We start from the raw sequence: 144179 nt of genomic DNA on the forward strand, positions 1-144179 counted from the left end.
AATCTCGTCTAGTATTAGTTCAATAACTAAGATCGTGTTAAATTTAAATACTTAATTCATTAGTTTAATTCGGTCTTTTTGTATTCGATGCGAAATAGCAACAGGGAATTTCACTCACACGACACTTAAAATCTGTACAGAAATACGGAAACACTATTAGACGATCGAGAGCCAATATATTTGCTCCAATTTTTCATTAAACTTTAGATTGACCAAGTGCAGCTCACATTTTTCGTGCCTCTTTCTGAGACTGTACATTAATTTATTATATACAGACGGAAAAGACAGAGTACCTAAAGTGTACCTACCCCAATTAAATAAACAACATAGCTACCGACATAAAAATAATACTTTTCAGGGTTCCGTACCCAAAGAGTAAAATTTCCGTACCCAAAGGGTTAAAATGGGAGCCCCTGTAATAAACGAAACTTGGTTGACTACGGAACCATAAATGGAACCCTAACCTGAGTGAGCGAGTGAGGCCCTCTCACTCACTGAACGAAGCACAGAAGCGATTCAAACAGAAATAAAAAGGAATATTTAAAAATAAAACTTTTCTTAATTTTCACTTTTCCTGAGCGTGTAGTTCGAAAACAGATGAGAATTTGGAAAAACTGTATAAGATCTAATTTATAGAGAATTTAATAAGCTCTAATGTCGTCATAGAATATTTTTTGCTACAACGCATGGTTTTTTAGTTATTGGCGAAAAACCAAAATTGAGACCTTTGTAACCCTCCCCTCCCTCCGGCTCACCTCCTAGACGTCAGGACTTTTAGTATGTTTTGTCCTTTGTAAAGTTCCTGCAGAAATTGCTTAGGTTCCCGCTCACGTATTCTACAACCACTTTGTTGACTGAGCTACTAGATTTTTCCATGTTTTAGTGGTTAAACCGTAAGCCCGCAACAAAAAGAAGCATAATCGACTTATCTTCCCCGTACCAGTATTGGTGCATTGTGTATACTAAAGCCGAGGTAAGCCGGATATTTCGGACAGCTCACTTTAATAACCGCTGTCCATTTTTTATTGTTGCGTGAAAAATTTACGACTCTAATGCTCACAGATTTGTGCTGAATCCGCTTAAGCGTTGCGCGAAAACGCTAAAAATAGACCATTCTAGAATATTATCATAATACTTTATGAAGTTACTAGCTGGTGCCCGCGACTTCGTCCGCGTCAGCATAGTAGATCACGTCCCAAGCACCCCCCCCCCAAGATACGACCGGTGCCGAAGCTCGCTGCATATAAATCAAACGACACTCGAAATCTGTATAGATACTCGTAATAACAAAGATGGATAGTTTTCTCCTTTTTGTTTTTGTGGTTCCTTAAACAAAGGGTAAAAACGGACCCTATTTAAGCAAACGTCAAACGCAAACGTCAATAAACTTTCATGTTTCTAACTCAAGAAATGACGGACTTTCATTCAAACTTTCAACTCTTCACCCCCTTGGGGGTAGAATTTCTAAAAACGCTTAAATACCTATCCATTCATTTTTAATCAGCAGTCCAAAAATAAACTTTCATGTTTCTAACTTAAGAAATGACGGACTTTCATTTAAATTTTCAACCCCTATTTCACCCCCTTGGGGGTAGAATTTTCAGAAACGCTTAAACACGTATCCAATCATTTTTAATCAGTAACCCAAACATAAAATTTCATGTTTCTAAATCAAAAATCCGGTCGATCTCTCAATGATAGAATTTTATACAATGTGTTAAAATATTAACTTAGTTCAATGCACGGTTATGGCAATAAATGCAAAATTCGTTAAAATTAGATGCATTTTGTGATTTTTTTCTATCGAGAAAATTTTAAGATATCATGTTTTTGCTCAGATCGGATTCTCGGAAATATAATGTAGTATCTAATTTTAGAAAACGAAACAATTCGGGGCTTATTTTCAAGTATAAAAATGAACTATAAAATCGACACTTTAGGCTTAGTCAATGAAGAAAATACTTAAATCGGTTAAGTTTTGGAAAAGGAATCAGCGGATAACAAATCGAAGATTTTCTGTTCTTTTATTAGCACTTTTGTCGTGTTGTCTCTATCGCGCTCTGCGGTGGGAGACTTGAGATTGGTGAGACAGCAATACATTTTCAAATACCTATTTTCAATTTCTCTCGCCCCTGGTGTATCCTCTTAAGTCTTCGCTGTTTGTCCGTCGTCCATCCGTATGTCACCAGGCTGGATCTCGAGAATCACAATAGCTAGATAGTTGCAATTTTCCCCAATTATTTATTTCTGTTTTCGTTATAAAAGCTAATAGTCCATTTATAAATAGGGGGCCTCATACAACAAACACGATTTTTTCCCCTTTTTTGCTCTATATCCATAATGGTAACAGGGAGGTTTTTGAAAATTTCAGAAAATACTCAACTGTATTTTAACTTTAATAATTAGTAATAAAAATTTAATAAAAATATTATTTAAGGGGGGCTCCCATACAAATTTACGGTACGGAACCCTATGTACGCCAGTCCGACTCGCACTTGGCCGGTTTCATTATTTTTCCTTTCATTGTGAATAAAGACCTATCCGAGTACCAAATTTCAAGGTTCTAAGTCTACTAGAAGTACCTTAGAATTTTGATGATCTGTCAGTCAATGAGTGACAAAATGTAGTAACTTTGACCATCCATAACTATTAAACTGTTTATCGAAATTTCATGCAATTTGGAGGTTAAGCTAGTTTTAGTACTTGCAACTAGAGACCGAAATCCTAAATTCCTAGCTTTGTTAATATCGAAGATAAAGGGGGTGTGAAAGAGCCGCGAACTGCTTCGAGAAAAGTATGGTACGGCCGTGCCTTTGCTAAAAAGCTTGGCTGGGGCACTGCCGTGCCCCCAGACTTCGGATGTGCTCACGGAAAATATTTATCAAAAAATATCAAATTTTGTCAGTCACAAAGCAGGGACACGGAAAATTGTTGCCGAATAAAAAACTGCAACTTTGTGCTCTTAGTTCCTTGAAATGTTTTGAAAAGAATTGAATCGCAACTAGGTATAATATTAAATTAAAAATTATTAAAAAATAATAAATTTCGATGGTTAATAAATATCCAAAATCTTAATAGTGTTTGTGATATTTATTACGTACTTACTTCGAAACAGACTTCTGTGACCACTGAAAAATCACCAAAATGAAATGAAAAGAGATGTTTGAAAATTCAGTGGAAACGAAAATCGGCAAAGCTTGACTTCAACCTACTTCTTGTAGGAGAAAATATTAGAGGCAATTTAGGGAATAACTACTTAATATATTTTATTAATTATTATTGACCGACTTCCAAAAAGGAGGAGGGAATACGTTCGGCTGTATGTATCTTTTTTTCTGATTTATATTGTATAGTGCTGTACTATATAGAATTTCATCCATGTAACACTTAAATAAATGAAACTATGTTTGTTGGACAAACATAAAAAATAAGTAAGTACATGAATCTACGTCATAAAGCACCTAATCTTTTGACCTGATGGCTGATTCCCGTACTTATTACATACAAAGTTAGCAAGTGATCTAGCGGCATCGTTCCGCTAGATGACCACGCCATAAACTGGAACTTTTCGAATCGCAGCAATCAAAAGTGCTGTAAAAAGTTGCCGCGCACCAAATCTTAGTTGGGGCCATAGAAAAGCACTTGTTGTTACGAACTACACCCTGTAAGCTATCTAACTTTGCTTTTAGCTTCGCGAGCCGAACACACTTCAGCCCACACGTTTTCGCTTATAAAATCAATGCAGACTTAACAAGTTCGCTAGTTAATGGGTCGGAAGTTCGCGTGCTACCGACTTAGCTCGATATTATGCCTTCTCATATAAGAAATATTCAGTGACTTTAAACAAAATTCTTTGTTGGAGAAAATAGTTTCGAGCGTGTTTCGCTCGAGCTGTTCTATTATGCTAAGTTTGTGTTAGCAGATTGTTAGGTGTTTTAAGTTTAAATACTTTGACGCTTCAATCGAGATAATGAAGAAAATACTTTGTATCCAACATGCAGTGTTTAGCATAGAAACGATAGTCAAAGTTACGATCTATACATTTTGACATTATACTATGCGTCGAGTTTATAGGAGGACTGGCTACCAAAATCTACTTACTTAAAGGATCGGTGACTAATTGATTTTAATTAACAAGACCGACACCCCCATTTTTCCCGCTGACTTATTTCGCGGCTTTTTAATGTGACCACTTCGAAGTAGGAGGTTCATTCAGAAAGTTTGAAATCGAATTAAATTCGCCCCTTTAACTAAACTCAATTTTCTTTCACGACTTCATTAAGCGCAGCCATTCCGGTGAGCCTCAGTAATGACCTCAAACGGCGTTAAATCAAGATCCTCGAGGAAGATAAAAGTAACTGAAATTTAATACTTTTATCAAATATCGGTCTTTTGTCTCTAATCTCCTTTTAACATAAAGGAATCGAATCTACAAATGCCGGCGTCTCCGCGGCCCGCTCGGGGGAAAATCAAACGTCTCCGGAAAATAATTAACGACACACAAATTGAGATGTAGGCTTTTCGCTTTCGAAACTCATTCGTTTGTTTTACTGCGACCTGTACTTAGCATACATTAAAATTTTAATGGAAGTCGCCAGTTACTAGTACAACATTTACATTACACATTAGCTTTCATCTATCCGGAAATGAATATAATGCGATATAATATTATGCGTTTCTCGCATATCTTTAAAGTTTATAACTTACGTAAAGTGTCATAGACATTAATATTTTTAGATCGGTTCCATACAACTAAAAATGAAGAAATAATGATCTTTTCCGTTCCTAACAACGTTCTACGACGATGCTACGAACCTACCGAGCGTGCTACGAGTGTTCACAGTTTTCCTTTATCATTGCTCGTCAATCTCATCGACATCGAATCTTAGATTCGTTTTCCAAATATTATACGAGATAGTTGGAAAAGTAGCGTATGTATTCCGTACCCAAAGGGTAAAAACGGGACCCTATTACTAAGACTTCGTTGTGCGTCCGTCCGTCCGTCTGTCTGTCTGTGTGTCTCCAGGCTGTAACTCAAGAACCACTATAGCTAGACTTATTAAATTTTCACTGATTGTGTATATATGTTGCCGCTATAACAACAAATAGGTACTAAAAATAAAATAAAGTTACTATTTAAGGGCATACAAAAACGTGATTTTTGGCCTTTATAGCTCGTAAGCAATAATGATAACATTTAGGCACTTAAAATTTTCATAAAATCCTTAATTATATTTGAACTTTAATAATAATTAATAAGAACTTTAAAATTAAGTAAATATTTAAATATTTACTTTTTAAATATTTACTTAATTTTTTTGTCTACTTTCACTCTATACCGGTACGGAACCCTTCGGGCGCGAGTCCGACTCGCACTTGGGTGATTATTTATATTTATTAAAATTATCAGTGAAATAAAACAAGCTGTCCCTATATAGCAGGACGGGCTCTCCGGGCCGGAATCATACGGCGCCTAGCAACTTTTTAACCGGCAAATACATAGAAAAGTTTCATCCTCCGATTACAAATAATACTTTCTTCATGAAAACGTTTTGATTGCGTATTGTGGGGCCGCGTTACTTCATTATACTCAATTCGTAGCCGCGGAGCCTTCAATTTGAGAATCATCTTAAAAGGCCTGTTGAATAATTCAAATCTTGAATTTTTGACGAGAATCTACATTCACCGTGTCTGAAAGAGAATTTATGGAAATACGTCTCACTCAATAACTCTAATGGCTTCTAAATTTCAATATTTTCTTGGCGTGTTTCAAAGGCGATCAGGTTGTGGGTTTTGTTGTGACGACGAGGTTGCTATTGTAATTACGAAGTTTGTTTCAATATTTGTTACTTAACAATAAGCTTTACAATTCAACAGATAGCAGCTTCTTGTAATACAAGTTGATATATTTTTGTGCTAGACTTACAAAGTTTACTTACGACTTGTAACTAACTTGAAACCGGCGTGAAACAGCGCTTGCGCTGTGTTTCGCCGAGTGAGTGAGCTTACCGGAGGCCAGATCCCCTACCCTATTCCCTTCCCTACCCGCCCCTATTTCCTTCCCTTCCCATCCCTACCCTCCCCTATTACCCTATTCCCTCTTAAAATGCCGGCAACGCATCTGCAGCTCCTCTGATGCTGCGAGTATCCATGGGTGACGGAAGTTGCTTTCCATCAGGTGACCCGTTTGCTCGTTTGCCCCTTATTACATTAAAAAAGGACTTGGTGAACACTTTCTGATGATAAAAGTGTAGTTTCTTTTAAGTACCCACAGCATATTGTATTAAATTGTGCTCAAAACCTAAGTGAAAATACCTTCTTATGTTACTTTACAAACTTTTAATGTTGCATCCTAAGCTAGAATTATGATATATAGCCACGAGCGATTTAAATTTAGATAAGTTGAAAGTATTTTATCTGCCCGGGAGTGGAGTTTAAAGAGTACTTAAACTAAAGTTAGGGGGTGCAGGTGTACATTATGACGTTAAATTTATACACTCATAAACAAGTTTTTGATACGACGAGATTGAAACGGCCCTGCTGTGAAACTGTTAAAACTATATTTTTATGCATTTTGTGGCATAAAGTGTTCCAATTTTAAAACTGGGGTGACGGCTCGTTTTGAAATTGTTTTTACACATACATCAAAGTTATAGTTTAAAAATAAATGGGTCATTCTGACATAAATATTGCTACATACACTGTAACGGAGATCACGGAAGAAAAACGTGTGCTTTCTTCTGTACTTACTTACAATAATTGTTACAGTGCTAGTTGTTACATAAAAAACTTACTCTCGAGCGTAATTTTCACTCGAATAGTTTCATTTTGACTATGATGAAGTGCAAACAAGCTGGATATTTTTGTTACAAAATAAAAAACAATATGTAAGACCGAATTCAACAAAAGCGTGTATCGATGAAAACAAACAATACGGGCCGAAGTAACGGACACCTCACGTAGTACAATATGAAAATGTATGCATGAATTCCATTTAAAACGGACACTCCACAAATATATTTATGAATTCACGTATTAATACACCGCCATAATGCATGTGCTTAACTTCACTATATTCGGTTATAACCACCACGATATCGCTGACACAGATTTAACGCAAACAGTTTCATTTAAGTTTTAATTGATGTAAGTATGAAAGAACTTAATAACTTAAATATAATAGTTAGACATTTACATAAATAAGTACTACGTACTTAGGTACTCAGTCATTTACTTGTCCAGTGTGACGAAAGTTACATGGTATATTAGGTATAATACAAACAGATAGACAGAGATGGACAGAATTACTTACATTATCACACTCCGTTTTTAGCTAGCCTGGGATGATCTCATTCTTAAGGCCTTTCCACACGACGTATTTTTTGCGCACTGACGACGCGCGCTTCTGATGCGCTCGTCTTCTGCGCGTTTTCATCGCGTTTTGGCAGATATAAAGTTAAGAGCCCATATGACCCTAACTTGACTACATACATTAACCTAGATCTCAAAATCTGTAAGGTCTAGAAAACTGATTATTTGACACAAGTAACTTCAGTTCATAAAGATTTAATATCTAAAAAGGTATTGATAAAACCTAAATTTGCTCAAAACACTTTTTTCATAATCATTATAGTTCGTCTATTATTCAAGTAAAACTAACTCGGCGATGATTCCGCGCCGTCCTTTTTCACCTGGTATATGAAAGACGGGCGTGAGTCTGAAGAGAGAAGGACGATGATGGATTTTTAGAGTCAGGTGAGCTCTTAAGAGCTGGTACACATTGGGTGGTTTGAAGCGCGCGCTTCAAAACGCCCAATATGTACCGGGCCTAAACGTGTCGGCTTCCCTACGTTTGCTGAGCGTTTAACTTCCGTTTGTATCCATACGAACAAGCGTAAAAAACGTCGTGTGGAAGGGCCCTTAGGCAGCTTAGGCTTAGGTACTAAGTATATAAAAAAACTTTGATTTCGTGCACAAATTCTTTCTAATAATAAAATTGTAACTTCCAATATTGAATATAAACATCGCAACAAAGAAATTTAATAACCAAAAAAGGGCAAAAGACAAAAATGTTTGCAAAATAACGTTAACATAAATTACGAAACAATGCAAGTTCAAAGCGGCCCATATGTCGCCTGCCCCGTAAACAATGTTCCTTTGTAAAACTCGCGGCATTATGCCACCGACTCCTATTCCTTTGTCACAACTATACGGATAAATGTCATACGCAGCCCTGCCCCTGGCCCTATTCCTACCCTATTCACACAATTAATTAGATTGTATTCATGCTAGTTTTATATGACTTATGATTTTGGATCGGACGTGATGCGCACTTTAGCGTAGCGATACGAAATCGAAATTGTGCCGTTTCGTCCCACTTTTCACGCGGCCCTAACTGAAGACAATTTTCATACTAGACTACGTAATAGGCATTTGAGCCCGTTTAGTTTAGGTTATTAGTTAGCATGATACCGTACCCTAAACGCTCGTTCAGACGTGCGCGTTTGTTGTGCGCGACGTGTTTTCCCAAAAGCTAGAGCATTTTGAGCTTTTACGTTAAAATTATTACATACTTAAAGTTTATTTTATAAATTTCCACAAACACCGCGTACGCGTGGACAAAGCGCACGTCTGAACACGCCCTAATTGTCATAAGACCGCAGTCCGCAATTGTATGTATAGGCACAGATTTAATAAATAGTTAAGTACTACGTAAGTATAGGGCCAATACCATATCGTTAGCAGTCATCCTACTTTTAACACCCTAGAAATCCAATAATAGGATTTTCTGTAATATGAACTCTTGTGGTACCAATAATAAATTTTGGATGATTAACCTTGTATTGAGATAAGCCGCTTATCCTCCCAACTAACATCCAAGGAAATCTCGCAACAACGGAAATCGGCAACGCTCGCCCGAGCGCTCCTCACAACATAACCGAGCCAAACGGTAAATTCCACGTACAAATATTTGCCTACCGAGTACATTCATAATGAGAAGTCAGCAACCGGAGGCGTTAAGCCGAATGTAAAGGTCTCCCCAGGAAGAGGAATGTCAAATATTATTGTATCCACTTGACAATTAAATCTACCAATTCCGAGAACATGCGATTCAGTTCCAAGAGAAATGTTCATAGATCAATTTTGGATCTAAATCCTGACAACAAAACTCCGAGTACTAAACTGAATAGATGCAGTGAGTAACTTAAAATTGATGTGAAAAACGTTTTCAATGAAATAAAACAGGAAACTCCCTCTCCAAGAATTTTTAATTGAATCTAAACAGTCAATAACTGCGTTAGTATGTCAATAATTGCTATAATTACATTTCGCTGTGGGTTCCTACATACGTAAAATGTTCTGACTCGAACAAAGGATACAAAATATTTAAATTTTGATCAATTTTGGTGGTACAATTAAATTGTCAAATCGCCGAACCGATTTCGATTAAGCGGATGCTTTGGATCCTAAAAAAGGACACAGAAAAGTTTTTATGATGGAAAAGTTTATGGTTTCTACGTGTGTATACACATTTCAGGCGCGGTCCCAGCCTGAAATTTTGGAGGGGTCACTATACTAAAAATTTATTGGCAAAAATTTCCTTTTATTATTTGGCAAGATTTTGAGATTTTTCAATTTGACCTTCGATTTTGGGGGGGCTCATGTCCCCTATAACCTTCGACCGCGCCTGACACATTTCCATTTTCTGCACGAAAAAAGTTGCAGACAATATCTAGAGTATTCTATATTTAAAATGCGATATCTACTTACTAGTTACTACATTTTTATAATATTTCATAAACAGTGTTCTTAATAAAAAATATTTACACCTCCATGGCGTAATATTTTCAGCATAGAGGATTAATAGGTGCGCCTCGATGCGTCCACAAAGGCCTGCAGCCTTTTTATACAGCTTTCATACCGCACGCCATTGTACTGTGATTTCAACCGCATTGTGTTAAATAATAAAAAAATCTTCCCTGGAACTTTAAATGGAAGAATGAGTATGGTGGACGGCGCATGCATAATTTACAAACGCGGGCTGTTAGACTACCTATTACTTAGTATAATCAAAGAGCTTGGATCGTCGCATTTGATCGTGTTTTAATTTGAACTTCATTACGAATATGATATCTTTTATGAAGTTGTTAACGTTGATTTATATTGAAGTAGATGCATGCAGTTTTGTTTAAAAGTGTAACTTAAAACCTATTTTCAAATGTTCCATTTTCAACTTCGGAAGCTACGAATAATAAAAACTATTCGAAAGTCATAATAAAGTCATATTAAGTCTTTAAGAACAGCATTCGATAGGAAAGAGAACTAATGCGGTTTTCACACAATTTCACACTTAAGCGATTTGTCTCGTTCACTGAAAGACTGAAACAAGCAATTACATAGGACTCGTACAAACGAGCAATTTTAAGAGACTGGAAAATATACCTCAAGTCAGCAGACAGAATTTGTCTCGCCATAACAAAGCATTAAAGGAGCTCGGGAGGTTTAGAAAACAAAGGACTTAGCCCCAGGAGGAACAACAAAGTGTTTGTAGATTTTGTTCCCGCTGTGGACGTTTCGGTGTAGACTCTGGTAAACAGGCATTTGTGAATTTGGAATAGTGCATTGTGGACGAAAGCAGCTTCTTTTGTGTCCGGTTTTTAAAGTGTTTTATCTTTTCAATGGCAAATGATTAGTTAACTTTTTAAGCTTGAAACGCTAGTGTAAAGATGTAGCACTTGTCAAAAGATCTCCTGAGAAACTAAACATTAGGTTTCTACTTTGTACCTAAGAAGGTAATCTAAGAGATCGCAACAGGACTGATTCGCAAGACAGTATGCCCACAGAATAAGTCTCCTTCAAAACATTAACGAAAGTCAAAATATAAAACACTAGATGACGCGGACGGACGCCCGCAACTCCGTTGCGCCAAAATTTGTTTATCACGTGGGAAACGTACATTTTTCCGGGATAAAAAGTCACCTATGTCCTTTGGACTCAAAGTATCTCCATATCAAATTTCAGCAAAATCGGTTCAGCGGTTTTAACAGACAGACACACAGACTGCAGACGGACAGACAGACAGACACACTTTCGCATTTATAATATTACTTAGTATGGATAGTATGGAAGTATCTAAATATGGAAGTAAGTATGAATAATATTAAAGCGAATTCCTAGGCCAAAGAATAATTAAGAAATAGACCACGCAATCTACCTCTATATTATAGGTAACTTTTACGTATAACGACGACGACGCTCACCTATAAACTATCTCTGGGCCTTAGCATAGAAATAGTTGGTGAGCTTCGGAACGCATATGCTGATACAATCTTTAATCATCGCACCTTTTACGGGCCACCTACATACATAATGTCAAGTGCGCTTTGTGAGCTGAAATGAGACCGGAGATAAGGATCTCGTCAGGGCCGTAACTACCGCCGAATCTGTCGCATTAATTTTACAGAGAACCCAGGCCACGGGGGCCCCAAAAGTCCGTAAGTAAAAATTACTTAAAAAGTTTCAAACATCACAAATCACAAACGTAAAATCAGTTTCTTTGTTTCACACGTAAAGCGTGCTTTCAAAAGTTGGCAAAGCTTTATACATTGTTTTTTCTTTTGCGAGAAACTATTCCAAGTAAATCCAAACAAATTGTTATATTAGAGGCCCCACCGAGGCACGCTACGCTTCTGGATCTGGGAGTCGTCTCGGGGATCTATTGCACTTTTAATTATGTGAGTTACGAGCCCGACCCTCGCGTTTAAGCGTTTTCTACATTTCGAACATTGTTCCACACACTTACACTTGTGCCCTGTTACGATATGAATAGGTGTGCAATTTGTAAAGTTCAACGCGGTTTTGTGTTGCGACTTATTTTCTGAGTGAAACAGAATGAGAAAAATAATTTCAGTAAGTATATAAAAAAATACATTTTTATTTGTTTTATAGTCCAATTTATTTACATAACTACCTACATTATGCCTTACAATTTCGATTCTTACCTATTTCCCAAAGCTCATCCATACTTCCATACAAATATTATAAATTCGAAAGTGTGTCTGTTTGTCTTTCGGTCTGTCTGTCTGTTAAACCTCTTCACGCCCAAACCGCTGAACCGATTTTTCTAAAATTTGGCATGGAGATACTTTGAGTCCCGGGAAAGGACATAGGATAGTTTTTATCCCGGAAAAATGTACGATTACCGCGCGATAGACGAATTTTGACGCAACATTTACAAGTTGCGGGCGTCATCGAGTAACCAAATATACTATTTTTTTTTATGAAATAAGAGGGCAAACGAGCAAACGGGTCACCGGATGGAAAGCAACTTCCGTCGCCCATGGACACTCGCAGCATCAGAAGAGCTGCAGGTGCGTTGCCGGCCTTGTAAGAGGGAATAGGGTAATAGGGGAGGGTAAGGAAGGGATTAGGGTAGGGGATTGGACCTCCGGTAAACTCACTCACTCGGCGAAACACAGCGCAAGCGCTGTTTGACGCCGGTTTTCTGTGAGAACGTGGTATTTATCCGGTCGAGCCGGCCCATTCGTGCCTCATGCAAGCATAGCTCTCCCACGTACAAATTATAATTTATACGTGGGAGATTTGTAATTTAAATATTAACCACGTTTTATCGTATGGATTTTAAGGTCAACTACCTACAAATTGCGTATATTTCTAATTTAGTCCCAACTTTAACACTAGTTGTTAAAAATTAAACGGCAAGTTAAACACGCTTTGATGTGGGCAGCGGGCGACCCGCGGGACGCGACAGGCGACAACTCATTACACCCAAACCCGGTGTCAACCATAGACTTAATATATACTGTCGTAAGGTTTATGGTGTCAACACTGACCCTAAGGGCCCTTCCACACGCCGTTTTTTGTTTTTATCGATACAAACGCCAGTTCAACGCTCAGCAAACGCAAGGAAGCTGACACGTTTTAAACTTTTTATCTGCCAAAACGCTATGAAAACGCGCAGTAGACGAGCGGATGAGAAACGCGCGTCGTCTGCGCAAAAAAAAATGCGTCGTCGTGAATGCGCGTCGTGTGAAAAGGCCGCATTATTTCATACTGGCGCAGTGTAAACGCAACGTAGCTAAATTCTGAATATAGAAACGACCATTATGACCACTCCCTAAGGTAAATAATTGGATGTGGCCTTGGTTGTAAGTACTTATTATTATTACGGTACTATACTATGTGTTTTTGTCGCAATATTTTAAAGCACTTGACGTCACAGTGCCAAAAAACAAAAAAAACACATGAAAAGGATTTTCTTATAAGTATGAGAAAAACGTGGTTTTTGCATAAAGTTTATTATACCTACACCTAGCCTAGGTAGGTATATAAAGGGTTTTCGTATTGAAGTCCACTTTCAATATTTAGTTTAAGTATTTGGTTTTATTATTTGTTGTTATAGCGGTAAAAGAAATATTTCACCGCCATAACATCAAAATATATTATTGATTATCGAGTCTTGACTCTTGAGATACCTACATAATTATATCGTCGTGATGACGGATGGACGGATGGACAGACAGTATAGTCATCGCCAATAGTTTCCCGTTCCCCGTTTTTACTCTTTGAGGACATAAGTAATTTACTGTCAAGCTTTACTAAAGTTGTAATAAACCGATATGTCGCTCAACAATATTGTTTCTTACCTCAGCCCCAAAAATCTATTTTTCATTTTGTATAAAGACAAAAGGTTTCCCATGATAATAAAGGGGGAAAAATTAATACCCCGCTATTGAGACTTCGCTGTGTAGGACACACGTATCCGGTATCGTCTATCTGTAAGTAGCTGTCACTACTCTTTATCTCATAAACAATGATAGAGCGGAATCGAACTTTCTTACTAAGGGTAAATTTATATTAGCGCAGAGTCGAAGCGCATCGAAGCTAATTATTAAAACTGAACATAACAAATTCAACCTTAACTCCAAAGCGTTAACGCACATATCACTTACGCACGCACACAAGCGAAGCGCTTGGATGCGCGAGAATGCGCGCGCATCAAAAAGCGGTGGTCAAGCGAATTCGCGAAAGTGCGATCCGCGCCGCGGATGCATGCGCCTTTTTAAATTCTCAGAAGTAATATGTGCGTTAACGCTTTGGAGTTGAGGTTGAATTTGTTATGTTCAGCATTAATAATTCGCTTCGATGCGCTTCGACTCTGCGCTAGTATAAATTTACCCTAAACGCTACTTCTAGCTTCTCGGACAAGCCATAAATTGGCAGGCCTTTCTTCCTTCATTAACATAACACAAATATTATAATTTACTTAAATTTGCCAATAAAACCACAATGTGTTGTATAATATATTTATTGTAAAGAAACGACTAAAGTACAGATAGTAATAAGTCGCTCAGGCGCTTAACAAACTTTCATACGATCCTTTCTTGAGTCCCTTTCACGCTCTTCTTCAACACCTGAGCCGAAAATACGTGTTCGAAATATCAACAAGAAACTGTGCATATCATACAAGCAGTGTTACAAGCGTTAGGTGAACGACGTGAAGTTGGTACACTTGTCGCGATAACCTGGCCGAAGTTAGCTGCGGTACGTATTTAAAAAAATGTCAATGTCAAAAATGGACTGATCCATGTATCAAGAGGTTATCTTTTTCACATAGAGCTTTAATCTAGGTAAATTAAATAGGTGGCTAACTTCAGGCCGCTGCGACATAAGTACGTATAAACGTCGTCGGTACACAATATGTCCTACATTAACACAGAGAAGATACAAGGTTTGGTGTTGATCCTTACATGTTGCCGTGACGGCGGTAACTACGAAACTAAACTATACAAGAGGGAGTCGCCAACTAAACCGCTACAAATTTAGCTCACTACGTAGATTTGTTTACTAATTACATGTATAATCTAGTAATATCTAATCATAATATCGTCAAAACATATAAGCCAATGGCGAAGCGAACGGTTAGGGTAAATTCACAGCTCGACGTATGTTACTGACTAGCTAGGATGCGAACCCGTCAGTTGTGTACTTGTGTACTCTCGATCAACAATTATTATAGATTCTTTTTACAACAGTCAGATGCTCAAACTACTGAACGCGTCAGGTTTTCTTCGGAAAACCTGTCAGTAGCCCATCCGACGACCGTAATCGCGACCCGGGGCGATCGAAATCGATATTTACAACACATCAATAGGCAAACGAGACAACAACGAGAATTATATCGATACTACGGCTACGTAATAAATAAATAATTTATCTAAATAAAATTACTAATTAATAAAGAGAAGATATTAAATACTGAGAGTAATTAAATTCTGAAGTGGATTTCGTTAGCTACTTTTCGATTTAGAATTAGCGTGGTCTACGTTAATGTAATTAAATAGATGTTAATATTCGAAGGTCGTTTATAAGACGCAGAACTCGTCCAAGAGGTTCTTCAGCTCCTTGGTGTGAGCGGCCTTCGAGCCGGTGGCGGGGGAGGCCGCGGTCGCGCGCCCGTTGTAGCTGAAAACGACACATACATAAGTGAAGAACATGTAACTTGTACTTACAATGAAAGTGACGCGTAAAGTAAAAGCAGAGTAAAAAGAACTGAAGAGTAGGCCGATTCCGAAGAGATCTCGAAATTTATACGTTTGACATACTAGTATGTCATATCGGCCGACGCGCGCCATACCATACAAACTACCTATTTTTAACAAACATATCGATAGTACAAAATTTGCAATATTTGTTTTCTATTTTGTAACTTTGTAGCTAGTATTGTCTTCTTGCAAGTACCTAATTGTTATTTTTGTTTTGTTTATATCAAAGACTCTGCTACGTTATTTACAGAGCATAACTTCTTTGCTATGTCACGTTTATTTGGCGGGAAGCCAAAGCCTACAATAACATTATGCCAAATTATATGAAACTATGAGGACATAATATTATATTTTAAAACGGCTACTATACGAAACATGTAAAAATATTGCAACCACGACACGTCAAAAGAAGTTTAGTTTTATTTTATATTGATTCAAAAAGAGGGGAAGAAAGATTTTAAAAATTCAATCTAATGACAACGATGTGACTGACAAGACAATGATAATCCAACCATAATATTATTGCAATGTATAATACACATAACAGAACAGACTGAAGTAATAGTTTGTGTACCAAGTATTACCAGTGACCATATTCAATAATAAATTAAAGTTAATAATTAAAAGTTAATAAAAACAATTACATATTTAGCTCTTAAATAGTGCAAAATACTAGCGAACAAACAGACAGAAGCGGACATAAAATTAATGTGCTTTTTAAAAAATGTGCTGTGAGCATTAGGGAACCGGCGACTTAGGGATATAAAAATAATAAAATATTTAAATAACATAGCCATTGAATTGCCTTTACCAACACCAAATATTAAAGATAAACGAAATAAACTTGAAATATTAACCCTCTAGAGATAACAAAATGTAATATATATACATAGATATTGTATTAGAAACTGAAGCTATTTTCGCGCATTCTCACCTAATAGTGCGCGGCGTTTCTGTCTGTTTGTCGGCACTGTCAGTTTGTGCGGCGTTGGAGCTGCCGAATAGCTGACTAAACCAACCCCCCTTTTCGGACTTAGGCCTGCAACCAATGGCCGATGTTATGTTATATGTATGTGGAACGTTAGTCACGAAGGAAGGGATAACATACATATGAAAATTTTGAAAGAGTGACTGTACCGATTTGGCTAGTTTTAGCCTTCAAGTTATTAGTTTACGAAAGTTTGAACAGTAAAAAAATATTGCAGGGATAATATTACCACCTCATTACCACTATTATTTTATATCCTAAGATCCGACCGTAAAATCCTGCATGAATTGTTTTTTTCGATCAAATATATTTTAAAATAATCTTTAGAACGTATAGAATGGATTAATGTTGGGTTGCCTTGTTAAAAGTAGCCGCAAGTACTTCTAATTGAGTAAAATGAAAGCCCGTAATCAATGAGTTTCTAAAATACTAGAGTAGCAATGTCTTACAAAATATTCTCAGAAATGCGTAACCACTTTTTTGTTCAAAAGACAATGTCAAGTCATATATTCGTTATGTCATTATGTATGTGAGATATGCCTGCAGGCATCTTCGAAGTGGCTACGCGTTGCTACCGTAAACTTCCAATCTAGTTACGTTAGTAACATAGAATATCATTGCCCGTAATACAAACTTGCGTGTATTCAATGGAAAAATAAGAACCAAGAAGGAATGACATTGAGGAATGACAGGACACTACGCATAAAAATAAAAACGCCTGTTAAATAAAAATTGCAATCTTGCGGGTTCTCGACGTCCTCAAATTCTCCCAGGCATAGTAATTGTAGGCCTGAACATTTGTCTTAAACAAAAGTGATGGCAACCCCAGTTTGCGGCTATCGTGCAACTGGCAACCATGGATATTCATGCACAAAATGCATAAAACTATAATTTTGCATCAAAATTATTTAAAAAATCGATGCTTCAATTTTGATGATGAACTATGTCTGTTTACGGGCTGGCAACCCTAGGTTGCGGCCGACTTAGAGCTGGCAACCATTTATACCTTATTTTGTCTCGTCATTTTCTTTCAAATGATGTAAAATTTACTGAAAAAAATATTCAGACAAATTACGCATTTATCTCATGAACATTAAACTTAATTAGAGGTACTTGCGGCTACTTTTGGCAAGGCAACCCAACATAAATCCATTCTATACGTTCTAAAGATTATCTTAAAATAAATTTGATCGAAAAAAACGATTCCTGCAGGATTTTACGGTCGGATCCAATACTATTAGGTGTGATAGAACATGACTGCATGGAAACAGATTGTTGAAGATAAAATATAAAACTGGAGTTATGCTGAATAATAATCGTGTAGCAAGATAAATGAGCCTAATAGATCATGCCTAAAGCGTGGATTTTGTCATTCTTCTTGTCAGTCACTAGTAAAATATTACACTGTAATGTTTCAATGTATTGACACTGTAATTGGGAATAGATTCCGTCGTAAGCGTTACATACGGTTCTATAATATTATTTGTAGGTCGTATGTTACTAAATCATTTTTTTAGATTAATAAAGGTTGGGAGCCTCATTACAGTTTAGTTTACTTCATTTCGTGATTTTAGAATTTAGGGTATATATTATAGTCACGTCGATAAGTTCACGCATCGGATTTAATATAGGCTGGAATGCCCGTTAAACTGGCATACCACAAACCTCCAGTGTGAAATCCTCTAACACTTAGTAGTAGTATTATCAGAGAAGTTGATTCCTAGGCGGATGAAGGGCCTAAATAATTTGGTCGCGTAACGTTAAACCCATCCGACCGATCACAGCTAACATTGATTTGACATAAGTCGACCAAATAACGTAGGTCCGTCATCTGCCTAGGAATCAACTTCTCTGTTAGTATATTCAGGTAGTACTCACCAGATGGCCTTCTGTCCCTGCAGCAGGGTGCGGAATCGCGGCTCGACGTAGCTCCAGGCGCCCATGTTCTTGTGCTCCTCCTGCGACCACACGAGCTGCGCGTTCGGGTACTTGGCGATCTCCGCCTTCAGTAGATCGTACGGGAACGGCGACATCTGCTCCACTCTGGAACCGGCATTATATAAATTAGGTAAGTTCCATTATAATACAAATAATAAACATGTTGTTACAATAGATTATCTGACTTACATCTAATGTATTTCAGAGAATCTATGATGATGATGGTACAGTAGTTTATCTTCGATATAATCTCTATCCTACCACTTTCTTGCTGCTTTCGGCGTAAAGTAAAAGGAAAGAGTTAGCACTAAGGATGCAAAAATTTGACACGCTTTGCTTCTTTAAAATTTTCCTAACTCGTCGTGGAGAAAAAAAAAATTACTTATTTAAAGTAGTACGAAAGTAATGAATCCATTTAAATGTGCTTTAGGCTTTATAGCGCTATGCCAACGTAAGTGTCAGTTGAAACATTTTAGGAATGACACGTTTATGATATCTCTTTCGCACTCTCTCACCTGACAATAGCGATGTCCTTCTCTAGCCCACGTTCGCGGCGCTCCTTGAGCAGGTCGTAGTACACGCGGCCGGAGCAGAACGCCAACTTGCGGACGTTCTGAGCGTTCTGAGCCGCGGGTCCGTTGTCGGGAATCACTCTAAGGAATAAATGACATAATATTTCAGTATGGTAAAAACCAACAGAATAATTAAAAGAAGAACATTGTAACAGTGCGTGAATATGTGCTAACGACTTTGTTGGTTACTTACGCGTACATTGTAAACCTTAATAGTTTTATTAACTAACAAATGTGTTTTTCTTTACACTTTTTGTTTCCTTTCATAACATTATAGATCTACAGATTCTGTATACAAATACAGAATCTGTAAAGCATCAAAATAATGCATAAAAATCGATAATTATAGCCAATCACAAGGTTTAAGGGCACACATAACTGCGAATTCGCATCGCATCGCAAATATCTACGACTAAACTCATATTAAAATTGAGATTACGATGCGATACGATGCGAATTCGCAGTTATGTATGGGAACTCTAAATTCTCACCTCTTGAAAGTAGTGCCTTCACACATCTCGTCAAACGTGGACTTGCACTCGGGGTGGCGCAGCAACGACTTGGGCGTCATGAGGATGAGCGGCTTGCGGAACGGCAGCGCGATCTGACGCCGCAGGATGTGGAACAGGGACGCGGGAGTCGAGCAGTTCGCCACTATCCAGTTGCAGTCGTGGAGCTGACGAACTGGAAAACCAATGAGTTTCTAAAATACTAGAGTAGCAATGTCTTACAAAAGATTCTCAGAAATGCGTAACCACTTTTTTGTTCAAAAGACAATGTCAAGTCATATATTCGTTATGTCATTATGTATGTGAGATATGCCTGCAGGCATCTTCGAAGTGGCAACGCGTTGCTACCGTAAACTTCCAATCTAGTTACGTTAGTAACATAGAATATCATTGTGGAAAACGATATTTTCTTTTTGAATAGCACGTCTGAGTTATAATTTTTATTGGAAGTTTACTTTCGTAGCAATTTTATACTGCGTCCATAGACTTATTTCACATTTTATGTAGCCTATTCAAATATTACGTAACGCATTTTTGCGTCGAATAGGAAAGAATTGTTTGATAAAGTTACGGTTTTGTAGAGCATCATCAGCCTTTTCAACGTGTGCACATGCACATAGAATAGAATATACTTTATTGCGTTCAACATATTATTGTACAGACATCATTGAAAAGTACATTCAGCAAAGATACATGAACACGAAGGCGGCTTTATTGCTATTGAACACATACTTGAATGCTTCTATATATTTGCCTAACCCATGCGTTAGGCATAGAACATGTTAGAGACCAATAAATATGACAGAGAAACATAATATCAGTTAAGATAACATACCTTCATAGTCGGGGCTCTCAGGGGGCATGTAGTCGGGATCGTCAGAGCTCATCTGCAGGAATCGCTCCAGGCGAGCAGACGAGTGTTCAGGTCCCTAAAATTATAGTAAAGTAAAACACCCAATCATTATTAGCTACAGAATGTCCTTGTATTATCAATCATAGTTGTAATGATATGATAGCATAAATCTTTTTAAGGTTAAAGATTTTTAAACCATATATTATTTTATAATGAAAACTTTTTTTATCAACAATATTGTTTAAAGTCATGTTATTTATAGAACACGCATATCAAAGCGCACGGAGTGCGCGGCCAAGTTCCAGCAGGCCGCGCGCATGCCGTGCACTATTTACACGAACTGTTTCGACGCACTTTTGACCCCCCTGTAGCTCAGTGCCTACTGCGAGTGCAAAGATAAAATTATACCTACGTAATTATGTGCTAGTACTTAAGCAGTATACAAATTTAATAGATATAGCTTCGGTAGATCCTGAAATATCTCCCTATGAAAATAGCTAATTTTGGCACTCACTCACTGACCGGTAATCAAAACCTCTAGGGCATGTTATGAAATTTGGCACACAGGTCGTATGTTATGTGTAGATTATCAAAAAAATTGAGAAATCAGTCAAGCGTGAGTCGGTTCATCTACGAACTTTAGATACCACTTCAAATTTTCCTAACGTGATGAAATTTGACACTCAGGTCGTGTGTTGTATGTTGTATTCATCATAGCTGGGCACCGTTAATCAAATAGTTAACTTCGTTCATCGTTAATCCGTTAAAAAAAATGTTAGCTTCGTTAAATGTTATAGCGTTACATTTCTGACGAATTAACGCAAGTTAACGTTAATCGTTAATCCGTTAATATGTAATATGGCCTTGTGGTAACTTATATCATTGCGTTAGTGTACGTACAAAACCTGTTGGTTTAAGGTTTTGGAAGTTAAAATGTTAGGGACAAAACATATACTTCTATAATTATTGTATTCTACCTAACTAAATTATACTGCATTCTTCTTTATCAACATGCAAATGATATGCAACAATAAACAAATCACTCTCTATAAGCACCGGCGCTGAGTAATGAAATGATATAACGAAACAAATCTCTTCTCACTCGCATGCGCCTGAAAATGTATCTAGAATTGTTTTTGTTTCACTCGCTGCTTGCAGCGGCGCCGCGCTGCTCGCCCGCCCGACACTTGTCGTTTCATACTTACTGTCTGAACCTGTTTTCGCGCCGCGTCGCGGTGCCGTGCGGTAAATAGTAGGCATTGGATTAACGATTAACGGACTTCTGCATATTAACGGAAGTCAACGAGTCCGTTAATATTTTTAAAAGTTAACTTAAAAGTTAATCCGTTAATCAAAATGTTAACTTCGTTAATTAACGATTAACGGATTAACGAGTTCATGCCCAGCTATGGTATTAATGTAGATTGTAGATTAATAAAAAAATTAAGAAGAAATCGGTCAAGCGCGAGTCGGCTCCTCTACGAACTATAGGTAAAAATTCTTATACGCCAGTGATTTCGACTGCTTGGGAATTGATATATAATACTTCTAAATTTGAACTTGGCAGGTTTTCGTGCTATACGTAACTCTTGATTAATTCATAATTGTATAATTAGAAATAATAATGTAATTAAATTAACCTGCCACGTTCAAATTAGAAGTATTATGGATCAGGCTGTTGATGAAAATGATAACGATCGATGAAGTGCATCTAAACTTGGCATTTAATTGGATTTCAACTCTTTTTTTAGACCAAAAATTTGCCGGTTTGAACTTGGCCACATTTTAACAGGTATGTTTTTAGTGGGATATCTTATAACAGTATTTTCAAGTAAAAATATATCAAATCAAATGTCTTTATTGCCAGAATGTTGTACATATACATGTTTTATATAATAACTACTCATAGTTCTAACATTCTGCCATAACAATATAAGATGCCAATAATAGGATGTTTGCCAAAGATGGGTTTAATTTGCCTTACTTAACACTACTTCAACTAAAACATACTATTAACTGGTACTCACCATACCCTCCATACCGTGCGGCTGGAGGAGCACGATGCCGGACTGGCGCACCCACTTGGCCTGCCCGCTCGATATGAACTGGTCGATGATGCACTGCGCCACGTTGTTGAAGTCACCGAACTGCGCCTCCCAGAGCACCAGCGCGTTGGGGTTGGTGACCGAGTAACCGACCTCGAAGCCGAGCACACCTGGAAATAAATACGTGTGGCACTCGGGGACTGCCGCGGTATGGCTATTGCATAGCATTTTTTAGCAACTTATGCAATTAACGCATACGTCTAGTCGCAAGCACTCAAACACCGTGCCGAAGTCTAGTTTTATTTGTTGTTAGGTTTATTTTCGTTACGGAATTTCTTAATTCGGTCGCCGCGCTAAAATGCTGTACAATAGCTTAATTCCATTTTATGTAGGACTTGAAAGTTTACATTTTACGCTAAGAGGCCTGCAAATTAGCAACAGTGCCGACCAGCGGGGCTAAAATGGTCACATTTAGCAATACCTCTCAATTCAGCAAATGAATTGTCAAAACTGTCAAACTGACAAATGTCAAATCAGTACAAAAATACAGAAATGAATTGCAAGCAGAGTTGCATTTTGCGATTTTAGAAAAATGAATCATATTATGATTCATATCATGATTCTTCAAAGCGACCATTTTAGCCCCGCTGTTTACTATTTACGGACTCTAAAGTATCTACTCGATCTAAATCACTTCAGCGTATTGTGACGCTCTCGTAAAGAGTAAACGGACAGACTAACAGATACACTTTCGACAGCAACATGGATAAGCGTGAGCGTGGTGTAACTATTTTATTAATATGTAAAATAAAATATAAAGGTCAATATTATAATTAATTTTCGCATCTCATAAAATATTCTACTCCAGTGTTTGAAGCTTACCATATTCAGACAGTGAGCTGTTGCAGACGGTGTAGGGCGCTTGGTCGGGGTAGAGGTGGGCCAGCGGGCAGTATGTCGCCTTGTCCACCTTCTGGTGATGTAGCACGTGATGTCTGGAATACGATGTGAGACACTGTATTTGGCAGTATTTTTTTTTCAGTTTTGACAGTGAAATCAGATACAAAAATTGTATGGGATTTGACATAAGCCATCACTCAAGCCCCCCTCAAAATGCTATTTTGAGCATTTTGATCATTTTTAACGCTAAGCGAAACGCGGAGGCCGTGTCATTTGCGTTATGTCAATTCCAATGCATTTTAGATGGTTACTTTGCTGTCGAAAATATTCAATGCCCAATCCCCTACCCTAATCCATCCCCTACCCTCCCCTATTCCCTTCCCTTCCCTACCCTCCCCTATTAGCCTGTTCCCTCTTAAAAGGCCGGCAACGCACCTGCAGCTCTTCTGATGCTGCGAGTGTCCATGGGCGACGGAAGTTGCTTTCCATCAGGTGACCCGTTTGCTCGTTTATTTCATTAAAAAAATGCAATTTGAAAAACCCTCAATAATTTTTTTATGTATTGTCGCTATTAACTTTATGATGAGCGACAGAGACAAAGAAACCATCTGACTCCTATCAGTACTATCGAGGAAATTGATTCCTAGACAGACCAACGTCATTTGGACTGAATATGTCAATTTATCTCTGTCGGCTGGGTTTGACGTAAACGACCACATTACCTAGGAATCAACTTCTCTAGACAGTGTGATATAGTAATTCGAGAACAAAGCCATAATATATACAAACCTGTGCGAGAATGTGCCTCTCTCCACGTCTTCGCCGGACAGTCGCACGTGGATGCCCTCCTTCAGCAGGGAGCCGAAAGCCATGGCCTCAGCCAGGGCCCAGTCCACGGTCCTGTTCTCTACCATCTCCATACGGGACTTGAGAATACGCAGCAGACCCTTGTGGATCTCGAATTCAGCGGCGTTGGGCGGCGGGGATGAGAAACGCTTGCCGATGTGCACAAGTGTCTCTTCTACGACTCCGGTCGGGGCCATCTGAGTAAAAAGTTGGGTTAATTAAATGTGGAGTTAGTTAGAGAGAGACAAGACATTATTTAAAATATTGTGTTATAAACTAACTAACTAACATTTTTAGTACTCGACAGCTAATAGGTTGTATTATACTAAATTATATTTATGGTTTCTTCTCAACAAGAAAAGCTTTCATTGTATTAGTAAAAGTTGTGAAAAAGATTATCCCGCGTTTTTTTATGGCAAAAAATATCCTACGTCTTTCAAATTTGGAGTTTTGGAGGCCATTCCATGCAAACAAACAAACTTTTGCGTTTCATTCAGTGACAATTAAACATAACTAAGTCACTGAAGCCGAAAAAAGACTATTATTATTATTTATCCAACAAATCAAATTTATATAGCCAACATCAGCTCACCACATCTGCTTATAATCCGTGGATTGATCGCAGATAATACTCGGAAGAAAAAAATATATTTATAAGTTCATTTCACTCTCTAAAATCCCCTAAATTACCTTGAGCGGGTCCTTGCCCTCGAAGAAGCCTGACCAGGGCGAGTCGAGCCAGTCCTTGTACTTGATGTGTGTCTCCTGCTTGGCCTGGCTGTACGCCTCCTCGCAGATCTTCTCGTATTTGTCCTTCACGTCTTTAACCTCTTCCGCAGTAACTACGCCTTCAGCGATCAGCTGGTCGGCGTACTTCTCCAATACTGAAATCGTAGGAATAATAGTTTACTGTCATAAAATGTTACTTATATAAGATATTTAACTGGGTTTAGAGCGAAACGTTTTGATTAATGAAGTAAATTTAATGTCATTTTCACATAATAAATAAATTATATATAGGGCTGTATTATATTACTTGTCTCATTGTATTAATTCTTATAAGCGTGTCCGCGCGTTTATTTCTGAATAATGTATTTATTTTATTCTCATAACGCACGGCAGAAGTTACTTCAAAATTAATGTAGTTTCCAATTTCCATCCAGTCAGTTTTGTAGCAAACTACATTCTCTCTTCTTCTCTCAACTAATATGAATGTCATAGGTGTGACATTAATTTATGAGAATACCATTTTGTAGTTTACTATAAAAAAAGTTAGCTAATATCATAACAATCGTTATATTTTTGATTTAGGAATAGTCTTTGATTTTTCTTTGTTAATTTTTTTGAGTCGCATAAAAAGTATATACCTGGCTTGGTCTTGCGGATCTTCTGGTACATGAGGGGCTGCGTGAACATAGGCTCGTCGACCTCGTTATGTCCGTTGCGGCGATAGCTGACGATATCAATGACGACGTCCTTGTGGAACGTCGCGCGCCATTCGGCCGCCACGTTGCACACGTGCATAACCGCCTCGGGGTTGTCGCTATTCACGTGGAAGATGGGTGCGTTCACGACGCGGGCCACGTCTGAAAGATGAAATTAATGAGAATTTTCGATATATCATTTGCCGGCAGTGGGACGGTAGGGTCTTTCGTATAAAATGTCGTGTCAGACATACATATTATTACAGCTAAATCGTGACATGTGGAAGCTATTTTGACGACCTCTGTGGCTCAATTGGTTGAGTGTGTGACAGCTCAAGCCGGGGGTCGCGGGTTCGAATCCTGCCGACGGAACAAAAAGTTTTCAATGTTCCCAGGTCTGGATGTGTATTAAATATGTGTATGATATAATAAAAATCTTAAATATATGTATAGTATAAAAGTATTAAATATATTTCCGTTGTCTGGTACCTGTAACACAAGTCCTTCAGTTTCTTAGCACGGGGCCAGACTGACGTGGTGTGAAGCGTCCATAGATATTATTATTTCGTGATATGTGACAGCTGTTTGACACAATAGACCCTACGGCTACATAGCGCCATTTGTCCCTCATTAGGAAAGCCGCTTAACCCTTTAGCCGCCAAGGTCGGAATAATCCGACAAATATTTTCGTGCCCATTTCGCCAAGGTCGGATATTTACGACTAGTACCACTACTCGGTTAATCTACCTTTTTTTATAGATAGTACTGTATTATATTAAAATAATGTTTATACTTAGTAAATAGTTAACGAAGTAATCATTTACAATTGATTACACTTTAGTTTCTTAAATAAAAGACCTAAAAATAATGTCTTAAGATAAATATATTACCGAAAATATTCTTAGAAAAGTGTATTGATGTCCAACGCCCGAGTCGGAAAAATCCGACAGTAGGGACGGGACATAAGCAATGATTTACTGATACAAAAATCCACATACATTAAAACATTTCTGTTTTTATTAACTAATTTATTATAAAACAAATAAAGCAATGGTTACTGAACAAATAAACGTGTTTGTTTTACTTAATTTATAATAAAAGAGCTTTTGCCCGCGGCTTCGCTCGCGTTAAGAAGTATTATTATTTACAAACTTTTATCTCCTATTTGAACCCCTTGGGGTTGGAATTTATCAAAATCCTTTCTTAGCGGATGCCTACGTCATAACATCAACCTGCATACCAAATTTCAGCCCGATCCGTCCAGTGTTTTGGGCTGTGCGTTGATAGATCACTATTTCAATCAGTCAGTCACCTTTGAGTTTTATATATATAATAAATATAGTATAAAAATTTCAGTGATTGAATTGACGATTCCCATCCCTAGCCTACATGTTTAGAAACGAATGTTGTCAACACACCCTGCGCCACAGTCGGAAAAAGACGACCGCTTCTGACGTCATAAGCGAGTGCCGCCTTCTAGAATTTTCCATTAGTGTTGTGCTTATGATGATGCTATCGATAAATGTGATTGTAGTGGATACTTAAATTAGAAATAAAATAACAATAAATTACAAAGTAACGCTTTCCTGTCTGTCTGCTACGACATTTAGATGAAATTGTATGCGTGTAAAGGGGATGGGATATCGATCTACTATTGAAAATCTATATTTGTAGTAGGTTATATATTTAAACAACTCAATTATTTAATCCGTGGAAACTATGAAATTAATATTATTTGAAATGTAATAACAAATATCGGGAATTATGTCACTTCACTATTCAAGCTGTTTTAATCTAATGTTTCTGCCAGCGTTGTATATTTACTAACATTATGGAATCAAATACTAGATATCAGTTTATACTTTATATAAATTATAAATTAAGAAATAAATTATCGACATCGAAAAAGATAAGTATTGCACATCACTTTTTGTTGTAGGTATAAATTTTTCGATTTATGGTGCCAGCCTAGCGCTGGCACCATAAATCGAAAAATTTGGCACGACAATTGATTTTAAGCTCGGCGGCTAAAGGGTTAACAAAGAAAACGTATAAGTGACAAGACAAAGGCAAATTGACAATGTCAACACTGTCGTATTGATCATCGTTTTCGTATTTATATCAAAGCTGGGATGGGCTAGACCTTCGTCTAAAAATAGGGATTGTCAAAATTGATTCCATGAAACCCATTTACATAAAACGCGTGTGTTCACTGTTCAGTCATAATTATTAACTAAAATTATCCTCCTATAAATTTCTATACCTGCGTTTGTAATAATTTGCTACAGCGTTCCAGAAAAAATTGGTTTCTGTTTCTTTATCTATAGTAATTAGACATTGCACGTTTAGCGTGACCACCCCAGAAACTATTTCTTTTACAAGAAATAGGAAAATAGATGAACATAGGAAATATGTAATTTTTCCCAATAAATTGACAATATTTCTAATATTTTTAATTTCAAATCTGAATACACATTTATTAGCACCGTACGCGCCGTATGCGTCGAACGCACCGATATACCCGGAACGACCGCATAGTACAGGAAATCCGACGCGTGCGGCGCGAACGAATCTGCGAGATAAGAGGTTTCGCATAATTTCACACAACGAATTCTAAGATGCGGCGCGTTCGGCGCGTACGTGCTGATAAATGTGCGATCATCTTAATCAACGCTATATCTATCTCCTTACCGGTACAATAAGCGGACGAGCGCGAGTGACGCGGATCGGTCGTGAATCCGATCTGGTTGTTGGCGACGATGTGTATCGTGCCGTGCGTCGTGTACGCCGGTAGGTCGGACAGATGCATCGTCTCAAACACCACACCCTGGCCGGCGAACGCCGCGTCACCGTGGAGGAGCATTGACATCACCTGGAGACAGAGGTTTTATGGAGGTTAACAAACAAGTGATAAGTTTCCCGGAAAACCTACAGTTACAGCCGAGTTGAAGCTTAAACGTATTCGCTAAGCACGCACTATTATGTGCAATAGAAAGGTTTTCAAAATTTAACAATGCTGCTTCTTCTCTTCCACTTGAAAGCTGAGGTAAAGATATTTCATAGTAAAAGGAGGGGAAGTAAGTTATCTTCATACAAAGGCACCGCACGCGGCTTGTATGTGTGCGCCATAGTATCAATGCGTCGCCACGTACCGCACACAACAAAATCTCGGTGGTACCCACGAAGCTAAGCTGGCCGAGATTTTATTGTGTGCCGTACGTGGCGACGCATTGACACTATGGCACACACATACAAGCCGCGCGCGGTGCCTTTGCATGAAGATAACATTGAAGATAATTTACTATGGATATTTGAGTACAATATCGAAAGAGACAAGCGATAGCTATACGAATTTGCGTGTGCTTCATGACCGCATTTTAGCTGCCCTTAGAATCCAGCTTAGTGACAGCAGAGACCTAGGTAATTTGGTAAGGTTATGTCAAGTTCAGTTGACAGATTCAATTGATAGAACCCGGCCAAATTACGTAGGACCCCTCTGCCTACGTGTAACTATGTCTTACGTACCTTTTTGCCCTCATTGTCACCGCGGTAGAACTGTTCGGCGCGCGTCTTGCCCTGGACAACGGGATCTACGGCCTCCAAGTGAGACGGGTTGGCGCAGACGGCGAGACGGATGTTCTTGTTCGTCACGCGGTTAAGACGCTCGATGTATGTACCCAAATGGTATTTCACGTCACCTGAGCCCTGTAAAAATATATAAGTAACTATAAAACATGTGGGTATATGATTAAATTGAAGTTTTAAACAACTAACATTGAAAACGAATTGATTATAAAAATACTTTATATGCATTTTGTTGACAAAAGCTTTGTTTGAAAGCAGACAAGAGTTGTTGACTCCATGATTATTCATCAAGCCCCATACGCTCACCGGTGAACGAGACACAATAGAATATCTATTGTGTCTCGTTTTCCCACGATCGACGGGATAAATAGTTTTAGCTACTATACTAATTGAATAAGTATTGCTAGTTGTTACCTAATTCGTAAGACAATATAAAGTTTTTTATCTCACTGTTTTTCTTTAAAACTAAAAAATAATAAATAAATAATACTCACATCATCTTCGGCTTCAAGTCCAGCGAACTGTGTGAACAGTTGGTGGAGAGGTTTGCGGCACACATTCGCCAAAACGTTTAGACGTCCTGAAACGACCATCAATATGAAATTAAAATCACCGTCGATACTTGTATTATTTTGATTATAATAAAAATGTAACTAACAAAAATTGTTCTCTTCCTAATTAAACTTAAGTATAGTCCGCGCAATCCACGAAGACGCGCCCCACTACTCCTCCTAATCGTTTATAGTATATGTGTGCAAGCTTTCGCAAATGTTTGAGTGTTATCGGTACACACTAATTACCTATGAGTGCACACTCACATTACAATAAATAGACCAATTAAGAAAAAGCGTCACGGTCAAAGGGAAAAATTCTCACCCAAAAAGTGGTTGGGCGCGTCTTCGTGGATTGCACGGACTATAGATGTTGAGTCAATTAATCACTCTGACATAACAAAGTTACTCCTTCAGGCGCAGTTTGGTAAGAATGGATAGTATATAAAGCAGTTTAGATCTACACCGCTTATTATGTAATAGTTATACAAAGTTTTGTCCTTTTCTGTCATGACACTTTTGTATCATTTCCGACAGTGACAAAACATTGTATAGTTGTAGCTTGTAAGTCTGTATCATAAAGTTAATATACCTAGCAGAATAGAGCAACAATCTCGAGCTGTCAAACGAACCGAAATTGGTTTACACCTGTGTGTAAAAATATGTGTATATTGTATACACTCACACAATCATGATTGAACATGAATTCTATGAGATTAAATTGTCAACGTGCCGATAAGTGCCGACTGGACGTCAAAAAAAGATAACTCTGCTGTCATGTATCACACGTCTCTTTTTACCACGCAGCGTTACTGATATATACACTGATAGCAGCATCTCGCTTGCTCAGGTCTTTGTTTCTCTATTCCGCCAGGTATATTAACTTTATGGTCTGTATATACTTGAACTTGTCTGGTCACTCTAACGCGTGTCTAGATACAAGATATTGTTATCTTTTTATTACTAAAGGACTAAAGGGATTTGAAAATACAATTACACTGACCTCTGTGAGGCATTCCCATGATGATGGACTCAACACCGAGTCTGGTGGAGGTGTCGATGACCTGCTTCATCGCCGGGATCAGGATCTCGCAGCCCTCCAGACCGAAACGCTTCTCCGACGACCATTTCTTCGCCAGGAAGTTTTCAAATCTGTAATATATAATGAAACTAGATGATGCCCGCAACTCCGTTGCGCCAAAACTCGTTTATCGCGGCGGAACCGTACATTTTTTTCGGGATAAAAAGTATCCTATGTCCTTTCCCGGGACTCAAAGTATCTCCATGCCAAATTTCAGCAAAATCGGTCTAGCGGTTTGGGCGTGAAGAGGTAACAGACAGACAGACAGACACACTTTCGCATTTATAATATTAGTATGGATATGGAAGTATGGATGTATGAGTGCTAATGACCTAGACGACACAGCGGGCACGCGCTCAAGCGTTATGCGTTCGAGCAGTCAGCCACACGGGAGCAATTCTAACGCGGTCATAACGCCCCCTGTGTGAGTATGTATATGTTACGCTCAAAGACCGAAATCGCTCAGTGAGCGAAAAAATAGCTCACAACGCGTTGTGGTTACAGTGAAACAGCCACGACGCGTTCTGGCAATCACAAAAAGACCATAACGCGAAATTCGTGTCGTGACTCGTGGATGATATGCTATACGTTTTTCTTGATTTGTTCTTGATTGATTAATCGTCCATAGGTATGGAAGATTATATTTGAATTAAGTACTACGCGTACTACAAAATATTTTTTCTTTTACTAAATCCCTGCATAACGTGTTTAACATTATTATTTATAAAATATCCATAGTTCCATACATTTCGTACTAATATTATTACTGTGTGTCTGTCTGGCGCAACGCAGTTTTTTTTTTTATTAAAATCAGATTACTTCGCGTCTTTATATTAAAAAAAAAAAAAAACAACAACACGTTTCACCAGACAGACAGACAGTAATAATATCAGTACGAAATGTATGGAACTATGGATATTTTATAAATAATAATGATCAACACGTAATGCAGTGATTTAGTAAAAGAAAAAATATTATGTAGTACGCGTGGTAATTCAAATATAATCTTTCATACCTATGGACGATTAACCAATCAAGAATAAATCAAGAAAAACGAATAGCATATCAGCCATGTAACGGATTTCGCGTTATGGTCTTTTTGTGATTGCCAGAACGCGTCGTGGCCGTTTTCATTAGAGCCACGACGCGAATTTCGCGTCGTGGCTGTTTCACTGTGACCACAACGCGTTGTGAGCTATTTTTTCGCTCACTGAGCGATTTCGGTCTTTGAGCGTAACATATATATATGTAACGTAATACAACACAAAAAACACAAAACTGACCGCTTGAACGCTCGGCCGCTCTCTATCTGATAGGTCCATTAGTGGTGCAAAAATATTACACGCCAAACCGGGAACAAGCTTCGAGAAATCGACAGAGCAAGATGCAACATAGTCACCACTACGATGATATTTGACATGTGATAAAGTAGATTTGATCAGCTGCTTTTTGTGGTTTGCAGCGTCGACAAACTAACGGCGAAAAGACTATTTAAGAGTCATATTATTCTTTTTTTCGACTGCTATCAAAATTGAGGAACATATAAATTATTTAATTTTTTTTAAGTTAGTATGAATATTACACAATCATCCATTTAACAATAATACTCGAGTCATATGAATGTCACAACAAAGATAGTATAAATTGATATTGTCTCAGAGATAAGACCGAATTTTCAAGTAAGTAATAGTATTTCCTGATCATACAATATTGGCGACACCTGTTATAAATTATAATTAAATAGCAAACAATAATTTAAAAAATCATTAAATTATTTTACCGTAAAATTCAAGTAATATCGGAGAAATTGATTTTTAGCTACTACTATGCAATTTGGTTGGGTTATGTGAAATCCAGTCTACAGATCATTACTAACGTTGCCTGAAGTAACCCGAATAAATAAAAAAGATTCGTCATCTACTTATGATATGAATCAATTTATCTGATAGAATGGAACGTGAAGAACAATATAACACTAATAAAACAATATTTGCGTGCACTTTTTCCACTATATTAAGAATTTCGGTTTCGTTTGGCAGCTCGAGATTGTTGCTCTATTCCACTAGGTATAATAACTTTATGGTCAGGCCGGAGCCCACATGATTGATTTCAGCTGTCGTATAGTGCCGACCCACTTAGGCCGGTATAAATAGTCAGTACTCAAGATGCATCTCGGTCTCAAGACACGGTTCAGGCTATGTGACAGGCAGGTTGGCTGTCAAAATTTGGACCAATCACAGAGCCGAACCGCGACTTGAGACCGGCCTTAGAAAACTTCGACAGCGCGATGTAGGAATGCGGCACTAATAGTGGGTACCACCAAAACCTCTTACCCGGTAGATCTGGTGAGACGGGCCAGGATCAATCTCTTCTGGTCGTTGCTCATCTTGGTGACGTTGGGTGGTTCCATCCTCTGTCTGATCCAGTTGCATTGTTCCAGCGAGTTGATGAACATAAACTCTATGCCGATGTTGTTACAATACGCCTCCTCTAGCCTGTTCAGGATTTCTCTAAAAATAAAAAATAAAACTATTTATGACAAGGAAAAAGAAGGCAGTTGCCGTACTTTTTGAGGGCCTGAGCTTAAGCTAATCGTGGATAGTATCATAATATTGTTATCTCTCTCGTTGCTAATATTCATGAAAAAGAAGGCAAGTTTCTTCAAACTAATAACCCAAATAGCGGGTTTAATGGCCGGTATTTGGGTCATTGATCTCTCATTCTCTCTCTCTCAGAGATTTAATGGTTATTTAACTTTAATTATATGAATATTTTAATAACAAAAGATAAAATAATGTATTTTAACATGAGTACTTTCATTTTTTTATCAAACTTTTTCTTAAATTAAAGTTAAGTGACAGTAAAACGTCTCTTGAGTCCTGCCGTAAGAGTGTTTTAAAACACAACATACTTATCTCAGAATGAATTATTCAAGGCAGTAACATATTTACCTCAACGGCAAGGCTTTTTCCTTTTCACCGATAAACGTCGTCGAGGGCAATTTGAAAACTCTATCCATGTCAGCTTCATCTAAAACGCAGAGTGACAAATAAGAGTATGATCATTCAAACCACGATGACCCTGTTGTAAGTTCACCATCACAGTTTTATGACCCATCAAAATCAACGTAAAGAAGCAATTTGAGTATATGATATATGAATATAATGGATATAATATGGTTGTATGAACATAATGAAATCATATCCCTTTACTAGCATGTATTTCGAACTGTGAAACCCGGGCGAACCAACCAAGACTGTGAATTAATTACTTTGTGAGAATTTGAGAAAATTTGATCATAGATTTGCGGGTAAACCCTCTACTTTCATTATCTACTTGCTGTTGTGGTTAGTAAAATAATGGTTTGTAAATTAGGTAACAGTGAGTTTTGTGCTCAATAATAATATCGTAACGTTATGTAGGCCGGTATAAATAGTCAGTACTCAAGATGCATCTTATTCTCAAGACGCGATTCGGCTCTATGATTAGTCCAAATTTTGACAGCCAACCAAATTTTGAGCCTGAACCGTGTCTTGAGACCGAGATGCATCTTGAGTACTGACTATTTATACCAGCCTTACAATCTTGATATTCTGTAGAAAATTTATGGAAAAATCACAGAGCTCTTTCCTCTAGCTGTCTTAAAACATAATTTATTTTCCCATTCAAAAATAATCAGATAACACATTCCCGCCAACGAAAGTAACAATTGGCCGGAATCCAAAACCAACGTAGAAAATATATCAAGGTCGTTTTTCATTTATAGACGCAACAACATTATATAAATCCATAGATCATATAGAAACATATCATGCAATCGATGCACGTGCGTGGGGTGCATGCTACAACACATTGTGAGGTCTAGATGGTAGTTATGACGTCCAGTAAAAAAAAAAACTAAAAAAGCTTGCAACTGAAAGTGACAGGGGACTGTATCGTCATAACTACGCATGAGCAGTACCGACACGGTGCGAGTTGCATCTCCTTACCAAACCTATAGCTGCTGTGTATCACCTCCCTTGGATTTTTATCAGCGCAATTGTAGTTCGCTATGTCCAATGGGTCGAGTTTCGCTATATGATGTCCTCGAATCTGTTCGTTTATCAGTCGTTAACTATGCATACAACTACACATGGTTAGCTAACTATTAAATGAAATTAGTAAGAAGCTAAATAAATTAAACATAAATAAGACTTATTTTTTTTAAACATGAACTTTAGTACGTTTAGAAAATATTATGCAGTTTCGGTCTGAATACATAAATTATATTCTATTTTAGTTTATGTAAATTGTAATGACACTATAAGTATAATTACTGTATGTTATGCTAAATTATACACACTTGAAAACGAGTAAAATAATAATTACTACAATGAAATTCAACTTAACTATTCTCATAAAAAATACATATTTTTATCCTACAAAGACTACCAGAAACTCTGTAAGTATGTGTTAAACATTGTACAGTGTAGTGTTAAAGTAACGGATTATATAAAGTCTAACAAAATTGCAACAATTTAAATAACTATTCGTTAAGTATTTATAATAACTTAATATATTTCAAACTTCATGTTATTTTGAAAATTAAATCCACTTATTTGGGTTCATCATAGAAAAACCGTTCCGCACCTAATTTGAAATCTAGTAAAGGAATATGATGAGTTAGTAGTATAAGGAAAAAAAAATTGAACATTTTGACCGGATGTCAAAAGCTAGTCTCAAATTATTTTTGTGTTTATAGTTGTACATAATATAATAAAGATTATAAGTATTAATTATTTAAGTATAAAAAGCCGATGGTGTTATTTATAATAGAAATTTTATAGTAATTTTGTCTTATTATTATGCGCAAAAAGCTTTGGTCGAGTGCCCATTAATTGCAATCGTTATTATTATAAGTAAGTGTAAATAAAATAGGTAGGTACGTCTACTTTCACCTTCACCACTATCTACAGAAATTCCCCAAATAACTTAGAAAGTTATATTAGAAATGTTGTACAATATACAAATTACAAAATAAGTAAGTACTGATTTTTTTATACAGAAAGTTTCAATTCATTATATGAAAGGAAAATCCAGTTACTTGGCAGTCTAATTACAAGACAAAAATAGATTCCCATTCCCCCCAAGATTCAAATAGATAATATAAGCGGATACCAAGCGATTCAAGTACCTACGCCCCAATAGATTAGTTAAGCTCATACCAAATAAAGATTCGCTACCTAAAGATCCAACCAAGACTCATGCCGTCCTTATCTTTCTGCCCAGCAGACACAAGGACAGCATGAGACGTAGAGACCTTTTTAGTAGCGTTCCAGTATTGGCCGTATACCGTAACCGTAAAGGCTCATACCGAATCGTACGTGCTGTCTTATGACCGCTTCGCTAGCGAAAGCACGGAGGCCGCCGTGCCAATCGCCGCTCGATATGGGGTCGCCGGTTGTTATGCCCAGTGGATCCAGATTGGCCACCAGATGACCACGCGACTAATGAATAACCGAACATTAACCGAATAGTCACATAATGGAAATCCTGTTAGTTACAATTTAGAATTTTGAACACAGAGACAGAATGATCTTTTTTACAGCATGTCCCTCATACCAATGATAATATAACCTATACTTGAGACTAGCAGTTCTCATCGGTTCTGGAGTTAGTTGAAGACTTTTTAATTAGGAATGATACGTGTTAATCGATACTGAAAAAAAACTTTTTATTATTTTGAAGAACACTACGCCAACATAATATTCTACTGATGATTGCAATACCTACATGCAGAATTTAAAATCGTAGGCAAATAAAATCGAGAAAATGATGGTGCGATTAGTAAGCAATAAATAATTGCGAGAAATAAAACGATATGACGATTACTGAAAACAATCACTGCGGGGTAATTGACGCACTAAAGCCTTGTGTGCGAACACAGGGATGTCCTGAGTTATTTACATAAGGATCTAAAACACTACGGTCATTTCATAAAATTCAATTCTACAATCGTACAAAATATGTCTAAGTGTTAATAACTACCAAAATAATTTCTAGTAATTTATTATTATGTTAAAAAACAACTACGCAATGATGGGTACATGAATTTACTAATGACGTGCCATGCGCGGTTGTTTTGCGTCGCATCCGTACTTTGCGTACAATATTGCGTATAAGACCGCAAAGTTTGCCGCATTGCGACACTATTCACTTTAATCCTTCTAATCTATTTATTACGACATTTCTTTTCTATTTTCGTCTTAAAATAAATGACTCAGAACATCGCTGTATCGGCTAGGAGAACAATAAGACAAAAGTGATTGCTTCCAAATGGATGCAGCAGTATAGCTGCGTACCGAAGTTGAAATATTTCCTCATGATGAGCTCGGAGCGAGGCGCGCGCATGCCCAGTTCGGGCAGGTTCGCCGTGGTGATGCCGAGCGGGTCTACGTCCGCCGCCAAGTGACCGCGAGCCTGTGCCCCACCCATTCACGTTATTTTTTTATTTATTTACTGGTTGAAGGTCAAGACATTCGCTTACAAATGCTTTTGGTTTTTAGACCTCATATTAAAACTGTTAAGCTTTTTTTTTTATTGACATAATGCTGCAAGCTAAGGCATTCGCTAACAAAATATGCTTTAGATTTTGTACCTGATATAAAAGCCTTTTGTATGTTTTGCATGATTTTATCTCAACTTGCTTAAGCTAGCTGTAAGTCTGAAATCTTGCAGATTCAATGCCAAGAGATCGAGATGAAATCCACAGAAATCAGTTCCTGCTTCAAACATTACTAGATAAGATAATATAATACCTTATCATTGACATTCGGAGACGCATTTTTTAAATATAATGCTGACGTAGCTTTTTAGATCACATAAAAAATATTATATATATATTCTTTCATAGCATTAAGGAATTCAAATCTAAGTAATTTTTATTTTAACAACTGTAATCAGTAAAAAGAGTTTTATCTAATTAATATATTCGTGTACTTCAAAAAATACTTTTTCGACCTTGTTTGTCCAATTAAAGTCGAGAGTTTGGTATTTGATAAATGGAAATATTACCTATCAATGCAATAATGTACTTTTCCGACGGTCGATAAGTGTGCTACATGTGACGTGGTTGAGACAATATTTAGATGTGCCGTATAGATTGTATCGTGTTCATAATGAGCCTACCTATTACTTCATTTTCTATAGTTTGACATTATAATACAAAGTTTATAAACATTTGACACAATATTGTATGCAGTGATATAAATACAAATAAGATATTATATTTACTTTTACTAAAGTGGCTCTTTTCAGGTGTCCTATTATTGAAAACGTCTTTTATCAAAAGGTAGACTTGGTTTACGTTTTTTGTACAACCACAGAAATTGATTCATAATCATAGCTAACACGACAAAAAAAATTGGTCCATCTATAAATTAATTTCTGTAATGGTACAATCAATGTCCCATTTAAAATATAAAATATGCTGCTTATGCTGGCACCTCACAAGGCTATTTGTATTTGCGTATTTGATGTATTCGCCAAACAATCACCATGTGTAGACGCCAGACGGTATGTTTGACAAAGTATTGGCCTTATTTGCCTATTTGACAAATATGACCAATACCAAATACACGTATTCGCACCTTTGTCGGTTTTTGACGCACATTAAAAGAGTCAAATAAGCAAGTACACAAATAAACCGGTGCTGTCAACTTGACAACAGACGGTATATTTTCAAATTTCAGGTGATTTTCAGCAAATGTTCAGGCCTTTTCAGTGTTTTATCGAGAGCAGAAAACAGCGGAAAACGAAAATATGAACTGGGATAATAAGAAGGGTAGAAATTCCTGATTTAAAATTTCTGAATCGAATGTTTGAAGTTTGCTATTTGACGGCCAGGTGGGGAAGGTCATATTTGCCTATATATTTTGCTTGTTTGCGTATTCGTCAATAATGTTGTCAAATATAACAAATAGCCAATAGCAAATACAAATAGCCATGTGAAGTGCCAGCATTATTACATACATTCGTATTGGTAAACTATGACGTTCAAATAAATATTTGCTCAAATGTGAAAATAATGATAAATAATGTGCAAACAAAATGAACATATAAAATGAACGGATCAGTCATTCACCTGGTAACTCCTGATGATGGCCTGCACCGCCAGATGGTCGTCAATGATTTTCTCATTGATCGGGGAACCTTAAAAAATTAAACGATATTTAAAATAAACTATTATTAGGCCCTATTTCACCAACGTCTTTTAGTGTTAATGGCTTGTTAAAATGCCATGCCTTCTCTTTCATTGGTATGAAAAACGAGAGAGGTATCGTGATACTAACTTGAGCATTAACTTTAACAGACGTTGAAGAAATTGGACATTAAAATACCGGGACACATTGAATATTATGGACCTATGGTATCATACTAAGTGGAGATTCAATTGACGCCAATCAAATTAATCGTTGTTAAAATATCTGTATATTTAAATGTTACTGCTTATCGACTCGTTCTTCGTTTGATCAAAAGTAATGACAAGATATTTAAAATGATTAAATTTGTACTAAAGTTTTGAATATTAGCCCAACACTGAATATGCCCAATTACTTGTTTTTATAAATGAGCTTTTGATTGGCTAACATCAAAATCAACAACATACAATGATATCTCGTCAAAACCCTTCAGATACCGGGCACAAAAGCACCACTAAAAGACTCTATCAAGAGTGCGTTATTCCACACAATATAGAAGAATAATTACCCGAAGAAATAGACGTGCTACCGCCGATAGCTGGTACTAGCGAGGTGAGGGGAACTTCGTTCTTGTTGTACGGCGCCAGGTTGGGGGGCGAAGTGTACGCGACTCCTGGCTGAGCCCCCGCCGTTGCGTTCCGGAAGAAAGCGTCCCATGACTGAAACAGAAGTCACATTAGATAAGGTCATGATTGGCACTTTAAGAGTACAGAAAATCCTATCATTGGCATATTATCTAGTGTTTTCAAACAACAGCCTTAGGGTCAATTTATACTAGCGCAGAGTCTAAGCGCATCGAAGCGAATTATTAAAACTAAACATAACAAATTCAACTTTCACTCCAAAGAACTAACGCACTTTATTACTTCTTCGCGCATCCGCGCGAATTCGCGTGGATGCACCCGTGACTCGACCAACGCCGAAATATTTGAATTATCTTTCGTTTGTGTAAGAGAAATCATGATATTTTGACTTGGTTGGCAGTAACCTAAATTGAAGCAAGTCGATCTATGTGTATGATTTTTTTAGGGGTATTGACTATTGTGTACCATTATATTTACACTTTCTTTCATCTAAATTCTAAAATCTAAATGGATATAAAATGTTACCAAAAACATCGTAAAGCAACAGTTATTTAATTGTTTTAAATTGACTTCATTACTCAATACCTATTTATGTCTATTGAAGCCGCAAGCCGTACTATGTCGTAAAAATTCAAGGTAATAAAGCCATAAACACCGCAGAATTTGTGACTGCCGTAACTCATATTAATGGCTACAATTATTACAATGACCGGCCTACCCGCCCATTATTACTGGGAACATTCTACGGTACGAATACCAATTGTCAGCAATTACGTAACACAAGATTTTAAATCTCATTATACTACGTATTGTTTCAAAGATACAAATTCCTGCGCTGTATCATCTTATACGACGTAATAGTCGAAGATAAGATTGCAGAGTATTTCAAGAAAATTCGAAGACATAATTATAACACGGACTGTCTGACGAATTACAAGCTATTATAAATAAACATGTAATTAAAGTGTTATGTACAACTATTTTATTGCGAGTGCTGTGATTAAGGCCATCCCCTGAGCAAACGACCTTGACCATAAATTTGCCGCGTTGCCGAGATCGCACCAAAATCCTATTTTTTTACTTATCATAGTTCAAAATTTTCAAACGGCAAATATGTAGTTAATGAAACTAGAGATCGCCCAATGGTCGTAATTCGGCCTTAGTTTCAACGACATTAGGACTACTACTTTAAATTTTGTAAAAAAATATTGACTATCATATTTTTTTCAACTCTTGTCTCTGGGACTCAGCTGATCTCAGACTGGCCGTGTAAGCATTGTCTATGCACTTCAATAAATAAAACTATAATCCATTTTCAATTTGTCACCTTGTTGTCTTCTTATGTCAATGTTGTCAACAGACTTCAATCATAAATAAAAGAGTATAATAAAATTCGTATGTATAGGCTTGTCACTAAAAAATCTGTCATTTTCCTAGTGTGTGTGTTGTAGTGTGTGTAATGTTTTATTTGTTAGAAAAATGTATGATAAAAGCATAATTTCAAAATAATATTAGCTCGATGCACTCCTTCACCATATAAACTATAACTGTGCAAAATTTCATTCACCTACGTTTCCCCATTTTTCGTCAAAAGGGATACATTATACAAAGTTTTTGGCTCACGTATTAATTAGATTGTCGATCTATTGGCGTGTGTTTCAAATAAACGTAATTTGCAAATACTAGGGAGATATTGAATGTATGCTTGAATTTAAATAAATTGGTATTACTTTGGAAGCTGATATCATGAGTTTAATAATTAATAAACAAAAATAGGAAATTAATAACGAAGAAAGGAATGTTCATATGCTGAAGATTATTGCTGTATTTTTATTATAATTTTGTAGCTTTCAAATTAAGTGTTAATAGGACCCTAAAACGGTAAATTACGGCATCTCCGTAGGGGGAGCGTCTTAAATACGTAATTGAATTTGCACAAAAAAAAACCTTGTTTAATTTTCCAGTGGTATGTACGCAGCATAGGTAAAGGTTGTTGTCTTCCAATTTTATCATAAAATGTTGAAAAGATTAATGTACCTATTACATTGTAACGATTCGATTGCCAAAAAAGCAAAAAAAACGTCGATAACTCGACAATCAAGGAAGGAAAAATCATAATATTTATGGAACAAGACTTGCCCACTTAAAACTTTGCATTAATTTTATTTATATATATTACTAGCGACCCGCCCCGGCTTCGCACGGGTATAAAATAAATTATGGCCTAAGTCACTGAAAAAATGCTAAAATCGATTCAGTAGTTTGATTTTAAATAATTTATGTTCATTACTACCCGTGGCCCGCATTGGTCAGTACTGCCGCAAAAGCTACTTACGTCCCGCAATTTTTAAATCTGTAATATCTTCGAAAATATTCATTTAAAATTTAAATCGTAATAATTATGCTGTAAAGGGCCATAATCAATAATGTATTTAAAGTATTTAATCGAATAAGCATTATTGCCGTATTGGTTAAAATCGCTTCGAAAATTAGCCATTATTTGAAGTTAAAAGTAAATGACAAAAAATATGTTATTGTGGGATATATCCATAAGAGATATACTTATACGTGGGAGAGCCATGCTTCGGCACGAATGGGCCGGCTCGACCGGAGAAATACCACATTCTCACAGAAAACCGGCGTGAAACAGCGTTTACGCTGTGTTTCGCCGCGTGAGTTTACCGGAGGCCTAATACCCTATTCACTTAACTACCCTCCCCTATTCCCTTCCCTTCCCTTCCCATCCCTGCCCTCCCCTATTACCCTATTCCCTCTTAAAAGGCCGGTAACACACCTGCAGCTCTTCTGATGCTGCGAGTGTCCATGGGCGACGGAAGTTGCTTTCCATCAGGTGACCCGTTTGCTCGTTTGCCCCCTTATTTCATAAAAAAAAAAAATACCATCGCGGAGTTTTCTGTAGACCTTTTTAAATGTGTACAATGCGCACCCCTGCATTGGTACTTGTACTATTATCTATTCTGTGGCATTGGTAGCGCCCACTTCGAAAGGGGCGTAAATCGCAATATTTTAATTTCGCCATAACTTCTAAACCAAACGGCCAATTTTAATCATTCAAAAAGCAAATATAATAAACATAAACTGTACTTAGTGATGAAATTATTTATTTTGATAAGGATTATTAGCATGAGTAAAATAAATGCGTTTAAATGTAGTCCAAAAAAAATCAAGATTTTTAATTAAAAAAATGGTTTTTGTGCCTCACTTGACATAGATAGGTATATTGTGTCGCGGACATTTTTGTAGATATTTATAAGATCTACATTTACTAAGAACATTGTATAGTTCTATCTTTTATAGTTTAGGCAGCGTATGCAAAATAAGTAAATTTTCTGGTTGTTTCCGAAAAACTGAAATATCTTACGGAATATTCTCCAAAATAAAAAGTAGCCTATGTTACTCGTAAATAATGTAGCTTTCGAATAGTGAAAGAATTTTTAAAATCGGTCCAGTAGTTTTTGAGCCTATTCATTACAATTAAACAAACAAACAAACAAAGTTTACCTCTTTATAATATTAGTATAGATGGTTTAAAGGGTTTCCCCAGACAACTTAAATATTTTATTGTTTTCCTTGTCAGTTATACAAAAAAGGTTGCAATTTTTAAAACTGTTTATTTTCAATGCGTTTTTATCGAGAATTTAACAACTGCATAGTTGTTAACTTCTCGGTTAAAACGCATATGAATATATGCATGTTAGACTTTTCTTGGTATTTGGTTTTTTCCTCAAATGTAGCAATATATTAAAGACAAAAATGTAAATGTTTGAGTTAGTCATTAATTGCGTGTAATAAATTAATGTGACTGATAAGGAGACACCGCAAAATAGTATCTTTAATTGCTCTATCATAAATTTATAACGATTACTTTCTTATTTGAGAGAGTAAAGAAACAAAGCCGTCATTTTATGACGGCTTTGAGCCTTTGAAGATTGAGCCTTAGATAGTCCATACTCCATAGATAGATAATACATATACTTAGTTTATTCTTCGCTGTACCTTTTGGATATTCTACTGTAAACTCTACAATTACCCATTTATAAAAAAAAATCGGCCAAGTGCGAGTCGAACTCGCGCACGAAGGGTTCCGTACCGTTATAGAGGAAAAATAGGTCAAAAATTGTGTTTTTGTATGGGAATTACATTTTAATTAAATTTTTATTTTATTTTAATATTATAATTAAAGTACACATAATTTAATATTTTTTAATATTATAATTAAATAATAAAGGACATTGTGAAAAATTCAAGTCAAGCAAATAAGGTCGAAAAAATCACGTTTGTTATATGGGATCCCCTCTTAAATACCTATCTATTTTATTTTATTTTTAGTATTTGTTGATAAAGCGGCAACCGAAATACACAATCTGTCCAAATTTCAGAAGCTAGCTATAGCAGTTCTTGAGTTACAGCCTGGAGACAGACGGACGGACGGACGGACGGACGGACGGACGGACTGACGGACGGGCAGACGGACAGACATCGAAGTCTTAGTAATAGGGTCCCGTTTTCACCGTTTGGGTACGGAACCCTAAAAAAGAGCTGCATGTATATGAGCGTATACAATTTTATGTTTTCATATATGTCAATTGTCAAGTGATTTATCTAACGAATCTAACAAGGACAGAATCTTAAATCTTTATTAGTAAGGGGGTCTATCTATAGCCAAGTCCAAAGTATAACCAAACGACTGGGCCTTTGCGAGTTGCATAATCATTACATTGGTGCACGGAATGATAAGAAAAGTATACAACAAGACCATTAGATCAAGGGCAGGCCGCCGTGTCGCAACTACGACACGATTTTTTATTACAAGGGGCTTTTCGTTTACTACATTAATGAATTAATGACGCAAAGTTATAAATAACATACTTAATAGTAATGCTTATTGTATCGAATTTTACTGCATAAGATACCATATCTTTCTTAGAATATCGAGTTTAAATCGAAAATAAGGAAAATGTCACTCGTTCTTTAGTATTTTTTATCAAATATCAACAAAGCTACCAAGCTACAAAACTAATAGACGCATGTGACAAACCATTACAACTGACAACGTGAATTTTTTCACACATCCTCTTAATAATATTTTATATTATACATTCACATCTTCAGAACTCCCTTCCTCCCTCCCTCTCCTAACGGGGTTAATTACTCGATCATGTACGCCAGTAATTTTACATTTGGAATAAAGTGGTTAAGCTAAATTGGTAATCCACATAAATCCAGATGAAAACGGTTAAGTGTTAACTAAATCTAGTTAGAGCAGACAAATTGACCTTGCACGCATTCACAATTTCACATCACGATGTCCACGTTGTATGGTTATGCAACGTTTCTACGTTTTGTAAGAATTCTATGACAAAATACTTGTACACGATTGTTTTAAATGATATTGCTGGTCTGCGGCGAATAAAAAGAGCGTGATGGTTTTGAGTGCATACGTTTATTTATCAGTAGCTCCTAAAGTCTAAACTCTAAACGATTTATCTAATTTGACGAAAGAGGTGTAAATAGATTCGCAATAAAGGTCGGATAGACTTTTGCTCTCAAAATTTTACCCTTATTATCACTTCACCTTATTGAAAGTATGTTTTTTAATGACTTGTGTTTCACATGCTATCTTTCAATAAATAAAAAAATAATTAAAATAATTATTTACATAAATAATTATTTCATTTAAAGTTCATTAAATTATCATCAGGGCGAGAGAAGTATATAAGCCCTAGTATATCCCACAACCTGTACATTTTGTGGTACACTTTACAGAAAAACCATCAAGCCTATTGATTTGTGCTTTAACATATAATTTTTAAAAAAGGTTTTTTATATGCAGATGTGTCATCATCAGTCAGTCAAGGTGTGACGACGCGAGCCCTCACAAAGCTCGGATTTTATAGCTAGTATTAAGGTAATTATAAGAAGATACTTAATAAACATCTTATCAGCAAGTAATTGATAATGATTTCTAATCAGACTGGTGCTAGACATCTGATTTTCTTGTCAGTATAAACTGTTTATACATGATGTTCATTTATTATCATAATGAGTATGAGCATGATTATATTATAATATACAGTATATCTAGCACTGTATTATTTCATGTTTTACAATGTTTACAAACCTACAAATTATGAAATTAACTATTGAACTATATATAACCGAAACTATTTATAGTTTGTATTTTGGACTGTATTAAAATTTTAATCCGAACAAGTCATCCAAGGCGAGAGTCATCCTTATTTTAAAATAATATAAAATAATATATTGCCATATAAAAAAATTGTGTTTATTTTAAGGGCCTATTAGATGCAGAAGTTAACCTTGTTATAAAGCAACTTTATGGAAGGAAACTTACGATAGTTGTAAGTAATACTAATAAACAATACTCACTGCATGTACAGAATTAGGATCGGACAACCAGGCATTGTACATAGTTTCCACATAAGCTGAGCTGGATCCATTTAAAAATGGCTCTGCTGCTGCAGAACTCTTCAGCCTGTTGGCGTTTACTGCTACAGCAGCAGTCTGCGATCAAGAGAAAAAAATGCAATACAATCTAATAACATTTTATTATAATTACTTGTTTTTTTTTTTTTTATTTATTAATTTTATAAATGCAAATTAACATAACAAAACATAATAAAAAACATTTAAGTATTAATATGATAATGGTTTTATAACATCCTGTATTTAAATTTAATATGATCATAATAATATCAAATGAGATCACTAATATTCACATGATATCAGAGTTTATCAATCCAAAGGGGCTTGCCTCCTGATAATGCTTTATTATGTTTTTGTATGTTATACAAACACTTGAATATGTTTCTGCAGTGTTTAGACCTATGATTAGAAATAAAAAAAAAACAATAATTATCAAGCAATAATTAAATATATTTATTCAGTGTTAATACTTTATTTCATAAATATTATTACTATAGTTCAGGGGTCACCAAACGGCTAACCGCGGTCCGCATCCGGACCGCCAACCCATTGTGTGTGGACCAAGCATTTTCGAAGATGAACCCTGTTCAAAATAAATTTTGATCTTGATTATCATCTCCTGCAGGATTTAATACCAATAGCTTGCACCAATTTCACTCCAAACATCGGAGAGATAATTCGCTATAAAAATTATTACTTTTCTCATTGTAAATAAATACCTTTGTAAATTCCGTAATTAGTAATTACCTTTGTTTAATAAATTTATTTTAATGTGTGGACCACAAAGGTCATTTCATTTCTTAATATGGACCCGGAGCGAAACTAATTGGTGACCCCTGCTATAGTTTATAGGGAAACTCATTTAAATCTTAATAAGTAAATAATATTAAGGTATATATAATAACTTGATATATAAATTCATTCAAATATTTAGGTTTTATTGTAAAAGTTTCTGATTTTCAGAAGAGTTTAAAATAATATTTAATATTATGTCAAGTTTAGTGCCTAGATAAAAATTACAAGTATCACATTTTATCAGATATGGTTTTTATCTTTGGCAACAATGTCATGGAAAAGACACAATATAATGTTTGTTTACTTTTTTATATATAGAGCAACTATGAAGCAAAATTATTAGTTTTTTGTGTGTTTACAATATTTATTAATCCAACAAAAAATATGTGTACACTTTAGGGCTTAGGAATTAATACCCATATAATTCAAATATTTAAAATGTTTATATAAAATTAATTCATCAAGCCCCATACGGTCACCAGTGATCAAGACACAATAGAAATTCTATTGTGTCTCGTTTTTCCACGATCAACGGGTTAAGAAGGAAAATATTCTTACCTGTGGTTTGTTGAGGAGCCATGATGCGAACCTTTCAGACCCACCTAACTTATTTGAAGCTTGAAACACTGCTCTTGCTCTATGCATTTTGAAATTAACTCTTCACTATAATTTTAATCAGTCCCTGTGTAAATACACTTAATTTAGTAGTAAATTTTAAGAACAGTTTTGATAAGAAATTATAAATTTACACAAGAATAAACACAATGATAACAGAAAAGGTGCAGAAAGTAGGTTATTCTGTTAACACAATGTCGAAGAAACAGGCACATTGACAAATTCTGTTTATTTATTGGTTTCTACTTATATACTTATTGTATATTTTTTCAACGATTTTAAAAAATATTTCTGATAAGTCCCTGGATGACATGTGAGTCATATGAGGATATTGCAGTTCTATTGACTGGTTACATAAGGGCAATTATTTTTAAACAAAGAAAGGAATTATCTGCGTTTATAATATGATAACTAACCAATATAACCAGTACCTTCTAGAAGGACACTTTCGAATAGAATAAAATATGTAATTTACAAAAAGTTTAAGGTTATAATTTTTTTCATTTCGTTATTTTGACAAGAATATTTAAAAAACAGGTAATATAATAAATAAGCTATGTGAAAACATAAGGAGTCGTGAGCCTACGAAACACTCGTTCAAGACCACCGTATCACATTCGTATGACGTTGATACTTGATAGTGATCAGTTGGTGACTGGTGGAAGATCATATTGATTACTTGATTGATATTAAGTTTAGTAATTACTAAATAATACAAAAAAGATTATAACTGGAAACCTGTGATTCAAGGTTACATAACACGAATCTTTCAATAGCGCTATTTATTAGAACGTTGGACGGATCACCGATGTTGTTCAGTACAACTACTTGAGGTTTACCGAGGAAAACGTTTAAAAGAATGTAATTTATTTTACCTTCGGCACAAACACTATTTATTTTATATATTTTTGTCTTTTTGAGCTATAAATTTTAAATGAATTTAAAAAAATAATTTTAACATATTTGCGCCAGCCTCAGCTCGGACTTTTTGATTTTCCCACAGATGACAAATCACAAACTTCAAATTTCAAATTCTCGTGCAGAGATAAGTGTTGCCATAATAAAAAATTCATCGCTTAAGTTTTAACTAGCTATGTGACCGAGCTTCGCTCGGTATTCAATAAAACACGAATAAAATGACATTTTCTAAAAATGATTCCTACCTACATCGATTTATCACCCCCGAAACCCCCTATATACTAAATTTCATGAAAATTCCATTCCGCCGCCGCGCTGGGCAAAGATCTCAACTGAGTCATGAGTGGGCACCAGAAGATGGACGCCCGCCGCCACCATGGCCGGCCTAGAAAAATATGGCGCGATGAGTTGGATCACGGATGTATACCACCAGATATTATATTGTATTACATTTTATAATTACTATGCCAGCCAGGCTGGCCAGTGGGCAGTGACCAACGCCCAGCGCGGCAGCGGTGGCGGCTGGCGCACCGCGTATGACTCAGGAGTCAGGAGCGAGCACAATGGAATACCTTGGGGGAGGCCTTTACCTAGCAGTGGTTGTTATTCCATTTGACTAAATTTAGACGTCTAAACGATTTAGTAACTAAATTTAGTCAAGTAGAATAACATTTAAAAAGCTAGGATCCTAATTAGTGTACTAAATCGTAGACTAAATCCTACGAATAATAAAAACACTAAATAAACTAAATCGGAAAAAGTGTGACTAAATCAGTGTTGCCAGATCGTTTCAACCTTTTATTATATTTTAAAGTCAATTTAATGTATTTTGTTATACGTCTAAAGTCTGCTGGTTCCAAGTAGTTCAGAAACTTCATAATTCATAATTTTTTATGGAGCAAAAATTCTTTCAACCATCTTTTTTGCCTTTTATTTATTTTGATTTTCATTGAGCCAACAGCTAAGCCTATGAGAAGACTAATTTTTTGTTGCTTTGACAGAACTGGAGCCATTAAGAAGACGTCTGGCCAAAATCGCCGCGTCGTCACAACTGATTTAGTTACTAAAATAGCACAAGTGGAATAAGAAGCTTCTAATAGAATTTCTAAATTTAGTCAAATGGAATAACAACTTTTTTTTATTAGCCTATACTTATAGTGTCCCTCTGCTGGGCAAAGGCCTCTCCCAGGATCTTCCACTGTTCTCGCTCCTGCGCACAGAATACAAATTACTCACGGAGCTCCTGCGCCACCGATAGGCGATAGCCAGCCTGGCTGGTATGCCTCCAGCTCAAGACTCGTCACAGTTATAGGCTAGAAAAAAAAACTGTCAAACGTGTCGATTGACATTTGACAGCTGTTTATGACATACATGTCAACATATATACTAGATACCAAATTATCGGCAATATTTTAGAGATTTGAAAATTGAAAATAAATAATTGATTGATTATTGTTCACTGATAGATAATTACAGCAGACCATTATGTAAACAAAATCAAAGTTACGGATTGTATCAATAAGTTTCTCTGAGAAACAGCATAGTGATTGTATTCTAGTTTTCATTACCCATTGGAGATCATTATTTCGGGTTAACATGTACAAAATATACTCAAGATTTCTAAAAATACCGAAGGAAGTCATAGGAATAAAGAGACATCAAATACTTGGAAAAAAATTCGAAATTGAGGAAATACCTTACCGGATTCAGATATTTCGATCAGAACACAATACTACCACAGAAATCAGTAGTAGTTATGAGATATATAAAAAGTATTTCTTGTATTCTGTGTTTTTCGGTACTACTTTATTTACATCATATAAAATGTGGTAAGTGAAATTAAATATTTATCATACAGATACAGAGAGAACTAGCTATAAGTCTAAGTTCAAGTACCATGCACTACCTCACTGAATTATTGACTGTGTTTTATAGGCTTAACTATAAAGTTCTTCCCTCAATAAATGCGGCCGAAGAAATAACAGAAACTGATTCTGAAAGTGAGGGTGATAAGCAAAAAAAGAGATATAGAAAAGAAAAAATTGGCTTCCGAGACAGAAAGGTATGATTATAATATGCTTTTTAAGAAATCAAATAAAATATTTTTTTTTTATATTCATCTTTCCTGAAAATGCTTGTGTTTATTTACAATATTATACTTTATGATAAGTAAAACAAGGGATACAAAGTACAATAAAAAACCTAAATATAAACTTTATTTTGTACTTTGTCGTTTGTACTTAGTTTTAAGTTTCTGTGAATGTGTGCCTACATATTGTATATTTTACATTAAGTTATAATATATTACCTCCACACTGGTAGGTAAAAAATAAAAATGTAATATAAGTATTTTTTACATTTTTTAAATTAAACTATTTTTTTATATTTGATAGAAAGTATCTGTTTAGGAGTATGGAAGTACAAAAAGAAACTCCAATATTATTTCAATAAATCTGAATGCAACTTACAGCTTTTGATTATATATTTTTTACTTATTATATTTTTTACTTCAGATTATTGAATATGAAAATCGTATGAGAGCATACTCGACACCAGATAAGATCTTTAGGTATTTTGCAACAATAAAAATAACATTTGGGGAGAATACAGAAGTTTATATGACACCAGATGATTTCTTGAGAGCTATCACTCCCAATATGAAACAACCTGATGGTATTTTATGTTTTATTTTAATTTCATTTTACTATTTCGACGGGTGCAAAGTAAAAAAAGTCATCTGCAATTTTGAGTTTTTCGTTTTTTTGTAGAAACTAGCTTAAAATATCATGTTCTACAACATACCAAAAACAAAAATTCAAATATCACCTTATTTTTGGTACTTTTGTCACGTAAAAGAAGACATCTACTCTTGTTTTGTGAAATTGCACGATGTAGATGCGGATAACTACCGCTGGTCGTCTATACGCGGGACGCGCGGGGGTCATGTTATGCGGCATAAGCGGCTATCTGCCATATAGCTTTTTCTACGTTGCGATTGTGATTTAGATGTCTCAATTTACTTTTGCAAATTAGTATTGTTTATTATGTTTATGAGTACCTATTTATGTTAATTCTTATTGTTAGCTATATTAATTGACTTCTAATTTGTTACTGTTATTTTTTACTGTTTTTTCATGTTCAGAAAGTCCAAAACGACTTTTTAAAGAAGTTGAAAGTTTCCAGAACATAAGTGATAGATTTATCGAGCAAAATACTGTGTTGCCCGATGAAATTATTGAACATCTTATAGAAAACCTTGATGTGTCACCGATGAAGACAAATGAATATAAGTTAACTTTGTAAGATAAGTCCCCATGATCTGAATACTCTAGGCCAGTCACACCAGTTCACTCTCAGTCTGAAATATAAAATGATTTTGAAAATTTGTCGATCTCAGCAAATTAACAAATACGCCAACACCCTCAGAATACAGTTCATCACTTCAAGTCCGCCGCGTCCATTATCAGTATTAGATCAAAATATTATATATTCTTTTTTATTAAACAGATACTTTGATCTCATATAATCTATGACCTGCTTGAGTTTATTAACTCAAGCAGGCCATCGAGTATATTGTCCCTCTCAAACTTTAAATCTTCTATAGACAACACCATTGATGCTTCTTCGGCAGTGGAGGCATCAAGTGAATGTTCTACGCCTTCCTCGTTAAACGGTAGAAAAAGACGTCAGTTAAATATTGATCTAAAGAAAAGGCGATTGAGAAATAAAGACACGTGTATTGATACGAGACGTAAATTACGACAAAATTTAGGTAAACAATTACATCAGTCCAGAAATGGTAAATTGCAACCTGCGTAACATCATATCCCGGCATTTGCAAGTTCTCGCGAAGTTTTTCTATTAACTTATCTTTGACCGGTTTTGGGATCTCTGTGATCACGAGAAGCAATTGAGAAATCGTTGAAATAAAATTTCATTTTGTGTTCTGAAAAATCGTATGCACCCCTCCGATGGTGTAAAACGTCCGGCGATGCTTATGATGTTATAATGAACCCATCATGCTTACAAGTGCCAAGTACAAAGACTTAATAAGCCTCTGCCTAAATTATAATAATTTACAACATAGTTCCTGTACTGATAATGATACTGAATAATTTTTAAATTAGTTTAAAATAATTAAAGTATTGACACAGAATTTCATTTTTGTTGTGAGAAAATACGATTTTTACGAAAGTAAATGAATGATTCCTAAGTATATCCATACTAATATTATAAATGGGAAAATATGTTTATTTATTTATTTGTTTGTTTGTCCTTCCTTCACGCTCTAACGAAGAAACAAATCGTATTGTTTTTTGGCATAAACTTAATTGAAAGGATGAAAAGTAACATAGGCTACTTTTGGTCTTGGAAAAACATCATGTTTCTAAGGGAGCTTACGGGAATATTTGCAATTTACGCGATTTTCAAATTTCACGCGAGCGAAGCCGCGAGCAAAAGCTAGTATTTCATATTTTAACTTCCTTCTAAATCGTGTACCTTGCACCGAATCGACAACGTAGAAAAAGATATCTACGCAATTATGTTCTGAACTTGGTGTGTTTAAGATGTAAAACGTTTAACTACATATTTTAATAATATAACTTACTTTTAATAATAATTTTAATAATATAAAGTGTTACACTTTACGTAGTTACTGATAATCGTACTAGTAATCGGTAAAAATACTTTAATAAATATAATTTTTAATTCCCACGTAGAAACGACCAAGTGGTAGTTAACTCAGTTGTCATATTTTCAAGCGCAATGTAGATGCAGACAACTACAATATCTCGTAAATTAAACATAATTAGAAGAAATTAAATATACATGTGGATTCATTAATAAATAATGAAACAATGATGAAAATTTCAATAAATTTGATCGGAAATTGACAAAATGTGAGCATTTTTTCCTATTATGCGCTCTCCTGAAAAGTTGCTGTTTTGTAGATGACTCTTTTTACTTTGCACCCGTCGATTTAAGTAGTTTATGTTTAATTAAGTTTTAAATTGCTTTGAAGTTCAAAAATAACAATTCATTATGGTCTATTTTGTTAATTATTATTTTGTTAATAGACACAAGATAAAATTGTAAAGACAAAACCTTTGGCTGCACAGTTTAATTTACAAAAAAATTACTTAGACTTTTTTATAGGTTCCGTTCATAAATTCTGCTTTTTTAATCTGGTATAAATACAGTTTCAATCCAAGTACAGTTGCAATCCAGTCTAGATTCTATGAATCAACAAAATTGTAATGTAATTTCTGATGTAGTGTTAGTCCGGTTCACAAGTGCCATTTTCCTCAAAACCAATATCTCATGCACCAAAAATTATGATTTTAGGCTCATTCGATTCGAAATACCATCTAGAAAATTCTATTAACATTCCAAAAGGGGCTGAAAAAATTCCAAAAGTTATAAACAATAAAGTAAACAAAAAAGAAGGGTTCTGTTTTTTTTAATATTTTAAAAACTATTTGAGATGGTCAAAATTTGAAAATAGATCCGTAAAGAGCAGGAAATTTTCGTTCGTGTTTCGCGTGATTTACCGCAATCTGCCACGTGAACTAAAAAAAATATTTTAACTAATTAAATATTAATACTAAGGAACAAAAAAAATTGGGTTAGTACCCAATTTTTTTTTGTATTTTTGTTTTTTGTTTACTATGTTCATAACTTTTGCTTTTTTTTTCAGCCCCTCTTGGAATTTTGATAGAATGTTCTTGATGGTATTCCGAATTGAATGAGCCTAGAATCATAATTTTCGGTGCATGAGATCAGGTTTTGAGGAAAATTGCACTTGTGAACCAGAGTATGTGAACTTATCATGAGATTGTTTGACATGAGAATACCATTTTGTATACTTATAATACTGAGACTTTATCAATACTGTATTACTGTAAGATTAAGTAGCAGAATTTGTGTGCTGAGATTTATTTTTAAAACTTTACCCGGACGCTGCCTGGTAGATCATTGAATATGAGAACCGTATGAGGCAGTACTCTACGCCGGACAAAGTGTTCAGATACTTTGCGACACTTCAGGCTCAACATCATGATCAGCATGAGGTGTTTATGACACCTGATGATTTTCTAAGGTCAATGACACCGGGAGTGAAACAACCAGACGGTAATATTTAGGCAGTCATGTTATGTAGTTGGTAGATTCGGAAAATTTATGTGTATATTTGTTATCTTTGGTTCAACCTCTGCAAAAAAAAATAGAATCAAATTAGTGTTCTATGTTATGTGATTAAACTTAACAAAAGTTGAACTAATTTATTTTCTATATTTTTCTGGTTTAAGGTTTGGGATTGGATCAGTACAAAAGATATGACCCTAAAGTAAGTATTTATATTTTTATCCTTTTCACACAAACTTCTTAAAATTTAATCCTATTATAATATTTTTAACTTTTTATAATATCAAGGTTGGTTATTCAAATAAATAATTTAATGTAATCAAATGTTAAATAATATAAGACAACTTTAAAACAGAATTTTTAGAATTAGATAGCAGCATAAGAATTGAGGCAACGATTTTTCCCCTTCCTTCTTACCACTCTTCACTAATTGGTTTAAAAATTAATTACATACTTAATTACTTACACATCAACTTAATATATCTACTAATCTTTTTACCTAATTTTAAGAGTTAATAATTAATTCATGTCCATATTTAAGAGCTGTTAAGATAAGGTAAAAAGAAAAACATTTTAATATTCTGCAAGTATTATATTTATTTATTTATTTTTAAACAAAATGCTTATTCTTTTTTAAATGTTACTTATGTGAAACGATTGAACATTTTATAACTTAGTTTTATAAAATAGTAAATAGGTACCATAATATTATTTTAAATTGAAATACAAGTTTCAAATATTACTTTTATAATATCACATAGAGGAGATGGATACAAACAAATGTTAGAAATTATTGTTAATTAGTTCTGTTTTTACATTTTTAAGAAAATACATTTTATGTTGAGCAGTGGACAGTCAAAGTATAAAGATAGAAAAAATAAAACAGACAGTTTAATAGAAGTATAGAAGTTATAAAAATCCTTTACTTAAAACATAATAATTATTATTGTAATGTTAGTAAAAAACACAATTATAGCAAGACCTATAGTTTACACCTGTAGGATGTAGACATATACAAAAAACTAGTACTTACATTTATTTTTATTAGATTGAGACAGATTTTTGTGAACATAGTATGTGACAGACAAATAGTAAATTAGAGCTGTACACTTGTATACATATACCCCCTTTTAAAATAATTTACTCAGTGTATAACTATTCAAGGTGTCAATATTTTCAATATGCCAGACAAAGACAATTAGATGTTGCATATTTGTTCGCTGTGTAAATATTTTACCAGTAAGGGGAAAACTTTCTCTATTTCTACCCCGCACATACACAAAAATAAGTTTTTCTCTTTTATATTAAATTCTTTTTTTTTCCCGCATTTGTGTCTTCCTATTTCTGCGGCACTATCTTCGAAGCTACTTACACCACTTTTATCTTTTCAGAACATCGATGAGGTACTGTTTTTCTCATCTTCAACACTTTTCCCTTTCTTCACTTTGTAATAACTATGCACAGTTTTTTTTCCACTCTTAGACCAAACAAAAAAGTAAAGACAGCTTTGACAATCAAACACTGAGGCCGGTTTTCATGTATGTAAAGCGGTATCTTCATTAGGTACATGCTCATATTATACTCACACACCTTTAAAATTCGACTGCTAAGGTAAGGCATTTTCGAGGCAAGTTTTGTTACATTCGTGTGCGTGACTCTGTAATTACATGGCGAGGCGTAGTTTCCACGGGCCTTAGTGTGTGGTTTGCAGTACTCTGCCTTCACTCTTTTATTTGATCTGAGATTCCACTGTGCTAATCACTAGCACTCTAGTGGCTAAGTACCAGATAGCTTTAACATTAGCATTAGGTACTTCATACTTCTCCTATATTTGTTTTATGTTACATAGAATTTTTGTTTCGAACTAGAGAGACGCCTCTTCTGCGACATAGCATTGCATGAATTTAGAATTTGTTTTGCAAGTACACCTACAACACCTTAGAAAAGCCGATGTAGCGGCGTTTTTATTTGAATACACAAAAGAACATATATTTAGTACGACTATAGGTTTGCTTACGATTCATATAAAATTAAGATAGAACATAGCCGAACGTAAATTAGGACGTTTTTTTCGGCTTCACAATAAGTACGATCACAGTAACATTAGAATCCAAAATACAGAATTTGAATATTTTTTGTACAGACGATCAGCCAGCGACTCAACCTGGACCTGGACGAGGACTCAATATTCTACAAGCTCGGGTCGTCCGGTCTCATCACCTTCAGCGACTACATATTCCTACTGACCGTGTTATCGAGTGAGTCCATTATATTCTAATTAACACATTTACTTCCTTACGTAGAGCCGATAAACGTCTGAGTCGTAGCCAAACATCTCGAAGTCTGTGCCGTAGATCTCTAGAAGTTTGTCCAGCATTGGCTCGTCGAGTTGGCCGAAATAATGCTTCAAGAGTGCCGAAGTATTTTTACCGTCTCGGGACTTGTTCATGACGGTTCGGAGACGGATCCGTCGGTTTATTTCCTTTCGGCCGAGCACGTGGCCTAAACCCAGTTGCTGGACCACGAACGACGAGTCCTTTGCTAAAGTTTCCACTTTGGCTATGACGCTAAAATTTAGCGCGCACGGCGAACAGAACTTGTAGTATGGTGCCCAGTGCTCGTCGAATGTTGCAGCGTTCGAATGGTGTTGCGCGGTCAAGTACGCGACGAACTCGTAGAACGTTGGGCCGAAGGATTTTATGGGTCCCAAAACTTTGGTCGCCTCCTCTCTGTGCTTTGACACGATCTCTCGAGCCAGTTTTCTGTAGTAGGGTGGGGATATGTTCTCGAGTTTGTCCCTGTAGGCAGACAGGAGTCTGACGAACGGTTCGCGAACCACAAGCAACGATACCACCCCCGGAGTATTGACGGCGTCCTCGAGTTCCTCAATGCTCGGTCTGGGAAACTTTTTCCGCGCCAAAGTCAATGGGGTATGCCTGGTTCGCGCCAAAAACTTTTTGTCGTAACCACCTGGAAATAAATTGTGTGTTAAATATAAGTACACATACTTACAGCGACTATTTCCCTGCTAAAGCATTAGTGGAGATAATATATGTTGTTACATACGTAATATTGTATAAAGTAGAATTCTGAATTGGACTCTGTTTTAAAATTCTAAGGTTTTATTTTTTAAGTTATTCTTTACCTAAAATATTAAAATTATACAGCCAAGACGAACTCGCCGCTTTGAATATATTGCACCAGACGAGATTGTGTGCGTGGTCTATGAAGAACTCTTTATTGTTGATCGTTTGCTTCTCGAGGGCTTTGGAACGGCAAACTTTTTTGACGTTGTCCAACCTTTTTTCTAGTTCGATCATAGTTTCGTTGTCTGGCTCCTGCCATTCCTCTATCGTGTTCGAGTCTTTGTCATCACCCAGAACCGGCCCGTTAATCTAAAAAAAATCCACATGTATTATTCAATTCCCTTAAAAACATAGAAATTACACTTTTAAATACTTTAGATCCACTAAAAATATGTTAAAGGTAAACCGCGTACACAATAATTTAGGAAGTAGGTGAATAATTAATTACTAAATAATGTAAAAATCCTATATGATAAACATAAAGAATATAACTTCTCACAATAAATAAATTCTAATGAGGTAAACACAGTTACTGTCTTTACTACTCAACAGTCTACAAACTGTTGCATGCTTGTCATTTCTGTAAAATCTCACGAATTCGTTGCAGAGCCTATTTCATTACTTTCTTATAAAGTACCGTAAACTCTCTTTTCTCATAAAATACTAAAGTAAATCACCAAATATTTAGCAAATAATATCTAAAGATGCCTTTCCTCATCCTGACCGTTCAGAATTTCACCCCTAACTTAACAACATAAGGGTCATAAAACGATCTAGGTACACGAATAAATCCTATAACTCCTAGTATTTACCAGCCACTTGGTGTAGTTGTCAGGTACCGCCGACCAGTCCTTCGCCGGGACAGTCCCACTGCTCTTGAACACGGTCATCTTCATAACAACCATATAGAGCGTGGCCCAAAACAAGAATGTTATTGTTTTCGCCCCGCATCTTAAACATGGATACGTCTTCGATTTCGCGCGCGTCTGCATACGTTTCAACGAGTAAACCATTTTTTAGCGTCATGTGGTTGAAATTTTGGAGAGAAAACGGGGTTGGTTGAAAGAAACCGAGATTGTTTTGGGACGATATTTGTGTCCAGCATCCCGCGCGTACGGAGCATGAGCGAACTTAATGATTTTGCGAGATGTTTGACGTCGTTGTAAGAAGCCTTTATTTGCGAGTATGCAAGAATCCATGTTTATTTATAAATGTTGATAGTACTATAGCATATCTAATTAGAATAAAATTCATGTTTATTTAAATTTGTTTTTAATTAGGGACAAATTTACCAATGCATCTTAAAATTAAATATTGTTGATTTAATTTCGTGTTATGTAGCTCGTTCTTCGTAGAAATTAAAAGAAAATGGGCCAAGTGCGAGTTGGATTCGCGCACGAAGGGTTCCATACCACAATAGAGCAAAAATAGGCTGAAAATTGTGCTTTTTGTAAATTTATATAAATTGAATAATTAAGGGGGGCTCCCTTAATTATTCAATTTATATAAATTTTACTATTAATTATTAAAGTACCAATATAACTGAATATTTCGTGAATATTTCAAATGCCTATGTGTTGTCGTTATTGATATCGAGCAAAAAAATAGCAAAAAAAATCACATTTGTTGTATGCGAGCCCCCCATATTTAATTTATTTTGTTTTTAGTATTTGTTGTTTTTGCGGCAACAGATTAAATAAGTACACAATCTGTGAAAATTTCAGAAGTATAACTATAACGGTTCTTGAGTTACGGCTTGGAGACACACAGACAGACGGAAAGGCATCGAAGTCTTAGTTAATAGGGTCCCGTTTTTACCCTTTGGGTACGGAACCCTAAAAAGAGAAGACCCAATATTCCGTTCGTCTGTAAGCGCTCTTATTAAAATAAAATAAAAAATTAAGGCGGCTAATTGTTTCTGTTATTTTTATGGCGGCTGTATACACTCGTCAAGACACCGCGAGACGGGCCAAGCGCGTGTGTGTACACTCTGTACAGGGCGCTCTCTTCCTCGTCTCGTTGGCTCTCGCGAGGAAAACTAGTGCATGCATGTACGCCCGAGGATCTCGGCGAGAGGCTCTCGTCGAGTGTGTACAGCCGCCATAACCTTACCTAACCTAACAATACCCTGCAGTAGTGAGTTTCGAAATGTCTTATTCAAGCGTCCCGGCGCCACTTCGAGATAGCGTTCCGCATGTTCGACCTGAACGGCGACGGCGACGTGGACTGCGAGGAGTTCGAGAAGGTCGCCGCGCTCATCCGCCAGCAGAGCAGCATCGGCTCCCGCCACCGCGACCACGCCAACACCGGCAACACTTTCAAGGTATACGTCACAACTTAAGGCCTCGGTCTCGAAATCAGTGGGCAGCGGGGCGGGAGCGTTGGCAGCACGTGACAATGGACAGGCCTCGGCGCGGCGAGACTGAAGCATCGGCTCCCGGCACCGCGACCACGCCAACACCGGCAACACTTTTAAGGTATACGTCACAACTTAAAGCCTCAGTCTCGAAATCAGTGGGCAGCGGGGCGGGAAAGGGGTCGGCGCGTTCCAATGTATAGATTTACATGGACAGGCCTCGGGGCGGCGAGACTTAAGCATCGGCTCGCGGCACTGCGAACACTTTCAAGGTAGGTCACAACTTTAAGGGAGGTTTTGCTGTTATGCATAACATCGGTGTTATGCATAGGGCCTTACCACGAAACCGTTTTGAAACTCAACAGATCGAATCGGAATGCCGCGTCCTACCCAGACAAACGTAAAATGACGTTCTTAGAGTATTCGCGGCATTCTGATTCGATCGATTGAGTCTCAAAACGGTCACGTTGGCGATTTTATTAGCGATTTAAAACTTAGTTTTACCTTCGTTTTGTGTACCTAACCCAAGATGAGAGTATAATATCTAGTTTCTTTAAAATAGTAGTGGTGTGCTCCGCAGTGCAGGACAGCTCAAAATTCGATCTCTTGAAGTGAAAACCTCGATCGTGGGAATAGCAGACACAATAGATTTTCAATTGTTATACGACAGCCGGGTGCCGCTTGGGGATTGATGGCTTAAATAATTATCAGTTAATAGAATAAGGCGTTACTTTGCGGAAATACATAGCTTAATATATTATTATTTTAGCAATATTCCGCGAAATAAACCTCAACCTGTAAGTAAATTAGTGAGTTTACGCATAGGCATGCGTGTGCGGTACGTAATTTTCCTCCTTTCCCACACTGCCTATGCGTACATTCGCATGCAAGAACGTGCAAACACCACCATACAAGCAATAATGTTAGCAACAACCATGCAAATATTTATCATTTTAAAGTTCAATGAGGCATTTTTTTTTACTTTTAATTTTAGGTTCCAGAATTACTAACAGATGACGAAATGGTGGTGAGTTGTGGCCAGAGACTAGTCACAGTATTATGGTATTAATTATTATCTATGATTTTATCTGTTATGTAGTCGTGTAGGGCACAGACTATAGTGATTTGGTTCGAGGTTTATTAAACAGTTCACCTGACTGAAAGCTTACTATTTATTTTATTTTTTTATTTATCTTATCTTTTCTTTATATGGCTTATTTCGAGTGTTATTTACATACATCAAAATACGTCATTTGTATGTCTGGGCATAATTATATCGAATATAATTGAAATTGATTTTTTTTTTTGGTTATGGGTATCAACAAGAAAACTCTTCACTATCGCCATCTAGTCTTCTAGACTACAATGAAAACAGTCCTTTATCAGCTAGAAAACAAGGTTCTGAATACCATACCTATCTGAAATCGCAGCACCACGTTTCGTCTTTTGAGGCGATCCGAAGGTTTTTACCTTCTTCACTGTTTAATATATTACATGCAAAATCTTGTTTTAACAGACGTGCTGTCTCGCTTCCACACTCATTTTTAAGCGTTTGTGTGGTTGAGTCAACAAAAAATCATTTTATGTTTTCACTGAGTAAAATATTTCACTGTTTTTCAGGGAATAAATTCAGCTTTGACAACATACTTCTTTGGTCCCACATTGAAGGAGAAATTGACTATCGAGAAGTTTCTAGACTTCCAACACCAACTGCAAAAGGAAATCTTGTCTCTTGAATTCCAAAGAAAACAGCCAGGTATTAATTCAATGTTATAGTAATGTAAAACTCACATAATTTTGAGTTATACCCTTATAATAAAATGTAATAACACAGTAAATAAGCACACCTAATATAATTTTTTGACTTTATCTATCAAGAATACTTTTTTCAAGTAGTAAAACTTTGTGTACCTTATCCATTGTGTAAATGTCTTTGTAAGTAAAGAGCTTGAATATTAATAGCTTTATTATCTGAATAAACGTATTTCTTAGCCTTTTCTTAATTATTTTCAGATGAAAATGGTCGCATTACTGAAGCAGACTTCGCCGAGTTATTGCTGGCATACGCCGGCTATCCAGCCAAGAAGAAGGCTAGAATGTTGAAGAGAGTGAAGAAAGCGTGAGTAGATAAAATTCTTTACACACACACAAGCATACTACCGCAACTTGAGAAGCAAGTTTTTTTTTTATGAAATAAGGGGGCAAACGAGCAAACGGGTCACCTGATGGAAAGCAACTTCCGTCGCCCATGGACACTCGCAGCATCAGAAGAGCTGCAGGTGCAGGGGATTGGGCCTCCGGTAAACTCACTCACTTGGCGAAACACAGCGCAAGCGCTGTTTCACGCCGGTTTTCTGTGAGAACGTGGTATTTCTCCGGTCGAGCCGGCCCATTCGTGCCGAAGCATGGCTCTCCCACGTTAAAATTGCAATGTTAACATAATTGCAAAGTTATGTTAACATTGCAATTACGGTGCGACGCTGCACCGTCAGCGCATTTTACAGGATTCGCCAAATTAATGCGTCACAATTGTTTTATATGTTATATTTGTAACTTTTATATCTGTTTTTTTTTGTGTTTGTGATTTGTGATTTTTCTGTGTTTTCTATATAATGATAGTTTTGTGATAATACAGCGTTGCTACTTTGACAGAGAACTCAATATAAGGGATACACACCCTAATGTATTATCAATTTGTCTTGTTACACCCTGTATAAATAAATTGTTATTATTTATAGTTTCCGCGACCACGGCGTGGGTATCACCAAAGAGGACTATCTATCGTTCTTCCATCTACTGAACAACATCAACGACGTGGACACCGCGCTCACGTTCTACCACATCGCGGGCGCGTCCATCGACCAGCCCACGTTACGTCACGTCGCCCGCACCGTCGCCCACGTCGACCTGCACCCGCATCTCGTCAACGTAGTGTTCACCATATTCGATGAGAACAGTGAGTTATCTGTAATACATCGTGGGCGCATCCATCGACCAGCCCACGTTGCGTCACGTCGCCCGCACCGTCGCCCACGTCGTCCTGCACCCGCATCTCGTCAACGTCGTGTTCACTATATTCGGCGAGAACAGTGAGTTATTTGTAATACATCGTGGGCGCGTCCATCGACCAGCCCACGTTGCGTCACGTCGCCCGCACCGTTGCCCACGTCGACCTGCTCCCGCATCTCGTCAACGTCGTGTTCACTATATGCGGCGAGAACAGTGAGCTATCTGTAATACATCGTGGGCGCGTCCATCGACCAGCCCACGTTGCGTCACGTCGCCCGCACCGTCGCCCACGTCGACCTGCTCCCGCATCTCGTCAACGTCGTGTTCACTATATTCGGCGAGAACAGTGAGTTATCTGTAATACATCGTGGGCGCGTCCATCGGCCAGCCCACGTTGCGTCACGTCGCCCGCACCGTCGCCCACGTCGACCTGCACCCGCATCTCGTCAACGTCGTGTTCACTATATTCGACGAGAACAGTGAGTTGTTTGTAATATACAATGTGGGCACGTACCAGCCCACATCGAATCACGCGTTACGACTCATGTCACGGTTAGCCAATGTCTGTTCTATTATATTGCAGGAAAATAAGTATGTCAGTCTCCCCAATTTACAAGCTTGTGGCGGTACCCACAATTAGCCTAACATTCCTGCATCGCGCTATCGAAGTTTTCTGAGCGCGTCGTTCACACATATCCCACAAGCTTGTCCAATATCCACACTTTTAAACCAATGTCTTAATATACAATTTCCATTGCAGTGGACGGGCAACTTAGCAACCGGGAATTCGTGGCGGTGATGAAGAACCGTCTGCTGCGCGGCCTCGAGAAACCCAAGGATACGGGGTTCGTCAAACTCATGTATTCGCTCATCAAGTGCGCGCGAGACACCAAACCCGCGCTACTTGACTTCTAAGTCAACATTAACCATAAAGGCGAAGCGACACTACGCTGCAGCGGAGTGACGCGACGCGTAGAGGTTTGCTTTCCATGTAAATCCGTTTGCTCGTTTGCCTCCTAATTTTATTAAAAAAAAAGGCTTAGCTTATATGATTTCATACAAAGAATATTTGGCCGTGCTGTGTCGCTCCGTTGCAGCGTTATGACACCTAATGAGACCGCATTAGGTGTCATAACCTTAATCCATAGCGACTTACTAATAAAAATATTTACACAGCGAATAACTACAAGGCGTAAAAGACAGCGTTATTATTAACGTTAATATTATCTTTATTATTAAGTGGGTATGGTTCTACTGCGGTATCGCACATTTTTACTCCAACAGAGTATACAAGAATTGTAATATTACGTAATGTGTAAACTTCGCGGAATCTTAAAGAGATCTGATTTCGAGTCCAGTATTTATTATTCGAGAAAATGACGGTACGGCCGTGCTGTTTTTTTGCTCGACTTGGCGGGGGCACTGCCGTGCCCCCAGATACTAAAACACGGCAGAAGTTTCAGTATAATTACTATACCAAAAAAGGAAAGAGCGTAGTTTCAATCTTCGTTGCGTCACGGTGCGGCCACGGTCACGTTGCTTCGTCAAATATGTAATTTTGACGAAACCAAGGACACAATAATTGTAAGTTGAACGAATCACTGTAACTGTATTATATTTTTCTGTCGTGCGTCGTCGCAAGCAGATGTGGCCTACAATGGCGTATGCCGTTTTGACAAAACACAAAGGAGCTATGTGACTGCTTAAAGCTGGAATATTTATTAAGCTTCTGGCTAATTAATTCTGCCTAAAATATACCAAAAATTTCAATTAAGGTAGGTACAAATAATTGCACATCTAAGCGAATCGAAGCACACTCTAGTAAATGAAATAAAAATTGTATTATCTTTCTATTTCATTATTAATACAATTTATGGTTATATTGCTCAATGCGTCTTAGAAGCTTGCCGACCTAAATAGCTTGCCATGAAGTAAAAAATATTAGAGCATTTTTTTAAATAATGATACTATGATTCACGGGTCTGTAAAATATTATGTCTGTATATTTTTATTTCATTTAAAGTTTTTTTTTTTTTAATATATCTATATTATATCTGTTTTATAGTGTTGTAGCTAGTTATCATTTTGAAATAAATATGCTTTAATGGTTTATCGTACAAAGGAAAGTTTATGTGTGCAATAGGGATGACGACAAGGTCAAAGATTAGCTGATTTTTTAAATAAAATAAAGACATAGCGACAAAAAATAGGTATTCCCAAAATTTCAGCTTCATAACTTATATGTATATGTATTTTTTGTTATGAGCCTTCAAAGTTGGATAGTCAAGTCGAATTTTTCTTTTAAAATTCCTTAATTTTTGTATACCATTCGATAAGTTATGCAATTTATAACATTTTTTTCTTATGAAACCACTTTCATAAACGCAATTTTTAACATAGCTATCGAACAAACTAGCTAGGCGTGACGTCACAGTTAGCTGACATTTGACGTCACAGTTAGCTGACATTTTGTATGGAGCGTTTTGGGAAGGTCTATTTCATGTGAGTTTTGAATTGTGATATCTTGGAGAGTTTTTAAGCTATCAGAGTCATTTTTTAATCGATATTTCTATTTTTCAATAGTCCTTCACTTACCAACAAGAATAAAAATGTTTCGTCATGCCTATTTAATGAATTATTATTATTATTATTATATGTTAATTGTGCCAATTCAGTTAAATTAGAGATTTTAGGGACGCGTATAATTTGTTTACTAAATTTTGCTTACGTATTTTAGAAATATAAGTAATTCTCAATTTTACTAGTCCAATATTTTATGTAATAAGTATGTACCTAATTTTATAGATAGACCTGATTTTAAATGTGACTGACTAAAAAAGATTTATAAACATGATTGTGATCTAACATGGATGAATTAAGTATTTTTGCGTGACTACTTTTTTTAGTTTTCTAAATAAAAAATGTAGTAAATATTGACTGTTTTCTTATTCAACACTTTAGGTGCACAATGTATTATAATTTATAAGGCACGTTTTCTATAACTTGTAATCAATTAATAGTTAGTTTCTAACGCCACTTGTATTATTTGAAGAGTATTTTAAAATGTATTTAATATACTTACTTTTATACAATAATATTATAATTATATCTAAGTAAAAAAGGAGGCTAAAGGTGCATTAATCATAATTCTTATTGTACCTTCCACAACACAATCCAAAGGCCTGAATTACTTTCAGAATATTCAGCCATCATGCAATTGCACCGAAGGTAATTATAACCTTATTTTCCTGTTCTGAGATTATAACAATATTATCTACAATATTTCTCTATAATCTAAACTATATTTAATATTACATCGTCTACAGCTACTGAACGAAATAACAGACATAAGACATAATTATATTATCAACTATTAAGGTTTCTATTAAAGGGTTTGTGAAAGTCTTTGCCAATATAAATACGAGTAATTATGATTTGACCGTCTACTAATCTTAGCTTAATAAATAGCTAATATATTATTGGTTATGTAATTTTAATTAAATAATAGATATTGAAGTTTTTATTAAATTTTATTTTTAAAATATTTATCCTCGTTTATTTTAAATGTTTGTGTAAAATAAAATGTTAATAAATAAAGCCGTATTTTTAATGTTTGTTCTGACCATAACTCTTCTTATCGATATTTTGAAACAATCGATATATTTTATAAAAAAAGATATACAATCACAAACAAAAGATGATTGTAGCACCCTGTATAAAATATACTTGTCATCAGCTGTTTGTGTCATAGTAACTAAGCGACACATTTGGCACCCCGCTCGGAATACATGGTCACTCACAATAAAAGCGATTTCGCCCATTAATCACATCAAAATTCGAATATTGCATCAGGAATCAGGATCGTTTAACCGAGTTTTAAATCGGGTTTAGCGGGGGTTCTTGGTCAATACATTAACATTGTAAATCACTGGCAGAGAGGACTCCGTCTGGCGTACACGCGAAAAATAGACTCCTAACTGAGTTCAGTCTTATCCAGTACTGCATGAAGCGCGTCCGACGCTCGGTGAGTTTTTGGAACTTTATAGTTGCATTATCTCATGATTTATGCAATACTTTCATGCCAAACACCTACACATTCGCCCTCGGAAAAGTTAATAAACAGTATTCGCTGACTACCCAATCGAATGGTACTGTTTGATTTATTGCTGCATTTTATTAAAAAATAAAAAAGTTGAATAAAGTGATGTAAAGTTTTTTTTTATAGTAAAGGAAAATAAAGCATAGGCTAAGTGCATGATGCCGATGTATGAGAGGCCACCGTTTTGGCGGATGCCGCTCACCCGGTCCGACCCTGAACAGGAGAGAAGAGAACACAGGAGATCTCACCATCACGTAAGTGTTTAAACTTCATCATTTAAAACTTAAGTGCTTAATTTGAATAAAAAACTATTTAATTAAAAAAAAGGCGAAAGGTAAAAGTTGGTCAATAAAATTTAAATGGAATATTAAAAGCGCCCTGTATAAACCGTTATATTAAAATAAATAATATATTTAAATAATATACCGATTTATACAGGGTGCTACTTTCATACTGGGATTATAATCTTACTCTTCTCTTCTACTTTCGTCAAATTACGTTCGTCACAATGTTTATACAATTTAACTTCATATAGGTGGCATAAGATATATTGTACTTTATTTTATAAACTTTAAACTTTCTAATAAAATATATAATTCGAACACGATCGATTATCGAGATATGCACCTCAACTTATCATACTTTAAATATTTATTAGCGGGGTTTTTAATGAAATATGAAAATAATTAGCGGCGGGTTTTATTTACGTCTCATCAAAGATGACCTAAATCACATTGACCGTAAAGCGGCAACCGAGTATTCTGGTCGTTTGGCGGCCGAATGAAGGTTGGAATGCTGATTTATACGTAATTGTAAAATAAACTTATACATCGGAGCCGTTAAAACCGAATAATGACCGCCATATCCTAATGTCAAAGCAATAACTCGCGGTTTATTTTTGTTTATGAAATCGCTTCAGACGACGTTGGTTATTTAAATAGTAAATGAAATCATTAATCCTACTCCATGCGTAATAACGGAATTACTTTTAGTAAAGGTTTTGATATAATTTTCTGATAATCTTCATTAACTTTACCAACTTCTTTGTAATCATATCTCAAAGTCAGAAACGTAAGCCTATTACTTCATCACCTATTGATGGAAATCATAAGCCCCTCTCAAACTCTATTTCAAGTTTTATGACTTGATTACAAACATTGCCTATTGGAACTGTGCTCTACAGACCTAATGCTAAATGTAGAGTTCTAAGAAAAGATATAAGTACAACATAATTATCAAAAGATCTATACTTTAAAATAATACGTGTGGCACTCGGGGACTGCCGCGGTAAAGTTTATTTGCATAGCATTTTACGACATATGCAATTATAATTCGTATAGGTCTAGTCTATTCGCACGTACACAAACATCGTGCCGAAGTCTAGCAGTGCCGCACCGCTGTGCTGGTCGGAGTGGAGGTTTAATATAATATCTAATATCTATGGACGCTTCACACCACGTCAGTCTGGCCCTGTGCTAAGTACCTCAAGGACTTGTGTTACGGGTACCAGTCAACGGAAATATATTTAATCCTTTTTATTATATTATACATACAGTTAAGATTTTTATTACATCATACATATATTTAATATAGGTTCAGGTGTTAGGTTTTTTCGTTACGTATAGAATACGACAAAATGAACATGTACGGCCTAGTTTATTTTAAAGCTGATTATAACAGGTCTACGACTACTACACCAGAACTGAAAATTTTGGTCTAAACCAAACTACTAATAGTTCATGTAGATGTTGAAATACATCAAGTAAAGTTGCTAAGTTTTGCGGCGACAAGGTTGTATTGTATGCTGTTGATCGTGTCTACTCTAGATGCATTCTTGTATGCAATCTACAACATTATGCGACTGTCTTATGAGATTACAAAGGTTTCATAATACGTGTGGGATGTCGACGACTCTACTTTGAAGGTCGGCTTTGATATTACCGTGTAGGTACTCGTAGTAAAATAGGTGATAATTCCCATTTAGATCATTTAATCTGGAAACTTTTGAGGAAATGTGTTGTAGCCTCTTGTAAACTAAATTGATACGTGAGATTTACGATGTATGTGATGATGGAATGGAATATCCGATAGGAAATATTTTTTTTTACGATGCCAGAAATAAAACATTGTCAACAGCGGAACTTTCAGCTCGCATCAAAGGCGTTCGAGGAAGCGATGATAACATAAACATGGCCATGCTTCCGATAGTAGATATAGGTCGCGCGGGGCGGGGATAGGACGGGGTGCGTTTTACGTTCAGATTTAGCACACGTTGACGCACCGGCGCGCTAGTAGGCCGCGCGCGCGCATCATGGGCCGACTGCACACGTTCGTGGTGACGCTGCGCCGCGACTCCCGGGATACCAACTGGGGGTTGCGGCTGGTGGGCGGAGCGGACCTCGCAACGCCACTAATCGTGACAAGGGTACGGATTTTGTAAGGTGTTGTTTGTTTATGTGATGACATACCGGTGTGCAGGTCCCTCATCACGTTCGGTTATATTGATTGCCATCAAAATTGACGTATTGACGTCGATCATCATTACACCATGATGATTTCGCAATCTACAGTAGACACAATCGACGGCGACAATCATAGAGGACACGTTCATTACCGTGGACTTGTCCATCATTGGCGAAATTTCATGAAAGGATCAAAAGTGGTACACCGGCTTGTCGGCTACATCAACAGTACACTTAATCTGTAGCTGCCCTTTCCATGTAATGTTTTTAAAACTTCTGTAAGGAGAAATTTTGAATACAGTATCTACTTATATGTCACTGTGTATACTTATATGTCACTGTGTATATGATCACAACATTAGTCAAGAATAGGCTAACTGTGTTTTATAAACTGAGTTTCCATCAAACTTTTTATCGTTGATGTTATTGAATATCGTTGAAGCGCAGACGGCTGCGTTTCAAAAATAGAAATGCATTAGGCAATGATGGCATCGGTTTTGTTGATCTAAACTTTCATGGTTTTATTATAACGACAGCAGAATACACGTTCGTTAAATTTTATGTATTAGATGCATTCATCGTTTTGTTTACAGTTTCCAAAGACTTAAGCTATTTTGTTTACAAGCTTTAAAAACTTTGTCTGCTTTTTGTTTTCCGAAAATAATCGTTTACCAAAGGTACGTTTAAGAAAAGCTTAATTTGTTTAAGTAGTAATTAGTAGGTATTTATTTACGGCACGTCTATTTAAACTAATAAATAGAATTTTCACTGGTAAAATGAAAATTCTTTTGAAAGAATCTTCTACTGTTTACTTGCTATCATTAATGAAAGGGCTTAACTTTTATTTTATATTGGCCAACAAACTATCAAAAAAAAATATTTTGTTTTGTCTCCTTACACAGGCGAAGCTAGACTTACTTCCGATTGTTTTGCATTGAAGGCTACCTTCAGTAAACGCTTATACATAGGAAATTTACAGAAATTTCCATACATACATAAATTATTAGCATCAAAGTATTTTATTTTCACAGTTTATATTTAGCGCTCTTAACAAAAAAGTGTTAATAGTTCCTCACCCACTGGCGTTAAACATAAACCACATTTACCGAAGAGTTACGTTCTATTGTAAACAGTTTATACGTGTTGCAAGTGGGTTGAAGTCTATAGGTGCTGTGCAGCTTTTTTTTTATCGACACGAAGAAGGCTATGTTTGCGGTTTGTCAATAGTATGTTGTTTGTTTGTTTAGTAAACTCTAGAGTCTAGACTAAAACCTCGCTTGTCGGATTTAAGCTCAAGCTTCTTCAGAAGTATTAATAATTGAGGATATCTTATTCTTTTATTTACGGCCGTTCCCAATATTTGATCTATCTCTGGTTTTGCCCTACTAGAGATAGGAATAGCTCACAATTGACATAAAATATATGTCTCTAATGTCTAATGTGAGCTATTCATATCTCTAGTAGGGCAAAACCAGAGATAGATCATATATTGGGAACGGCCGTAAGTGTTTACGCCAGAAGAACATTAAACTTAGATCATAATTAGTATAATAATTAATTAATTTATATAAAAACCCTAAGGCCTAAAGTATTATCACTTAGTTTCATTACACTTTGTATAGTATTTAATACAGGGTGAAAAAACTAAGTGATCACAAAAAATATATATTACAACTATTACAACACTACTTTCACTGTAAGCTCTATATTATAAGGGAGTAAGGACACATACAAATCCTAAAATATAATCACTTAGTTTTGTTACACCCTGTATAGGACCATAGGCTTACATTCCTAATTCCTACGTTATCCATACTAATCCATACTATATAATATAATATAATTATATACTATATACTATACTATAATAATATTATAAATGCGAAAGTATGTCTGTCTTTCTATCTGTTACCTCTTCATGCCCAAGCCGCTGAATCGATTTTGAAAAATTTGGTATGGAGATACTTTGAGTCCCGGGAAAGGTCATAAAATACTTTTTATCCCGGAAAAATGTACGGTTCCCGCGGTATATACGAATTTAGGCGCAACGGAGTTGCGGGCGTCATCTAGTAAGGGATATACATAACCTTATGTAAACCTATGTTTATATAATATTTACTTTAACAATGTTTTAAACTTTCGCGTTGCATTATAATTAAACTTTTTAATCGGGACTTAACGCGACTTATTTAAGTAGTAATGCTACTACGAGTACATACTTTTTCTCGACGTTTCGGCCATGTTGCAACGGCCGTGGTTACGAGGGGACTGCAGGAGCGCGACGTCTTCGTTTGCACCGGGCGGTCGGTTCTACGACTACCCTCGAGTTGTCCAATATTTGTGTTCCAATACACTGAAAGTCAGTAGGTTCACTGCGACACAAAACACTAACTGTATCCGGGTTTACACTTATAGACACAGGTGACACACGCGGTTTGCACTTATTTATCACTGGATTCCAGGCGGGCGACAATTTAAATCCGTCCTCATGATTGAAATGTTTGTACTTTTTAATTTCAATGGCTTCACGTATTACTCTCGTGTGGTAATTACGATCCGTAGAGAGGATTTTAGGGTCGTGTAGCTCCATCCAGTGATTAGTCCCCATATCGAGCAGATATTCTGCTACCGCGGATTTATTTGTCTGGCGATTTTTCACTGCGGCTATGTGCTCTTTCACTCTTTCGCCAATAGTCCGTTTCGTTTGGCCAATGTACGAACTACCACAGCTACAATCTATTTTATAAACCCCAGGAGTTTGGAAAGGTAAGGAATCCTTTGGTGACCGAAGTACTTGTGATATTTTACGTAACGGAGTATACACAGTCAGAGATCAAAGTGAAGGAGGATGGTACATTATCCCACACTGTGTACAGAAAACCTACACACACTGACATATCTACACGCATCTTCTCATCATCATCCTCGGCATCTTCAATCTGTTATATCATCATTAACAAACAGAGCTCATAACCTTTGTGACCCTGAACATTTGCCCAAGGAGCTAACACATGTTCAGGAGGTACTTAGACGTAACGGGTATAAGGTGTCGAGGGGATTGAGAAGACAGAAGGAGAAAACGAGGTATCCAGAGGTGAACCGTCAAGCAGCATTTTTACCATACGTCAAAGGCGTAACGGACAAAATTGGAACAGAGCTGAGGAAATACTCCATTAAGACTGTGTATACTCCGTTACGTAAAATATCACAAGTACTTCGGTCACCAAAGGATTCCTTACCTTTTCAAACTCCTGGGGTTTATAAAATAGATTGTAGATGTGGTAGTTCGTACATTGGCCAAACGAAACGGACTATTGGCGAAAGAGTGAAAGAGCACATAGCCGCAGTGAAAAATCGCCAGACAAATAAATCCGCGGTAGCAGAATATCTGCTCGATATGGGGACTAATCACTGGATGGAGCTACACGACCCTAAAATCCTCTCTACGGATCGTAATTACCACACGAGAGTAATACGTGAAGCCATTGAAATTAAAAAGTACAAAAATTTAGAAAAATTTAGAGTAAAAGTATGTACTCGTAGTAGCATTACTACTTAAATAAGTCGCGTTAAGTCCCGATTAAAAAGTTTAATTTAACAATGTTTGTTAAGCTCCGTGGTCTAGTGGTATAGAGTTGCGGCGCTTGACTCGGAGGTCGTGGGTTCGATTCCCGCATTGGAAACTAACATGTTTCCAATGCGGGAATCGAACCCACGACCAAGTTTTGTTAGGACAATGCAGGCTGATCACCTGATTGTCTGACAAGTAAGATGATCCATGCATCGGATGGGCATGTAAAAAGTCGGTCCTGCGCCTGATCTCTCGCCGGTCGTGTCGGTCTTCCGTCCCACTGGGCTATGAGAGTAAAGGAATAGAGAGTGCTCTTGTGTACTGCGCACACACTTGGGCACTATAAAATTACTCCTGCGTAGCTGGCCTGGTTTCAATGAAACCGGCCACAGTCACCGAAACCGGTATTCGATCGGCTGTCTCGTAACATTTACATGACGTTACGTGAGTCAGCAGCAGTAAGTTCGTGTTTATTTATAACGAAAGCCGGTCCGATGATGTCTAGTACAGCAGGGCACAATATGTACCAACATCTATACTGATATTGTTAGTATGTGTGTCTGTTTGTTACCTCTTTCAATTTAATTCAATCCAATCTATTCATTTGCATGACATATTAAATGTCTTAAGTCTTCTTCGTGCATATAGCCCGTCACAGACTTAAGCTATAATATATCTATAATATAAAAATGAGTCGCTGAATGTGTTACTAAGCGCAAAACTCGAGAACGGCTGAACGGATTGGGCTAATTTTAGTCTTAAAATATTCGTAGAATTCCAGGGAAGGTTTTTAAGTGACACGAAGGTCACCGGGACAGCTAGTATTAATATATTTATAGCTAGACATATTTTCTATACTAAATCCACATGCCACAGAAATATATATTATAGCTGAGTGTGTGGTCACGCGAAATTAGTATAGAAAATATATATTAATATACCGAGCTATAAATATATTAATATATATTATAGCTAAGTCTGTGACGGGCTTAAGTCTCTGAACTAAATTAGATGTCTAGTTGAGCACAGATTTGTGAAGAAATTAACAGCTTATAGTAAGCTGTCAATTTGAATTCTCTGTTACCAGCATACAGTATGCACGTAACTTTACTTTTACTATGCAATGAGTACAGAACGTCGCGTACGTGATAGAACTACATTATGATATGTGCATATGTACACAGAGCATATTATGTATGTCGTTTTTTGTATGCATTGCATTACTGGAAAAACAGTGTCACTCTCACGACCATGATAAATCAAAGGATCCATCACAGGTTCAAATCCTGCAAGGGTTCTAGAGCTTATATTAGAGAATTAGAGAATAGTTTTTGTATGGGAGCCCCCCCTTAAATTTTTATTTTATTTTAATATTATTATTAAATATTAAAGTACACACTACACATATAACAAAAGAATGTGTGAAAAATTCAAGTGCCATTATTGATATAGAGCGAAAAAGGCCGCAAAAATCACGTTTGTTGTATGATAGCCCCCCTTAAATATTAATTTTATTTTGTTTTCAGTATTTTGTTATTATAGCGGCAACAGATATACACAATCTGTGAAAATTTCAGAAGTCTAGCTATAGTGGTTCTTGAGATACAGCCTGGAGACAGGCAGACGGACAGATAGACGGACAGACAACGAAGTCTTAGTAATAGGGTCCCGTTTTTACCCTTTGGGTACGGAACCCTAAAAACAATTGAGTAGTTACTACATCAATATTCTAACACAACAATAATCTTAACTGTTAGTGAAATAGACAAACATCGATAGGTCAATGGATTTTATGGCACGGAGTACTTTCTTTCATCGAAGAAATTGCTTCATAGGCAGTTACGGACCTACGTCATTCGGTCGGACTAAGTCAATTCCATGTTAATCGTGATCTTGTCGGCTGGGTTTGACACAACGCGACCAATTTACGTAGTTCCGCCATCTGCCTATGAATCAACTTCTCTGATAGTACATACCTAGTACAAACGTAAGTACTAGTTACGCAATATACGTTTCTAGACCGAAAAGCGGAACATACTGCGTCTTTTATTAGCTCCAGTGACTCACGGGCAATATGGCCGAGGAAATTCGGCGCAATCAAAGTCCTTAATGGCAAATGTAAAATGGTCCAAGGCTACATAAAATTAGTTCATAATTTACAACCTTTCGGTTTAAAAACATAAAGATAAGATTATACCCATGAGTAATGGAATATCGGTTTATGTTGTAACGACTAATGGAAAGTTGAGTGTTCTTGCTCGGTTTGAGGAATATATCCAAGAACTATGGTGATGGAAATTACTTTGTAGTTTCTGTAATGACTAATGAGACAACGTGTGCCAATTTCAAGAAAAGATATAGGTTTAGAGAGAAAGTAAATTCTCTTCATCAATGGCAGCTCATAGTTGTCAAACCAATGATGTATCAACATATCACATGGAGCTCTTTCTACTACATACATGGGCGTAGCCAGCCTTGGGCACAGGGTGGGGCAGCTGAGCAGTCAAACTATCCCCCGCGCTTTTTGTTTTGATCGCACTTTTTTCATGTCGACTAATTTTTTTGTGGAACTTTCTTACGGATATTATGATTGTTGTTAGTATAAGAAAAAAAAATGTTTAATTTATACGCACCTTATAGGTCAGAGCCAGGATGGGGCAAGCGCCCCAGCTTGCCCCAGTATGGCTACGCCCATGACTACATAGTATTAGCAAGCGTCTGCTCTCAACATGTTTAGTAGTGAAAACATTTGGCGTTCAGTTTTGTGTACCTTAAAATCTGTCGCAAACATTTTTAATACAAGTAAGTTTATCTTACATAGCCTGAAAGTTCTGGTAGAATACGATCAAATGGCGTCTTGAGACAATCGCCTTTTTTAGACTGCAACAGCTCTAATATACTCAAGAGTCAATGTACAGAATGTGCGAAATGTTGAACATTTCGCCAACTGTTATTTCTTTTCGAACAAACTTTGAAATAGTATAATATGATTGTTATAAATAAATTCTGTGTATATTTTCGTAGCTAACAACTTGCGTATTAAATTCGCGACATTCTTAAATTATTGCTAACGCTGTTCAATGAACTCAAAGTATTTTATTTTGATCGCATTTGTAATTGGCCACTTGGCTTCATCAATCTGGCTAGCGATGCTTTCTATTTGACGTCCTAAAACATGAGAGAGGTTTTTGTTTTTACTGTAAATACCAGAATAATAATGAGTCATTTATGTATAATTTATCGCAGTATTTTGATATAGAAAACTGTTGCTTTTTATTTTAATACGACTAATGTTTTTCATCATGTAACTGCCGCACTCAGAGTGGAAAATTAATTAGTTAAATGTAATTAATTAAAAATTTTTACATAAGCCTCATACATTATCTGTCAAACTCTTCATTAAATCGAAGGTAAATCGTAATTAAATGTCTCTGAGTACGGCGGTAAGAGTTTTTATGCTCCTCATGATAAGAAACTAGGCATTTGCATCCGTTGTGAATAATTTATACAGAGCGAAGTAACCACTCGTCGAATACTGTAGTACCTGGGACAAGATTTAAATGTCAGTTTGTTTGACGAGTCACATACGGCATTCTCGCAACATAGTCTAGTCCAGAGGAAAGAACTAGTCAATACGTTTGGGACCAACTATGTGCGGGTTTCCTCACGATGTTTTCCTTCACCGTACGAGCGTCCGTATTATGTTCTTGAGATCAGAAAATGTCTCATTGGTACACGCCTCCACCCGGGATCGAACATGCACCCTCTATGAGTGCTAATAGGTAGACATTTGTCTACCTATTAGGACACGGACGCTCTATGATAAGAAGACCCTTTTAAAATTCTGAAATTAAACGTACAAGATATTTATAGCTTAGGTACTTTCCATCTCCATGGTTTCCAAATTCGACCGCACTATTTGCGCCCATGACGTCATTTGTCGGTACAATTGTAAGCTAATTATCGGCTCGATGACGCGATAATGAACGTGTTGAAAGGCACACCTGCTTTCCGATCAGCTGATTGACGGGTGACGTCAGCGACTGTCATGTCATGTTGAGTCATGACGCGATGGCTGCGGAACCCACGCGCGTCCTCGCCATTGACTGAGGAAGCGGTGGATTTGCGCAGATCAGATATGCCGACCTCCATAGGGTTTGACGGTTGTTTTCAATAAAAATGTCGGCGCTGGCACGGCGACGCCGCGGCCGCAATTAGCCTGGCCCCCGGCCAACGCGGTGCATAGCGGCCCGTCCTGCCCCCGGCTTGAGGCAAGGTCGACACGATTGATTACCCCCGAGCCTTTACTTCGAATCATAAGTGATGAGTTCCAAATATGAATGGGCATGACAGGTCGGCCGTGTTGCATTCATGCATTGCATCGGGGCTAACTGACAGAAACAATATGAGATAGAAATTTGGCGCTCAATCCAATGTCATTTAGAGCCAAGTTAAAAATGGTTTAATACATTAATCCGCAAATTAAAAAATACCTTCGATAAATAGGACGTGATTCATAAAAATGTCACATTTTGTAATTACACGGTAAACCCGTAGAGGGTCTACGCGGCTACGCAGGGTGCTACGCGGATAAGGTTTCGTAGCATGTGCTACGAACTTTAAATGATCGCCTTTATTCTATAACTTACAACGTAGAATATTCTCGTGTCATAGTGTTTGTGCGCGAACTCCTCCAAAACGGCTCAACCGATTTTAATGAAGTTTCGTATGTACATTCGTTAGGCCTGAGAATACGTTTTTATCTACCTTTTATATTGATACTAGAAATAATTTATAAGGCAAAATAACGTTTTTCTGGTCAGCTGGTGTTACTGTAATATTTATTGTTTTATGAATTCTGTATAATAAATAAATAATATAACTTCCAGGTGACTCCAGGCGCGCCGGCGGGTCAGAGCCTGCTGCGCGGCGACATCATAGCCAAGATCGACGACTACGACGCGCGCGACCTGCGACACGAGGACGCGCAGAACCTGTTCCGGAACGCGCCCAAACAAATCAAACTGGTGGTCCAGAGGTAACGTTCAGAGCTTACTATGATATACATTATACGCGTTAAAGCAGAAAGGGTAAGGTGACCAGCAACTATACTGATTGCCGTACTCAGAGTCGAACATTAATTACTTAAGGGCCTGTTGCACCACTTCCTAATAAGTGCCGGATAGGCTATCTACCACTTAACTTGACAGATCGAGTATGGAGAATCTGTCAAAAAGTTGTGGATAGCATATCCGGCACTTTATCCGGAAGTGGTGAAACAGGCCCTCAATATAATCTGTCAAACTAATTATCTATCAAACTCTTAATTAAATTGAACGTTCATCATAATTAAGTTATTTATTACAATATTGTTAAATACACGACCGGTTTCGAAAAAAATCATCATCAGGTGTACTACTATTTTTTCGAAACCGGTCATGTATTTAACAATTTTGTAATAAATTTACTAAAATAAAGTGGAATAAGATGAATTTCCACCAAGAAGTGACAGTACACTTAATATCATATCATAATTAAACTTTCTGAGCGCGGCAGTGAGTGTAACAAATCAAAGTAAAAATATTGTAGGGTAGGGTGTTAGATTAGGGTATGTGTCCGTTATATAAAGTTCACTGTTAAGTAACAGGCAGCAGCGCTGAAATATTGACTTGCATAATCCATAGACAAATTCATGACGTTGGGCGTTTCTCATAGAAACATAAATGATAAAAGTCAAAAGTAAGTCTTTCAGCGATGCTGCTTTCACAGTAAACTCTTTATAAGGGAAAAATAAACGCCCTTAAGTATTATCACTTTATTTTGTTACTAATTGTATAGTTTATTCGCGGTAAAAGGAAGATGGGTAAAATAGACTATCCACAACAATATTAAACCTCAATATATCATTGTTGACTACCCAACACCAGGTAGAAGGAAGAATGTACCGTCAAAGAAATTCATAGGCAGTTGAGTACAGACCGACGTCATTTGGTCGGATTATTTCAATTCAGTGTAATTCGTGATCTGTTCGCTGGTATGACAAAACGCGACCAATTTTCGTAGGTCCGCCATCTGCCTTTGAATCAACTTTTTTAATAGTACATAAGATAATGCCCGTTATAGACATGTTAATGCATAAGTGCTGTAACTCACGTTACATGACTTACCAACCGCAAGTTATCATCTTGTTTTGATTCAGTTTTATCACTTGTACCAATTTGCTTCTTATCATAAATGGTCGTTGTTAAGCATTTGTGTATTAACCCACAAAAACTTTTTTATTTAATTATGAATGCCGTCTTGTTCTAAATGATCTAAAGAACATAACTGCATTCATAACTCAATACGTAATTTTTACAAAAAACTTTGACAGACGCGCGCGGCCTACGACTGTCGCGATGCACGGAATTGTACCTTAAGTACACACATACTTAACATCGTTGATCGTCCATAACAAGCTGTCATAGTGTGGGCTTATAAAGATAGTTTGATACGGCTTATAAATTGATATTCGTCAGATTGCGAATACCTGCTGATCGCTGATCACAAATCCTTGGACTAATTCGACGTTCATGCTCCAGTTACGAATGATTTACTGTAAATACACAACTCATGGCTGCTAAAACTGCTTTCAACATTACGAGTATTTAGGTAAATTACCGTGGCATATTTAATTTCCTCTGGCACTCGAAACGGATACGAGTTTTAAGTTTATTTAGGGTCATCGAGATCGGGACGAATAAATATACTCTCTTTCTCTTTTTTAAATTCCTACTCACTGTTTCGTAGAGTCTCAGAAGATACGACCAATAGTATGTTACGATATGAATTGACACGGCCGCGGCGGAACGCAAGCATTGTAGACGCATTTGATTTTTCTGGAGAATCCGTATAGTATACAGGATTATTTTATCACCAGTACAATAAATACATAATAGTTGTCAAAAATAAAAAATACTAGAGATTTTTGTTACTACCCCTTTGAAACAAAAAAACAAAAATATCAAGCCCCGGACTTATCCGCTAAACTACTAAAAAATTACGCATTTGAGGCAACTCGTGCGCCGCCCCCCGGCCGATCGCTTACCTCACCCCGCCGCCCCCTACCTCAAACCGCACCCGTTGTCGCCTTGTAATTAGTGCGCCCAAGCGGTATTAGATTGGATAAAGGATAAATTAATTGAAATGACAAAAAAAATATTTGTGAAATATACTCTATTGTCGATACCAATGACGTGGTAAAATTTATAATAATATCTATGGACGCTTCACACCACGTCAGTCTGGCCCTGTGGTAAGTACCTGAAGGACTTGTGTTACAGGTACCAGACAACGGAAATATATTTAATACTTTTATACTATACATATATTTAAGATTTTTATTATATGATACACATATTTAATACACATCCATGACCCAGGAACTTTGAAAACTTTTTGTTCCGTCGGCGGGACTCGAACCCGCGACCCCCGGCTTGAGTTACCAACGCGCTCACCACTGAGCCACAGAGGTCGTATATTTATTGTACTGGTGAAAAAAATAATCACTGTATTTTATGTTCTGGACTTGCTACATCCGTGTTAAAAAATATTTTGATTAGATGGTATTAAATAACGGATTGCATTTTATAGAGCATAAATCAACGACTTTGTTTAGCATCTAAGTATTACGGTATTAAGTATAACTTAAGTAATTTCATGTTTTAAATTTTTAATCAATTTTAAAATTGTCACTTGAATGAATAATGATGACAACTGTTAAGCCTCTTGATCACTAAGCAACACTGGCGCGAGACATAACAATCCAACATTGTTGTCTGGTGTACACGAGGCTTTATAATCCCAATCGACCAATGCAGGGGCGGATCTAGTCCTCACCTGTACACGCTGCCCAGCTCGCCCGGCAGTTTTGTGGGCCGAGTGCCCACTCCCACCTTCTATCACGAGCTCGCCGAGTAAGACCCACCTAGGTGTCGTATATAGGTGTTATCCGTGACTCACTGTCGCATGAGTAACGCGTCAGCTGATGCGTATAAGGCCAGATCGGGTAAGAAAAACCTACTTATATGGGGAAAGAGGTCCGTGCTTTATTTATTTTTGGCGTAAGAGGAACAAGTAACTGAGCCGGTTCTCTTTCCCTACATGCAAACTTACCCCATCTGACAATAACAATTGGATATTGCGATAAGTACGTTAATATTGTGTGCGATAGATGCCCCTAAATAGTTGTCCTATATAAAGGCCCCTTGCCAATATATAAAGGATTGCATGGAGACGATGCAGCCTAAAACCTTGAACTAAAACTTTAACATATTAAAATTTATGATAAAACCTAGTGATTCTGAATTGCTTTTTAACTATAACAGCATTTTTCATTGAAGCTTTTTTTCATGCATTCATTAACACAGCTTTGTCATTTTCGATTTACTACTTACTTAAATTAAATGCATCAAAATTTTCCTGAACAATAAAATGTAAATTTTTTCAACCTATATCTTTTTGGTGTCATATATTCTCCTTTGTTATTAAACTCATTAGTTGAGCATTTGATACATAATATTCAAGAATGTTCGTCACACTCACAGTCGACCATGTTTAGGGATGCCGACGATGAGTTGCCCCGAGGGACGCCCATCGCCCCGCGGTCACCTGTCCCGACATCATATCCGCCACCGTACAGGTAATCATACATATCTATTAGGTGTAGAAAAATTTGCTATTTTGGGCATATTATGATCACTATCATATACCCAAATACAAAACAGATAAATTTTAAACAATATAAATTCTTAAGCATCAAAATAAATACATATTATGTGTAATGAGTTTGTTTCCATTATGTGTTTTTCTCAATTCGTTAGCCATCATTTTCGACCATCAATACCTCACTTTTATCAGTCGAGACTCCAGACTTTAGACTTATCCTCCATGTTACATTAAATGATATTATAAACTACCTTACAACTTAAGCACTTCTGAAAACTGAAGAGCTGTTATACTAGGTAGAAAGGAAAACAGTTTATAAATTAAATAATAATTATTAAATTATTAATATTCAAAATTAAATTCACACACAATATTCAATCTTTTTTCCCTCACCAGGCAACCCAGTCCAAACCCGGCGGTGCTAAAGGGTCCGGACTCACTTCCCCGCAGCACGCCGCGGCTGCAGAGCACTCAGTCCGACTACCAGTTCCCCATGCAACAGGAGGGAGAGTACAGGAGCTTCCTGCTGTCCCCCTCCTCCGTGCGGACGGACGACACTGTTGATGAGTCTATCAATAGCCAGGTGAGTGTACAAAGTACTATCAGAGAAGTTGATTCATAGGCAAATGGAGGACTTAAAAGTTATTTGGTCGGGTTAAGTCAAACCCATCCGACATCATCATCATCATCATCATCAAACCCACCCGGATGCAACGAAGTTATAAAAAAACACCAACTTACAACTATAGCATTTTTGCTCTACTTGTAATATATTACTTACCAACATTTTTGTGTCGTGTCGTTGCAAATTTTGCCGTCTAGCCCTCTTTCGCAACGCACCATAAGGAACATCCTTCCAAAAATTGCCGTTTTTTTTTCATAAATGGAGGCTTTAGGGCCGGAAAAATGATTTGAAATAAAAAGTGTGCATTTTATGTGTTATAGATATATTAGCCAGGTGATGAAGTAGATAAGGTACAAAGTATGTTAAAAATATGAGGGGAAAAAATGAGTTAATTTCCGTATGTTACAAAATGTTAGCTATCGTGTTCTTCAACTCACGTCTTCAATTCACACCTCGGGTAAGCAGAGATAAAGCGAAAGCGTAACGTGGTTCGTGGCCGAGACTTCGTGCACTCGGCGCGCACGCACACATTCAAACCGAGCATGGTGTAGTTACTTAAAGATGTTATACTTTTTTATACTGTGCTTATACGATAGCCACAACCCACACGTTGAACCACGATGGACAGTTACAGCACTGCACCTTAATTGCAATCGCGCAGCATTCTAAACTGAGCATTACCCCGATAGTGGTTTCCGCCTTTAATTGTCTATCATGGTCCAAGTTGCAGAGGCACAGTTAGTCTAAGATACAATGTAAAAGTGCGCTACAGCCAGTTCGTTAATTAATGGAATGTAACAAAACAAAGTGAACTCTTTGGTATAAATACATCAGGATGTGTATGTATACTTACCAAAGGAAAAAAAAGTGAACACTATGAAAGTAGCAGCGGTGATACGAAACATGCTTATGTTGACGGCATAATGATTGCCCTACCTATGAATGTTTATCTTCCACATGATTTATGCTACCGATTGTCATATGATTGCCAAATTTTCATAAATTGCTCCTTGCCCTCTTATCGCACAGGTATCCGTGCCAAAACAGTAAACATGTTTATAACGATTTCACACAATATTTATTGCTGCCTCATTATTCAGTAAATTCAGTATTTAAACCTTAAAACTTGGTTGAATCATAACACTGCTGAATCAGAAAATCATAAACTGAATTTGGCAAACACTTAATTTATTATTTTAAAATGAAATGTTACCTATAATAAATTCCATTGATATTTGAGATAATATTGTGAAAATCGATGAATAACTCAAATATGTACCACTTAAACATAACTTAAATCGAGAACAGCTTAGCAATGATTTAGAGCGTCTACGCGTACCGTCAATATTGGGAAGCCGCTAACAAAATATTTAAATATAGACCATTTTTTAACTCGCGCTTTTAATCTGGCGCTCTTCCAGAACTACTTTTGATAATATTAATTAGATACAGCAAGTAATTGATAATGTGGCTCCGGAGATTATAGATGTGTTCTGGATCGTTCGACGAATGTCTAGCATGTGGACTGTGTAAGAATTTGGCGATGGCGTTGACAGTAATTAAGGATGTATTGGCTATTGGCAATTAATTCTGTATTGAATGATCTATTAATGGACGCTACGGAGTGTGAGATTTCATGTTTGTAATACTGAATACATCTTCTTAGGTCATCAGCCTTAGCAAATTGACAATAAATATTCTTGGGATTGTTTCATACTCGTAGCAGTAGCGAAAGTCGTATCTGGGGGCACGGGAGTGCCCCCGCCAAGATGAGCCAAGCGAAGTACATTTTAAATTATTATTTATTATTTTGGTCGTTGTACCTAAAAATTTTTCTTTAAATATTTATTAGAGCTTGTCTAATTTGAAATGACGCCCTCCACCACTTCACTAGTTGATATAAATAAAAAATTTGGTATGCGTGGAAGGGGCGCGTCATTTTAAGCTAGACAAGCCCTACCTTTAAACATCCAAATTAATTATACTCACTGTTTGGCAATCACAATTAAATTCCAATACATAAAAACAATAGCTACATCACAATAGTATGCGCGTGCCCACGAGGCTGTTGGAGGTTTTCGCCTACGTCCGATTTCCCGTCATATTTCCAAAATAGAATGCATTGAAATTTGTCGGGTATAGCGACTGGAGTCAGTCCGCGACCGCTCGCTCTACGACACGCTAGTAACTATAGTGACAGTGCACCATGGCGCTCAATCCCAACTTCTTCCCCAACGGTTACCAGGATCCGAAGCATCCTGATGAGGAGCAGGTCACCAACTGGGTGCGTTTTCTTGGATATACTAGCCGAATGTGATGTATCGTGAGTTCAGTGATTCTCGAATGTTCGATTAGAATCGAGTGTGCGATTGTGACGTAAAAATCTCGTGAAATTCAAGTATCGGATACATAAAATTTTATAGCTGCTACGAGTTATCCTGAACATTGGCGTTATCATTAATCATTACTCTTAGTCTGATAGCCATGTGGACACATGGGTCCATGATGGCAAATACATCTCATGCACGTGTAAAGATGTTCGTCTTAATTTGCTCATGATCGATGTCATCGATGTCGATTGTGTAAAATAATGACGGCAAGCATAAACTACCTTAGGAAAAATAGGCGTTTAAGGAAAGATATGCGTTTAAGTTTTTATTCTATCTTAACGGTACGAATCATACAGTTTTATATTAAAACTCTCATATCCTAATAGCTTACAATCCAGAATATTAACTGTAGAGTATGAAATAGAATAGAGAAATTATATCTAATGTACGATACAGTTAATGTAATCTTGTTGCCAATATTTTGGCATTTTATGTGCAAATAACTTGCACTCTAAATAAATGTGGATCGTAGAAATGTTTTAGATGAAGTAACTACCTACATTAACGTGAATAATAGTAATAAATACTTTATCTAGTTTTCGCAGACAACGTTATTTCACATTTTCCTTATTTTAATCTCATTTTCAAAGTTTTTCATAGAATACGCAAACTCGACATCCATTCTTCTCTCATAAGTAGAGAGTATCGTTATGTTGGTATCATAAAATTTACCATGCCTGAAATATTTCAGTGAAGCAAATGTGGTTTATTTTGAGCTATTTGAAGTAAGGCATGGACAAGAAGTCAACATTAATATAACTTCTGACCTTCAGTCAGCAATATCGTAACATTCGCAAATAGTTGCGGCTAGGAATGCTGAGATTTCAAACAGATTATGAATTGGAAATTTTCTGTAATCTAGAGCTGAAGAATTGCGTCAGTAGCCAAAGCTCGGACTTTGTAAACACCGAGTGGACGAAAATAAACATTGAGATTTTGTTGTTCGCCCATTGGCTCGCACTATCCTTGCCTATTGCCTCCGTAATGCCTATTACCCGAATATTTTTGGCAGTAACATGCGATGTATCGCTGATAGTCTGGCTCTTTACGAAATACGAAAAGATCCTATTACATCGACGCGCCAGCGCTAAAAATAAGAATTAATAACGAGCGATGCGTGAAAATCGTCTGTTTTCCATTAACACATGTTATTTTAGATGTAACATTGTCTTGGTGATGGGCATAATAAGAGACAGTAGAAATTGAAAAATTAAAAAATATGCTGATGCTGCTTTTAATGTCTAAAAACGAAGTTGTCTATTCTATACATATTATAAAACAAAGTCGCTTTCTTTCCCTCATGTCCCAGGAAAAAACGGGGAAAATTATTTGAAAGGGCTAACTTGAACGCGCTAATCTCAGGAACTACTGATCCGATTTGAAAAATTATTTCAGTGTTAGATAGCCCATTCATTGAGGAAGGCTATAAGCTATATTTTATCACGCTGAGGCTAATAGGAGAATGTGGAAAAAACGGGGGAAATTATTTGAAAGGGCTTATCTCGCGAACTACTGGAGCAATTTTTATGTTATTTGGCACAGATAAGAAGTAGACCACGTGAAGGATCATAGGCTATCGATTTTAATCATTTTTACAGTGGCTATATATTTTATACCAGTGCGGCGCCGGGGCGGGTCGCTAGTTATATTATAAAAGCTAATCTTCCGTAATTAATCAACACAAAATTCTGGAAAACTATTTTACGATGACATAGAGTAATGTCTTAACATCATATATTTTGTCAATTTTATGTGTGTGTAAGGTGCAATCCCTGTGCTGTGCAGGTGCAATATCTGAAAGATCGGTGGGTCCCTTTTCTGAACTTAATTAAATTCAAGTTTAATGATGATTAAACTTGAATTTAATTAAGAGTTTGACAGCCAATGGTCGTCCAATGGTCGAAATTCGCCCTTAGTTTCAACGATATTAGGACTACTATATTTTGTAAAAAAATATTGACTTTATCATATATATATTTTTTTAATCTTGTCTCTGGGACTCAGCTGATCTCAGACTGGCCGTTTAAACATTGTCTAATAGTATCTTAAAATTAAAAAAAAAAACAATAATCCATTTTCAATTTGTCAACTTCTTGTCAACAGACTTCAACCATAAATAAAAGAGTATAATTCGTATGTATAGGCTTGTCACTCAAAAATCTGTCATTTTTCCTAGTAGTAGTGTCGTAGTGTGTGTATCGTTTTATTTGCTACAAATTTATATGATAAAAGCATCATTTTAAAATAATATTAGCTCGATGCACTCCTTCACCATATAAACTATAACTGTGCGAAATTTCATGCACCTACAGTTCCCCATTTTTCGTAAAAAGGATTACAAAGTTTTTGTCTCACGTATTATTAATAATTATGGGGCTTATGTCAAAATCTTAATTTAATAACAATTAATTAATTAATGTTCGTCCCTTAGTGCGGCAGTTAAAGTCGTAAACTAGAACTGTTTGCGACTGTTCATGTTTCCAAACAAATGTTTTGTCGTTTGTTCATTGTGATATTTATTGTGCACTAGATGTCACCCGTACTGTTACTTCGTATATGGGGCATTTATTTTCATAAAACATACATACAAGATGTTAGTGTAAACACCGTTATCCTTGAAACCATTAAATGAGCCCGTGAAAATGAACAACTTTTTCTATTAGAACAATGCTGGGAACTCAAAAAAATCCGTCTTCATACCCATACAAATTGCCGATCCGAGCATCCGTATGGTTATGAAGACGGCATTTTTTTTTTTGAGTTCTCAGCATTGTTCTGATAGAAAAAGTTGTTCATTTTGACGGGCTCATTAGATGGTTTCAAGGATAACGGTATTTAGACTATCACACTGTATATAATGTATAACTGAGGATATTTTACTCTCCTTAAACCACGAAGGTTTATCCAAGATACACTCTACTTTCTCGTTACTCAAATCATACTCGTACTAAATATACCAAACCAGTATACTATACCAGTACATATTATAATATACCCATCCAAATCGGTTTAACGGTTTTAAACATGAAAAGGTAACAGGCTAATACACATTTTGACTCATTTGACTTAATACATATACCGTAGCTGACATATTTGTATAATCTCTTTTTAACTTATTGTTAATTATCAATTAATAATAGAGTCAAAGTCGAAGTCGACGAGTTTTTTAAAAGGCTTTTTTATTTTTTATTTTATTTTTATTTTATTTAATAGAGTCGAAAGTTTCATGTTATTTACAGCTAGAGTCGAAAGTATTAACAGATAGAGTCGAAAGTTGTGCACTCCACCACTATACTGAATCTGTCTTCAAGTGTACATGCAATTTTACATTCCAAACTGATCCTGACCCAGTTGGAACGGAATATTATCAGAAATATAACAGAACGATGTCAGCACTCATATCGCACAACCTCGACTATATATAGAGCACGCGATCACGGCTGCGGCTAGATCTTGGTGTTTAATTCACACTGTAATTAAAACTTAGACATAGGTTACACGGCATTGGCATCAGTTCAGTCCATCAGTCTGGTCCAGACTGACGGAAGAATGATTGTGTAACCGTTTGATTGACGGACTGTTTTTTTTTTATTATGTACTTTCCGGTCATCATTTTGGCGTCAGACTGATGGACTGAACTGATGCTAGACTGACCGTGTAACCGTACTGCCCTAAGTACCTTGGGCATTATGATTGCCACCATGATTGTACAACTGTCGAGAGAGTGAAAATTGACGTCGATCATCACCAATCATAGAGGAACTAGACGACGCCCGCAACTCCGTTACGCCAAGATTCGTTTATCGCGCGGGAACCGTACATTCTTCCGTGATAAAAAGTATCCTATATCCTTTCCCAAGACTCAACTCTCACTTTTACTTTTATTTCAAAATCAAAATATTTATTGCTAAATAGGTTAACAAAGTTAACACTTTTAGAACGCCTACATGAGGCCTACCACCGGTTCGGGAACTAACCCGGCGAGAAGAACTGGCGTAAGAAACTCGCACGGGGCCATATTGTACTAAAAAGTTGTAAAATTACTAAAGTAACTTAAACTAATTTACAAAAAACATGTAAAAATGTGTTATATTTATAAAGAAGCAGCTTACAGTCAGTCAGCTTATTTTTCCCAAGGTGTGCTGTCATCGAGAAAATCAGTAACCTTATAATAAGCCCTAGCACACAAACGTTCTTTAACAACTTTAAATTTATTAGTTGAAAGATTTGGACGTTTTCTGGGATTTTTTTATTTAGACGTATACATTGTTGTGCATTGATTGACCTTTGAAAGATTTGCTCACTTTGCTAAGCCTGGTTATTGGTATATCTAATTTGTGCTTATTCCTAGTGTTCCTGCAGTGATTTTTTTTTAATTTTACTTCACTTTTAGTTTTTAAATTATTTTCATTTTTTCTCACGTTAACACACAACATGTATTGAGAGATTACGGTCAGAATTCTTATTTCTTTAAACTTTTCTCTGAGAGATTAAAAGGATGACATTTTATAAATAGATCGTATAGCTCGATTCTGTAGCATAAATATTGTGTTAATATCAGCAGACCTTCCCCTTAATAGAATGCCGTAAGACATTCTACTATGAAAATAACTATAATAAACTATTTTTGCCGTGTCTTCATCACAAATTTCTCTAATTTTTCTGACTGCATATGCTGCGTAACTAAGCTTATCGGCTAGTTTGGCAATATGAGGACCCCACTGCAGTTTACATAGTAGTGTTAAGTACTCCTAAAAAACTCAGTAGTGTCAACAAGATTCATTATCTCATCATTTCATAGCAAATTGGTTTGGTTTTGCCTAACATTGGGCAAAGTCAACTTTATACATTTTGTTTTACTAGAATTTAGAAGTATCAGTTATTTAAAATTATGTACCTAATTATTGTAACTTCGTTTCGTCCCCACAGGACAGGCATTGCCTAGTGTGGGGATCCATTATCGCATTATATTATGTTAAAATATTTTGGCTAATAAATATTTGTATTTGTATTTACATTAAACCAATTTACTATTTTTAAGAAAGAGCACAATTTATTACTATTCTATTTTGGAGTGGACCTTTTACTATTGACATCAACCCTTTGAGTCCTGTTCCTCAAATAAGATGTCAAAAGGTTGAGTGGCGAGTCCCTTATGCCCTTATTATAATATTAGTATAGTATGGATGAGTTATCAATCATATTTATTTACTAACCGCACCATTCCAGCCGTACCGTACAACACCCCTGGTGCTGCCCGGCGCGAAGGTCCGCCGCGAGCCCGGACCCACAGAGAGCTACCTGCGCCACCACCCCAACCCCGCCATGCGCGCACCACCGCACCACGACTACAGGGACACGCTGATGAGGCAAAAGGTACGGTTACGCCGGGAGACAAAAACTAGTAGACATAGTAAGGGCTGCGACACACCGGAATGGCAGCGGCGAGGCGAGCACTTTCAGTGTCATATGATTTTAAACTTTATCTTTATTATTGTAATACAATATAGTATAGCTTGAGAAGTCGCGGCCGCCGGCGGCCGCCCGTGTCCGTGACTTCTCAAGCGATACCACTGCTGCACTATGTATTACAATAATGAAGAAAAAGTTTGAAATGATATGACGCTGAAAATGCTTGCCTCGCCGCTGCCATTCCGATGTAGCGCGGCCCTATGACTGATGACACATGACATCGCCGATCTTACGATCGCGAATCGCAATTCAAAAACTCAAATTTTACAATTGAATAGGTACTTAATAATCACAATATGATTCCGATAAGTTGTTTATTTAAGGTGTTCCCACATTTATCAGCACGCACACGCCGAACGCGCCGCATTTTAGAAACTGTTTTATAAAATGATGTGAAACCTCGCACATTCGCCCGCACCGTACTCGCTGCATTTCATGTATGCGGTGCGTTCTACGTGTACGGCGAGTACGACGCTGACAAATGTGCGATCAGCTTTAAAGATATTATAGCAAAAAAACTTTATTTTTTTTTGTTTAAATACAGAAATATAAAAAAAATATAGTTCCGCAAACTACTCTCTTTTTTCTGTAAATAGGTACTTATGTATGTAACAAAGTGAACCTTTAAAAATATGTACATAAAACACAAATTGTTGTAATATTTTACTGTATGTAGATGTACACTGACAATGCACATAACACCTTGTATGCACGTTATCAACTAACACTAAACAATGTGACAATAAACCTCTTTGTAAGGAAAGCAAGATGCCTGAATATTTCAGATATTTTCCATAAAAGGAAAGCATTCTTATCAATGTTTATGAGGAGTTTTAATTCATCACAAACATCGTAATTTTGAGAACAAAATTCTCGAATTCCTACAATTTAAACAATACATAATGAACACATTGTTAAATTAATTGGACACTTTAAATTACATATAATTGTACTACCAGGGAAATAGATTCATAGGCAGACGGTGAACCTACATTATTAGGTCGCGTTTTAACATGTCAATGTTAGCCATGATCTATCGACTGGCTTGACATAACCCATCTAAATAACGCTCCGCCATCTGCCTATGAATCAATTTCTGGGATAGTACCCACAAGTAGATTTCCACCAAACATCTTAACTGTCACACGAACACTGCAGTAGAGTGTAGACACAGCACAAGTAATATCTAGTTTGTGACGTCAGGTGGCCGAGTCGGTGTTGCAGCGAGTCGGCGAAGACCCTAATAAGGTTATGACGCGTGAGCTTCCGGCATGTCCAACATCGTAATGCTTGTACTGACTGACGATGCACTGATATGCTAAAGAGTTTCATACTAAAAAAGTTTCTCAAACTCCTAAATTGCGATTCAAGAAACTGTAGTCAGTGGCCTTAATTTGCGGGTAACTACATTAGCTTGTCTAAAGTCATGTTCTAAGGCTTGGCCTCCGAAACTGTAGCCAGTGATGTTGTGAGTTCGGATACAAATCACTGGGGTTGGTTTCAAACCATTCAAGGGTAGGACCCGGTAAATAAGCCCATATTATATTATTAGTCTACAGATTATTAAATACATATTCAAATAGCTATTAGTCTATGTTACAGATGTAGAGCCAGAATCTCTACCAAAAACAATATCTTATATCTTTTATAATGAAGAGTTTGCCTTGGGCCGATGTTAGAAAAAAAAAATATTTACATTCTCCTTCACTTCTGTTTGCTCAAGTAATCAAAGAGGATATAAACACAAGTAATCAGTGTATCGTCAGCCGGTTTCATTGTTGTATATTTCATGTCATTATCGTTGTATAGTGCTCGAGAAATTACCACCATATTCGTCGCTTCATCAGATCTTCGTCGTCGTGTAAATGCTATCATCTATATTATATTACAAGGTTCAAACACTTACGGATTTTGTCGCGGAGCACTTTTATTAATCCCGACGTTTCGGCTACTTTACAGCGGCCGTGGTAAGCTTGTAATATAATGAGTGATACTCGCGTAAACCTAAGAAATCATTATGCTATCATCTATAGTTTGATCGTATCATTTTCATACCATGCTACGTATATACATTTTCAGACTATTTTGAGGTCTCTTGATAATTTGAACATAAAACCTTTGTGACGGGTGCAAATATTTTCAGGGTTTTCAATTTTTTCCATTATTTCTCTATCAAAGTAAAGTTTCATAAATCGTTTTTTATAAAGTCATCAGGCCTCGTCCAGCAATTCGACGTGGAACTGACAATATTGTGACACTTGCAGGTGGTCCACAAGCAATTTAACTCGCCGATCAACCTATACTCCGAACAGAACATTGCCAACTCAATAAGGCAACAGACTTCTCCTCTTCCGTAAGTATCATTTGACAATGGAAAATTATTAATGGAATATCTTAAGATTTGATAAATAGATAGGATTAATTATAATATAGTAGTGTCATAGGCCAATTATTGGTCATTAGTGATGCGTAGAGTAGACTGGTTTGTATTCAAAATGAAACCACACTCAGTAGTCAATTACGCTATTAGCGAATAGAATATGTACACAAAACATACAAAAAATTTTATGTATTTCATTTTATTAGGAAAATTAAAAACCAATTGTACAAACGATTTTGCTAAATTTAACGGAACATATACTTAGTCAATTATTATCTAAGGCCATATTAGCTCTTCTTTTGATGACACAGCATTGAATCATAAATGATTAATAGTAATTAATTATTGATATAGCTATTTTGTTTATGAACCCATGACTGTAAACAGTTGAAGGTTGCTAGAGCTGATTTTAAAACTGACTTTCAAGAGCATGGCCGATTGCCAAGCGAAAATACCTGACATTCTAAATATTCCTAATTATACGACGCGCAGTAATAACTCTAGATAATAACAAATATTTCATAATACCGTTACACAATACTAGTCTATGTTCGTGACATTGGGATGAAAAGATGCAAATTTTTAAGACTACATAATATGAATAATATATATTTTTTTTTTTTATGAAATAAGGGGGCAAACGAGCAAACGGGTCACCTGATGGAAAGCAACTTCCGTCGCCCATGGACACTCGCAGCATCAGAAGAGCTGTAAGTGCGTTGCCGGATTTTAAGAGGGAATAGGGTAATAGGGGAGGGTAGGGAAGGGAAGGGAATAGTTGAGGGTAGGGAAGGGAATAGGGTAGGGGTAAGGGGATTGGGCCTCCGGTAAACTCACTCACTCGGCGAAACACAGCGCAAGCGCTGTTTCACGCCGGTTTTCTGTGAGAACGTGGTATTTATCCGGTCGAGCCGGCCCATTCGTGCCGAAGCATGGCTCTCCCACGTATATATATAAATGTCGATAATAAAGTCAACAAGAACACAACATTAATTTCATGAACAGTAGGTGGACCGCGAAGGATTCGGTCTAAATTTAGCAGTGTAAATTGGCACTAGATTAAAATATATAGATGAGATTTACTTGGTAGTGCACCTATTTTAGAAAATTGACTTAAATGTACCGTTTTCTGCCCAACTAGCTCTAACGGCTATTACGGGCGACCGAACGTGGTCAGGAGGCAAGTGTTCTATTAAACGTCGCTCAACTCGACGCCATCTTGTCGCATTAATGCTTATTTATGTTTATTTCACTTTCTCGTCTCTATAACCGAGGAGTAAACTTCGTTTCACTCGTCGTCACTTCATTAGATTAAGCTGTACTCTACTAGATTCTATTTAATATTTATTTAGCGTAAGAAACGTAGCTAGGACTTATTCTACACGATTAATGTTAGTATTTTTATTGACCTCACCTTCCTTAAAAACAAACACTAAATTCAACATTACTAATACACCCGGGGATGCGGGGACTGTTCTCTACTATTATTTGCGCCCGCTAACTGACTAAAAACTAACTCCCGCCCCGCCCCCACTGCCCGTGCCGTTGCCGCTGCTGCCGTCGCTGCCGTTGCCGCTACCGTTGCCGTTGCCGCTACCGTTGCTGCCACTACACAACAGACACAAGCCGACGCTAGTGTACGACCCGGCCAAGTCGGAGACGTACCGCGCGCTGCAGGAAGACAATCTCGGAGACGTAGTGCAGGAGGGTACGCCGGTACAGACCAAGGTCTTCACCGCGCCCACTACTAAGGTGAGGGATTAAAATAATTGTTTTTGTAGTTGGTAGGTTGATTGTGTGAGGTTTTGTTAACAAATTCGCTATCTTAACTATATAAAACCTTCGATCACAGTATTTGCCTTAATTGTCCAGTATTATTTTTCATCCCGGAAAAATTATAATTTATGTTGAAATATTTTATGTTGTGGCAACTCTATTAATATGTAGCGTAGCTAAATTAGACCTTGCTCCAAACTAAAATAATTAGCAATTTTTTTATAAATAAATAAGTAGTCAGTTTAGCAAAATTTCTTAATGTTTCCATGTATTAATTCCTGTTTTAAAACCTGTAATGCTTAAAACCTATATTAGGCAATCTAGCAAGACTGATTTAGTAATTTAGGTACTAAATTTCAATAAAAACAATAGACATCTAAAATGTATGTACATTTATTTTTTTCAGAAGCAGGCGCCGACTCCACGACCAAAGAAACCGGAAGTTCAACAACAACAGAAACCAAAACAGACTACCTTCGTAAGCGGTTTTACTTATCATTCTAAAACGCATGCGCGAATTCTCTAACCGTAGGGTGAAAAGAGCCATATTTTTTTCAGACATTACATTTTCACAACAACGCTCTAAAATTTTAATAGAGACTTTGATACCGCAGTGTTCTAAATTCCGTTATAAGTGAAAATCTTACATTTTACATTAAATGACAACCTTGCCCTTATACTATATGTATGTATTTTGATTTTTTCGTACAAGACTAATAATAATTTTAACCTCACTTTTAGTTGAAACATGGAAACTAGATGCAGTTTAAAAAAGTGTATATCTCAGAATATTCGCCACTTTAAACTGCTTCCAAACCTGACCCATTAATCGCCGAGAAACGTTTAAAATCATAGTAAAAAAGGATGGATTAATCTACAAAAGTATATATTATATATTTTATGTAATATATTCAAGCGGGAAGGGCGTATAAAAAATGTATTTTTTTATTAAAGAAGAAAATAGGTGTTAGTGCAATATTCGGAGTTTTGGAATAAAAATACAAAAGATTATTTCAGGATTTAATGAGGTACTTACATAGGCACGTGCAAATTTTCAGTTGTAGAGATCTATTTTCTTCTTAAAAAAACGTTTCTTTTTACGTCCTTCTGGCTTGAAGCCCGCGTTATAAACCTTTGAAAGCAACAACCAACAGTATCTTTTACGTAATTGTTGCAGGTGAATTCCTTACAGGAGGAGCACATTCAGCAGTCGAACTCGTTCAAGCGGCTCATGTACCACGTGCTCGGCGAGACGGAGTTCTAACGGGACGTCACACGTCACGTCATCGTGACGCCACACGCTTTGACGTCACAAGCGATGACTTCTGCCGATACTTCTCGATTAAAAAAAATATCGACTGATACAATAAGCGGACAGCGGCCACTCGGGCGGTCCCTATCGATAAAGACTAACATAGGATGCACTTGTATAGCTCCTGCGGTGTTTCGGTGATCTAATACTCGAGTATTAGTATATAAGTAGCGAACTCTAAGTGATTATTTGTTGTTGACAATGTACAGAGATTTTTGTTTAAATATTTATGAATATGTTGAGTGTAATGTCTAGTCACTGCGACCCGAGCTCCGGTCGATCATTTCGAAAATTATTTAAATAAAATATTTATTTTTAACAGTTCGTTTGTTTTATTTATAAACCTAACTGCCGCACTCAGAGTGGAACATTAATTACTTAAATGTAATTAATTCAAAATTTTGACATAAGTCTCATACATTATCTGTCAAACTCTTCATTAAATTGATGGTTAATCGTAATTAAATGCCTCTGAGTGCGGCGGTAAATCTATTTAAATAAATAATAGTCTGACAATTAACATTCAAAGCATTTCAAAGTTGTCTTATATCCTATATCTATAAAAAATATGCTTAAGAACTTTAAGAGCCCATATGACCCTAACTTGACTACATACTTTAACCTAGATCTCAAAATCTGTAAGGTCTAGAAAACTGATTTTTTGACACAAGTAACTTCAGTTCATAAAGATTAAATGCTCAAGACGAAAACACGATTACTCAAAAAATGCTCGATAGTTTCTTTTTTACAAAAAACCTTGTTTTAGACACATTTTTGCTTGGATCTTCGAAGTTTGCTGTCTTTTCTTTAATATTTTTTAATATCTAAAAAGGTATTGATAAAACCTAAATTTGCTCAAAACACTTTTTTCATAATCATTATAGTTCGTCTTTTATTCAAGTAAAACTAACTCGGCGATGATTCCGCGCCGTCCTTTTTCACCTGGCATATGAAAGACGGGCGTGAGTGTGAAGAGAGAAGGACGATGTTTGATTTTTAGAGTCAGGTGAGCTCTTAAAAAGTAATATTAATTCATAAAATCATAAATCATTCTACTTTACGTAGAGTGTGATGTAGCTAGTCTACGTAGTAGCTCGTAGAGCCTCTACGCCGTATCTCGTAGAGCCTCTACGTCACAGCTCGTAGAGCCTCTACGCCTTCGTAGTAATTCTACGAATATTTAATTTTATAGTAGCAATTATTAAATTTACTAATACAATACTTACCTAGATAAACTTTCTTGCAACGTTTACCCAGAATGTAGTACCGATTCAGTGAGGTGTCATTTTTGGCAATTTCACGTGCCTGGCTGCGAACAAATATTTCGTATCTCCTCTGAGGCGCCTACCGCCAGGAACTTTGATATCTCCACCCGCCAGGGATTGTAATTTATCACTGTTTCCAATTGTTTTTCTTTAAGTAGCGACCCAAAAGCGAACGTGAACGGAATTATAATTTATTTCAAGTATTTAAAAGTGATTATTTACGTGTACAAACAGAAATGGAAGGTAAGTAATTTATTTTTATCAGGTGTTGTAAACCTTTGGCTATATTGATCAATTTATTTTCGTTTTATTGTAGAACGGGATATTACATGCTAGTCATGTATAACGCCAAAAAATGTATCTACTTTTTATATCATTTTATAAACAAATAAACGTTGTTTAAGTGATAGTTTTTAATGAAATATCTGAATCCAACAAATCAAATCAAAAAAGGAAATGATGTATTCTACGAATAATAAAAACTAAGAAAGAGTAACTGCGTCAAAAAAATTGTTCCGCGAGCTACAAAAAGAAACCAGAATACAAGCATACTTTATGCAAAAAGAGACCCGCATACATGCATAATTTTGTGTAATTATACAAGTGACAATAACTATTGTAAGCTTCTTTTTTCGTAAATTTGAGCGTTAGTGTTTCATAACTATTGTCATATTTTAGTGTGCGAAAAGGAACCAAATTCAAAACGGTTGAAGTATAGGAGTTACGTTTCCTTAGTTTTTATTATTCGTGGATTATCCAAATACATCCATTTGAATAAAGGTTCATTTTGGCAGGGTAGTTCGCATTGAAAACTCTTTTATTCGACAGTGGAGTGAAAGCGGAGCACCCACAATTTTTTAGTGGGTAGACACTAAGACTACCATCTTACCACACTCTCGCCGGGTTAATAACACTACCAACTTATATAATAGTTTATTACTTATATATATTATAATATTAATTTTTTGAAACTTTTATGACATTTATTATTATGATGTGTGTTGTATGTCTGTCTAACGCCTGACAATTACGAGGATCCACATAATACCAGGGATAGTGGTACAGTATCCTGTACCATGATCATTTACCTGAGTGGAGTCCTTTTCGACAACTTTTCGCGCTGCACTGCCCTATACCGAAGCACGTAGTCGCGTCGTGCCACAAAAATTATTTTACTGTGGAATATGCACCGCAAAAATTTAAAATTCAACTAAGTATTTGTTTACTTTTCAACTATGTTTTTTTCTGTTATATGTGGTAAGGCCTAGTATGCTTTTTTTTTGTTTCGTCTTTATTGCTGTATGTGTGCTTGTGTACTGCAGTGTATTGTGAATTTGATGTCGAATAAATGTATATTATTATTATTATTATAACTTTAGAAATGTTTGTTTCATACCCGTGCGAAGCAGGGGCGGCTGCTAGTTAGTTATAAGAATAAATTATGTTGATGTGAGATTTTGCTGGTGTTGGCGTTATATATTTATAAAATGTTTAGGACTCCTGAAGTGTAAGTTTTTATGCAATATCCTAAAATACGTGACAAATAAAGCCACTTTCATTGAGGGGAAACCTCTGAAAAATGTAATTTCATCATAGTTTTACAGGTAAACATTTTATCTCCTCTCGGCCATACAGAAAAGCTACCCATGATGCTTATCGGTGACATCCGCACGGAAACGGTTAAGCTTGCGCAGCTCGTAGCTTTGTGTCTACTTTTAAATTATAGACAACTGATATAGTAATGTCACATTACGCATATATTATGAATAATATGCATTATGCATGAATATGTAACCAGAATTGTGTGACTCCTAAAACTACATTATGTTATATTATGTAGGTATGGTGAACTGACTTTCAGTTATCTATTTCTACGTAGCAGTTCTACGTCGACGTAACAGTATCACGTAGACCTTCTACAACACCGTAGCATTTTTTCGTAGTAGGTCTACAACAACCTAGATTTTGCTGTGAAGCCAGAATAAGAAAACATCTTTAAAAACTCAGTTCAGATAAAAATTAATAACATTGTATAAAATTCATCGATCTATTTATTGTAGTACATAGGTAGGTATAGTAGTAAAAAAATAAGCCGTAAGTCTCAAAATAACTATATTTTAACCCAGAAATAACAATTTCGTGTAACAAATTAAATACAGTCTTACGAATTTTATAAGTACACGGATCAATTAAGTAAGAACAATTTTGAGCAAAAACTAAAAAGAATATACATTCGCAATATACAGACACGGTCGCTATGTATGTTTGTACGTGCAATGAAATTATAATCCGTAAAATAAACGCTAAATAAGGCACTACTTACAGTACAATAAACTTAACGCTTTGGAATCTATTTTACAAAGAAATGAATATTCAATATTACGTACAAGTAAAATATTTTACACGGTATGTATACACTTAATAAGAAGCTTTATTTACAAATTACACACTTAAGTTTAAATAGCGTAAAACGTACGTATTTATTGAGTGATAGGATTCGACGAAATACACAAAAACATTCTGCTGTTATGTGCCTCTAAACCGGATCACACTGAAAAGAAGACATCAATACACTTTCTTTCTTAGTAAAACAGATATTTACGGAGCGTAATAGCTATTCCAAGCTCATTGTCTACGTCACGTGACTTTTCCAACGTGTCAGATATGTCTGGCACGTTGAAAAAGTCCCGCAGACTGCAGACAAGTATACTTATACGCTGCGTAAACATTTCGCTTAGTAAGAGTAGGTAAGAGGGTAAAATTCGAAGTATTAATTGAGGTGTAAGTAAATTGAGTGATAAACACATTAATCCATAGAAAATATACAATGGAGACAAAATTATCGGTATTTTAAGTCTAAATAGAAGTAGTTCGGATAAGCCTATCTACATCGTACAATTGCATCGTTGAATGGATTATTGAGCTTTCAATTCATCTTTTTAATGGACGCATGAATGCCCTAGTTTTCTAGATAAGTCAAAATTTATACCACTGACGATTATTTTTACCCCTGGCCTGGCAAATCTACGCGCACTAGAATTTTAAAGGGCATGAGATCATATAACTTTATCGAACAAAAAAAGGAACCAAAAATTGCATTACTCATCAATTTCCATAACTCGATGTTATTACACAGAGATAAGCCAAATGACGTTATAAAAATTGTAAATAAATTTAAATCTTTTCAGTCAATAATTTTAAACTCAGAAATATTACGTTCAGTGCACATGTAACAGACCAATTTTATTAATTGATCAACTTTATAACTTGCAATATTGCACTGGCATCAGTCCTTACATTTTTAATAGCCAAAATTGTTTTTTTATTATCTTTCTGAACTTTTAATAGCAAGGGTCAGCAGGTGATCTTTGGAATAATTTCAGTCTCTTGCGAGCTTACAGCAAATTGTAGTTTTAACTCGATGTTACAATAATGTGATTGGGGCTATTTCTTAACATTAGGGATAATAATTTTATAATTAAATGTCACTTTTAGTCCAGCTTTACGTGTCTTTAGTTAGTTTAATTAAACGTCAAATATTAAAAGCAATTTCTCCAAAATACTTCACTATTCTTTAATTCTCCTCTAAAGGTACAGTTCTGGGCACCGCGACAGTCGTAAACCGCGCGCGACCTACGACTGTCGTCGGCCGCTAGCGACATTAGTCATTGTATGAAAATGTATGGCACTGTTTCTAACTTTGACAGACGCACGCGGCCGACGACAGTCGTAGGCCGCGCGGCTTACGAATGTCGCGATGCACGGAATTGTACCTTTAGGGCTATAAGTAATTATAACTCACCGGGAAGTCAACGCGACGTAGCCAGTGACATTACCATGACACCTCTACGTCGCTGCAAAGCGCTGTTTTTAAATTACTGTTTACTTAACTTTAAGAAAAACACCGCTTTGCGGCGACTTAGAGACGCCAGACGTTGCTTGGACGTTGCCATGGTAACATCACTGGCTACGTCGCGTTGGCTTCCCGGTGAGTTATAGCCCTAAGGGCCGACCCACACGTACCACAACCACACCACGTCGCAACGACAAAATGTCGTCAAGCAGTGGTTACGTGTGAATGGTGTCGCTGCAGCTTTTTGTAGTTGCTTTGTGGTACCAACTAAAATGTCGGCGTGTGTGTCGCCAGTAGTTGCGATGTGGTTACGTACGAAAGTCAATGAAATGAAGGGGGGGAGAGGCATAGCGATGTGGTCGGCCACTAGTTCGCTTGTGGTTGCGATGTGGTCGGTATGTCCACCGCCCAATCACGTGGTGTGCGGTTGTCGTGTGGTTGTGGTACATGTGGGTTGGCCCTTAGCCTCATTGCGTTCGATTCCCAATGAAAAACACTCAACAAGTTATCTTTAACTAGTTGGGTTATGACAATGTCCAAACAAGATTCGGTTCACTGTGAAATCAGCACTGGTCATCATGTAGGAGTCATTTGATGTACTATCAGAGAAGTTGATTCCTAGGCAGATGGCGGACCTAAGTAATTTTGTCGCGTTAAGCTAAACCCATTGACATGATCCGACCAAATGACGTTGGTCTGCCAACTGCTCAATTTCCTCGATGGTACTAAGCACTGTTTGTTCACGAACTTATATGGTGGAACCAGGGTAAGTTACCGTCAGTAAGCATTATAAAAAAACTACTTAAGAAGTAACAAATAGTAATGCTAAATAGGGATGTTTAAGAAAGAAGCGACAGCTAGGTTCACAACATAATATCTCTAACACATTATTAGAGTTATTAATATTATGCCCCGATCCTATATAACTCGCTTCACCCACAGGCCACAATCAAATAAATTCAAAGTAAAAAAGTAGGACAAACGTAAAAGTGACATTTATATAAGTACTCAATTCGCTACGTCGAGTCCGATTGGTTAGGCCCGGTTTTTGAAGTTTTTGACATGTTTACGCCTCTAGTACACTGACGCTGCGAAACGCGAAACAGCGGCGAACCGACATGCTGTCTCACTCGCCACACGGCAATGCGTTATATGGCATCTCGCTCTATTCCTGTTTCGCAGATATTTCGCGTTTCCAAGCGTCGTCGGTGTACTAGAGCGTCCTTGATTGTCTAACGAGCCGAAATACCGTTTCTGATTGGTGAGCAATCAGAAACGGTATTGAAAAGATTAATTTTATCAAAACGAATTTCAAAAACCGGGCATCGGGCGCGTAACGAAGAAAGCCTTAACATTTTAGCACCAAATATAAAAACTATTTTACCTATCTAACATACAATTAAGATTACTATCTAAACGCTGGCTACATTATCGATAGTACAAACGAAAGGGGGACCTAGTACAAACTTGATACTGTGAATTTAATGCTATTGAATAATATTGTCAAGTTTCATCATTTACACGTTAGCTAATATTGCACATCGACACAGAACTAATCACAATACTAAAGCACGCATGACCACCGTATGATTTATGAGCTTGTCTAGGAAAAAATAATAGTAACAAGCTTTTAAAAATTATGGACATAATTTTGTCTGTTTCACATTTAACAAATTCATTTTAGGAGATTATTCATAACATTTTAAAACAAAAAAACAGTTTTACCCACTGACATCCATTGTACAAGTACGCTGGACTTATGATACCCACCTGCTTTTTGTGCCTATTTGAAGCGGAATCAGCGCCCCCAATGCGGGGGAAGAGAACTAAATCTGACGTAACTTGCAAATGTCTGCTTAATCGTTATTGGTTGTCATCACTAGTATTAGTTCCAAATACTCTCACTACTGCTATCAGCGCCAATATGGCGACATTCAAACGTCATTTTTACGTCAGATTTAGTTCCCTCCCCTCGCATTGGGGGCGCTGATACCGCTTCAAATAGGCACAAAAAATAGCTGTCATTTCAAAAGGTATTATTTATATTTCATTTCATAAGTCCAGCGTACTTGTATAATGGAGGACAGTGGCTGTACCACAATTAGTAATACATGAGTCATGACACAACAAGTGAAACATAACAGAATTTTATGATACTTTTCCGCCATTTTACACTTCTTATGCGCTTAGTCATTTGTCCAAAAGCTGATGAAATGTGTAATTGATTTTGCAAAATAAATATATTTTTAATTGTTTCCTATTTTATACATGCGGTGGTCATAATACACATGCAGGCCTATATTAATAACGCTCAAGTATGGTCTTGATTCTTGGTGTTACTCCTTAAAACAATAAGAAAAGGCTTATATTATAAATTCGTGAAACACATCAATTACTAAAAGACTGGAACATACAAAAAGGACACATACAATATAATGTTAAAATAAAGTAGAATATATTCTACTTCCAATTTTAGCCAAAGCTACTCGAAAGTTTTCGAAAACACCCAAACAATTCAGTTTTAAAATTGAGACTAAGAAATTTCTATTTGTGTTTTAGTATTATCTATTCATATTCAGATATAGGTCAATAGATCAATATTTAAACACAAATAAAAACACGCACACAAATGTGGATGTGGAAAAAAATTCAAGTAGCCTACAATCCTGACTCATGATTCATTTCTATGAACATAATTTTCGTATACTTAACCGTTTCTTAACAATTCAGAACAATAATATTTGAAATTCCATATATTTCATACATAACCGTTTATCCAAACTGTGGACCATACCCATTATATCTATTTTATTGCATACATATAATTTTAAAGGTGATGCTGGAACCAAAAAATTGAGAATCATACAATCGTTCAATGTTCACATTAGAGGACATAAATACCTAAAGGCTAGAATGTTCTGATTGATTTAAAAGAAAGGCATTTAGAAGATGTCGATAGTTATAATTATTTTTAATTTAAGCATAACAGACAATATGTAGTCAAGTTACCAAGTAATAAAGATGGTTGATAGAATTTAGTTTACAACATACATATTTAAATAACAACTTATTAATGTGGACGTAAAATAAATGCATGCATAAGTAAAGAAGCATAAAAAACTATACATGACAAAATAGAGAGAAATTAATTAATGGAGAGAGCTACCTTGCAACTAGGAAGGGAGGTTATGAGATTCTACTACTAGCTCATCTAAGCTTAGTTTTGTTACTGGTGTTTAGTGTTTACTATAGGTATGTGTAAAGTATATGGTAGGCCTGTGTGTGTAATTCAACCTTACAGAAATGCCATCGAAAATAGACCCATGCAAATTGCATATTTTGACGCTTAAGAAGTAAATCGATGGATACTTTATACATTTTATAATGACACTCCTATATATTGACTATTTGATCTTTCTCTGCTCTAATAGGCGGTTATTCCTCACGAAATTGGGTAAATAAAAGCTATGAATATATAATATTATGACAGTGAAATAATGCTACTTTCTCACGAAAAATAGCGGCTATAATGAAAAAAATAATTTGACGAGGACGGATTTTGAGCAGGAACGTTCGCAAATGTGTCTTTGTAACTAAGACCTGTACTAAAACGAAACATCAGATCTATTAAAAATGAGTGTTAGTTAAGTTATATTTTTATCATCTACTTTATTCATTCGGGAAATAAATATTTACTTTAGTATCTAGTCTTTATAATTGTCATCTGGCGGCCTAGCATTAATGTGTGATGGTTTCAAAAGAAGCAAAGCCATAGAGATGGCTATCGTCAGAGTATGATAATATTAGTTAATCGGGTTTATATAGCAATTTGGGAGTCCAACATTTTAGCTCTATTAGCAGATATTGATTTTTACAGCGACACTAACATTTTATATACAATGTAATTTACAAATATGGTGACGTGACATAATTAAAATATATATTTCTTACGTAGAGACATTATATACTAGCAATAAAGCGGCCTTGCAAATCGTTGCGAGAGTGCATTTTATACAAATAAGTATAGAGATATAGAAGCCGCGTAAGGTACCCTAAGATTTTGCGAAATTATGACGCATAAGAGACCTATCAGACAGAGAGCGGTCACGCGTTCAAGCGTTCTGCGTTCGCATTTTGCATTCGAGCGGTCAGCAAATCTGAAGCGATCAGAATGCCCCCGGTGTGAGTATCTCTATATAACGTAATACAACACAAAGAACGCAAAACTGACTGCTTGAACGCTTGACCGCGTTACCGCTCTCTGTCTGATAGGTCCCTAATATTAATTTTGTTGTTTTATGAACCAACAGAAATAGAATAAAGGAATAATGTTTTTCCTCCTGTATTTAACATAATAATTATTGACTTATTCATGAAACTCTACATTAAAAGCTTTGATTTTATTGTGGACAGTATTCATGACTTACAAGTTTTAATCTTGTTACATTGTATCAGTAGGTACCATGTAAGTAAATATATAATTTAATATTCTTTGATGTGTAGGTGTCCAACTTAATTTATTAAAAATATAATATCTGATTATTAAGCATATTTTTAATAGTAAACTTTTGAACTACCAAATCGATGTGTGCCTAAAAAAATAGGAAAACTATTTTACAGAACAAGCTCTCAGCTGTTCATAAATGATTTTTGAAAATGTTTAACTTAACTTTAAATTGCTTTAAAAATCAAGAAAAGAAGAATAGTAAAGGAAAATGATATGAAAAACTAAGATATATATATACATATCCATTGTAAGATTTAAAATAAATAAAGCAATTTATCACATTTCACAACCAGGAAAAAAATAGCCAACATTAAATTAACGAAATTCTCTTCTAGTGATAATAATAGGTGGGCGAAAAAGTCTTATCGCATTATATTGTATGAACTTGTCATAAAATTTCTTGGGCTATAGCAATTGTATCTGGCTGATTTTGATATCACTAAAAAGTTTTAATTTTACAGAAGACAAATTCAAATTAGGTAAGGGCGGATTCGACCAAACTGGAGTAAAATTTTACTCGAGTATAACTGTCTCCTAATCTAAGAGTAAGCTGGTTTTGCGTTTTTCCAACTACTAATCCAAGAATGAGGTAATTACACGGGAGTAAATATTTACACGGGCTATTTTGGTGGAGTAAATATTTAACTGAGAATAGTTGCACAACAGGGTTCAACTGTCACGGTCGGTGTCATTGTGAACTATAATTGACATTTTATTTCATACTCTTTGAGTAACTTGGTAAAATGCAAACGATTATACCCTAAAGTAAATTAAAGGAGTAAAATTATTCTCATGATAGTTATACTCGTGTAACTTCAAGTTTGGTCGAATCGGGCCTAAATGTGAGATAAGAAGAATATTAAATTATATACAGAAGACAATTCCAAATTCAAATTAGGTAAATATGAGATGTTCATTTGTTATTCTTATTGTTAAAACGAGTGATTCTAATGAAGAAAATCGATACATTTTTAAAAAAATTATTACAAAAAAGGAAAAAATGCAACACAAACAAAGTTTTTTCATCAGAAGCCCTAAAATTTTTATAGCAATGGGATCATATCCCAACCAACAAGATGGCAAAAAGTTATCGAACAAAATGGCACCTATATACTTTAGTCAATTGTAAATAAACTTTATAAAAAAACCTTTTGAATTTTTATATAAAATGCGAAGACACTTTTTCCCCAACCTAATATATTATAATATTAATGATAACCTTTAAAATTATTTAAGGCCAGTTTCGCCACTTTCTGATAAAGTGCCTAATAGGCTATTCACAACTTTTTCTCTATACTTGATCTGTCAAGTTAATTGGTGGCTAGCCTTAACAGGAAGTGGTAAAACAGGCCCTTAGAGATTTTAAATGAACAAAGTTTCTGAAATATACAGAAAATCGGAGCCACGAAAAACAAAGCAAGCTTAGATAGAAATAAAAATATAATGCATGTTTTAGAATGTCATCTTTTAGCGAAATATACTTTTCGATGAGTGTAATTTTTAAAATGATTGTAATGAATGTATTATATGACTAATAATTGTTTTGAATATCAGCTACAACTCGGACGCTATCAGTTTCAATGTCCGCAGGTAAAGTAAATGGCAGATTAGACTAGACTTTAATTCAATGCAATGTTGTATAATTCTCTGTTCAGTATAAATATATGATTGTATACCTAGGGGAAGCTTCACTCGTAATTGAATAATTATTTTAGCACTTATTTTAATTCATCGCGAGCTACGTATAAAGCACTGCGACGAGTCGCGCCCTATAAATTCATATTTATGGAATGAATTTAAAAAATTGGTGTAAATTTTATTGACATTGATATGGTCGTATAGTCCTTTAAAGCTGCGTATAACCTTAAGACGGTAGCTCTATGCGCTTACGGTGTGCATTGAACATATGTCCATCTTCCAATTTTCACATTTAAATCTGTGAGCAACTTTTCATTGCGCTGGAATACTAGTTTTACAATGGGTGATAACTATTGTAGGCAGACTGCTGGGTCTGTCTATTGTAAAATTATTATATCGTTGACTTTGACGTTAACAGATTGAAACTCAATAATGGGATATGGACGTACCGTCAACGCACACCCGTACGTACAATCGCCGAACGTACGTCCCGACGATCGTGAATATGATTATGACATGACCAAAAAAATCGATTTGAAAGGGATCTCGCCCATTGAGTCCAATCACAGCACTACAATCAGTCTCAGTAAACTAGCGGGGGGCGGGGCGGGAGTCCGATCACGGCACTATATCGTCCATCACTAGCATCACTAGTCGTCCGGGTAGAGCACTAGCGGGGGCGGGAGTCCGATCACAGCACTATCGCACATCACTAGTAGAGCGTGTCGTCCGGGTACAGCACTAGCGGGGGCCCTCAGGAGGGGGGCGGAGGCGGCGGCGCGGGGAGGAGCGTCTCGCGCGAGGCCCGCAGGTTGGGGAGCGAGCGGGCCGCGCGCCGCGCCTCCAGGGCCAGCAGCGACTGTATATCAGCCTCGAGCGGGTCTACGCTGATGTGGTACACGCCGCCCTTGAACAACACATGAAAATGAAATGAAAAATCGGCCAAGTGCGTGTCTTGCCACGCGCAATATAGGGTTCCGTAGTGACGCTAATTTTTGATTGGTCAATGACAGCACATTTATATAACGTGTTTTACACTACTTAACAACATAATCTCAGTTACGTTCAAAGGAAGTTGAACGAAAAGTTTCTTTATACTTCGCCGAATATATTTTTTTAGTTGATCGACTATTACTCAATAGCTTATTAAGTCGGCTAAGAAGCTGTGATAGTTTTCCTTTTAAATTCAGCATATTTCCTACTTTTGTTAATTTTTTCACATTTCTAGAAGCAACCGTTTAGCTGGTAGAAGGGGGGACACTGGACTCTAACGATTTTTCCACTCTAAAATTTGATATTTCACAAATAGATCCCTAAATCTTAAAATAAAAAATGGTCTATGAATACTCGTAATATTTTTAATAAACCTATCCAACGACACCCCACACGGTGACATGGGGCGAAAAAAATATTCATCCCCGCTTGATGTGTAGTACATAGAATTAGAACGTTAAAAAAGGCATTCCATACAATCGTCAGCGCGAAAATGTGTCACCCTCGAAATGAGTGAGCTCACTCATCTGAGAGCAGTGTGCCTTAGGACGCGGTAACAGCCGGACGTGTTTATTTTATTAATTACCGCGTTGTTTTTCGCTACATTTCGCTCCAGAATGCCGTCATGTGTCTTCCGACAGTGCAGTAACAAAACGAGGAATACAAATAAAGCCAAAGGTGTAATATTTCACACATAATTACTAAGATTTTATTAATATTTAAATTATTGTCTTCCATTTTAAGAGAAAAATCAAAGCGAAGCGTAAAATGAGCGAAAGAGAAAGTAGTATAAAATTACTGTAAGACAAAAAAGGACGACAATATTTTCTCGATACACATTTTGCATGCAAAAACATTGCAACAGTTTTGACGGCATACGTCGTATCTAAGTATGTTGATATCGTTGGTGTAGTATTTAAAGGTCCAATAAAAAAAAATAAGATTTTAAATATCTACCATTTTGTCGGCACCATTCATATTGCATTCATGCCGAATTACAGCTTTATAGGTCATATTATAGTCTCTGAGCAAAACCGCGGACAGACAGACAGACAGACGGACGGACAGACCAAAACTAATAAGGGTTCCTTGTTGACTACGGAATCCTAATGAAAAAATATTTATTCAATAGCATATTTTATATACAGGTGACTCCCGTACCCCACTTTTTCTAATATCAAACAAATATCATCAGTTCAATAGTCACTATTACCAGTACATTGATTTCAAAGAAGTAAAATTACTTTTAGTTATGTTTATTTCGTCAGGTTTTACAATGCTAGAATAATGGAGTGTTAAACGGCGAGCTTGCTGATATTATTTGAAGACCATGCGCTATAAGATTACGTTAAACACCAAAGCTTAATGAGTTCATTAATATTTAACATGAAACTTACCATTACCAACGTTTAAGGTAAGTACTTACACAAGATAATATGCGCTGTGTGTGGCGGACGGATAAATCCTTCTTCCCATTCATGCTTTCCAACATTAAGCCTACGACTTACATTGTAAATCAAGTCCAGGATCAAATATTTATAATGTCAAGAAGAATCTTTACGTCGTATGTCGCGTTAACCTAACTTTTAAAATTTTCGTATGTAGAGTAGATTGGGGCGAGAACTCATGACTTGATTACACCAACATTTTTTTTTTATTAAATAAGGGGCCAAACGAGCAAACGGGTCACCTGATGGTAAGCAACTACCGTCGCCCATGGACACTTGCAACATAAGAAGAGCTGCAGGTGCGTTGCTGGCCTTTTAAGAGGGTATACGCTCTTTTCTTGAAGGTTTGCAGGTCGTATCGGTCCGGAAATACTGCTGGTGAAAGTTCATTCCAGAGTTTTACAGTGCGCGGCAGAAAGTTACGCGAAAAACGCACTGTGGAAGACTGCCACTCATCAAGGTGATGAGGATGGTATGTTTTTCGCGTGGGACGATAGCGAAAAGTTGCAGGTGGTATGATTCCGAACAATTCCTCAGAGCACTCCCCGTGATACAACCGATAGAGGATGCAGAGTGAAGCTACATGTCGGCGTAATTCCAGGGGGTCCAAGCTGTTTGAAACACTATGGCAGTCAACAATTCGAGCAGCCCTTCGTTGGATACGACCCAGAGGGAGCAGTTGGTATTTTGGTGCCCCTACCTGGGCATATGGAATATTGTTCTCATCTCTGGAGATGAGAACAATATTCCATATGAGGCCGAACCTGCGCCTTGTAGAGTTGTAGGCGTTGGTCCGGACTGAAGTACTGTCTCGCTCTGTTAAGAACACCAAGCTTCTTCGAGGCTAATTTGGCCTTACCCTCAAGATGATATCGGAACTGGACTTCGCTCGATATGTTGACGCCAAGTATCTCAATGCTAGGGGAGATGGTTAAAGATGTGCCCTCGAAACGAGGATAAACGACCATTGGTGACTTTTTAGTGGTGAACGCGCAGACTTGTGTCTTGGCGGGGTTGAATTGGACTAAGTTACGTCTACCCCATTCAGAGACCTTCTCCAATGAATTCTCCACCTTAGACACAAGTTCGTTTCGACTCTCAGTGACATTTTGCCGAGAAATATTAGGGGAGCCGGTATATATAGCATCACCTGTACTATCATCCGCATAGCAATGAATACAATCAAACATGTGACAGATAAACATAACACTGTTTATCTGTCACATGTTATTTTTAAAACTATTAATACGTTTACCTTTATAAATGCGAAAGTGTGTCAGTGTGTCTGTCTGTCTGTTACCTCTTCACGCCCAAAACGCTAAACCGATTTTGCTGAAATTTGGCAAGGAGATACTTTGAGTCCCGGGAAAGGACATAGGATACTTTTCATCCCGGAAAAATTTACGGTTCCCGCGCGATAAACGAGTTTTGGCGCAACGGAGTTGCGGCTTTATCTAATGTATAGTAAGGAATTTGTAATTCGTAATTCATACTATCTTGGCCAAAACAACATTGATGCTCGAAACTTGAAGCTCCAACTTTCTCATAAAAGTATGAATGGCTAACTTTCTAAGGGTCTGTTTCACCACTTCCTGATAAGTGACAAATAGGATATCCACCGATTAACTTGACAGATCAAGTATGGAGAGTCTGTCAAAAAAATGTGAATAGCCTATTTGAATAAACACACTAATTTATCAGAAAGAGGTAAAACAGGCCCTCATCGCCGTACTCAGAGACATTTAATTACAATTAACCTTGAATTTAACGAAGAGTTTGACAGATAATGTATGGGGCTTATGTCAAAATTTTGAATTAATTACAATTAAGTAAATAATGTTCCACTCTGAGTGCGGCAGTAAGTATTATAATATATAAGGTATGTATCACCTCGGTGTGCTGCGCGTCGTCGACCGCTGCGGTGTCGGAGTGTCGGCGGGGCGCGGGTGCGGGGGGCGGGGCGAGGGGCGCGGCGAGGGGCGCGGCGAGGGGCGGGGCGAGGGCGGAGGGGCGGCGCGGGTTGGCGCGGTACGTCTCGAAGCCGCCGCTCTCGTCCTCCTCGTGGTACGCGGCCGGCGGGGGCGGGGGCTCGATGTTCGCCACCACCTGCAAAAACATCGAGTGTGAAAAAAATGTGAACTAAGGGCCATTCCACACGACGTTTTTTTTTACGCTCGTTTGTATCGATACAAGCGCAAGTTGAACGCTCAGCAAACGCAAGGAAGCCAGGACAGGAACGCAAGGACACGTTTTAACCTTTACACGATACTATTTTTGTACCACGCCATTTTTACACACTATTTTTGTGCTACTTTTTCGAACGCAACTATAGGACGTGCTGTAAGCGCGAACCTCTATCGCGTTTATATCGCGTTCGTGTCGAGTTGTGTTACGATCGGCGCCGCTTTTGACCACAGTAAAGCGCGTTTCAATAGCGTTCAACTTGCTTCTGTATTGATACAAACGTGTGTTACAAGCGCGCTTCATTAGCGTTTTTGAGCCTGCTGCCAGAAATATCAAAGCACGCTAGCCCCGCCTACACGGGGTGTGTAGGCTGTGCTATCCTCCAATCGTGATAATATTATAATGATAGATGATTGTGTTTGTGAACAATATCGCGTAACAACGGTTACCGCATTATAGCACGAAAGTAAAGGTCGTAAGTCCAAAAAATGTTTTTGATGATTACTTAAAAATAAATACAATACTAACTAATATTTCCTTTAGCCATTATTTTATAAAATTCCTCCGTGGTCTAGTGGTTAAGAGCGTGGCTCTCGACTCGGAGGTCTTGGGTTCGATTCCCGTTTTGGAAACATGTTATTTCCAAGTTTGGTTAGGACAGTGCACGCTGATCACCTGATTGTCTGACAAGTAAGATGATCCATGCGTCGCATGGGCATGTAAAAAGTCGCTCCTGCGCCTAATCTCTCGCCAGTCGTGTCGGTCTTCCGTCCCACTGGGTTATGTGAGTGAAGGAATAGAGAGTGCACTCTTGTGTACTGGCAGTGCTCAAGTGTGTGCGCAGTACAGTACTGCGCACACACTTGAGCACTATAAAATTACTCCTGCGTACCTGGCCTGGTTTCAATGAAACTGGCCACCGTCACCGAAATCGGTGTGGGGAGTATTATCATTATTATTATTTTATAAAGTGTGTGATTGTAATAGTGCAAGTTATTTAATGATAGTAAGTGTGTCAATAAGTGTAACAGATATTTGTTAAAAAGCCCAGAAAGATTCATAATTTCAAAAAATATAATATATCGAGTTAAAATATGTGAATCGTGTTTTCGGTTAGGCAAATATCAGATAAATATACAATGATTAAATAAATCTCAATTTCATTTAAGTGAATCGTCTTCCGGGATCGTAATACTTATTAGAAAACACAGAAAAATTTGGCAGCCCAGTGTTTTCTTGCGTTTGTATCGATACAAACGCGCGTTTCCTTTGCGTCAAAAAACGTGTAATATGTATCTGCCAAAACGCGCAGATGACGAGCGCCTCAGAAACGAGCGTCGTCAGTGCGCAAAAAAAACCTCGTATTTTTTTCGGATTTTGTAAAAAATTTACTGTGAATAAAATTATTTTGATTTGATTTGCAAGTCATTTTCCTGGTCCTAAGCTCCATTTATGCAAAAAAAAATACTTAATGTTAAAAAATGTTCATAAGCCACTTCAAGTATCCGCTTACGTCAATTACAAACCACAAATCCAAGCATATGTATAAATTAGGCATAGAGTGCGCCAAAATCAAAAGTGTATGTCTATTAAAATACCAGCAATAATTTGAGTACTTCGTCTTTTTCGTGCTATTGCTATTTATGTTAGCAAGAACGTACCTGTCCGCGCATACTCCGCTCCCTGCGCCTGCTGCGCGGTGGTGAACCCTGTATGGGGATCTTCTCCGGTGCGTTTTGTATTAACAGTATCCTAGAAAATGTTAAACATAGGCGTTAGGATATAGTCAGGTGGCAGTGCCACAAATTTCTCGAAGATACGTCAATATTGTAACAATCAGCTTTTTAAGTGCAACCACCACTGTATTATTCTTGTAACCTAATTGTAACCCACCTGACTATACTGTATACATCCATTAGTAGCTAAAATATAGGGAAACTGTATTAATCACAGAAATATATCACGATAGAACGGCTAAGCGGGTGAAGTACGCGTGTTTCAATCTTGCACTACAGTGCAAGATTCATTGAACGTTCATTCAATCAGCGAGCACGTCTCGACTTGATTACACCGGAGCGGTTGTGCAAAAATGCCTCATTGTGCAGTGCCTTATTGTAAAAACAGAAGTACGAAAGTGAATCGGTCAAAATGAGGTATTTCTTGCCACGGGTAAGTTATGTGTTTTAACTAAAAGCAAAGCAAAATTTGACACGAGCAAAGGACGCGCGTCACCGTTCTATCTTGATTTATTTCTGTGGTATTAACATTAATTCAATACTCAATGAGTACAAAATTATACTTATTTTATCATCTGTCTCGAACAAAATAGGTAATATAAGTTCATACTTGCTTAAACAGTATTAGAAAAATGAAAATGCAAATAAAAAAGATTTTTAATGATTTATACATATAATATTATGTCAGGGATGGCGACTGGCGAACCTATAGTATGCATGCCAAAAGTGGCAACCTACATACAATTTTGGACACACTACTGATCACAAAATTACTATAGTAATTATTCTACAAAAGCGCCAAGTTAGACTTGGGCTTTGGGCTTATATTTTTAAAAAGATGTCCGGATTACAAAGAAAAATATTATTTGATGGCGCGTAGCTATGACATCACAAGATTTCTTCAGAAAAATGGGGCATTGATAAGGAAAGGTTCGCCATCCCTGTTAAATTATGTATATTTTACTCAAACTTTACTAGCAAAAAAACGTCAAAATTTTAAAATCACCTATTATGAGCTCTCCATCTGTTGCACAAATGTAGATACTGCCGGCACTGTATATACATGAACACCGCGCCGCCGGTGAAGCCCACCGCCACTACGACAAGCTTCGTCCAGAATGGCCATGCTGAAAAACAAAATGTCTCAGTTTAGTTGTCATAGTCAGTACAGATTTGTCAGAAATGAGAGTTAACACAAGCAAACTCTCTTTTTTTACTATCAAAAAGTCATTTGTAAGTAAAATAAAGTTAACTTTAAAAGATAAATATGTTATTTATAATGTTTGTGTTTATACATGCTTGGCTCAGTCTGTTTTAGTAACTGTAGCACCTTTGTTGCAAACTAAGTACACACTTTTGTACTTGATTTGTGGATGATTAAAAAGTTATTTCTTTGTATCAATGCACTGTAATTGTACCTCAACCTACAAGACTTAATACAACACTATTTTACCTATAAGGCCCCTATTGACTTCTTCGACGGCTCGTTCGATGAGCACAAACAGCGACCACATGACGCACAGCGCTGCCACACAGTGGAACAGCACCGCGCAGCATAGACGCCGGCGCTCCACGCCAGACATTTCCAGCAAACGCCACTGAAACACATTATTGATAGGTGTCAAATGAGTTAACAAAAATATGGTATAGGCTAAGAGTAGGCCCTCAGGAAAGATGGATTGGCCTGGAGGAAACGGGGCACTATGGGAAAAAGACTTAGAAAAATGTTGACGAAAAAATGCAACCCCTTATGACCAATATTAATATACAAATTGATAGGGAGCGCCAAGGGAAGCAAAAGGCTCAAAAATGACAGGCCGGAATGTCACCCTTGTTATACTCCACTCGGGCTAACTTGTCGCTAGCGGTCGTTGACTCCCTGTCAAAAACTTGTCATTTTCCATATAAACCGCGATGGACAATGAAGTGTCAGATATTGTCAATCGTGGTTTTATATGGAAAATGACAAGTTTTTGACAGGGAGTCAATGACCGCTAGCGACAAGTTAGCCCGAGTGGAGTATAGTATGAATAAAATACTTAAAAAAAATTTACGAAAAAATTCAACCCCCTATGACCTCCTTTTTTAATATACTAATCGAAAGAGGACGCCAAGGGGAGTAAAAAAAGCTCAGATAAACTTTACTCAAAAATTAACCCCCGGCCAGATAGAGGCCGATATACGAACCTCGTTAGTATGGAGAAAATAATTATAAGTCAAAGGAGTTTATAAGAATTATAAGTCCTATTTCTGGGTGGTTCACAAAAAAATAACCATCTAACCTAACCCAATCAAGTCGTATTAGGACAAGCCTGTCTTTCGACAGGGGTTGGTTTTTGAGAAAAGTTTATCTGAGCTTTTTTGCTCTCCTTGGCGCCCCCTATCGATTGGTGTATTCAAAAGGTGTGGTTATAAGGGGTTAAAATTTTGACGCAAAAAATTTCTAAGCCTTTTTACCATAGTGCCCTGTTTCCTCCAGTCCAACCGGAGCATCAATTACAAAAAAGCTTCTCAAGAGGCGACTTCTGTGAGAAGTGAGAACTGCCTAAATCTAGTATCTACTAATCTTCAATCTACTACCATACGGGCGTAGCGAGGTACGGGCAGGGAGGGGCAGCCACCCCCCACTACAAGAGCGATATCATGTTTTGTATATAACACCCCCCCCCCCCCCATAGAATCCTGTTTACACCCATCTATACTAATATTATAAAGCGGAAAAGTTTGTTTGTTTGAACGCGCTAATCTCAGAAACTACAGGTCCAATTTGAAAAATTATTTCAGTTAGGTAGCCCATTTATCGAGGAAGACTATAATAGGCTATATTATCACGCTAAGACTAATAGGAGCAAAGAAACAGGAAAATATGGAAAAAAACCAGGAAATTTATTTGAAAGGGCTTATCTCATGAACTACTGGAGCAATTTTTAAAATTTTATTTGGCACAGATAAATAGTAGAACACAAGAAGGATCATATTGTGCAATTTTTTGTGGGCTGATTTGTCTGTGAAATTCCTAATTTACGCAGGCCAAGCCGCGTGATACGTCTAGTGCTACTATACAATTTACTAGCTATTGAAAGAATATAGAGGACTCACACGAAAAATATACAGAAACGATAAAAACAAAAAACAGGACAGTCCTTAAAAGTGGAATCTTCATCAACAGTGTGCTTTCAGTATATAAAGTTCCTGTTCCTATATAACAATCTAATTTTTTTTTTTTTTTTTATTTATTAAGCATAAGATACACAAACATTATATTTAAACCGAATGGTAGCACCATTAAACCCGACAAGGGTTTGTCTCGGTGCCATATTTGCATTAAACTACCGACTATCTGACAGCCTAATTAAATAAATCAATAAATTATTAGTTTAATACAAATTTACATTCTGTTCTGATTCAATATAGTCAATCTCCAAACTTATGCAGCTTCTTTATTGCAGAGCTCTTAATTGTAACTCTTAGATTATGTTTTTACACTTGTTACACTAAGGGCCTGTTTCACCACTTCCCGATAAGGCTATCCACCAATTAACTTGACAGATCAAGTATGAAGACATGGGCGTACCGAGGTGGGGGCAGGGGAGGGCACGCCCCCCCCCCCCCCACATATTATCTAGTACTTGTACTTTTATCTATAAAAATTAAAAATTAAGAAAACGAAAGTTTGCCATTTGTTTGCAAAACAATATTTTTACAACTAAAAATTAATTATTAATTTTTTATTCTTTAAAAATACCTAGCTTTTAAAAATCTTATTTGCCCCCCCCCCCCCCCCCCCCCTGGCCCAGAACCTGGGTACACCCATGTATGAATAATCTGTCAAAAAAGTTGTGAATAGCCTATTAGGCACTTTATCAGAAGTGGTTTTTTTCATGTTGTTATACTTTTAGGAGGACTAACACTCTCTTACACACAATGATACAAAATATGTATGTGATGTGTGTGTATTACATAAAAATATATTGTGACCCTACATTCGTTTGGTTTAAAATATGTTAAATATTCTAAGTATGTTTAGAATAAATTTGAACAGAAAACAATAAATGTAACATAAGCTTGTAACTAATCATTGCAAAAACTTACCTCACTAAATGGTTTTATTTTTGTGTGCATAATGAAATTAAATTTGCACAGTTCACATGATCTTGTTTCTGAAGCGGTCAACCATTGTTGTAGGCAGCTCTGATGAACATACTTTAGACTTCCTGTATAACATTACAAACTAAAATAGTAAATAGGGCATTAAAATATTTTGTTATGAATGAAAAAAAAAAATGTGTCAATGGAATCTTCTTTGTAAAAATGTATGTTTATAATTCTAAGCCTGTTAGTATCACCAGCCAGCTAAGTATCACCAGTACTGGGTCAATCCTGATAGTAATATCAAGAATTATGAATGTGATAAGAGTACAGTTTAGTGTTTTAATATTGTTATGATTGTATAATTGTAATTAAAAAGTACAATAGCCCAACAATAGATATAAACAGTCCTGAGTATATTTTAATACTTCAATTGTGGATTCCAGGAAATGCTTTTGTATTCTATTGTTGTTGCGATCACCAGTGCTCTTATGGGGCTTGAAGAATTAACCCATCAACTCCCAAGCTGTAAATAACATTAACACCATGTCCAGCTTGGTCATGATGGCTTATTGAGATACTTTGTTATTGTAAGATGGTCATAAAAAAATCTTAGTTTTATATTATAAGCAAGCACTTGGTAGATTTGTCCATTGTGACTTATCTACACACAACTATAAACTTTGTAGCAGTTAAAATATTATATAATAAGAATGAAGTAATGTAACTTTTTATCAGTCTGATCACTATTGCATAAACATTAACTGTACATATGGTCAGCATTTGAGTAACAAACATATTATTAGGAATTTAGAATCATAGCTGAAATGAGGCCTTACCAGAACAGTAGCATGGTGCAAGTAGCGGGTTGTGCACTTCACTTTCGCAGTGGCAGATGCGACAAATATCGCCACTGGAGTTGCTGCACGACGTGTGACTGCTGCCGGAGCCAGCGCGGACCGTCTCCCTGCCCCCGCCGCCCCATTCCCAACTCTCTATCTCCGATGAATTTTTCACGCTAATTTGCTGAATCGGCATTTTGATTGATGATCACTTTGGTCAGCAAATATCACTCATAATATGTAATTGCACACAATTGAATGTCATATTGACTGCAATATTATCGGGTATCGACAAACCAATGAACGGATTCGTATTGGTTTTACTAGTCACGATTTCGACTAAAGCGTCCAATTTGAAACTAATTATATACAGATTCATAAAATTCTTTACAAAAAATTACTTTATTTTACAGACATTTTTAAGAACTAAAACTTAAAATGAAAACATCAATATTCAATAGCAACTAGAGCTGTATTTTTTTTTTTTTTATTTATTGGGAGCTGGAAACGAGTCCTTTGCTCCAACTAGAGCTGTAGCAAACTCAGGGTGACCATATTTAAATTACAGATCCGGCCATACTTTGGTCAAAAAACTGCCAAAACCTGCCAAAGCCTGTAGTAAAAAATGCCCAAATACTGCCAACTTATTTACTGTTGTTTTAAGTATGAAAAAACCTATCTTATCATATTATAGACTATAGGAAAGAGCCTTGTATCGGTATATAAGAGTAAAAAGCGTATCAAGTTATAGGTAGTCTGTCAAAAAAGTGAAGAAATTAAAAAGTGGCAGCATCGTAGTGTCATCCTCTTCAAATGAATCTCAGAAAAATGGGATGACAGTGACAATACGATGTTGCTACTTTTTAATTTCTTCACTTTCTTGACGGACTATAGGTCCGACCTACTCGGTCATAACAAAGGAGTCTGGATCATCTTTTGCTTTGGAGATCCACGACGATAGTTTTGGATCTTGCTCCCGCGCTCTATACGCTCTTTCATATTTTCGCTTCATCACCACACCACTACTCCAGCTGTTAGTATAATGCCACCACCAGATAGTTGTTCGTATAAAGCCACCACCAATAATAACTATCACCCACGATACCAGTTACCACACAAGAGAAGTACAGTTCGACAAAGCTGTTTATGAACGTGGCGAGAAAAGGAACTAACGCTTAGATATTATCATACGTAAAAACGTAATTTTTGACAGTTCACCTTTACCAGCAGCGCCTATTGACATAACTGACATAATATTAATTTAAAGCCTTGTCGAACTGTACAGGGAAATACCCCGCAAAGAATCCAGGGTTGCCATTGTCGGAAATTTGAGATGCAATAATAAAATTAATTTTTGCATACCCCAATCCTGCCAAAACCTGCCAAGTTTTTAAAACGTCAACCGATCATGCCATAGGCCAAAATAAGACGTCAATCCTGCCAAAATGGCAGGAACCTGCCACGTATGGTCACCCTGAGCAAACCGTATGCTCAGCACAGATTAGGTTTAAATACATAGTGATGTGAATGTCACACCAAATGTCATACAGAGTAGAAACTAGAACCATAAGTATTCGTTACTGAGTAACGGGTACGCAAGTCGCCATCTATGATCTAGTACCAAGTAACAAAACGTTACTCATGATTCGAATGCGTTTCGTTACTCGCATTTTTTGTATTTACCATAAGTTTTTTAATTTAACTTGTTTTTTTAGGGTTCCATACCCAAAGGGTAAAAACGGGACTCTATTACTGAGACTTTAATGTCTGTCCGTCTGTCTGTCTGTCTCCAGGCTGTAACTCAAGAACGGTAATAGGCATGAGCATTAAGGTACTATATACTGGAGAGAGCCTTAAATAGGTGTATAAGCGTCAAAAGCGTGTAATGTTATGTCATACTTACTAGTAGATAACAAAAGAGTCGGTCTGCATATTTCATGTAATAAAAGTGTTAATAAAGGTTTTTAGTGAACATTTAATGCTACATATTGTTGAGTTTTGTGGTTCCGCTAAATAATGTATACTAATATTATAAATGCGAAAGTATCTCTGTCTTTTCTTTTTAAATTAAACTTTATATATTATGCCAAATTTTAAAGCTTATTTAGCCCCCCCAATTACACAACTTTACCCATAAACTATTTATCATTGATAGGTTTAAGGTTATGTCACTGTATATAATATAAAGTACTGACTTATTAAATAACGTAAAAAAGAAATAACAGTCGAAAAAAAAATCGAAACTTGAATGTATAATGATACCACCTCTTATAGAAAGATGTTGGGCAAGCGTTAGTGCGATGTAAGAGACGCACGGCGCCATCTAGTATGAATTTTTGGAACTAACTTAATTTGAACAAATTTTCGTATTTTCACCCCCTTACAACCCTTTTTTCCAGTAAAAAAGTAGCCTATGTCCTTTCTCAGGCTTTAGACTATCTGTATACAAAATTTCATTACAATCGGTTCGGTAGTTTTGGCGTGAAAGTGAGACAGACAGACAGACAGAGATACTTTCGCATTTATAATATTAGTATAGATAAGCACAAAATGGCCACGCGATGACGGGCTAAGACTACATCTATCATTGAGGTACTATTGACTGGAGAGAGCCTTATATCGGTGTATAAGCGTCAAAAGCGTGTAATGTTATGTCCTACTTACTAGGATATAACAAAGGAGTCGGTCTGCATATTTCATGTAATAAAAGTGTTAATGAAGGTTTTTAGTAAACATTTAATGCTAGATATTGTTGAGTTTTGTGGTTCCGCTAAATAATAAACCATAAAAATGGTCAAAGAATGCCTCAAACACGTGGATTTAACATAAAATTCGTAAGTTTTGAACAATGTTTTTTGGGCTTTTCAATCGGTATTTTTGTAAGCTAAAAAGATAATTCATAAGTTTATTAATCCCTTATTCGTGCTATATAAGGCATTAGTGCTAAAAATGTCACATCAATTAATAATTTGGCTATAAAAATTGCATAGCTTTTTACGTGTGTTTACGGATTCTCATCACTTGAACTTTAGTTAATCGATATCATGAACTAATTGACTTTCTTTCCTGTATCATAATGTGCTTCGAAATAATCGACAAATAGAAGTACTCAAGAAAATAAATGCAGACTACTTGTATGAAAATAAGCACAAAATGGCCACGCGATGACGGGCTAAGACTACATCTATACTATAATACTTTATCTATGACATCTATACTATAATACTTTATCTATGGTAATAGGCAATAGCTAGAGAGTTGAAATTTTCACAGATTATGTATATCTGTTGCCGCTATAACAACAAATACTAGAAACAAAATAAAATTAATATTTAAGGATGTATATAAGGTCAAATTCCGTACTACATCCAATTAAATGATGAAAATACTAAATATGTAAAAAACCCCTTATGTTGGACACCCCTTCGATCACTAATATACAAGATACACAGTCCCATACAAAACCTCTCGAAAATCTGTCGCCGAGTAAAAGTGTTTAAAAAAGTATACATTTATCTAAAATCAACCTTGATAATAGTTGTTAAAGATCTTTTTATAAAACAATGTACAATGTGTGTTTACAAAGCAATAATGTTTTACGAAAGACGCACGCTTCTAACTAAATTCAACCATCCGCGTATGTCTTTTTATAGTTTAAATTATTACAATTCCAAAAAAGCACTTCAATAATTTTACGGTCACACTTCGCCGCTGGAACAAGGTGAAGTGAAGTATGAGCGGAGTCGAACTGTTCAACATTTTTTTGTTGATTGTAATAATTTTAATAGTCCATTTTTTAATTTTTCCAAAGTTTAATGTATAAAGTGTGGAGTAATTATTTTTACTTGTAATATTATGTTGTTCTAATATGTTTAATCTTATAGTTAACTAAAATATACGTGTATACATTGAATATAAATGCTTAGAACATACAACGCTCGCTAAAGTCGGCTCGAAAGATTGTTCGCATCTTTGCCGTGCTATAACTGATATCCAATCTCCACATCTAACTGGATCTCGAGGAAACCTAAAAAAAATATATTCCTTAATAAAATAAATAATAATTAATAGCGACTCTACCAAATGGAACAGAAACACAGTGTATAACCCGAACATTTCAAGTGGGCATGATAAACTACGATAAGTACCTTTAGTATGAGTATTCGCAATTGAGATGGTTTATACCTCGTGTTGATTTATTTACAACTTAATTTTAAAACTGTTTTTGTTGATTTCTTAACGAAATACCAATATTTATAATACAATTGTATGAAATATATTAGGATAAAATATCAATTTTATCCTAATATATTAATTTTTATCCTAAGAATTTAGTATTTCCGGTAAGTATTAACTTACCGGAAATATGAAATTCTATCCTTTTTTGCGTTTTAAACGTATGATTTTTACAATTACAATTGTTGGGACATGTTTCCCAGCGGAGCGTTTGAGTACTACTAAATCGAAAGTCCACCAGAATGTTGCGTTTGGTGTTCTTTTAGTGAGGTCGCTTTTTGCCGCGGACTGTTTATCTTGTATATTAGTGATCGAAGGGACACCCAGACACTTATTATCAATTATAATGATTTTTTATAATAGATTTTTAAAGAACTATTCGATATTTAATTATTATTGAACAAAATTTTGTTGTAATTTGACTACCGCAAATGGCGGCCAAGAAAGCTCGGCAAAGCTTTAAATGCAGGTGGCGAAAAAAGGAACTAACGCTAGCACATACAAAAACGACATATTTGACAGTTTTTCTTTACCAGCAGCACCCCCGACCAAGTTCATATAAAGTCCTGTCACACCCTTCGAAGGATAATTTTCATAAATTTCAATTTGAAATATTTCCTCGGAATTACCGGTGAACCCACTTTTTTTGGGCTTAAAAAATCGCAAATCGTACAAGAAATTAATAAGCAGTTTTTTAGCTGTTTATCTTTGATACAAAGTTCCCAATTCTGACGAATTCTCAAAAATCGTAACACTTCCGGCAAACATCCGTATGATAAATAGAAATTTTAAAATGAATTATTTCACATAACTTGTCGGTAAGGTATTGATTTTTTGGTATCAATCGATGCAGGATGTTTTATTATATAGTAATATATTTCGAATTTAAGTCAGAATCTTTGAATTTATAAATGTTATATACATTCTTAAGGGTTAAGTAAGTTTCCCATACAACAAACGTGATTTTTTTGGTATTTTTTGCATTTTATCAATAATGGCAATAGGTAGTAAATTTTTCACAAAGTCCTTAGATTTCAAATATACAGTATACTTTAATATTAAATAAAAATATTGAAATAAAATAAAAAAGACGGGTTGCACTCCGGGAGTGCCGACAGAAGTGAAAACTTGATTATTAACGTTGTGCATTATTTTTTTAACCCATTTTTTATAAAATCGATTTTTAAAAAATCTATTTTTTAAATTAATCGAAACCCTTACAATCTAATAAATTTTTAACCCATTTTTTATGAAAATCAATTAAAAAAAAATGATTTTTCTTATTAATCGAAACCCGTTCGAAATCGATCGATCGATCGAAATCGATTAAATTTTTAACCCATTTTATGATAAGCAAACTATTAAGTATTTTGGCATAATTTTAGATCCACCAAATTTACGTGTTAGGCGGGTCTCAAATTTCGAATATTTTTAAAGATAGTGTATTTTTAAGATATATTATATTTAGGAAAATAAACTATTTTTTACGCACATTTAAACTTTAACGCGTGCTTCTACAGAATATTTTTAGTGATTTCCATTTTTATTGAAGCAACATGCTGTGGGACAGGCCAAAAACAGCTCTCCCGTGAAATTAAAATATTAGTAATGAGGGATTTTCATTTATATTTTTTAATTTTAACAATCTTAACTAGATGGCATAAGGATAGACACTTCCAGATTTTCTATTGGTTCCTCACCGATCTGAAATTATCTGCAGGTTGGAATCACTGACTACATTTGGGTTGTGTTTCCAAAAAATATCAGTGTACCGTCAAGTGTGACATAAATCAAAATATCTTAAACCTAAGCGATCATTGGCCTAAGCGATTTGGCCAGTACACTGGTAATAGTTTAGGAACACGATGACATAATAAAAACTTGTCAAACTGAAACTTGACAACTGAAAGAGTTTTGGCGGGCATGTCACTTTCAAACTTCTTCTACTTTTTATTGTTGGTTTGGTTTTTATTATTTTTTCCCAAATTGTGATATTTGGGTTTTTGATATTCATTATTGGTAAAATATTAGCCATTAAATATCCGTTATCTTGCACAAGTGCAGGTAAGATGTTGTCAAAACCAAAATGTATAATTCCTGTGAAATTTGGTATGAATATCGGTAAACAGGGCTATTTCTTCCGTGAATTTTAGCTAAAACATCGTTATAATAACTTTATTATCCTATATAATATTCATTGGAATATTATTGCGTCTTTTTCAAGTTGAAATGTATCAAGTTTTACATTCTTTTGCCCAGTTTTGTAGCAATTATTGATGGTATTCCCTGGTACGGTATTACCGATAGTTGTCTACCCATACGCCATCTAGTTACTAAAATGGAAACTGTTTGACAATCAAATTAAAAAAAATAGGAAAATCCCTCATTAATTATTCAGAGAACTTAGCACTAATATCACGTATTTGTGAAAATGTTTATTATATCTTATTCATGTTTTGAAAAAATTAACCTATATAGTTTATCCATATTGTTGTAATTAAAGTTCAAAGACGTGCGACGGCCTAAAAACCAGGGGTACACTTTTTTTGGAAAATGCCCATATTTCGTTTACTGTCTACACCCCTATAAATATTACAGAGCCAATGCACTAGAAAGCATAGATTGGAGGTCATCATTAACTCACCTAACTTCTAAAGAGGCCGTATCGGAATTTTACGAGATTTTATATGGCGTAATTAAGATACATATTCCCCAGTCTTTGTCTAAGAACTCAGATTTCCCTGTTTGGTTTACATCTAACCTAATTAGAATCTTCAAAAACAAAGAGCGCGCCTGGGTCAAGTCATTTGACGTGGAAGAGCCATGCTTCGGCACGAAGGGGCCGGCTCGACCGGAGAAATACCACGTCCTCACAGAAAACTGGCGTGAAACAGCGCTTGCGCTGTGTTTCGCCGAGTGAGTGAGTTTACCGGAGGCCCAATACCCTACCCTATTCCCTTCCCTACCCTCCACTATTCCCTTCTCTTCCCATCCCTACCCTCCCCTTACCTATTAACCTATTACCTCTTAAAAGGCCGGCAACGCACCTACAGCTCTTCTAATGCTGCGAGTGTCCATGGGCGACGGAAGTTGCTTTCCATCAGGTGACCCGTTTGCTCGTTTGCCCCCTTATTTCATAAAAAAAAAGTGGAAAATATATAGAAATCGCAAGGACAACGAACACTTCTCAAGCTATCGTAAATTGTTTCAGACTGAAATGGCCAAGTGTTTCCGTAATTACATAAAATCAATTGAAGACAGTATACCTAAAAATATTAAATAGTTTTGGTCTTATATTTCAAATAAGAAAAAATCGGTTAATTTTCCCGATAACATGCACTATAACAATGTCTCAGCGAACACTCCCTCTGAAGTTTGCAATTTCTTCTCCTGTTACTTCAGTTCAGTCTATGAACAATCCACTCTTGATCCACTTCGTTGGCAAGCCTCTGATGATATTTACGAGTACGCAGAGTGTGTTTCTGATATTGAATTTTCTGAAGATTCAATCAAAAATGCCCTTAAATCATTAGATTCTTCGAAAGGCGCTGGCCCTGACGGAATCCCACCATTCTTTTTCATAAAAATTGCTGTTTCTTTATCTGGCGCCTTACTTAAACTGTATAATAAATGCCTTAAAGAATCTGTGTTTCCGTCGGCATGGCATGAAACAGGCACATATAACTCCGATTTATAAGAATGGTGACCGGAGCAACGTGGAAAATTATCGCCCTATCTCAATATTATCCACACTGTCTAAAGTTTTTGAGAGGCTTGTTCATGACGCAGTGTATCCCCATATCCATCGACTGATTTTACCTGAACAGCACGGCTTTGTCAAGAAGCGCTCTACATGCACAAACCTCATGTGTTTTGTCGAGTACCTATTCTCTAATATGGATAAACAAGGGCAAGTTGATGTGGTTTATACAGATTTCCAAAAAGCGTTTGACAAGGTTGATCATTCTCTGTTGTTAGATAAAATAGCCTTCAACGGGATACGAGGAAATTTGCTTCGCTGGTTTATGTCCTACATTTTTAATAGATCGCAAAGGGTAGTGATAAACGGCCATCGTTCTGAGTCCATATTTGCTAGTTCAGGTGTTCCCCAGGGATCTATACTCGGTCCACTTCTTTTTATCATTTTCATAAACGACATACAACAATGTTTCAAAAATCCGCAATTTCTAATATATGCTGACGATATTAAAATATTCAAATCGATAAGAAATATTGCAGACTGTTTACTTTTACAGCAAGATTTGTGTCGATTACGTAACTATTGTATTCGTAATAAATTATTTCTAAGTCTTCCTAAGTGTCACACTATTTCATTCACAAAAAAAATAAATAAACTAAATTTCACGTACACTATTAACAACACACCTTTAAATAAGGTCAGTTTAGTTCGTGATCTGGGGGTCCTATTGGATACATCTCTACATCTCAATCAGCATATTGATAACATTATTAATAAAGCTTATCGCATGTATGGGCTTGTAATTAGGTCTACCAGAGATTTCGTTCGACCCTCCACACTTTTGTTACCTTTACAAAACGCTAATAAGGTCCCAGTTAGAATATGCCATACCTGTATGGAACCCTCTCTATAACAAATATTCAAATATTTTGGAACTGGTACAGAAAAAATTCTTACGCACTACTTATTTTAAATATAAGCGATCTACTCTACCATACACTGATTTGCTTAATCACTTTAAACTATTGAGCTTGGAATCCCGACGTCGGCTCCTGGATGCCATGATGCTGCACGGTCTATGCAATCATAAATTTGACTGCTCATCCCTAACTAATAAAATATGCTACACCGTTCCTAGAACAGCCAATCGACGTAGAGTTCGCCAATATAAATTATTTCACACTACATCCTGCAAGACTAACGCTGGTCTTCGCATTCCCCTTCGTCGCCTAGTGGATACATACAACAATTACTTTATTGATATTGATATTTTTGCACTATCCTGCAATTCAAAAAACATGTCCATGACTATTTAAAAAAATTGTAATAATTAGAAAATCGTCCGTAGCTGTTATACTGTTTTTCTTCTTTTGTATTTTAATTATTTGCATATTTAAGGATAATATTAGAAAATATAAATGTTTTTCATCTGTTACAAACCACTTAACTCTATGCACTAATGTATTTAAAATTCTTTCTCTTTGTTAGGAATATTTTGTATTTTTTTTTTGTTACGCCGCGAACAATGGTGTGGGTTATGTGTTTATCACTTTTATTTATGTAATTGTACTTACTTTAAGATTATAGCATGTAACTGTTTTATGTTCCAATAAAGAAAATAAATAAAAATAAATATTACCATTATGAAAATTACGGTACGTAACATAACGTTAACTGGTAATAGGTAACGTTAATGAGGTTGTCTAAGGCTCCGTGAGTAATTTGTATTCTGTGGTTACAGGACTCGCATGACGCATCTGGCAACACCGCACTTGACATGACATTTTCTTTTCTTTTGAGAGTAGACAAGCGCCCGTGTAGTGGTGTGCTATCTTTCGCGATAATTTTAAGGCTACAAAATGAGTGCAAATGATCTAAAATCAGAAGCTGCGTCGCTTGTTCATCAATATTTGTTATCAATCGTTAACTGGTAATAGGTAACGTTAATGAGGTTGTCTAAGGCTCCGTGAGTAATTTGTATTCTGTGGTTACAGGACTCGCATGACGCATCTGGCAACACCGCACTTGACATGACATTTTCTTTTCTTTTGAGAGTAGACAAGCGCCCGTGTAGTGGTGTGCTATCTTTCGCGATAATTTTAAGGCTACAAAATGAGTGCAAATGATCTAAAATCAGAAGCTGCGTCGCTTGTTCATCAATATTTGTTATCAATCGACAAACCTCTGGCACAAAAGTTCCTGTCCATCGCTAAACCGGTAAGTCTTTAAGATCCACACCACGTGGGGATTTGCAACCTCCACACGTGTTTTTTCTATTTTGTTACCTACTTTATAAAACACATGATTACCGGCACCCTCAGCATAAATAAATCTCATCAGTATATAAAATATAGACCATCTTCAAATCTGAACACGAATTTGTAGTACCTACGTAATAACAAAATTTCCTCCAATTATATTTTGTAAAATTATAATACTATTCCTTTGCATACCCTATAACTTTAAATTGATGAACATTTGATTATTTAAATTTAAATTGCAGATGAAGGAATATTTCATCATGAATATTTAAGTTATGTTTAGATGAATTTAAAAAAATTTAATCCCTTTATGATTCATAATAATATTACATATGTTAATGCTTCAACTCCCAAGCGGCCACATTATAATAGATAAGCTATTGTCTGGTATTCCCACGATCGAAGGAGTATCATATTATGTGAACCACAAAAAATAATTTAATTCTAACCTCAAAAATTATCAACAAATATTTAAATGTGTGCCAAGTATGTAATATTAAATTATAATATGGGTTATTAATCACTTATGTTGTTTCAGAAACCAAGAGCTAAGACATTGCCAACATTAATAGACATATTGACTAATTTAAAAAAGAATCCCACTACTAAGAAACAGGAAGAGTAAGTTTCATAATTTTGTAATGCCTTAAGACCCAGTTTCATCAAGCAATGTTAAATAAATAATGGCTTGTTAAATCAGTTAATGGCCTGTTAGAACTATCGAGCATTCCACCATACGCTAATGTCATGTTAAATCATCTAACACGGTGTTAAATTTTAATTCCTGCTGGGGAGGTCCGTTAAATATATAACAGGCCGTTATAATAATCAAAACAACTACTTTCAAAGACAATATCCAATATCAATAAAAGAATCTGTTTTGACTTTTGAGTGTTTCCACCATGTTTCGCCACATCCTTACATATTATTTATTATTTTTCATGTTATGCATAATTATTTTATTTCATTTTGTCAAAAATTCAGCCCTCGGATTTTCCTTGACATTGCAAATACACTGACTTGTATCAAAACCAAAATAAGTAAATAAAAGTTTGTATCGTGATTCATGTTTTCATCTTTGACAGATCATAATTATTAACCTGGTAAATTAAAAAGAACTATTGTAGTGTAAGAAATGTATGCGATCGGTGATATTTTAATTTGGTCGCATTATCTACAGATGACGTATTATACGAATAAGGTGAAAATGACACATTGCAGCATACATGTCGTGTTAATCTTGTACATTGCAATTTCGTCGCCTTATAACAAGAATGAACGAATTGATATATTTTGTTCACTCGTTGTTCACTTAACATTGCATTTACTAATCCGCTGTTAAATTTTTACTGTGGGACATAAGTATTTTAACAGTCTGTTTAATTTTCCAAGGCCTGTTAAGTAATGCCTTGTTAGGATTTAACAAACAAAGGTTGGTGAAATTGGGTCTAAGCGTGGCTAAATAAATCAGCAGGTTTTATTTTGCAAAATTTAGTTGAACATACTGATATCTAATTTTTTTTTTTTTTTTTTAAGTTCTGATGACTCTAGTGATGAGGAACCACAAAAGAAACCTCAGGTGAATGGCAAAGCCCCTGTGCCAAAGAAGGCAGACTCCTCTGACAGTGATTCAGAAGAAGAAAATCCACCCCAAAAGGTTAAAAATTTGTAATAATTGCTACTTAAATTAAGTATTTCATTTTATAATTGTTATGATGATATTTATGGATTTGATCCACTGTGATATTATGCAAATTTATTCGTCACTACCTCTGATATCTTTTTGATAATTACTTTTTATTTTAATAGTAATGAGTAGATCTAACAAAAATGTATGTTTTGTTAGGTCAATGCTGCAAAACCAAAACCACCTGCAAAAAAAGATTCTTCGTCAGATGATAGCAGTGATGATAACGCTACACAAGCACCCAAAAAGCAACCAGTCAAACCACAATCTACAAATACAGCACAAAAAGTAGCCAAAAAACAGGACTCATCAGACAGTGACAGTTCAGAAGATGACAAACCTAAAGTAAATAATAAGACCCCTGTCAAAGTGCCTGCTAAGCCAACACAACAAAAGAAGGAATCCTCATCTGATAGCAGTGAGGATGAGAAACCAACACCTGCTAAGAAACCAGTTGCAAAAGCACCTCCACCTAAAGTTAAAGTACCAGCTAAAGATTCATCAGACAGTGATGATTCAGATGAGGAAACTAAACCTCAGAAACCTTTAGCAAAACCTACACCAGTTAAAAAGCCTGTGGCTGCTAAAAAACAAGACTCTTCATCAGATGATGATAGTAGTGATGATGAGAAAACTAAGGCACCTCCTAAGACAACACCCAAACAACAACCCACTCCTGCTAAACAACCTGCAAAGAAACAAGAATCATCCTCTGATGACGATAGTGATGATGAGTCCAATAAAGCAGCTCCTAAGTTACCAGTAGCTGCAGCAAAACCTTTGGCAAAAACAAATAAGAAGGCAGAATCATCATCTGAAGACAGCGATGACAGCAGTGATGAGAAGTCCAAACCTGCAGCTAAAGCTCAGCCTGCCAAGCCAGTTGCAAAAGCTACACACAAAAAACAAGAATCTTCAGATGATAGTAGCAGTGAAGATGAAAAACCGAAGCAGCAGAAACCAGTTGCAAAGCCAGTTATTGCAAAGAAAAAGGAATCCTCTGATGATAGTGATGACAGTAGTGATGATGAAAAACCAGCTAAAAAACCTGCAGCTAAACCAACACCACAAGCCAAAAAGACTTCTAAATCATCATCAGAAGACAGTGATGACAGCAGTGATGAGAAATCAAAACCAGCAGCCAAAAGTCAACCTGCTAAATCAGTAGCTAAAGCTACACCAAAGAAACAAGAGTCTTCAGATGATAGTAGTAGTGAAGATGAAAAACCTAAACAAAAACAGGCCGCAAAAGCCACACCACAACCCAAAAAAAAATCGAAATCATCATCAGATGATAGTGAAGATGAAAAGCCCAAGACTCCGGCCAAAACACCAGCTAAAAAAGATTCAGACGATAGTTCTGATGAAGATGAGCCACCAGCTAAAGTACAAAAAAAGGAGGTAAAAACATACAAATACTTTCTGCATTTTATACATACCAAACATAATTTAACTGTAATAATTAAATATTTCTATTTTCTACTTTCATTTCAGCCTGTAGAAAATGGGTTCCAAAGCGGAAAGAAGAGAAAAGCATCTGGAGGTGATCCTACACCTGCTAAAAAACCATACAACAATTTCGTAAAGGTATGTTATCTTACTATAAACAATAAGAGTATAAATCAAAATAAGCACCCAAGCTCATGATTTTATTATTTTTGTATTATTTTTTAACTTAATTCCTAGATTTGTGTTGTATTCAATCCATGAATAATGTATTGACAAATTATAAAAAACAAAATTTTAGGAAACAACACTTACTTCCACACCTAGTGAAAAAGGCAACGAAGCTACTAATAAACCTACTCCATTTAGAAGAGTGGTCACTGAAAAAGTAGAAGTGGATCCTAGACTTAAAGACAATTCATTTGAAGCTAAGGTAAATGCCCTAAAAATATTTGTAGCCAAGGCAACTCCATGTAAAATCGAAAAACCGAATTATTGCAGTTTATCTTCCATTTACAATAAAATGGCTAGTAGTTTTGGGCATTTACTTTACCATTGTATTTACATAGCGTTGTCTTGGTGTAAATTATAGTGTAATATTTCTCAAATAGGAGGGCGAAAATGGAGATGATGAAAATGGAGAGGATGAGAATAACACGAGTGGCGGTTGGAACAACCGTGGGCGGGGTGGTTTTAGAGGCGGGTTCCGCGGGCGGGGAAACGACAGAGGCGGTCGAGGGGGGAGGGGTGGCTTCGGGGATCGGGGAGGCTTCGGAGACCGGGGTAGAGGAGGCCGCGGTGGTAGGGGAGGATTCGACAGGGGAGGCAGAGGCGGCTTCGGAGGTCGTGGAGGCGGAGACCGAGGAGGGCGGGGCTTCGGCCGCGGGGGCGACAGGGGCGGGCGCGGGGGACGCGGCGACCGCCACTCGTGGGGCGGAGACCGAGGTGGATTCAACAATCGAGGGGGTTTCAATAACAGAAAAAGTTTTGAAGGAGGAGAAAATCAAAATAAAAAGATAACTTTTGATTAATAGGTAAGATATGATTTTTCTTGAAACACACTTTCTGATAAAGTGGCGAATAGGTATATATAGATAACTTGATCTGTCAAGTTAAGTGGTGAATAGCCTATTCGGCACTTATCAGGAATTGGTGAAACAGGCCCTTAATCTATAGCCGGTTTCTGAGGTTTTTTGGTCAGAAGTTCATCTATTCACTATCGCTTTTGATTAACTAACTTCAAAAAGTTGACCAAATAACAAATCACTATTGTTTAACTGTACCATCTAGGAAATTGATTCCTAAGCATTTGACAGACCCACGTCATTTGGTCGGCTTATGTCAATTCAATGTTAGCTGCATAAAGTTAAACCTAGTGGAATTGAGCAACAATCTTGAGCTGTCAAATGATACCGAAATTGATTTACGTCTGTGTGTAAAAAATTGTTTACGTATACACTTACACAAGCATCTTTCTAAGAGGTTAAATTGTCAACATGCCGAGTGCTGACTGGACGACAAACAGATGAAAAAAATTGGTTCTGCTACACATCTCTTTTTACCACGCAGTGTTACTGATAGTGACATCTCGCTTGCTCAATGCTCAGGCCTTTGTTTCTCTATTCTGCTAGGTATATTAACTTTATGGTTAGCTGTGATCGGTTGGATGGGTTTGACGTAACGCGACCAAACTACGTAGGTCTCCCATATGCCTAGGTATCAACTTCTCTGATAGTACTTACACAAACACACTGTATAAGGTAGCGTTTTTTGAGTTATGATACTTAAAAATATGTAGATATGCATAAAATAATATTATAATATAAAAATTACAAATTTGAATCGTAATGTTAGGACTTAGGACCAAATATTTTATATTCGTATTTATATTTTTTTTTTCATTTTGATTTCAGTTTGGTGCTAGAGGATCGTGGGGTGAACGTGCGAACCAAGACTTGAAACATACGCGAGGGAAGTCATTCAAACATGAGAAAACTAAAAAGAAGCGAGGCGCATACCGTGGCGGAGCTATAGACACAGGAGTGCACTCTATTAAATTTGACGATTAACTTGTTTCCACAGGAATGCAAGTGATTTTGACATTCTATAAAATAATAATATTTAATTAATATAATCCTTACGAATTATTTTTCCTGTACCTAAGTGTGTTATTCCAGACTTGCAAATACGAGCAAAAAATGTATTTCACTTGGTTTTTTCTAATTCAATAATTTATGTTATAATCTGTGTATATAATTTATAGTGACTTTAATGTTATAATGTCGCACTGTAGGTATATATAATTATATTTAGCACCAAACGCGACGCCTATTTTTGTACATACATTTTTAGTGTTAAGTGATAGGATTATAAACATGACTAGACTTAAGTTACTTTTAAGTTTAAAGTATTGAATTTTATTGTTAACGTTCTTAAGCGTGAAAATATGTGTTTAAACGTATAAAAACAGTGAGGGTCAAATCATACATCGTCCTTCTCTCTTCACACTCACGCCGTCTTTCTTAGCCAGGTGAAAAAGGACGACGCGCATTCATCGCAAAATTAGTTTTTTCTCAATAACTCTATAAATATACATTTTAAAAATCCGCTAGGTCGATCTCTCAATGATAGAATTTTATACCATGTGTTAAAATATTAACTTAGTTCAATGCACGGTTATGGCAATAAATGAAACATTTGTGAAAATTAGATGCATCTTTGTGATTTTTTTCTATCGAGAAAATTTTAAGATATCGTGTTTTTGCTCAGATCGAATTCTCGGAAATATAATGTAGTATCTAATTTTAGAAAATGAAACAATTCAGGGCTTATTTTCAAGTTTAAAAATGAATTATAAAATGACACTTTAGGGTTAGTCGCCCCCTTAACGCATACATTAGTTCTGCGAGGCCAATCAGCGTTGGTCGGGCGCAACAACGCGAATTCGCGCGCCATTTTAAATTCTCAGAAGTAATAAAGTGCGTTAACGCTTTGAAGTTAAGGTTGAATTTGTTATATTCAGTTTTAATAATTCGCTTCGACTCTGCGCTAGTATAAATTGAACCTTACCCAACATATTTACTTGATAAATTGGTGGGCATTTGGGATTCTAAAATGTTTTAGTTCATTATTCAAAATAGGCACTTTAAATATCTTGAGTCACCATAAATATTATAGATGTTTTTGCCATTAAATATTTACTAAGTAAACCATTTTTTTTATTTACCTAAACAAAAATTGCCTAAATAGCTAAATATGAGAATACGAAAAGATAATGTATATATCCAAATCAATGAATAAGGAAACAATCCAAATCGAGCTAGCCATCCTTTCAGTGTTTATTGCTGTTTTCTTATCCCATATATTTTGGATTTTTCATCTTATCGCCGATACATACATTTTTTAAAAAGTACATCATTAGGCGGGTCCACAGTGTGGACGTCACATGTTTTGGTTTGTGCCACGATAAAAAATGAACGATCAGAGTCTAACTCTAAGTCAACTAAGGGCCAATTCACACCGGATTGGCAGCGGCGCGAAGAGCACTTTTAGTGTGAAATAATTTTAAACTTTATTTACATACTTATAACTACTAGTATCGTTTGAAAACTTCAAAAAGGGCTCGAGGCGCTGCGGGCGGCAGCGGGGCACCTCGCGACGCCTCGAGGCACCGCGAGGCGCCGCTCGTCCGTCGCTCGCGACTGCCCGCGACCGCGCGCGTCGCCTCGAGGCGTCGCGAGGTGCTTGAAACTTGAATTTCCAGATGTTGGACTGAAATATGGTCTCTAAAGGTGGCTTTCGGATCTTTGCCGCGAGCGACCGCGAGCGACCGCGACCGGTGAAAATTCAAATAAAATGCTACTTTATGACATAGAATATAAGTGTCATTTTCTACTGACATTTTGGTGGCGACCCACGCTGCCGCCGGCGGCGGCGTAAAAGCTAGTTGGTAGAGTAAAATGAAACCTATCGCCTATGTCATAAAGTGGCATTTCGTTTGAATTTTCGCCGGTCGCGGTCGCTCGCGGCGAAGATCCGAAAGCCACCTTTAGTTGTTATTACATAATAAAATGTAAAAATACGCAGCTACATGTAATAATAAGGGAGTTACAATTTTTTTATGAAAGTAAAGAACACGGATCATTTCACAAAAAAACAATAGAATATGTCAAGTAGTTCCAGACAATTTAATTTAATTCTTGGAAGTTTTAAATTGTTACTGGGGACACTGGAAAAAAGAGAGGGTTGATACATTATATCACCATAATTTCTTTCTTCTTTCTATTTGAATTAAGTTTTTAAATAGCCAAAAAAAAGTACCAATGGACACTCTTTCAGTTACTTACTTTATAAATAAATATCAATAATGTTCAAAGTTTTTAATAAAATAATTATTAAAATCAAGGACATGCCAAAATCGCTGTTGTATTATTTTTTTGAAACTCCCCAGATATCTATCTAAAAATTATTACCCCCTTATTATTACACCTAGATGAGTCTTTTTACATTTTATTATGTAATAACCAATGATATTCTATGTTACTAACGTAACGTAATAACCATGTAATAACAACTAGGAGAACATATTTCAGCCCCAAAAAATGACATCTGGAAATTCAAGTTCCTATGTCTATGAAACTCGATTTTCGATCTACTGTGCGGCGCTCTGGAGGTAGTGCGCGGCCGCCAGCGGCCACAAGCGGCCGCCCGCGGCGACGCGAGCCGCCTCTGCCGGCCTCGCCGCGCCTCTTTGCGCCTTAGAGCATTAAACCAGCTGGTTTAATGCTCTAAGCTTCGCGCCGATGCCGGCCGCTGCCGATCCGGTGTGAATCGGCCCTTATAAGTTTACTAGCTGTTGCCCGCGACTTCGTCCGCGTTAGTATAGTAGATCACGTCCCAAGTATTATTTAATGTACAAAAATATTCAATGTACAGCATTTTTTTTTTTAAAACGGGCAAAAGGCCCACCACACATTCCCACCACTGCAACTCCTGTGTCGCCAGGATCAACAGTGGTAACCAACCACGAAAACCCTTTGATATGATCTCAGGGATGCCCGAGGGACAAGCTAAATCTGTCTTGGGACCCGCAACGAAATTAATCAGAAGAAATGTAGGAGGAGTAGGAGATACCAATTTCCCTCCCCAAGCAAAGCGGGAGACAGCCAAATTGTAATGACATTGATGTCCGAACAAAGGGGGAAGCACCACGGGAAAAAATTTGGTTATACTTAATACAATATGCCTACTTCATAAAAAAAAATGACATTTATTTATAATGGCAAACTTGTGTTCGGTTGTTTCCAATAGTATTTATGACAAAAACGTTTGAAAGCACGGAAATTCCTTGCGCTGCCTACGAGGTCATCGTAATATACGACTCCAGAGACACATTGGAGGCTGTTTAACAGATCGGTTCTTTCCTCATGCCAGAGACCGCACTCCCAGAGTACGTGATGAGCAGTTTGTACTTGCGGGCTGTCTTCGGTCGAGCACTCGCAAAAAGGAGATGGAACTAACTTAAATCCATGAAGTTTAGCTTTAAAATTACCGTGACCAGTTAGGAATTGTGCCACGCAATGATCTATATCTATCCAATGCATGGCGAGTCGTTCACGAACCGAAGGAAAGAAATTGTACAGGTGACGACCTTTGATCGAGTTATCCCACCGTTCCTGCCACTCGGATATAAGATTTTGTAGTGTAAAGTCTAGTGGTTCAAATAGTCTATTCACTTTATTTCTGTCTCTCATAGTTAAGAAATCAGGGGTCGTAATTTTTTTATTTTTGTAATATAAAGCAGCTCGGCGCTGTATGTACAGCATTGACTTTCCTATGATTTTATTATATATAGATGTTCCGCGCGGCTTCGCTTGCGTAATTTAGGAATTTCACACGACCGTACATTTTTCCGCAAAAAAATAGCCTATGTCCCTTAACGTGGTCTATTCTTCATATTTGCCAAATAACATAAAAATTGCTTCAGTCGTTCTTGAGAATCTTAAGATAATAAGCAATTTCATATAATTTCCCCCGTTTTTTTCCATATTTTCCTCTATTTCTTCGCTCCTTTTAGTCGTAGAGTAATAAAATATAGCCTATGGCCTTCCTCGATAAATAGGCTATCTAACACTGAAAGAATTTTTCAAATCGGACCAGTAGTTCCTGAGATTAGCGCGTTCAAATAAGCCCTTTCAAATAATTTCTCCCCGTTTTTTCCACACTTTCCTCTATTTCTTCGCTTTTATTCTCGATAAATGGGCTATCTAACACTGAAAGAATTTTTCAAATCAGACCAGTAGTTCCTGAGATTAGCGCGTTCAAACAAACAAACAAACTAACAAACTCTGCAGAATTATAATATTAGTATAGATACGCCGCAAATGTATGACTTTGGGATGCGATCCCAATTACAAAGGTGAAAGGGATGAGGGAAGATTCTTGGAGAAAAATCAGCCGCAAAATGAGTATTCCTGTTAAGGATCTTAAAAAATGGAGTCTTTTTTAGGATCATACAGACGAGATTCTCCTATTTTTTATAGTTGTGTATTAGGGTGGAGCGAAAAATGTTTTTTTTTTTATGTTCGTTTCGGCATACCTATAAAAAGTTGCTGTTACTGTTCACAAATATACATACAAAATTTTATTTAGATCTTAATAAATTTAGAGGTACCCCCAATGTCATGAACTTTAGAGAAATTCGAAAAACTTTGTCAAAAACCACCAACTTCTAATATCGCCAAATTAACGCTGAATTATATTATATGTATTCCGTTACGTTCGTAACTGTTTATGCTTGAATATTGCTCAGATAGATGGGGAGATTGAGGCAGGAGAGGAGATTTCATTGCACTTTATTATTTTATTCCCCAAGTTACGGCCATTCCCAATATTTGATCTATCTCTGGTTTTGCCCTACTAAAGATAGGAATAACTCACATAAGACATTAGAGACATAATATATTTTATGTCAATTGTGAGCTATTCCTATCTCTAGTAGGGCAAAACCAGAGATAGATCAAATATTGGGAACGGCCGTTAGGGTTATTCCCCAAGGGGCAAGGCATAGATTGGCCTTTCAATAAACAAGCAAATTTAGGCTGTAATTCATACTCAATAAAGTTGAATATTATTGTAGGGGAATATATATTTTTAAATACGTCGATATGAATGCGACAGAATTCAAATTTTCAATTTTCATTTTAAATTTTTCATTTTCTAATCATTCGTCCGATACGCAACTTCCCATATTGTATTAACGCAAATCAAATGTCTAGTTCAGACCCAGACAGTGATTTGCCAACCACTAGTAGTGGTACGTTCGAAACAAAAAAAAAGATATACTTACTACAAAAATATAAAAAAGAGTAGGAAACACGCCCGCAGTTTGCTGGGTGGTTACAGGCAAGCAGTAATATTAAAGATGCAAACTACGCCTATTGTCTAAGCTGCAAGGAGGCTAATGATTAATAACTTTAACACGTGTTTTAATTTGATTTATTTATACTCGGCGCGGCGAACCTTGATCCCTATGACACTGACAGTTAATAACATTGTAGTGGCGTCACCATTAAATTAGGATCATATTGGAGGCGTCTAAAAATAACATTTATAAATTTTACGTAAGTGTATGCTATAACAATGATATTCCATTAGAATTTTTAACAATTCTTAACATTTACAAGAAATTATCTCAATCTGAATTTACGTTTACGTCTTGCAAAACTTACGTCGTGTGACATTTAACGATTATGTAAGTTTTGCAGGACGTACACGTAAATTCAGATTGAGATAATTTCTTGTAAATGTTAAGAATTGTTAAAAGTTCCAACGAAATATCATTGTAACGGCATAAAGCTACGTACAATTTATAAATGGCATTTTTAGACGCCTCCAATATGACCCTAAATTAATGCTGACGCCACTACAATGTTATTAACTGTCAGTGTCATAGGGATCAAGGTTCGCCGCGCCGAGTATAGGCAGCAATCTCCCTATTTCTCCCGATTTTTAGTTCGTAGCAATCTCCCTATTACTCATTTTTAGTTGGTAGCAACACCGATTTCATAAATGTCATTTCTGCAACACTGGCGATCGTACCTGAGTCTCTGACAGAGCAGCTGCTATTATAGCTTTATCTGCTTCTTTATCTGTGTTAAAAGATGTTGATTGTTGGTATTATTATATCAAAGGATTCTAGTGCTGTCATTGATCGTTAAAAATGCGATGAGAAATAATGAAAAACAGATCAGCACACACGATGCAGATCGCAAATATAAAGGTATACGCCGAATTTATTTTGATGGCAGAAAAGGTGGCTGTGATGGTACAGCTCAGTTGTGAATATAGTTTTCAAAGGAAATGACATTCGTTTTATGGAAGAAGTAATTAACAAACTATTAAAGTAGTTTTTTGTTTGAAATGCCTAATAGGCATGATGACTAATTTTTTTTCATATCGGTAATTGAAGGACACTTAAAAAATAGAAACATCGTTGAAAGAATGACTCTGATAGCTGAAACATTCGCCAAGATTTGACAATTCAAATATCTCATAAAAAATACCTACCCGAAACGCTCCATACAAAGTGCTACGAAAGTATGACGTCAGTCTTTCGTAGTTTGTACGCATCGGGAGACAACTTTGTTCGACAGGTATATTAAATATTGCGTTTATGAAAGTGGTTTCATAACAAAAGTTGCTTTTAATTGCATTAGTTATCGAATTGTATACAAATATTAAGAAATTTAATTGAAAAAAAATTCGACTTGAATATCCAACTTATAAGGCGCATAACAAAAAAAATACAAATGCTATCAAGCTGAAATTTTGGGAACACTTATTTTTTACCGTGATTTCTTTATTTTATTAACAAAATTCGCTAATCTTTGACCTTGTCATCATCCCTATTGCGAAATAAAAAAAACAATTCAATACAAAACAATCTCCTTTTTTCTGATGATCATTCCTTGATAATGTATCATAAATATTTAAATTTTCTCGATAAAAACATTAATACCACTAACCAGAGCCAGTAGTCAAGACCTTTTCTTTATCGATTCTTTATATAATCGTCGATCAAAATGTATAGAATTGACATTAGACGAGTCGAACGTCAACGTCATATTCGCGAATTTTTAAGTCAATTCCATACATTTTGATCGGCGATTCTATAGAAAAGCGATAAAGAAAAGGTCTTGGCTAAGGCATCAGGCTTTTATTTAAATATACAGTATTACAATGTAGTTTTTTTCACAAGGAACAGCAAATATAGAAAAATACTATTTGTCAAAACTAAACCAATGTTTTCAAAAAATTCGTATTTTTCGAACTTTCAATTGGGTTGGGGCACCTCATAACATCAAGACAAGTAAACTATATTTTGTATGCAGAATTTACTCATCAAAGAGCAACTTTCTATTGCTATGCCATCAAAAAAAATTAAAAATTGTTTTTCTTCATACATTATCGCTCCACCCTATTGTGTATAGCAAAATAAAAGCATAAGCTGCCACGGCTGTGCGTACGTGCGGTGCCATCGTGTCTTTGTGAGCAATGGCTCGGGCTGTTCGAGCGAGGCATCACTCATCAGGCAACCTTGCTGTGTACGCCCGTCCGCCTGGCCCTCGGCGAGCATGCCTTGCCCGCGGCTGCTCGCTTGCCGCGCGTGGCGGGCCTCACCAGAGGCGGCTCGCTTGGTGTGGACCCGCCTTTTGACGACGTCGGGCTCCACACTCGCGGCGCAAACTGCGGCCGCGATTCACGGATGCAACGCGCCATGAACTCGACGCGAACAAATACGGCCCTCTACACCATGAAGCTAATATAGATCTATATTAGCTTCATGCTCTACACTCGCAATCTTCGCATTTACGTTCGCGCATTTGAGAAAAATGGACGTTGGAGTCACTGTTGCTGCTGCTCTGACATTGTGTGCGACAGCGATTGTGGATGACGTTCGCGTTCGCGTTTCGCGGGCCAAAAACCGAAACCGGACGGGGAAAGCCGCGAACGCGAAGCCGCGAAACCCTCCACACTCGCGGTTCGCGGCCTTCGCAGGCTTTCGCGCGCGAGTGTGGAGCCCGCTTCACACCACAAAGTACTTTATATTATATACTGGAACTTTACACTCACAAGTCTGAAGTCACAGGTCACAGTCACTACAAGGTCACTACTTACTGTGTCACCTGGATTACATACTTTGTTGTCGTACCCCCATATGGCCTGTATTCACTTTCATCAGTACAAGTGCAAGTGACTAGTAATTGAGGCAGTGGAGTGTAGGTATGTAGTGCAAGTAGTGTCCAATTCTTATTTAGTGATAATTTAGTGGCTCTATTTAGTAAATTAAGTAGTAGCTGTCAACCAGCGATTGTTTTTGTGTCATCCAGCGAGTACGGCTGAACATCGAGAAGCGAGTTTGCAATTGCAAGAAGTACTCAAAGAAGTATTAAATGCGGTGCTGTCTGAAACGGGAACTCTTTTGGAAGCTAAATTTGCAAGACCAAGAAAAATATGGGATCAATAGAAGACTTTGCTCTTAGATAAATGATTGGTCTCGCGCGCGCGCCCGACTAGATACCGCGCTATATAGAAAACACAGATTCCCGAATGCGGCACCTCAATATTGTAGTGTGTGTAAAACAATGCACAAATATTGTTGTGTGCGTAGATAATCGGGTTGCCAGATACGTGACTGGTGCCCAATCAATGGGGAAAAATTTGTTGCTGTGGTCTTGTAATTTATTATTAACCCTTCAGTAAGTGCCAAAATCTTTGCAAAAATGTAGGGTACGTGGTTTGCAAAAAAAAAATGGCACCCGGCCTACCCTCTTTGTACAAATAATGTAATAACCTTACATCTAATCCATATTTTATGTTTGAGTGAAAAATATTATAATATATGTTAAATTTTCTATCTATCAAGCCATCATAATATAGTATTTAGTCAGATGTGATATTTGTCTCATCACTGTAAACTTTGAAATCTATGTTTCTAACTATTTCGCAACAAATATATTAATACATTATTATAATCTCCATAACACAGAGCTATACAAACTGTTTATGTAAACAATTCTTTGAAATAACTTAACTTGTTATCAATAAACAGATAAGAGATAAGAGTAATAAAAACCGGTTTTGGTATTATACACAAGCAAACTTCGTCCTTAGTGCAATACAAATAAAGTTCAAAATGGCTGCGGCCGGCAAAAAGCCGTTATAAATAGGTAATTTTTATCTTGATTATTTTACTAAAACGATACCATTATATACTATTACTAGGATCTAAATCGTTTTGTACACGATAATATACGCTTTTAACGTCAATTATTTACAAAAATATTAAACAAATCGCGTTCAAATCACATAAATAACAACCAAATTTTCTCGTGTAAACTAGAAGTTATTACGATGTAAGTATTTCTTTCAAATGATTATCTAAAACTATTTATAAATTATAATTAATAAATTAAACTATTTTACTACTTACATTCGTTAAATCCATCAATAATATCAAACAAACAACACAACATGGCAGAACACACACGAAAAATTCACGATTTTCAAATGACTGACAAATATTCGTCGACCACAGATTGTATAATATTTTGCATGCAGAATGTGGCAAATTTATCGTAGATCATAACTAACCAAACTTCTTCATACAAAAGTAGTCTCTAAGTCAACGAAATACGTAATTCAATCGAACGAAAGAGCGCGGCCACATCCGGCCGCTTGGGTGTAGACGGAATGGCTGTAGTATAATCTGTGGCGGCCGGATCCGGCCGCTTGGGGATTAAAAGGTTAATGTATAGTAAGTGCTGATTTTTCAATCACCAGATAAACTTTACCATTGGAATAAAGTCCATTCGAAAAGAATGCGATAAAATAACAACGTTGTTTAGGTCAACGAAATATAATGGGTACAATATTGATGAGAAAACAATACAAAAACAATAATAAAAAACTCTTTATTCAAACAAACAAAACAGATCAATTTACACACGGGGAAAAATTTGTTGCTGTGGTCTTGTAATTTATTATTAATGTATAGTAAGTGCTGATTTTTCAATCACCAGATAAACTTTACCATTGGAATAAAGTCCATTCGAAAAGAATGCGATAAAATAACAACGTTGTTTAGGTCAACGAAATATAATGGGTACAATATTGATGAGAAAACAATACAAAAACAATAATAAAAAACTCTTTATTCAAACAAACAAAACAGATCAATTTACACACGTTACAAAAACAGAAATAGTTTGAATTGGCGGCCTTACTGCTGGAAGCAGTCTCTACCAGGCAACCATAAAATATAACTAAAAATATTTAAAATAAAAATAAGATAAGATACTATTAGTATATAAATAAATAAATATAATACACAAATAAATAAAATAGATACTTTATACCGAATAAAA

At 36.4% G+C, this 144179-nt stretch overlaps 6 protein-coding genes and 1 long non-coding RNA gene across 28 annotated transcripts; 3 read left to right on the forward strand and 4 right to left on the reverse strand.

The window, feature by feature from the left end:
- Positions 1 to 4690: 4690 nt before the first annotated feature.
- Positions 4691 to 48572, reverse strand: LOC121730943 (2-oxoglutarate dehydrogenase, mitochondrial). Of its 6 annotated transcripts, none has more exons than XM_042120169.1 (23): positions 48436 to 48572; positions 47504 to 47627; positions 46094 to 46228; positions 39607 to 39757; positions 38981 to 39048; positions 36212 to 36344; positions 33810 to 33888; positions 33192 to 33368; positions 30781 to 30929; positions 29721 to 29806; positions 29167 to 29346; positions 28333 to 28513; positions 25585 to 25803; positions 24908 to 25101; positions 24161 to 24414; positions 23354 to 23466; positions 22454 to 22641; positions 20409 to 20502; positions 19556 to 19748; positions 19008 to 19145; positions 18433 to 18597; positions 16501 to 16605; positions 14314 to 15486 (listed from the first exon to the last, which is right to left on the reverse strand). In XM_042120169.1, exons 2-23 carry the CDS (start codon positions 47588 to 47590, stop codon positions 15387 to 15389), a joined length of 3189 nt encoding a protein of 1062 aa, XP_041976103.1. In that variant the 5' UTR covers positions 47591 to 47627; positions 48436 to 48572; the 3' UTR covers positions 14314 to 15386. The 6 variants fall into 6 exon arrangements, with proteins under 6 accessions (XP_041976108.1, XP_041976103.1, XP_041976104.1 ...); XM_042120170.1 differs by lacking the exon at positions 36212 to 36344 and adding an exon at positions 37200 to 37317; XM_042120171.1 differs by lacking the exon at positions 36212 to 36344 and adding an exon at positions 34848 to 34950 and having other exon boundaries at positions 48436 to 48571.
- Positions 48573 to 49875: 1303 nt separating this feature from the next.
- On the forward strand, positions 49876 to 64272 carry LOC121730944 (calcium uptake protein 1 homolog, mitochondrial-like). Of its 4 annotated transcripts, none has more exons than XM_042120175.1 (11): positions 49876 to 50307; positions 50414 to 50540; positions 50992 to 51151; positions 54787 to 54824; positions 56014 to 56025; positions 56766 to 56880; positions 59871 to 60031; positions 61685 to 61820; positions 62078 to 62183; positions 62803 to 63020; positions 63834 to 64272. In XM_042120175.1, the coding sequence occupies exons 1-11, from the start codon at positions 50075 to 50077 to the stop codon at positions 63986 to 63988; spliced, it is 1461 nt and encodes a 486-aa protein (XP_041976109.1). In that variant the 5' UTR covers positions 49876 to 50074; the 3' UTR covers positions 63989 to 64272. The 4 variants fall into 4 exon arrangements, with proteins under 4 accessions (XP_041976109.1, XP_041976110.1, XP_041976111.1 ...); XM_042120176.1 differs by lacking the exon at positions 50992 to 51151 and adding an exon at positions 54451 to 54610; XM_042120177.1 differs by lacking the exon at positions 56014 to 56025.
- LOC121730947 (carbohydrate sulfotransferase 11) lies at positions 56874 to 58808 on the reverse strand. The gene is made up of 3 exons (XM_042120191.1): positions 58521 to 58808; positions 57768 to 58017; positions 56874 to 57592 (listed from the first exon to the last, which is right to left on the reverse strand). The coding sequence occupies exons 1-3, from the start codon at positions 58719 to 58721 to the stop codon at positions 56910 to 56912; spliced, it is 1134 nt and encodes a 377-aa protein (XP_041976125.1). The 5' UTR covers positions 58722 to 58808; the 3' UTR covers positions 56874 to 56909.
- Positions 64273 to 66996: 2724 nt separating the features above from the next.
- On the forward strand, positions 66997 to 96187 carry LOC121730946 (PDZ and LIM domain protein 3). 11 transcript variants are annotated; one of them, XM_042120181.1, is made up of 13 exons: positions 66997 to 67097; positions 67299 to 67426; positions 78095 to 78243; positions 81065 to 81160; positions 81805 to 81885; positions 82308 to 82494; positions 90156 to 90302; positions 91602 to 91646; positions 92663 to 92751; positions 93920 to 93958; positions 94398 to 94530; positions 94961 to 95032; positions 95732 to 96187. In XM_042120181.1, exons 2-13 carry the CDS (start codon positions 67328 to 67330, stop codon positions 95816 to 95818), a joined length of 1224 nt encoding a protein of 407 aa, XP_041976115.1. In that variant the 5' UTR covers positions 66997 to 67097; positions 67299 to 67327; the 3' UTR covers positions 95819 to 96187. The 11 variants fall into 11 exon arrangements, with proteins under 11 accessions (XP_041976115.1, XP_041976124.1, XP_041976114.1 ...); XM_042120180.1 differs by lacking the exon at positions 66997 to 67097 and adding an exon at positions 67138 to 67221; XM_042120188.1 differs by lacking the exons at positions 66997 to 67097; positions 81065 to 81160 and adding an exon at positions 67140 to 67221.
- LOC121730950 lies at positions 91762 to 95678 on the reverse strand. Its single transcript, XR_006036170.1, has 3 exons — positions 95599 to 95678; positions 93320 to 93323; positions 91762 to 91772 (listed from the first exon to the last, which is right to left on the reverse strand). It is a non-coding gene; the product is annotated as an uncharacterized LOC121730950 (long non-coding RNA).
- An 11186-nt stretch (positions 96188 to 107373) lies between the features above and the next one.
- LOC121730948 (E3 ubiquitin-protein ligase MARCHF8-like) lies at positions 107374 to 118828 on the reverse strand. The gene is made up of 7 exons (XM_042120192.1): positions 118419 to 118828; positions 117583 to 117704; positions 114944 to 115088; positions 114497 to 114617; positions 113416 to 113506; positions 111461 to 111676; positions 107374 to 108036 (listed from the first exon to the last, which is right to left on the reverse strand). Exons 1-7 carry the CDS (start codon positions 118615 to 118617, stop codon positions 107884 to 107886), a joined length of 1047 nt encoding a protein of 348 aa, XP_041976126.1. The 5' UTR covers positions 118618 to 118828; the 3' UTR covers positions 107374 to 107883.
- A 9563-nt stretch (positions 118829 to 128391) lies between these two features.
- Positions 128392 to 134018, forward strand: LOC121731016 (nucleolar protein dao-5). Of its 4 annotated transcripts, none has more exons than XM_042120307.1 (8): positions 128392 to 128574; positions 129157 to 129239; positions 130155 to 130275; positions 130465 to 131515; positions 131597 to 131707; positions 131798 to 131892; positions 132363 to 132785; positions 133665 to 133741. In XM_042120307.1, exons 1-7 carry the CDS (start codon positions 128470 to 128472, stop codon positions 132780 to 132782), a joined length of 1986 nt encoding a protein of 661 aa, XP_041976241.1. In that variant the 5' UTR covers positions 128392 to 128469; the 3' UTR covers positions 132783 to 132785; positions 133665 to 133741. The 4 variants fall into 4 exon arrangements, with proteins under 4 accessions (XP_041976241.1, XP_041976243.1, XP_041976242.1 ...); XM_042120309.1 differs by having other exon boundaries at positions 130465 to 131413; XM_042120308.1 differs by lacking the exon at positions 132363 to 132785 and adding an exon at positions 132053 to 132184 and having other exon boundaries at positions 128393 to 128574; positions 130465 to 131706; positions 131800 to 131892; positions 133665 to 134018.
- The last annotated feature ends 10161 nt before the right edge of the window (positions 134019 to 144179 follow it).

This window comes from Aricia agestis, chromosome 10 (assembly GCF_905147365.1).
Source record: "Aricia agestis chromosome 10, ilAriAges1.1, whole genome shotgun sequence".
NCBI classification, from domain to species: Eukaryota; Metazoa; Arthropoda; class Insecta; order Lepidoptera; family Lycaenidae; genus Aricia; species Aricia agestis.

Excerpts from the sequence above, each read along its gene's own strand:
- LOC121730943 (XM_042120169.1), bottom strand. The coding sequence starts at position 47,590 with ATGCATAGAGCAAGAGCAGTGTTTCAAGCTTCAAATAAGTTAGGTGGG. Across the intron at positions 39,049-39,606 it reads TAGCACGTCTATTTCTTCGG|GTTCCCCGATCAATGAGAAA; the intron begins GTAATTATTCTT and ends TAATTTTTTAAG. Across the intron at positions 25,804-28,332 it reads CTCGTCCGCTTATTGTACCG|ACGTGGCCCGCGTCGTGAAC; the intron begins GTAAGGAGATAG and ends TTCATCTTTCAG.
- LOC121730944 (XM_042120175.1), top strand. The coding sequence starts at position 50,075 with ATGTACAAAATATACTCAAGATTTCTAAAAATACCGAAGGAAGTCATA. Across the intron at positions 56,881-59,870 it reads CCTACTGACCGTGTTATCGA|CGTCCCGGCGCCACTTCGAG; the intron begins GTGAGTCCATTA and ends GTCTTATTCAAG. Across the intron at positions 63,021-63,833 it reads CACCATATTCGATGAGAACA|TGGACGGGCAACTTAGCAAC; the intron begins GTGAGTTATCTG and ends TTTCCATTGCAG.
- LOC121730947 (XM_042120191.1), bottom strand. The coding sequence starts at position 58,721 with ATGGTTTACTCGTTGAAACGTATGCAGACGCGCGCGAAATCGAAGACG. Across the intron at positions 58,018-58,520 it reads ACAACTACACCAAGTGGCTG|ATTAACGGGCCGGTTCTGGG; the intron begins GTAAATACTAGG and ends GATTTTTTTTAG. Across the intron at positions 57,593-57,767 it reads GTATAATTTTAATATTTTAG|GTGGTTACGACAAAAAGTTT; the intron begins GTAAAGAATAAC and ends ATTTATTTCCAG.
- LOC121730946 (XM_042120179.1), top strand. The coding sequence starts at position 69,484 with ATGGGCCGACTGCACACGTTCGTGGTGACGCTGCGCCGCGACTCCCGG. Across the intron at positions 90,303-91,601 it reads ACACGCTGATGAGGCAAAAG|GTGGCCGAGTCGGTGTTGCA; the intron begins GTACGGTTACGC and ends TTGTGACGTCAG. Across the intron at positions 92,752-93,919 it reads CAACAGACTTCTCCTCTTCC|CTCTAACGGCTATTACGGGC; the intron begins GTAAGTATCATT and ends CTGCCCAACTAG.
- LOC121730948 (XM_042120192.1), bottom strand. The coding sequence starts at position 118,617 with ATGCCGATTCAGCAAATTAGCGTGAAAAATTCATCGGAGATAGAGAGT. Across the intron at positions 117,705-118,418 it reads TGCACCATGCTACTGTTCTG|GAAGTCTAAAGTATGTTCAT; the intron begins GTAAGGCCTCAT and ends AATGTTATACAG. Across the intron at positions 111,677-113,415 it reads AGCGGAGTATGCGCGGACAG|GTGGTGGCGAACATCGAGCC; the intron begins GTACGTTCTTGC and ends ATGTTTTTGCAG.
- LOC121731016 (XM_042120306.1), top strand. The coding sequence starts at position 128,470 with ATGAGTGCAAATGATCTAAAATCAGAAGCTGCGTCGCTTGTTCATCAA. Across the intron at positions 128,575-129,156 it reads TCCTGTCCATCGCTAAACCG|AAACCAAGAGCTAAGACATT; the intron begins GTAAGTCTTTAA and ends ATGTTGTTTCAG. Across the intron at positions 130,276-130,464 it reads AAGAAAATCCACCCCAAAAG|GTCAATGCTGCAAAACCAAA; the intron begins GTTAAAAATTTG and ends ATGTTTTGTTAG.